The sequence below is a fragment of the Plectrocnemia conspersa genome, unplaced genomic scaffold, assembly GCF_051122295.1.
Source record: "Plectrocnemia conspersa isolate PC_06_02 unplaced genomic scaffold, ASM5112229v1 ptg000005l, whole genome shotgun sequence".
In the NCBI taxonomy this organism is placed as follows: Eukaryota; Metazoa; Arthropoda; class Insecta; order Trichoptera; family Polycentropodidae; genus Plectrocnemia; species Plectrocnemia conspersa.
This window is the reverse complement of record NW_028277169.1, coordinates 28677611-28821789: the sequence shown is the minus strand read 5'-3', so window position 1 is coordinate 28821789 and position 144179 is coordinate 28677611. Positions and strand designations below refer to the sequence as shown.

Genomic DNA, 144179 nt, shown 5'->3' with positions numbered 1-144179 from the left:
AATGTACAGCATGAACAAAAATAATTAACTTTCACCCGTGAAGGAAAGCGAGTTTTTTACATGCGATTTATTCCAATCTCATTAAATGTAGGACCGTTTTATATTTAACAAGAAAGCGATTTATTAAAAAGCTACTATAAATAAAACATTTTTATTTGCATATTCGATCTATAAAATGTATTTATTTTTTACATGAAAATATAAATTGTAAAATGTTAAAAAAAAATTATATTACAGAGTCGAGTGTTGAACATATATACTTCTCTACAAGACAGGTATATAACATTGTGAAAGATTCAATTGAATCATATGAAAAGAACAAATTTACAAGCTTTTATTTTTTTCATCTGAACTTATAAGAAAGTGTGCCAATGCCACAGGAATACTGACAGATTTCTCGTTAACAATCATGATTGAGAGAACGTAATATTTCCAATTGCAGCTCGGAGGGAACATCTGGTAAATCTTACGCTGAATTAGGAATAAGATAAAAGCGAAGAAAGGCGAAGAATATACGGTCCCAGAATTTATCAATGAAACTATTCTATGCACCAAGACGAGTCTTTGAAAATAAAGGAAACAGTTTTCTGATTGTTATTAACTGTGTCTCTTTTTCTACACCCACAAGTGTTAAGTAAACCAAAAATTCAATGAATGTATTTTTAATCAAATAATCCATCTTGAATATGATTTTATTTCTCATAAATTTTATAATTTGGAATTAAATCTAATCCAGACATGTGTATATACGCATGTTTATGCCATATAGGTTTATATACTAATATAAATAATTTACTATGTGATAATAGCATAATTTTGTACGATTGTGTATTATTTTGTGGCGACCACTTGTAATACCATACCACTTTTCGGAACGAAATAAGAGAACTGCTTTTCAGAAAAGAAGTTAATTTATACACATTTTTTTATTTGTTACGTATTTTTTCATAACTATATCTGTTCATTTATTTATTATAATTTTATATTGCATTTATAATAAATTCTAACATGATGAAAATACGTCAATGAACACGCCCTCGACTTTTTTCTTAAACTATTAACAACCCGTTTCCTAAAACTATTTAAAATGACTAGAACCACAGAACAGAGAATTAACTAGAACGGCCGTTCCGTACAAGTACGCAAATAAAAATTTAAGCCGTTTCCAGCGCCAATTTGACTTAGGCGTCGAAAGCCTGAATTATTACCCGACAGGACCGTACTCGTATCATCATACATATACATTTTTTTAAGAGAAAATATTTTAAGTTAGAGTTTTGTCGTTATTATAATTATTCTAAAATAAAAATAAACAAATGTAACTTACAAAATATTTAATTTTGAATTCCGAAAACAAAATATTTATTCACACACGCGTTTCCTATGCACCACCGTATTTCGTTTGAGAACATCAATAGCTTTATTTAATTTAAATAAAAGAATAAAATAAAGTTTGAAATTTATTTATTTCCGCTATATTATTATATATTAAGATTTGCAAGTTATATTAGTTTTAACAGAAAGAACCGCAAAGAAAACTGGCAATATTTCTTAAATACAATATCTTAATAAATATACAATGTACTGACTAATTGCAAAAACTCATTACTGAGATAAATCAATTTAAAAAATGGCTTAATATCCATTTATATAAATGTTTTTTTAAAAGCAAGCTACCGGTATGTAGTAGATAAAGATTATTGTCTGGCAACAACAACAGATGTTTTATTTTGTAAAAACTATTGTTTTTACAAAATAAAACATCTCAGCAAGTTTCACATTGTATTATTTTAATTATTGATTTTTAAGGTCGGTATTTTTTGTATTCAGTCTTTGTGTTTGTTAAAGGCATATGAGCTTTTTAAACCGATTTTCTGAAAGAGAATGTAAATATTTAATTTTTATGCGTAAACGTATTTTTATTGAGGTATCTTGTAAACTTATTTCCCGAGGTTTTGAAACAGTATCCATCGCCGAGGATGCAAAATCTATATTTGTATTATTCAATGGTAAATTAATTGAAGGTATTGTATATTTTTTAATTTTTCAAAAACTAATTTTTGTAGTGTAAAATAAATCTAATGAAAAAGATTTCAAACAAATTGTGTTTCTATCGTAGGAATCCAAAGCGGCCTATCAATGGCAGTCTTCCATTTATCCCGTTAACATTTTTTCTTGGGAAATCTGAAATTAAAACAACGATATTACAAAAAAACGCAGTTCGCACAAAATTTTAAAAACGTGTTTTAAGTATTTCATTGAAGATATATTTAACATAATTATTATTTTAAGATGGTACTAAGTCCAGTATATGGTTGATTTTATACCTTTTTTAATTTGTATTTGCAGATTTCATCAAATAAACGTATATGTATTATACATAAATTCGTATATTTTAAACATCGATTAAGTTCGGCCCTGTCGAACATACGCGCGAGACATATCGAGTGACGCTTAAAAACCCGTTTACTTGGATTATGTAAACGTATTAATTTCTGCTTACACTTGAAAAGTTATGCCATTTTTATTCTTTGGTAATTTTCTACTATGACTTTTTCACCCTGTAACTGAACAGCCCCCCATAATATTTAATACACAACCGAATTTTGAAAAAATGAATATGGAGATCCGTTGCACATGGCGTGACAAGGACAGCTGACTCAGTGGACAGTTTGTTTTTCACCGCGAACGCCGCTTCAATATATTCTTTATTCTGTGACTTGAAAAACATAAAATAAATGTCATTCTTAGTAATACTTAATATATTAATTAGGAATTATGCGAGATATAATGTTGAATATTTTTACATAAACAACTTATTTATAAAATGAATATTCTGATACACACATACATTGACAAGTAATTTGCATGACTATAAAACGCCAACGCCAATCTTCGCCAACGAAAATCCCCCAACCATTGTTATAGTTTTCCTTGGGGGAAAAAAGAGTTCGGAATTTTCCTGACGAAATTAACTCCGGAACAAATCTGGAACGATAATCCACCCCCTTTAGATCCGAGCAGTCCGCAAGTAGATTATGGGAGCGAGAGTCGTGCAAAAAATGTTCTTAAGAGTCGCGAGCGTAATAAATCAAGGTACACAGCGCACCATATCGTTTGCGCGTTGAGTTAGGCCGACTTCCAATTTATTCGATAGCGGTATCTGTAATTGAAATCGGCCCATATTGTTTGATAGCCATAGAACATATTTCGGTGACAAGCGCACAGTAGATATTGTAGAGAAAATGGTGATTATGTTACTTCTGGGTCAAAAAATTACTACATATGCTGAAAAAAAATAAAACACTACTTTTATTACGTTATAAAGATTTGCACTTATTCTTGTTAGTTCAACCTTATCTCCAGTAAAGATACATTTTAATACATTTTTTTTATATTTTAAATAATATGTGCTAACAACTCCAAATCTTAAGTTATGTGTCATATGAATATGTATACATAAACTACTGTGCAAAATTATATTCGTCACTCTTACTATTTAGCGTTTGTTTCGTTATTTCAGAGTATTTTAACTTCTGAGAAGTGATCATTGTTTTTCCGCCCTCCTATTGACCAAAATTCGATTTGAATACACTTTAACCAATAAAGTAAATATGAATACACTTCAACCGACGACTTGATACACCCGATTAAAATTTATATACATAAATTAATTTGTTCAATAAACATATATACAAGACAAATCCACCAAACGTTTTGTTAATTGAGAAAGTCGTGCTAATTCGGTCCTAAAACCATAAAATACTGTGCACAATTTACTTATACATATCAAGTATTAATAACACTATTATTGTATTAATTATGTATATATAAACAACTACAATTATATTTTTTTTATTTTAACTATTTATTTTCAAACATATAAAATTGTATCAAGTCTGTGATTACCAAAATGAAAATATTACTTCTCCGAATAACCGAATTTGCTAATACATAATTATCCCCTCGCGCTTTCTTAAGTTCTAGTCATGTTATTTATTACGAATAGTGTTTAATATGAAGCGAAAAATTCACAAATAAAAATAAATATATATAATATAATCAACATCGTAAAAACATATTCATCAAATACGTGTAATAAATAAAAACCTTTTTTATTGCGTTACAATTTTAAAAATATTTCCTTTTTAACCAAACAGAAATAATAATCGTATTTTTAGTATATATATAAATATTTAAGTATATTCATAAACATATCCAATCGTCTAATCAAAGATGTTGCCCTATTCGGAACGTTCGCAAGCATCCCGACGATGGCGTTCGCGAGCTCGCTCATTCAAACTGTCAACCTGACAGCTGGTAGGTAATATTCGTGTTTTGATCGTTTCTGCGGATGCCGGTCGATGGAAGTCTCGTTTAAAATACGCCATCCATCGGTTAACGCTATCGATACGTTAAACATTTAAAACTATCGCTTTCAAATTGGATTTGTCTTAGTTTTATATAAACATCGAGAATGATCGACCGGCGTTACTGAGCTCAACGAACGTGCTACGAACGCCACCTGTGAATCACTGTTAGAGGTAACTTGTATTATATTATATTGTTTAATTAATATATATTTTATATAACTCCATATAATAATGCCAAATTTTATTTATTTATTTTCCAATGCTGTTTTAATTTATCAGCATTTACAACAATATCATAATTTAGTACAATATGTTACATCGAAATTGCCAGCTCTCTCGCATAGCTATGATTTTCCTATTCGCTATAGAGATCGAATTAGCTACGTTTTTTACACTATTGAAACCTATACAATAAACCGCTCATAAATTTAATATTACAAGCCTGCTGTGTATTAATAAAAAAACTTGAGCATTTACTTCAAAATAACTTTTAGATTTTGTGCTCCAAATATTATTAATTCATAAAAAAATAGGTTACCCCCTAAAGCAGGTAGTAAAACCGAAAAAAGAATACGCCCCCCCCCCCCTTGTCTGAACGTAACAAAATAATTTATACGAATATAAATATTATTTTGATTTTTCTAATTGGGATGTTGTACTAGTAAAATATTACTTTGTTTTGAAAATTGTACTCTCTGCACCTGATTCAAGTACTAGGTAGCCTTATATTTGTGGATTTTTTAATATAAAACGAATGACTAAAATGATTTTTTTTTTATAAAAATATGGCGAATCAGATTGGTTAGTGTGCTTATTATTAGCGTAGCTAGGGGAGCGAACCGTCCCAGGCAGCACTTGCTTGGGGGCGGCATTCTTGCGACGGAAAGACTGTTCGTTTTCTTAAACTGAATGCGATAAAAATATATATATGTATATCCACGAATAGCTAAGCGCTAAATTAAATATGTAAAAACAATAAACAACAATTTAACAAATGCTGATTTTATAACCCTACTGGTCATAAAATGCCGCCCATATAAATAAAAATATTTTGGCCAGCGCAAATTTGGCTAATTTCTTGAAATCGGTAAAAATTGAAGTTACTAAAATAATTAAATGCCTAATAATCATTAACATATTTCATCAATCTTTTTTTATATGCATATTATGTGTGCTGGGGGAAGGTCAAAGGGGACCGCTTGTTCTAGAAAGTTATAACATATTGAAGACTTGTTTAAAGTTACAGATATTGTATATTAGATAATTGTATTAGGAGGGGGGAAACGTTATAAATCACACTGAGCAGCAGAAACCATAGCTACGCCACTGATACTTACGCAAATATCGTGACAGTTTTCTACCCTTTTATTTTTATTATTAGTTGTAACAGAATTTTAAACTTTTATCATATATGAATTAACAAGAACTTTCTTAGGAAATAATATTTAATAACAATTTTTATTGTATGCAAAATACATTTATGACCTTCTCACTCCCCCCTAAATTTTGTGAATTTAGCTAGATTTTAAATTACGCCTATGTATATTTTGAATTAAAAATCAAGCAGTTACTTTAAGCACGATTTAAGCATCGCATGTAACCCGCCTTCAAATTAAAATTTCTACCCTCTATAAAAATGTCTATAAGTTATGTCACATGTCTAGAGAGGGGAGCGTCAGTGAAAGTATGACAGTGATGGAGGTAAAAAAATTACGAAAAACCTATAACGGTCAATTAAGTATTTTTTTCAACGAAATAACTATAACTTATATTTGTAGATTGTCAGTTTGTAGTAAAATAATTTGTCACACTAAGATGTATACAATTTATTTTTGTTTGAACCGTAGCAAATTTATTAAAAATAAATAAATATTATTATTATAAATAAGAATATCTGCGCGTATATGTTAACCGATGTTTTCAAAGTATTTTATTCGATATTAGCTTTGTTGATAATTAGGTTACTTGTTTACGATTTTGGGGGGGGGGGGGGTTTCAATGAAACGTATTTGTCGACTCTCGTTTAAATTTTGAAATATACCGAACAGAGTAAATCGCGCGTTCGCGAACGTTTCGATCGATACGCCAGTCGCCGGCCGGACAAGTTTGCGTACAGTCCGTCGCCGTACAAAATGGCCGTTTGTGGTTTGTTTTTTTAAATTAGTTTGGCCGAAGCGAGGCGCGTCGCTGTCGGTCGCCCCGAGTCGCCGGTCTCCGGCCTCGTCAGCCCCGCAGGTGAGCCCCCGTCGTTACGTAACTCCGTCGCGACGCAACCGCAACGCAGCGCGGCCTCCGTCGTCGCGCCCCCTCTTCGCCCCTCTCGCCCTCGACGCCGCCGACCGGGCGTCGGTCGGCCTTCGAGGGGGCGCAGCCTCGGAACGGATGCTCGCTCGTCTCGCGACATCCGATCCGGCGTCGGGGTCGGCGGCCGCTCTGGCAGGTGGCGTCTCGGTCGATCGTTCGCTCGACGCGCGCGGCATTGTTCTCCGACCGCCGGCGCCATTGTGCCCCCGCTCCCCGCTCACCGTTCGCCGCTCGCGGCTCCTCCTCGTCCTCGCTCGCGCTTTCCTCGCAGATTCGACTCGATTTAGGATCGACCTTCGCTGTGGCGCGTTCCGACCTTGCGTCTTACGACGAATGTGACTCATCCGTTTTTGCTGCTCTTTCGGAACGCGACATAGCAACCGACTACGACTACGACTACTCCTAAAATGGCGAAGGTTCTCCTCTTCGTATCTCCTCGTCTTCTTTGTGTGACGTCTTAGAAAGAGATGGATGACGGATCGTATCCTGGCGCATTGGAAAATCTGATCGCTTGCCTTGAAACCGTAGTCAACTGTAAATCAATACCGATTGCACATCAATTTTTGTGCCCACTTTGGAGACAAGTCCATAACAACAGAGCAAGAATCACAACTCACAACTAGTCGATCCATCTTAAGGCATCATCGTTGTTCTTAGCGGGCACATATGGTGAGATCCTTTCGCTCGCTTGCATGTAAAGTGAAAAGTTGTATTAAAGATACAACTCCCATCTTTTTCTCAATACTGAGTGCTATGTTCAATCATACTTCTACAAAATTAGAACCAATAGTACGAGAAAAATAAAAAAAATGTGGCTGAAATTTGGTTGAATTAACGTCACACTTGCATGGATCGAGATCAACTTTTACTAAACGGAAGTCCTACTCGCGACTAACTAAGGGTAACAAAGTTCTCGTGTCCAATTAGTACTGTAAACATGTTATTGTCCTATCGAACATATTAATGTAAGTACATAAATGGAATTTTAATCTCTCGTTAAAGCTTGTCCACTTAATTACTGAATTTTTAAAGTTTTGTGCCAATATATGGGAATTAACAAACACAAAAGTAGGTTGCTTGTCACCTGAAAAAGTTTTAAGCTTTACGATAAAATATGAAGCTCAAAATAGTATTTTTTAATGGATACGAAATTTGAGCTGAACGAATTATAACGAAGATTGCTTACTTGACTGATATGTTTACTTATCTGAATGAACTGAATTCAGACCTCCCAAGGTCCAGCTACAAATATATTTAAAGTTAATGATAAAATATAAGCAATTATTAGCGTAAAAATCGACTTGTGGTTGAAATGCAATAACAACTGTCTGTATGAGTCTTATTCAACACTTCCAACAGTGAAAGACGGCAGGTTTTTGTCGAACGTCTAATGGTTTATACGTTTTTTTCTTCTATATGTTCATTTCTATAAATGCACAAGACCATCAATATAAATAACCAACAATACATTTTTAACAATATTTATTAAAATGTAGTACCTATGACATTATTGAGCCAGAAATTAAGTCTCAAGAGTAAAATAATTACGGTGGGGTTGCAAAACAAATTGTACAATAACGGGTCCATGGAGTTCATTAATTTAACACTGACTGTCAAAGGACGCGCCGGTTGTCGTACGTATTTCTGAATGAATGCGCCATATGACGACCAGTCGTCGTAATATGACTTAGTTTATACAACTAAAAATTATCATGGCTCTATAATTATTTGTCTTGTATCTTGTGAATGTTTTTGAAGCAAAATGCAACGGCTGGTCCTTGTAATGGCCTTTTATATATTGAAAAACTTGTTCATTGCAAATGTTTATTTTCAGTAGTAAAAAAAATTGAAAACAATAAAATGGTACAGAACGATTCTATTTTTCCTTTTATAATTATACAAAAGTAAATAAATAATATAAAACATTTAAGTAGTTTTATCAGAATATAAATAAAAAAGTAGCTAATGAATATAATGATGACATGTCTATAGATCAGTGGCGTGCTGTCCATACATGCAGTAGATTCAAAACGTCAACCCGCATGCACGGTTGATGGCGAGCGACTCAGCCGCTACACATGCTCGTGCTTATAGTCGATCAATCGTGCATGCGGGTTGACGTTTTGAATCTACCGCATGTATGGACGGCACGCCACTGCTATAGATATATATAATATTTATTGATGGTATTTTTATAACAATTATCACACATTGCTGGTTTTACCGGATGTGAACAATACGTTGATACATATATGATGATCTCTATTCATTATCAGGCCAAACGACGGCCTCGTATAAATATTTTTATTTTAACGACTATATTTATTAAGTTAAATAATATATATCAAATCCTGTATTCAAATTTTTTATAAAATAATAAATGACCATATTTTGGCCTCCAGGTTTTCGAGCAATCAATCTACGCATGAAAGTCAAAATGTTAAAAACTCCTCTACTAAAATATTGTTTTTCAAACTTTTTTTAAATTTGTTGCGGGGCAGTCTCTAAAAAAATTGAAGGCTCGGGAACACAATTAAAATTTAAATCAACATCGTGCTATTGTTATAATCATTTTACCCTCAGTTTGTTTTTTAATGTTTAAAATAAGTCACTCTTTTAATTATTCAGTTCAATCGGTCAATTTACATATAAAGTAAAAAAAGCGTTTTTTTATTATTTATTTATGCAATAATACAGATTTAAAAATTATCAATATTTAGCAATAAACATATAAAAATAATGCCACTTTAGGGGGCGTAGCCCTAGGGGAGGTTGACCTCGCGACCAATGAGACTTTGGTGAATCCTATTAGATTGTTTACTAAGTTATAATTACAATTTTAGTTATGGACGATTACGGCGTGACATACCTTGTGATGTAGGTGTGCAGGTGATGATGTCTCAGGGCTCTGTGGCTGCGTGCAACGAGTGTACAGTGTGATCTGCAGGTCTGTCGGTGAGGGTGCGTGGCTGGTTCCTCCGGACGGCTGCTGGTAGATCTTGGCTCTCTGGTTGTCTGCGTCGCTGGCTCTGCCGGTGATGTCTCTTGTCTCGTGCCTCAGCCGTCTCTTCCGTCTGACTTGGGCCGTCTTGTGTCTCTGATCGTCTGCCTTCTCCTCGTCGGAGTCCGGGCTTATATCCTTTAGGGGGATGCACGCTAGCTGCCCAATCACGATTGTGCATCCATCTCCTAACCAATCGCTGCAGTAGCTTCTTAGAATTCGAGAAATCGGATGTGTATTTCGAAAGCCAGTTTTTTTGCTTGGCTCCAGACTTTCGAATTCTAAAGAAAGGGTTTGCATTGTTGTGATTGATTGTGTCCATACTGATTTGTCACAAAAGGGATTCTCTTAACGACCCGTGTTGTGTGGTCAAGAGAAATCCCTCTTGTGCCATGATGTTTGTCTCATTGTTAATGAATGAACGTTTTTGGTCACGGTCATTAACAATGAGACAATCGCCCTTCTAAATGGGTGGTCGCCACACCACTTTATTTTGAATACTGTTAAAAGAATAATTTTGCTGAATTTATTTTAATTTTTAAGATTGTATGTGTAATGTATAATATTAAGTTTGGGGTCTGGATGCTTCTCGGGATTGTGTGTTTTATTATTTAGAAATTGTCCAATTTTCTCAAATCTTCGTCTCGACATAATTTTCCCAGAGAAAGGGGTATGTAGAATTGAACTGGTTGACCAATGAATCTTTGTTTATTGAGCTGGGATTCATCGTTTCCATGTGTCTATTTAACTTTCTGAGCTTTAAAGAAGTAAAAGGTGATCCAACTTCAGTTTCCGATATTTAAAATAACACAAATTTAAGGATATCTTCGGATTTTTTTTTTTATTAATCGAACATTTGATCTATTCCATTAATTATGAAAAACTTTTTCGTATATTTCGGGCAGTATCTCGGCTATAACTTGGAGGATGTTGGTTTTTAGGTGCTTCAACGTTTCGGGTTTGTCGACGTAGGCATGACTTGACGTAACCTCACGAAATAAATCCAACGCCGTTAAATCGGATGATCCAGTTGACGTCACCAAAACGTGAAATAATGCCAACTTTTCATGCAAAACTTCCAACGTTGCACCCGATATGTGTCAAGTTACGCCATCTTGTTGAAACCGCATGTCTACATCAATATATTCGATTTCGTGCCAAAAATAATCGGTTATCATCCGCCTATAGCGCTCACCACTGACTTACAGTCCGGCCTTCATCGTTTCCAAGAAAGTAAGGGCCAATGACGCCGCCCGACCACAATGTGCACCAAACTTTTTTGCGCATATAATGGTCTCGTAAATCTCAGGAGGACTTTCCTCATACCATATGCGGAAATTTTGCTTATTATCATACCCAGAGTTATTGAAATGTGCATTATCAGAGAAGGTTTGCTTTGAAAAATCAGCATCAACTTCTGCTTAAATTCTTCGCTGTAAATTATCTCTGGGCTTCAGTTCTTATGTTATCTGAATTTTATATGGATTTAGGTTCAAGTCCAGATACAAATATTCTCAGCTGAACGGGCGCCACGATGATGCACAGGCCTTATCCTATCTACAACGCTCCCCTTCTCTTCAAAATGTTTCACTAAGTTGCGAATTGTTTGCTCAGTAGAACGATGAAATTGATAATCTTCCTGTAAATTTTGATACACAGTACCTACAGAATTGTTATTTATTTGTTAGGATCAACCTGCAGATGCCAACACCTTAGAACACATTATAGATCTGAAAAAAAATTTAAATCCTAATTAGTAATTTATAGTAAAAAAGGGATGTGGCAACAATAGCAAATAGCTTAAACTTTTAACGACATATTTAATTAGTCAGCATTTAACCCTTTGAACGCGGAAAGCGACTAAAGTCGCCCAATTGATTTTTTTATCTCTTTACGCAAAAATCAGTAAAAAAAATGCTTTTCAAGAAAAAACTTTTTTGTGAATAAACATAAAATATCATTTTAAATGAATAAAAATTAAAAAATCAGAACATTTAAACACAGTATCAAGGTCAAATTTGCATTTTTCAAAAAAAACAACAAAATATTATTTTTGATAATGCGTTCAAAGGGTTAACCCTTAAATAGATTTGTTGCTGAGTATAAATAGCGTTATTGGTCAGTATAATGTTCATATGTTTATACTATAAACATAGAAAGATCAGTATATTATGTTAGGTTATTCATAGCGGCGAACGATGCAGCGACGACGAAGAGCATACTTGGCTTGTGTTGGCCCTAAAACACGTTAATAATGCCCATGTATTATTATACTGACTGTCAACATAATACTATATAATCCAAATGTTGATTAAAATACTGACCAGAATAATACAAGCCAAATTAATTTGTGATATATTCACTGTTCCTCAATTGCAGATCTTAGTTTAAAAAACGCAATTAGGGAATGTAGTATAGTCTGTCCAAGATGTTAACGACCATCGTCGTTGTATTGTAAATAAGGGTGCGTGTACGCATTCATGCACACATCTACAGTTTCCCACGAATTTTTTTACACCAATATGAGAACGTTACCAATACTAATGCATACCATGCGTTGGAAATTGCATTAAAAACTATAATGTTTCGCGCTCAAACACGTTCGCGATGTTATTGTTCTTTGTTTACATATATTATTAAATATTTACATTCTGTTCCGTACAACCCATAAATTATGTTTTAGATGTCTCTGCGTTTATACCCGCACCCGATGGTTAACCGTATTTTTTGTAAAAATTTGTCCCTTAAGTGATTTTATGACGGGTCATAAAATCGGGCCATTTTCGCTCGCCTTTATTATTTTGCGCCAAAGTTGCCGCCATCGGTATACGTCTTAAATAATATTTTGGTGAGTGCTGTCATGTTTTTGAGTTAAATATGTATACAAATAAGCAAAATAAGTAAGCAAGTGTTATTTTACATTTTCCTCAACAAATAAAATTAAAAAAGTAAAAATTAATTGCACTTGTAATTTCACATGGTCACCCTATTAAATTCTCTCACCAGTACTATGACGATGGTCGTTCATATCTTGGACGGGCTGTACAGCGTTGTGGTTTATTATTTAACTCTTACAAGAATCGTAATGAACAATGGATTTTTTTGGAAAAAATTAGGATAGTTTTTATCAGAATTATTAGGTCATTGAAATTATACCACATGTCATGTAGCAAAAATATGTATTTTTATTGTTACATTACATTTGGTATAGCATCTTAGCGTGGCTAAAGGTGATTGATTGGAATTGAAATTATAAAAATCGCTAATTTTGCTCTCCCAGATACAATATAGTTGGAATAGAAAAACCATGTGGATCATATGATTCATGAAATTAAAGTACATTACCAATAACATCCATCTCAGTGAAGTGTTAAACAAGCTGTATCTCCAAAACTTGTGCTATAGTGGAAGATTTGATCGAAATCAAGTCTTTTTCGACAGCTTCAAATGTGATGCTTTTCCTATGTTTAAATATTTTCTGCTAATGGATTTTGTTCAGAAAACAGATTTTTGTTCTTGAAATCCGTAACAACCATCTATTATACATTTTAAAAGCCTTAAACCTATTTATGCTCGCTGTCGTAAAATAAAGTCGCAACCATAGAGCATTTATAACATTTGAAATCAGTGGTAATATACAACGCCTACAACATTGTTTTTACTCTTAATAAATGATTTTAAATCTGACTTATTTCATTATCTAGTGATATACTATTATTTACAATTTTATTTTTTTATTGCCTTTTAAATAACTGGAACTTTTCTTGCAGGTACCTGAGTAATGTCAGGTGCGTCAGGCTCATCAGGGAGTGGTACAGGCCGAGGAAGAGGTGGTTCGAGCGGATCCAGTTGCCCTGCTATGGGCGATAACAAACCCGACACGAAAGAGTCGAAACCGAATCCGAAAATGTCCAAAGCGCCCGCTAGACGCATCCAAAAAGAATTAGCAGAAATTACCCTGGACCCGCCGCCGAACTGCAGCGCCGGCCCCAAGGGCGACAATTTATACGAATGGGTGTCCACGATCCTCGGACCGCCCGGATCTGTATACGAAGGTGGCGTGTTTTTCCTAGATATTCACTTTTCCCCTGAATATCCGTTCAAACCGCCAAAGGTAATAATCCATGATGTTTTATTATTGCTCAATTGTATCCGATTTTTATATATTGATTGCTTTTCAGGTTACGTTCCGCACTCGCATATATCACTGTAACATCAACAGTCAAGGTGTAATTTGTTTGGATATATTAAAAGATAACTGGTCGCCGGCTCTTACTATATCGAAGGTTTTGCTGTCAATTTGCTCCCTTCTCACTGATTGCAATCCTGGTATGTGATAATTTTTGTTTTTTGTTTATATAGTAAAAACTTTAATCCTCTATTCCCGTTTGTCACAGTTGTAATTATTAAAATTTAATCTTATACTAAACATCATAAATTAACGTTGCATGAAATGGCAATACAAATGTGTATATCTGAAATAAGAATAATGGACTAATGTGTTTATTTTAATCTTCCAGCCGATCCACTCGTCGGTAGCATTGCCACACAATATTTGCAAAACAGAGAAGAACACGATCGCATCGCTCGCCTCTGGACGAAACGATATGCAACATGATCAGCTCGATTGCTTAAATTATCGCTGCTGTCGATACGAGCTCCATATGTATTACCCTTTATCAGTCGTTTAATTATATCTAAAACATCTCTCCCCCATTATTATTATACATCGTGGAAGATTTGTGTTTTGCATTTCACTTAGCGTATACTATGATTTAACTTTATTTTATTCGTATGTAAATTCAATATTATCTGTATCGAAAAGTTCCTCTGATATAGTGATGTGCTTCTGCCGCCGGAGGGGAGGGAAACGAGGGTAAAGAGTGGCAACCGTGACTGATTTTTACATATGCTTTTACAATAATACTATTATAATTATTTTTCATCATCATATCTTCCCTATGGATTATTAGTGAATAATTTTATTTAGAATATAAAATATTTCAAGAAAGTAATGTAATTTTTTTAATAAATAAAAAAAATATGTAGTCTTACAGTGATAGTATGTGAATGTAATGCAGCTGTACTCCTCGAATACCGAAATTCAATAAATACTAAAGTGTGTATGTGTGTGTGCCAAACTCGTTGAATGGACAGACGATTTTATGGTTTCCGCTTGACTCGCATGTGAAAGTTACGAAATGTTGTGGGGAAAATATCAGTTGATGTTTAAATAATATGTCTATAACTGTATACATAACGGTCTTATAATTTTCATGTAATTCCGGTTTAACTCCCTATACATATAGTTATGAATTAGTATTTAATTAAAAGTATGATATTTTTAGTCTAGGTGTTGTATATTGACGCAACAAACTAAAACAATATGTAGGCATTTATTTAATATAAAAATTACTGGTGTTAAAAATGATTAACGCTAAATAATATTGTGACTGATGTTCCTCTAATTCCTTTTACTGATAATCAAAAAAGAATATACGTTAGACTTTTTTTATTATCCAAGGCTTCTAATCATTTTTTCCGTTTACCGCACTGTAATTATTTTATATTTTTATTTCTTGATAATTGAGTTTGTCTCTTTCGCTCCGGAAATTAAACGTGAAATCGAGACCTAGTTTTACATGTATTATTTTTATTTAGTATGATTGTACAGTGTGTGTAATGGTTGAGAATGTGATGTTTTTAGTTGTGATATTATTTCATATCGAACGCACTCGGCCGGCGCCGACAGAAAGGTGTCGAACTCTTGGGGTTTCGGAAATGGCGCCGTTACACTAGTAAGGTGCGCCAACTTCAACATCTAGTTATCGATTTCATCTCTAATGAATAAAATAACTTGCTTCACAAATGCTCTTGTTAATTTTACCTGTCACTACTCCAGATCCTTTATCAACCAAATATATCACAGTCAGTCCCAATTAGTGTGTATTAATTTGTACCTAACCCTTTGTAAAGAGATCCGATGGATAACAAAAAAGCTGTCTTGCAGACGTAAACCCGAAACTGGATCGTATTGCTAACTCGTGTTATGGAATCAGGTTATTTTTTATAGATATAAAGGTAGATACTGCTACATGAAGCAAATCAGTGACCAGTAAACATCTGGCACAGAAACCTATTGCTTGATCTTCGGCTGCTGTGTTTGACAATAATGACAATCGAGACCTTTTTGTGCTATGTTGTCCCTAAACCAAAATATATTCCTTTCATAAGTATCTTAATTAAATTATTTACATATCAAACCTTTCTTAGAAGAAAACACTTACATTCCTCACAAATATAAAGAAAACATTTCTTTCTATGCCACATATAGGATTAAACCTACAAACATAAAAATGATAATAGACTACAATGTGCGCTACCTATTCAATTTCTAAAGAATTAACACCTGAAAAATCTTTCATTGGACTTGGTGCATTTTAGGATGTAAATTATGAATAGCCTGCAAAGCGAATTTCTCTCAAATTTAAAGTATGTGATTTGTACGTGGAGAAGAAAATAAAATGCCGATATTCTAAACCATTTACTTTTTTCAGTTTTTAATTGTATTTTGATTTGGATTTGAATTAATTTAACCTGCAACGTTCACAAAGCAATACCAATCATATACACCCTTGGCCATAATAATGGGGCACCCCTTAAAACAGTGTGTAGCTCTCTACAAGTGCATAATCTGACAAATATTATGGCAGATAGTTCTAACCATAATTCTGAGAACTATACATAGGAATTTGCCGTTTTTAATTGCTCACATGATGTCTGCAACTTAGAATTTTTTTCTTCTTGATGAATGCTTTTAACTATATCAATCCTCACTCATATTAGATCATCAAAACTACATTAATATAACTTAATGCATTCATAATAAAACTTGAACAATGAGTTAGGTAGTCTCTACTCGTCATGTTCGCTAATGGTAATCCACAGGACAGCCTGTGTAGTATCTACCGGCAAAAACTAAAGTTTATTGCACTGCTAGCTATGAAATTAATGTACTATATAAAAATAATTATACTTTATTTTATTTTTTAATAAAAATCCTTCAAAACGTCTTTTTGTTGTATACACATGAAAAATATAAAATGATGTAGTGACCACATACAGATGACCACGTTTGAAAGGGTCTTTGTCACAAAACTTGTGACCAAAATGATCATCCATCGGCAAGGCAAGACCACACGGCCCTCGTTACGACTCCATAAATAACACCGAGTTTTGTTCTTACTGTAAATATTCTCAGTCACTGAAAGACTATTTATTTTTTTGCGAAACAATCACGAATATAATAAATCACCGAATCCACAAGATTCTCGCTGCAATGCAATACAACCTTGGACAACGCCCATCAAGCGAACGTCGCTTTCTAAAGGCGTATACATATTTCGCCATTCTAAGAAGCGACTGCAGCGATTGGCTGGATGATCGCTGCATAATTGCGATTGGTCAGCAAGCTTTGCAACCTTGGACTCTTATGAAGAGAAGGCAGTCACCAGCAGCCCTCGAAGAGACCAGCAGATTCACCCCGCCTGGCAGACGCGAAGATACGACCTGAGCCTCTCGAACACGATTATCGCAGCAAGTGGAACTGCCTGCAGACACTCGCTGCATGCACCTACAAGACCTTCGAGGGCCTCCCATGGACAGCATCCCTGCGCTAGCTTCTCCACCACCGCTCGGAAAAAACATCTCGCCATTTATTGTCTGTCTCAACATATATAAATATAATGTAATAAAACTGTAGATTCCACTCTGAATCTTTGGGTTCGAAGTCAACACCCCCCACTAAAGTTCTCAAACCCTAAAGTAACACTAATATTTTTTCAGCGTGACTAAGCTTTAAATAAATTAAATTTGATCCATATTAGCTGTTTATAACCCACTGAAGTCTTAGATTCTATAAAGTTTTTGTAAATATTTTTGTAAATAAAAATAAAACATTTTAAATGTAAATTAGTAAGGTTTTAATTTTGATTGTACGCAACTTGGTCAAAACTTTTTACCAATTATTTATTTTAATTCAAAGGAAACCTATTTTTTCTTTTATCTTTGCGTAGCGCAATATCCTTGCAAAACTGCCCGTGGCCATGCTTCATGCAGCGAAAAAACGACTGGTAAATAAGGTGTTAATTAAATTAATCATCTAAGATATTGTATTATAATTATTTGAAGAAATCTATAATATATGTATGATTATGAACTATTTCATTTAATACACTCTCGGCAATTATGCATTAAGACGATTTGATAGTTCATAGGTCAAGTACAAAGAAAGTGCGAGAAGAATGTTGAGACAATGTTTTTATTGGTTTTGGATCATGTCAAAATTTCATGAAAAATTACATTTTTGATAATAATTGCAAATGCTATTAATCACATATTCACTCAAATAAAAATGATATAAATAATTCACAACTTAAGGTTATCGTGGTGAGTAAATATCTTATGATTCAAATTCACTGTCAAAAAGTTATCTGAGTGTTATTGTAGTAGTTATGCGAAATGGATTTATTTGAAGGGGGTTAATTGATGTAAACACAACAATAAGGATTTGGCATTTGAGTGTTACACAAAAGGTTAGATTAATTTGTGCAATAGGATGTAAAAATAAAAGATTCATTGACTAGTACAATAATGAAGATATAATTATGTATTACATTAAATTCTAACATAGATAATAGACATTATGAAATATAATATATGTCAATACACCCACACAAATGAATCGATCAGTACAGCCTCTCAAAAAGAGCAAATAATTTTAAATTATAAAATAAACCAATAAAAATGTATTTCCGCTTTACTCAAAATAAATACTAAACAGGAAAAATCAAAGGACAGACAAAATAAAACGATAATGAAGTGGATACATTAATACACGACACAGATGATGATACCAAAATACTAATATGATTTAAACAAAATTTGCTTATCTAATAACGAATCTAAGGTGCTATGTTTTGCGTCTTTGGTGGATCAGTGCAGAAATTGTAACAAGACGAAGAGATCTTATCATATAAAAATAATTTTTCACTACAAACACCGCTTCAAAGTTAGTTGATTTCAAACAATATTTAATCTATAATGAATCTTAATTGTTAATTATTAATAAATGTATACGTATATAAATCAATAATAAATTTATAGCAAAATTTCAAATACGAAAGTGTTTAATCTGAAGGCAAATTAAACAGTTTCGTATTCGCGGCGAATTGATCCAGCCAAATAGCACGTAAAGATGACGATAATGATCTGAAAAATAAAAATCGATGTTAATTTATCACCAATAAACATAGTTTTATGTAGAAAATAAATAATTACCAATACAAATGAGATGGAAGATGCCACTATTCCCAAAATCGTAGCTTTATTGCTGATAGTCTCAACTACCAACTGTAAGCATCCTGTTAGATAAGCATCTACGCATTGGTAGGTATTTGTGTTTGCATCGAACGGAATCTCATTGCAGCACGAAGATGGGATCGATCCGTTTCCGATGTGACTCCAATCGCTAGGTCCATTGATACCACAACATTGCAACTAAAAACCAATAATCATTATCAGTTATTTAATTTATTACAATAAATGAAACAATAAACCACAATGATAATAACTCATCGGTGACACAGTAAATTCCGAAAAAATAACTGCCATCAATTTATAAATGTGCAGATCTAGTTATACATACTTCGTGTTGCATGACATTCCAAGATTTCTGGATTTTCTCATCGTTAGGATACTGCAACATGGTACTGTTTAGATTGTCTGCCACAATACTCTCCAAGCCGGAGTGATTCAAATAGCTTGCGACGCCGGCTGCGAATCCAGCCAGGAACAACACCATAACGAAAGTCCCAAACTGAAAACATTTTATACACACACGCATTAAATATTCATTAAAAATAATATTTACAATCTCCCAAGATTCTAGGTCACCGTCATCAGCATGTAGAAGCTTTTCTTTAAAGCGCCGCAGCATCCCATGAATGCGACGATGAAGATCACGGCGCCAACTACGATCAAGAAAGTCGGAGCAGCCAAAACATTGGACTCGATGAGATTGGTCGCGTTAAAGTAGAGAACTTGAACAATAATCCCGATGGTCATCACTCCGAGACCGAACAGCTGAAAAAAGAAACGTGGTGTTTGAATCGGACCGAGTCATTCAGTGCCATATTTTAACCCATCCGTGCCTGTGGGGTCTATTGACTCCCCCAACTTTTTGGTTTTTCTCAAATAACTTATTTAATATAAATCCTATTTGTCGCAAACTTTTTGTATTTGTCAAAAATAGTTGAAAGAATAAATATTAAAAATAATCATTGTACTTTATTATCTCCAATCGCGAGAAAAAAATAAAATCAACTCTAATCGCTACTGTCGCCGCGTGATTTGTATACCTGAGTCAGTTTTTAGAGAAATTCGCCTTCTAAGAATTTCGCGCGGCGCCCCCTCCACGCGATTCCTTCAACGCTTTATCGCAAACTACACCGTTACCCAAAAAAACATACAGTATGAATTGAACCGCCAAATTCGATCGTTATTGTTATTTTATTTCTCACGTTACTTTTGAAATTGTAAAATGGCTGATCGGCTTGTAACTGACGAAGAGTTGCTAAGAATTTTGCAAGATTCTGACGAAAGTGGTAGCAAATATGATAGCGATATCGATATTGATAATACATTTCAAAAAAGACATTTCTCCCGTAAATCGTATCGAAGTTGAAGCGTTTATAGGCATCCTATTATCTTCTGGAGGATTGAATGGGGGTAAAATACAGTTCAAAGAATTATGGACAACAAGCGAACTGTTCAAACAATATTTTTATTCAGCGGCCATGACTAGAGATAGATTTTCGATGCTCAGATTTGATGATCGTTTGACCAGAGAAGATATTTTTTAATAAATGCATTTTATTGTACTCGCGTGTACATAATCACAATTTATAGTTTATTTTTCCGAGCAGCTGCAGGTTATTTCTTATATGTATTCATATAATATTTATTACAATTTGCCAAAGTAACTGTGGCTACATACTCGTTTACATATACATGCATAACGTCCACCAAATTTAATCGATTTGAATGATTCGCTAGCCAATTCCTTCAATTTTTATAGCCGCAATCAGGGAAATATTTCGCCCTCTAACTGTTGTCAAGGACATGAATGCCAATGTAAAAGGGTTTATTTAGAAATGAAGTCAAATTACAGAAAATAAAAAATACGATGTACATATACAAAAAGTACAAGACACTAAAAATTTATCTTACCATTAACCATTAGATAATATTGGATTACTGAGAATTTAAAGATTGTCAGATTAGTAAGATTATATTGTATTTTTTTCTATCCTGTTATAAGGAAATCATAACATATTTTTTTTGAGTAAATATTATCTCCCGTCAGATATTACTGGCTCACTGGAAGTACCGAATCTCAGTAATGACACATTTTTTTAGAAAATGAGAATTTTTTCGAGTTATTATTTTTAAATTATTAGCACGATACACATAAAAACTTATGGATAAGAATTCAGTTTGCCTGGAAGATTTCCCATTACGGTGGAGAAAATTACAATGATGAGTGAATATTTGATTGCAATTGAATTATATATCAATAAACTCGTATTAGCAAAAATGTCATTTCTCACTTTTATCATTTGCACAAAATATCACAATCCGAAAGAAAGGTGTGCTTGAAAAAAGTTTTTACAAATTTGAAATTAATATAAAATGTTAATATATTATTATGTATAAAATAAACATATTTTTTAGTGTTACACTAGAATTTTTTTGTGTTTATAAAATAAATGTGTTATTTTTTCAAATTTTTATTTTAATTTCAAAATAGTATTTATATATTGACTTTTTTGTATAATAACAACATAAATGTTGCAACAATTTTTTATTTCAAAAATTGAAATAATAAATAAATGAAATACTTGTTTATTTTTTTGGGTTACTCCGTAGTTTTATGTACCGAGCGCGCGGCAGTCATTCGTATACCTGCAAAGCTAGTCTGCAGCGAAATCTCGGCGTTTACGTCGTCGCTTTTTGCATCGTAATGATTAATTAAAAAATCTTAAATATTGACCAGATGATGAAGCTTATCATGAATAACAAATTTTATACTTAGAATTATCCATTTTTAAATATATTTGATGAAGAATTCATCAATATTTTGACTTGAAATGTTTGGGGGAGTTGAGCGACCCCATCGGATATCATTTTTCATTTCGAGGCACCGTGACGTATGGGTTAACCAGTTTATTGATGTATCGAAAATGTTGTCATTTAGAACTCGAAAGTAGTGATCTCCAAAGTGGGGCAGCAACATTATTATAAATACATAAATGAATAGACATTTTTTTTAGATGTTATAAGTTTAGCACATGCATTGATCGAAAACAATTAAATGATATAATATAAAACCAGAAAGTGAAGAATGTGTCAATTGCACTTTTCTATGGGAGGGAACCAAATATATTATTTACGGCATGATTGTGACATACTATGTAGTTAACACATTCGCATCAGGTTATGCATGTGTTTTTAGTCAAACGCAAAAAAGTTTTACAAATTTAAATGGTCAAAAAAAATCAAATTTCAGTCAGAGTTTATTAAGAGCCTGGTCATAATTATATACTTCACACACCTTTAGGATAGCATTTAAATAATACTTTTTTTTTTTCTTTTCTTTATAAAATGGAGGGCTTTCAAACAGTTTTTGCGAAGTTGCATCTTGTACAAATATCACAAAAAAACAATGAACAACTGCAGTTACAAACATTTGCGATATTTACGGTAGTGAGATAAGCGTTCGCCAATGCCACAGGCGGTTTAAGAAATTTCAAAGTGGAAACTTTAATTTAAAAAATCAACATAGAAGTGAAAGTGGACGATGATATTTTATGTAGTGAAGTCGAGGCAAATCCGACCAAATCTATTTAACAGATTGCCGATTCACTCGATACTCATGGTCAAGTGTGCAAGAACATTTTTAAAAAATCGGCAAAATTAATAAGTATGAATACCTCATAAAACTATCTTGAATTAGAAGAAAAGTCGCCATTTATATAACATGATGTAATTGGAGATGAGAAGTGGATAATGTACAAACCAAAGCTGCAAAAAAATTGGCTTTCAAAAGGGCAGGTAGCAAAGCCAACTACTAGAGCAAAACTAACAGTAAAAAAGGTACTTTTGTCGGTATGGTAGGATTGTAAAAGAATCATCCACTACGAGGTGCTTAAATATAATCGCACAATAACAGCTGTGGTCAAGTGTGGTCAGCTTGAGCGTTTAAATGTTGCGATAAAAACAATGAGGCCTGCTGCAGTCAATAGAAGACAAATTGTTTTCCAACATGATAATGTGAGACCCCATCCAGGCTAAAGGAATTTGGATGTAACATAATTCCTTACCTATTCAAATCGATGCAACATTATTTGACTGTAAAATTAAAAATATTGAGCTAGTAAAATCAGTGTATTTTACATCAACAATTCTAAATTTTTTATTCAAGCGGAATCAAAAAGTTAATAAAAAGATGGTAGATGGTTGTTTCGATGTCTTATTTAAAACAGTGTCATTTTCGTCTGGTACATCTAATATATCAGCATGTCCTATAAATATTCAATGAAAAAGTTGAGCCATAAATATCTTAAGAAAATAAGGAGGCAGTCGATTTATTTATTTTGTTTTAGAGATAAATCGCAAGTATTAGACATTTTGAAATAATCGTATGACAAACTTTATCAGAAATGATTTTGAATGAATAGACCGTTGGTAAATTTGAAGAATAGGATTTATATTACACAGTGGACAAATATGAACTGAGAATTATAAAGAAATTTATAGCTGATTAGACATAAGGATGATCTCGCACATACCATATAATTGTGATTATTTTGCATTATTTGTTTGATTATATTGCGGCGAAAACAATCACATACGAACCACTATTTAGTGTTCGCTTAAAATTCATAAAGACTGATTTCTTACATATCGAAAATAGTTTTCTTATCTTTTTTATCCTTCACTTTGAAATTATAATAAAATTTGAAGCAAATACTTTACCAATAAGCGGTAAATTTATTTATTTATTTAAGAAGCTGGATGATGATGATAGTCATAGGCGAGTCGGTTAGTGCAGACATCCTAGCTCTAATGGGCATCGGAATATGACGAGATAGTGACCCCTGATGAACCTTTCAGTTCAGGGGGGTGATGTTGTGATACGGATGATAGGCAATGCAGGCCAGCCAACGAGAACACGTTTATAAATAAAATACTAATGAAACTCCAATAAAATATGTAGTACTACGAGGGGTAGTCCTGCTCATCCGGCCATCACAAGCTGGATTATGCGATAACTCAGTGAATCGTATCCTAGAAGAAAGTAAATCCTGCGAACTAGTGTCTCAAGTGGAAGTTTCCCTACCTACCGAGTTTGTAGGAATATTCTGATGGAATAGTATTTATGTTATTAATGAATAACGAGAAAATACGAGTGAAACAATAGCTTATTGAGAGGCGCCACCATCTTGCAACAGCTGTTTCTCCAACTTGCTCTTGCATCAAATGACTCAATCGCTTTATTGATTTAAATTCTTATGTTAGCTGGCATTGTCATGAAGTCAAAAGTTGACAATTATCAATAATTATATAAAAAGAAAAAAAATTGCGCAATAGGAACAAATGACTCAAATACAAAGTGTAGGAGGAAAATAATTAATTAAAAAATGTGAATGTGACGTAAAAGTAAAAGATGCAATAATTAATCAAATTCAATTGTATTCGGCGTCAACGGTAAATAATGTCACAAGCCGGGCGTGTGACGTCACGCGCAAAGAGGGGTCTGTTGCATTACATATGGATGCGATATGCGGGATAAAGATAATACGATTGAAATGGCAGACGATTCGAAAAGCGACAGCGACTCACCCCGAGGGCCACGCAGAACCATAGCAGCAGCGAAAAAGAGGCCTCCATGGCGAAAGTAGCTCGGCTAACTGCGAAGGAAACCAACCACTCCAGCGAGGCGGAGAACAATGAGATACACAAAGTCAGTGTTGCCACGCGTTAAAACATAATGCGCGTCTGATTGTACACAAAATAAACATGAAAATATTTTACGAGTTTTACACTACTCAGTGATGCTGAATTAGCAACCCTGTTCTGCAACACGACCTCTATCTATATAAAAGCACATGCAAATTTCAGTTTAGCATATTTTTTATTTTTATTTCGGTGGTTTCGCCAGATTAAAATACTAGATCTTATTTTCATTTATTAACACTTTTAGATAAAGATTTTAATTTCATTTAATCTTTACTCTACTTATTAGTGGAATATCGATTGTGAACCAATATTATTTCTAAATTATATTGCATTTCTTTTTTTTCCACTATTTATTATTATCACTTTTTATTTATATCACAGAATTATATTGTATTTTCATCTTTTTCATCATTTCAGCTTTTTTCCAGGGGGTGGAAAGTAGATAAGCTTGAGCTCGTTTATTTGAATATTTCGATTTCATTAGAATTCATGATATTTCATTAAATGACATGCATTTTTCTGTGCAAATTTAAAAGGGGGAATCCTTTCATTCCCTATATGACATTCTAATTTGTTGAAGATTAGCTGTAAAATAATATATTATCAATTGTATCAACGTAGCTTTGTTAGGTTTGTATTACGTTTTTTGTTTTTTTCTATTATTACTTCTAATTGAAATACTTGATCTAATTTAATTATAAACATACACGTTCATCGACTATATTAATAAAAATAATAAATAATATTTTACTTCCGTACAAGTATCTTTATTTCGTGTTAAATCTCTCAAATTTTGGATTTATGAACTATAATTTAATTTACCGACTGCGCTTTCATTTCGTTGTTTTATTGACTTATCTTGATTTTTATTTAACTTCTATTTTACACAATAACTTTTTCATTAACGTACACCTTTCATCAAATATACCGCAATATCGAGTGTAAAGAACGCAAATTTGCGATGGTGACAGGTGGCAATCATACACAGATTTAGCCGCTGCAGTAATGTTTTATTGGTGATATTTGAGGTTGTTTACATTTTAAAAAGGAAAAACGCGAGACAATGCGTCCGAACGTCAGGAAGATTGCCAGTGTATAGAGAAAATTGTCACGCCAGTGCTATTTAAGTGCCGACCAGTTTTGGCCATAACAAATTTAAATTGGCCCCCATAATATTTGTATTATTTCCCTTAAAATCATCATCTAATTTGAATTTTACATGCTGTGCTTCCAGTTCAAAATTAATATTATTTTTCTGTTTAAATAGTTTAATTTAATTATACAAATATGTTATATTTTATGATTATAAAATAGCGTTCATTTTAAAATGAATTAATATATACGTAATTTTAAACTTTAAAATGAATTCTTAAACTCGTTTTCGGAGCTGTTGGTGATGGCGGGTGGCAATGAGACACAGATTGAGCCGCTGCAGTAGTAACTTTATTGACGGTTACAGGTGCTTACATTACAAGGGGCGCGCGCGCGACGGCACGCGTCCGAACCCTTGCGGGCATGTCGGTAGAGAGAAAAACCGCCACGCAATGCCACTCTAGCGCCGACCAGTTTTGGCCATAACAAATCTATATTGGCCCACATATCGTTAATAATGAAACGTCAGCAGAGCAATATCACGAGTTTCTTTTGTAGTAATATTGATCCGAAGAGAAAAAACTATTGATGGTGTAATTCCGATAAACACTATTACAGTAAATTCTGACATACCTACCTAACATATCTTCTAACAATAAAAATATTACGTGCATCGAAAGAAATAAATTTAAATATTGCTACTATAAAATCTACTAATACATAGTCGATAAAAATCAATTTTTATTATGGTTAGAAAAACAACACGATTTATATTAAAAACTTTTCCAAGGTTATTTATCAAATATTTTAGGAGAGTCGATTGTCAAATTTACGCTAATTTAGAATCATTAAATGTAGAATCTGAAAAACAAACTCATATTTTTCCAAAATGAAGTAAAGGAAATGTTATTGCACACCAGAAAGATTAAATTATCTTATCTATAAAATCATTGTTTGTCATACTTACATGTTATAAGAATCGGTAAAAAAGTGTGTTTCTCTACAATTTATATATTTAATATGAATTCTAAAAGAGTCACCTTAGTTGCAAATAAAACGAGATAAAATATTTTAAAAGTCAATATGCATATGTATTTTCTAATCCCCGAGTACACGCTCCTACTTAGCAAGCCCCTAATCTACAGTTTCAACTGTACATACATATTATGTTTAGGTTCGATTTGAAAATATTGTCGTTCGTTGTGCATTTTGTCTTCAATACACAACTCAAGGATCGGGTATAAAGAGTCCCGTTAAGTTTGAAATTTATCAAAACGATGTAACCGATGTTTTGGGATAGAAAAATCTTTGATAAAGGTCGAATGCCATTTAGTATACTCTAAAAAGTATTCAACCCAATTCGTTACATAGCGAGAGTATTTTCCATTTCAGGAAATTTTGTAATGAAACTTAGGACATTCCTCAGTGATCATTTTGTATTTTTTTATTAAGACATATTTTCAAAAAGGGAACACCAAATAAAATTTAAAAAATATTAATTTTAGTAAATTTAGTTTATTTCTTGTTTTATAATAAAGTAAATATGAAGTTAAATCAATTACTTGATTAGGTTTGGTTTTATTCTTTTTTTTATAATAATAAAAGCTTAATTAGACATGAATTGAGTTGCGATTTGAATGCCTCTCTCGTAGTCAATCTTATGCTGCAACGTCACTTGTAAAGTATCATTTATTATTGAATTATATATATATTTTATGCAAAAATATAAATTCATAATACAAGTTTTTTATAATTTTTATGTCAACCTCTAGATATTTTTGGTCGAAAGATCTTAAAAAAAGAAGCAAAATTAGCTATAACTAACATTTAAATAGAGGTGTAATAGTATCCCCGATCTCCAAATATAAACTCATACGATAATAATATAAATAAAGAAGAATAAGTCTATTCTAAAAGCAAACTTAAGTATGTTTACATTGTGTCTATTATTATCATGTGCATTTAGGATCACCGATCGCAATACACAGTAGATGTTCAAATAAAACAAACATAATTATGTTGATATCTGTGTTTATTCATAATTGAAACATATTTCATATGCGCTTTATAAATACATACCTTTACTATATACATGATCACAGATACATCTTTATATTATAAATTGATATAATAACAGTTCAACAGGAAAATTCGACACATGCACTCTTAGTCATAACATCGTATAAAAATAAACTTTAAGCATGCCGCACTATTCATGATTGTTTACAGTTAGCGAAACATTATAAGCACATATCTGGCTAAAGTCCTTCGGAGGCTACACCCGCAACTATCTAACCTTACTCTTTTACTTATTGTAAAAAGATTGTTTTTAATAATGGTCCCTTCCATGCTATATTTTCTAACCTATCGCTCCTTTATTGCTATTTTAAAAAGTAAATTGCTTTCGAAACACACATAAGGCGAGATTAAACATATTTAAAGAATTTTAATAAGAGCCGTAAATATTATTCATATAGTATTACACAAACAGTAAATAAGGGACCATGACGTTAACTGAAACTCTGATAGACCTCCTTGAAAAAAATAATACATGTTTTTATATCACTGTTATTTAATGTATTACGTTAATCTAAAATAATAATGGCAACGATATTTTTTTCTATATAAATTTAAATAAATAAACGGCGACTTTAGATCATCGATAACAATAAATATAACATACATAAATTAAACTCTATGGGAATTTTATATGTATTGTGTATTCACACATAAGATCACAGATTGAATCAGCATCACACTTTGATAATAAATTAAAATTTGGTTACAGACTCGTTAGCAATCTTAGCAATACACGTCAGATAAATACATGTAAATCTTTGAACTTAACACGTTAGATTTCGACGACGAAAATCTGACATAATAACAAATAAATAACACATAAATAAATTGTCTAGAAATTGCATCGTCATGATTATCTAACGTCGCCGGCCACTTTCGTTAATTCGTCGTTTTTAGCTAGTGTTACGTCCGCCGCCGACAACTCTAAAGTGTTTAAAACTCTGCCGATCATTTCGGTCTCTTCTATCTGCTTGATGTTATCCAAAAGAGCGTTCGCGTCTCTAGAAGCCGAACTTCCTTCGTAAATTAGATCGCAATCATTGCCGTCGCAGTCCGTCGATTGAAGGCAATTGCTCGAAGATTCTTCACTATCGTTTTTCGCACACTTCAAGCACCCCTTCGATGATTTAGCACAATCACAAGGTAATTCCAATTGATCGCTGATTTCGTCGATTCCACTTTTGGTGTTGTCGGTGATTTCTGAATCTCCATAATCGATCTCGTCGAGACGCAGCGAATCGGTGAAATGCGAACTGGAAGCCATCACAGCTTCGGCGCTCGGTAAAACTATTACATCGTGCATCACCTCCTCTGAATCGCTTTCTTTCAATACTGAAGAATGTTTAGCTTGCGATATGGCCTCAAATGCCTGTTGACAGTTTTCCGAACACGGTTCCGAGCAATATATAATATCGTCGAGCTTTTCAATATCCACTACTTTATTGCAAGTAAATTTTTCGACTTGATCAATTATATCTGAAGTATAATTGACGCACAACTGTTCCAACTCTTTACTCAGTTGAGTCACGTCCGATTTAAGATTATTAATCTCCACGTTTTCGATTGATATACTCGGATTATCATGTTTGATGTAAGAGTCGCTCGGCGAATTTTCTAAGCTCCTCTGTTTTGGAATTCCTCCATCGTCGCCCAATGAAAAGACAACTTTTCCATGATTAGTGTTAGCTGAAAAATCGTTACTTCCGGGAGATGTAATGTCGCTTACTTTTGTGAGATCAGATTCAGAGAGAGACATGACATTTTCAACATTTTCACTTGGTGAATTTGAAGGATTTTCAAACTGCGCGTCACCGTTCGGAGCGTGGATGAGTAACGATGGCTCACTTCCGATTGTAGATGCACCTAGTTCTAGGTTCTGTAATGACTTTATTACAAGAAAAATAGTATTAATATGGGTTTAATAGAACTAATAATAAATGTCTAATATTGCATACCTGTTCTTCTAAATAACTACCAACGCTCCTAGAATACCTATGTCTTCTGATAACCATTGCTGTTTTTGGACTGTGACCATCTACAGAATCCTAAAATGTAAATCATATATTATAGCTTAAAATTCAGAATACTGGCATACGATAGGGATGCTTCCTCTTCAATGCTATATATTATTTTTATGAAAGTGTTAAGATGAGAATAGATCTTTGAACATTAATATACTATAATAATAACACAACAAACCAAATAAAAAGCCATAATACTACAATCTATACTCATCTTCTGAATGTAAAGGTTTTCAATGATATGTCTGTCTAATTAATATAAATTAATCTCAATTATCTAACAAAGATAAAAATATTGAAATATTACAGCATCAATAAAGATTCATGGTTATATTTATAATTATAGTGTGTCTAATAAGAATGTGTCCAACATAACTTTTATTATAAAAAAACGAAAAAAATTGCACATATAGCAATTATTATATACTACAAAGTTTTTATATTGATACATCGTCAGTTTTTTTAACTTGAAGTATTTAAATAAATACGTTTTCGGTGGTTCTCAATTTGTGTTCTGTATATTATTTTAGATTTTTTTTTGGAAACTTTAAAACAACTCAATTTTGATATAATAAAATATTTTAAATTTTTTTTAGAAAACTACATCTCAATTTTTTTTTAGAAAGTTACATCTTTAGAATTAATGCATTTAAATTAATTTATTTTTGAAGTCTCTTGATCTGTATTTGCTTGTTGTTGAGAAACTTTCAATTAGTATAAATTCTGATGAAATTGAATACTTTTTTTTATGAATTTTGTAAGAAATTGATCTACATAATTGAATGTATTTAAATAAAATATTTTTTAGTGGTTCTCAATTTGTGTTCTGTGGGTTTTAGTTTTTTTTAGAACTTTAAAACTAGTCTAAATTATGTACATATTGAATGTATTTATATAAATTATTTTTTAGTGGTTCTCAATCTGTGTTCCACGAATTTAAGTTTATTTTTAGAAAAACAGTGATAACTTTTAAATTAGGCGGTATATTGAAAAAAATGATGTTATGTTGAATCTTCATAATTTAATGTATTTAAATAGATTACTTTTTGGATTGTTCTCAATTTATGTTCTGCATACTATTTTGGAGTTTTTGGGAAACTTTTGAACTAGTTTAAATTCTGATAAAAGTCGAATATTTATTTTTATAAATTTTGTAAGAAATTGTTCTTCATAATATATTGTATCTAAATAAATTATTTTTTTAAAGCAGAAACCCATAATTTTGACGAGCTTCACAAAGGTAGTGTTAAATAATATTATATTTAAATATCTTATTATTCATTTATAATGTCCATAAACGCCTCAAAAAGTTCCTTTTGTGAATAATCAAAATATGATAATAATTTTAAAAAAACTATATCAATAGTTCAGAATCACTTGTGGGTTAAAAAATAAATATATTTATTTGTTTGAATTAAAATAATTTACTAAGCAGCTATAATCAAATCTGAAGAAAAAACAATAAGTAAAAATCATAAGACACGAAAAAAATATAAATAAATATCCGAAGATATTTAACACCATTTGTGGGAACTAATAAAACTCAAATAATATGTAAGAATTCACCAGAGTAAAGAGTAAATGAAAGTAGAGTATGTTACTATATTTAAAACCACCACTAATAATTATATTCTATGAATTTAATATTTTATTTATCACCTACTATCAAAGGTTGAAACTAAACTTAAAGTTTTATATATTTTTTACGCAGTAAGTTTTCATACAACGAATGACACGGAATACACGTCGTTTCCACGTGACCCGGAGTGAAATTGTTAAGTTCTTCGGTTACATTTTAGAACGACAATTTGATCAATTTAATATTGTCAAAGAACGTTAATAGAGATTAGAACATTATTAAATTTTATTATTCAAGCTTTCCTGTCCTTACGTATATAACATACCTTAAATCTATTGAATGGCCTTCCTCCAGTGTTACTAAAGCCGCCCGACATGATACTCCGTGTCGATCTATCGGTTCCGACAGCCACCAAGCTTCGTAAACTATGTGGCGTCTTTCGCATAGCACCCGTCAGGTTATTGAAACTTGAAGTCGAATGTTGCAGTGCGGTCACATTTTCGGTTGTCAAGCCCGATGCGGAAAACGGATGAAACAATCCATATATGGCATTGCCTTCGGTTTCCACCGAAGATACTGAACCGAAGGCCTTTAACGACTCCAAACTAGATATTCAAAAACACAGGAACTTAATCATAAAAATAATAAAAAAATTTTTTAAACATTGACATACTTTGCGGATATCTGCGGCGGGTGGAGTAACTTTTGAAGGTTGCCGAGCGTGTTCCTAGGATCGGGCGTGATGAAACGATGAGTGTCCCAGAGCAACTGAGCAATGTTTCTATTGAGCAAAAATAAACCATATCGAAACATCATCGGATCTTTATTTCGGGCGAATAAAGAGATCCTAAAATGTAAAACGAACACAAATAAATAATAAATAAAAGCATAAAACATAAAAGAGCCTTGAATGTTTTGCTAAGTTTATCGGTTTAAGGTCATGAGTTTTAGACCACCCGGTATCTCGGTGTGTATTATGATGATGCTATCTTATCAATCAACAATGGAGTTTAAGTACAAGGTCAACGATGTATATCGTCAAAGTAATATCTTTCATTGTAGTGTTTAAGATATTATTGTTGATTTTATGTTTATGTATATACTATATTATAAACTGAAATGTAGCGAAACATATAAGCAAGGCTTTCACCGTAGTTAAAACTCTTACTCGTTCAACTGTGGGCTGAGATGGTCTCTGACTTTCGTCCTAGATCCCATCAGCTTCAACGGATGACGCAGAGGTACGGCTAATAATGCAGCGGCCAAAGCAGCAACGTGTGCCACCCGACCAAGAGCAACTGCAAGATTAGCCTCGGAAACTTGACGGAGTCCATCGCCGTCGCCTTGACATGCCGGCAAGTGTATGCCCAAGATGAACAATTCACCTTTTTCATTCTACAACATAAAATAAAATTTATATACAAATATATATAATTTCGTAACTGACTTATGTTCTTTATATTATATTATATATAAAAAATACACTAAAGAATTGTAAGGTAGTGAAAATGGGACATACAAAAATTATTTAACGCTTATTAAAATGTGGCATAATTTTTCAGTTGTGCACAATCTGACCAAAATATTTAAGTCGTCCTAAAAAGCTGGTTTAAACTCTTGGATTTCAGTGACTTCTTGGACCAGATCTAATGTGAAATAGAAAGCGGCTGCTTCATTTCAGTTTGATTTGTTGTTTCGTGAACTCTCGTTTGTTCCAAGTCAGGAACGAAGTGCTAGTTTCAAGTTTTGACGGAAGTGAATACGGTAAGCCGTGTTCGAGTTTATACTCTTAACCTAATATCGCCGCTATGGTGGCATGGTCGTTTTTCCGTTACGCTTAGAAGCCGCTGCTGTAGCGGCGTTTCATATGTGATACATCAGTGGCATTTTTAATGTTATTTATTGTTTTAAATTATTCAATTTATTTTGTATTTTATAAAAAAATATATTATTCATATTAACCAACAAGAAAAAAATAATAATTACTGTAGTAATGGATGTGTTAATCTTTCAATAAATGGATGATTACTTTATCAATGCTGAGTTTGTCCAGGTAATAAATATGACTTATTACTGCTGTTCACTCATTTTAGGTTTGCTTATTTTTATTTTGAATTGGAACATGTGTGTGTGTGTTTCAGGTGTTTTGCTTACAATAAAAACTATAATCTTTTGAAATTATGCACTGCATTGTTACAGAGCTATCATCCAAGTAATATATATGGAAATTTATGTGACAGGGCGTCTCAATATTCTTGTACTTAAGGATCCTTTTCGTCAATTTAAAACTTCGGGTCAATTTGAACTATTGAACGCTCGAGTTCCATTGTCTTTGTGTTCTATGACGCATGAGCAAATAATTTTTTTTAACCTACAAAAATCCTTATAAATAAAACCATTTATTTATTAATAATAATTGTTAAAGATCATTTATATTTTGAAATTTATAGATGTTAAGTGAATAATGTTAAATAAAAAAATGTTTTTCAATCATGAAATAATGTTTTCTGTTTATATATGATCTTTTTTATGATAAAAAATGTTTTTAGAATATAAATATGTACTACATTTCTTAACATATTACAAAATAAATGACTAAAATAACATAAAAAATACGAAACTTGTGTGTTTTTTTAAGATCTTTAAATTGCGCATAATTATTTTCGACTGGTTTGCAAACTGTATTGTAAAATTTTCTGATCGCAAAGGGTTCAAGTTTGAGAAAGCCCTTCGCCTTTCCATTCTCGATCTGGCCAATGCAATGATTCGGGGGCGCAAATAGACTTTGTTATTGCCCGCTAAATATATAGTTTTATTTTGTATTTTGGCACCGATTGTATGTTCAGAACTTTTGTTCAGATCCTTTTTTAAAAAGGATCAGAGGATTCAATCATCTGCAAAGCGGGTTGAACTCTGGATTCTAAACGTCGGCCGTGAAGAGGGAAGCAGCTGCTTTCTTGATTTCGTCAATTGATGATCGAGTTTGTACGAACCCTAGTGTGTCCAAATAAGGAAGTTTTTGATGTGTTGTCGGAAGCAAGTCTCAAACAGTACTTGATTAAGGCGCTGTGTATCTGATTTTATACACATAGCCACTCTGAGGTAAGTGTATTGCTCATTTACTTTTAGCTGGAATTTGATGATTGCGTTGGAGTTTAAATAGATTTCAAATTTGTTCATCGCATGAACAAGTTTGGAACGGCTGTTATATATTTTGAATTTTGAGATCTGACAACTTCGCGACCAATTGTTTTATATCTCAGTGTTATATTATAATCACACTTCCATTACTATTGTGATGTATTAAGTTTATTCCGTCTATTGTCACGTATGGTCAGCACAAGCCGTCACAAAAATTATATAAAAAAATACAAACCTCTGTGATTGGAAAAATAGTTTGTATATCTTGCACTAACTGCCATCTTCGGGTTTTTAACAAATGAGCAGATCTCAGCCATAACTCACGAAGAGCCGACTCAGATTTGCGCAGCTCTTTCAACTGATCCCACTTTTTACATAAGGAATGATACTTTTGCATCAATTCGCTACCTACAATACAAAAAAATCGATTAACCATCAGCAACGATTTATTACAACAAAAAATCGTACCAAAGTCTTGATTCTCCTCTTGCTGCTTATCGCGATTCTCTTTCAACTGACGAATTTTAATCAAAGAGTTATTTCGTTCGTCTTTTAACAGTCGCACTTTGAATCGACTCAATTCCAACTGTTTAGTGAGGCACGTGTACTTTAACCTTTGCGTCGGCGACGGTTGCATCTTATGAAATTAAAACAATTAGTTACATGTCATTACTGCGTATTCCATTTAAAAATACATTAATAATACCTTAAATTCTAATAGTTTGTTCAATGGCAAGGTAAACCTCCTATCTATGGCCGACGTATTTTCTACTAATTTATTTAAACGTTGTTTATTATTGACTTTGGATTCGTTTTTAATTACTTCAGTATTCGATTCTGTTTCATTTTTCGTTTTTTTTTCATCGTTCTTATTGAACATTTTACCATTATCTAAAAATAAATTTTGCTTTTGATGTTTTTTGCCAGTCAAAAACGAAAATTCCCTACACGATACGCTCAAATTTTCTGAACGAGAGAAATCTTCATAACTGGCTCTCGTCTCGCCCGGTGAGAGATTCTCGCAGTTTTCCATTGCCGACTTTTGATAGATCCTTTCTTTGATTTCCTGCACGGCCTGCAGTTTCTTTCCGATGGAAAACTGCAACAAATGCAGCATCCTCAACTTTTTGGCGTTATAACTCGGTCGAATTTCAGAGTTCAAGAACTTCATACTCGAATACCTGTATTTAGGTATTGCAGCTATGTTAGCGTCGTAATGCTCAGCAGTCTCGCTCTCTTCGACGCTTGTCAAATCTCGATTCGAGGCGGTCAAAGAGCTCGACGATTTACTACCTTCGCTTCCAGAATATTCTCTGATCTCGAAACCAGTTTCGCTCTTCGGCGAATGTTCATAAACCGAATCGCTATAAGAATCATGGGTTCTGTGCACGTTCAGCGCCCGTTTCTCGTTCACAGTATTTTGCCTGAATCCTCCCGCAGGAGGACTGTGACTCTTCGAAACGTATCTACCCTCCAAAGCTTCGCTTCTCCAATGACCTATACCGGGAGACACTGATTTCGATTCTTTAATACCTTTATATCTACTGTCTATTGGTATGACTTTAGACGGAGAATTCGATTTATGGTTCAATCCTCTAGGAACCGGCTGCGCTCTCAACTTATCGTAAGAGCAAAAATAGCCGCCGGTCATTTGGAATATCAGAGTGTTCTCTTTGAAGCTTTTCGAGTTAAAGTCTAGACTCAAATTGGCACCAATGTGAAGAAGGCCACTGAAGTTTACGCCCCATGTTTGAATAACTTTATCAGTCTGTTTATAGAGATCTTGAGAAGCTTTCTCCGTCGTAGTCTTGTCTTCGTGGTGAATGTGCTTCCACACTCGTATGACGACGTTCAACGAAGACATTTTGTGAATGCATTCTGAAAATAATACGTATAAAAATTTAATAAAAAAATCATTAGGTCACTGTTACAAAATGATTAGATAAGAAATGTAACACTTGACCGTATTTTATATGCGTGATATGCAATACACAAAATTTAACAAAATATGTTTTAGCAATGATACGTATTGGTTTAAATTCTAGATTTATTGTAAAGATTTTCGCCAAATATATATATAAAATTACATAATTTATATGTAAACTTCAACTGTGATTTTAGTTATATCATCTCGTAAAATCTGACCCCAAGACAAAACACGGCACTCCTATTGAAAATGAAGTATAATATTCGCTAGAACAATGCTTCCCAAACTTTTTTATTTAGCGAACTAATAGCAATATTTTCTATTGCATTGCAGACCAGTATCAAATTAATTATTTTTTTTATATAATAAAATATGTAATTTATATAATTAAATTAAATACGTCATGAAATTTGTTTAATATTTTATTTTTTTAGTAATGTTCCGCGGACCAGCAACAAATAGTTCACGGACCAGTGGAGTAACACAGTACTAGAAGATAATAATATTTGCCCTTTATAAACATATCGCTATTTTTTAATTTTATTGTAATTGTAGTTTTGAAATCAAAAATTACAAAATAGTTTCTTTTGTGAAATTTTCACTTTATAGTTTATAGTTAAATATAATATTTCCAGACAGTTGAATTTAAGCATTGAAGCAGTGTTTTTTGGACTTTCCTCTGTAGATCTCAATCGCGAACTTACTGCGCTGCTCGTGTCGCCGTCGTCGTCATTGCTATCATTTAATTTTAGAAAATTATTATCATTACCTGAATCTATTTCTCTCCATTTCGGATGATTTGAAAGTAGTTTTTCGCTAGTGTAAAACGGCGCCGACATGGTCGTGGTGTGAAGCGTATAATAAAGACTTCCCGGCTCGCAGCATCCATCGTTTCCGTACAAATTGTATCCAACAATCTAATTCCACAAAAATATGACACATTAAACGTCGCAATACGTTATAAAAAAATTGACACCAATAAGATCAAATGGCAATAAACTACGATAGCAGTCTAGCTTTTTACTTATCAGGCAATGTTTATTTATTTTTGCCTCATCGGTTTGATGACATAACAAACACGGATGAGTCATGTACTTTTGCATAAATGTAAAATATTGATGAATCTGTTTTATGCAAGTGATTTAATTCGATATGTCATGTTGACATAAGTTACGAAGAAATTACATCGATACTTTACCATAGTAAAGACGCGGATGATGTAATTAGAAAGTGTCAGAGACAGTTTTAAGTTGGGGCAATTGAAATATTCGATAGTACACTAGAGATGAGGAAGGTCGAAGTAAGATGATGAAACAAAGGGCAAAGGAGCATAGGAAGGCGACGCGGACGGTGAGAACGATTACCTGGAGCAAAGAGCGCAGCCGCAACTGCTGCGTAGCGAGCGGAGTCCACTCGCGGCAGCGCGGCTGCCCAAACATCCCGAGCGCAGACTCGCAATGCGCCGCCCGTGCCTGTCACTCTCTCGATATTTGGTCTCAACGTCACTTTTCAGCGGCCATGACCGAAGCGATTGCTCAACACTTTCATTTTTTTTCTAGTAGAAAAAAACTTGTACGTCAATCATTCCTACGATAGAAAGTTCATTTTTTATTTGATTCTAATTATTAAAAATCAGAACAAAATTGCTCTAACAAGTAACGGTAAATATAGTACAAAGATGCAACAGTGACATTATTAAAACTTTGTTTTTTAAAAAATATATTTTCGCTTCTTATTTTTTTCTTTCATTATGATACCAAACAGCCAACTTCTCGAGAAGTTGAATCAAAACATTCAACTCAAAAATAGCTGTAAGCTGACATCGAAGGACGGAATAGCCCGGTCCGTAACATCTCAGACTAGTAATCCTGAAGTTATGTTTTAGTTGAAATTTTTATAATTTATTTCAGAAATGTGTCAAAATGGACAATATCTGTTGCTCAGTACAAAAGTTTTTAACGCAGATAATGAATGCAACAAAAACAAACGACCACCGGTGATTCATATTCATAACGGAACAAAAGGCGGAGTTTATCTAAGAAACAAAATGACTTGTGAATATTTTTGCGTATTGGCAAGAAGGCGGCAGCCATTCAGAATATTTATGGAGCTCATTGATATTATGACTTTCAATATCTATATGATATGGATCCATAAATATTATGAGTGGCGAATCAACAATCGATGCCGTTGAAAGTATTTCATACGGCTCCTATCGGTAAATTTAGTAAAAAAAACTGTAATTGAACTACAGGAAAATGTTTATTTGCAAAAACCGCAAAAGTCAGCGATAGAATTATTCGCGAAAAATTTTGCCCCCCGATAATCTTCCTATATTGTCTTCGACCAGTTGTACTCGTAATATTGGACGAAGACGTACGTGTAACTTTTGTTCCGATAATAAAATTATACGTGTATCGTGCTTTATTTTTCACAGAGCTGTGTGTCAAATGCATAAAGTAATAAAATGCCCGGATTGCTTTTACAATTTTTTTAATTTATTATTTTTGTTTGTCATGTTTATATATGTATATTTTATTTTAAGTAATATAGGTTAAATTTTATAGATATGTTTCTTATCATTTATTTTTTAATATTATTATTTGTATGTCATCGTGTCAGAGTAGGAAACGCGTTTGTGTGCGTGCATGAACAATGACAAAATGGCATAGCGTGGTTTCGTTCCACACTTGATTAAAAATATGTCGTTCTTTCGACAGTTAACTTTTCGTGGTATTTTATTATTTGTCACTCTTTGAATAAGATTATTTGCATTAAAAAACAATTACTTTATCATATATTAATAAGTAAAGAATAATTTGTTGACAAATATATAAATCCTTGCATGAAAATTACTTTTGCATTTATTTTGAAATGTTTACATAAACGCTCGTTAATTTCGTAAGTACACAAACGCTAACGAGCAACGAACGTTGACGTAACTAGAACATCCCAACAGCTGTCTGTGGTTCGTCCGTCGTTCCTATCGGGCGTTCTCGTTGGTAATTTTAATTACACTTTTAAACTCTAGCAGTTGCAACTTAACACATAGTCAACGATTCGTTTTCTAATTTCAGATATTTATTTTTATAAAATACTACATTCGACACGGACGAGCGCATATACAACACAAGGTTATGAAAGCTCGTCTAAAGGAAAGTCCATCATCAAACGGATGAAAGGACTGTATCTCAATAAAACGATAAAAAACACACCCATGTGTGTCTCTAGAAGCTATTTTACGTCATTTTACACTTGATATTTGTACAAGTTGAAGATGTCCGAGAAGCGCAGAGGTCACAATGATAACGACTCTTCAAACTTTTCACATTCTTACCAGGACTATCCACCGTTTTCGCGGCTCTTTGTTATATGCAATAAATATCTTACAGAAGACGATTTCAGAGAGCACTTTTCAAAATTTGGCACCATAGAAGACGTATGGTTCGTAAAAGATCGCGCTACAGGCGAAAAGAAAGGCATATCTTATATACAGTTTTCTAAAACGTCCGAAGCAGCCAGAGCCTTAGAAGCTATGGACGGTAAAACGATCGGAAACACTGCTAGACCGATTAAAGTAATGGTAGCTTCGAATAAATGCGAAGGACCTGTGAGAGATAACACTGATATAGAGAAATATGTGCGTTTATTCGTTATGATTCCGAAAACGATGTCCGATTCTGAATTGAACGACGAATTCGGTAAATTCGGTAAGATCGAATCGGCTAATGTGATTAGAGATAGAGAAACTAGAGATAACAAGGGTTACGGTTATGTTAAGTATAAGTATTTCTCCGATGCGGCGCGAGCTTTTGAGAACGCCGATAAGAAATTTAAGGCTATCTTTGCGGAACCCAAACGGAATAAAACGGCATACGATATCAACTATGATTTATCGCGCGTGTCGTCTTTTATATCTTCCGGAGGTTCTAATTCAGAAGAATATACTAAATTGAGCGTCGTTTGTAATCCCGTTTGTCAGCAGAATCAAATTTGGAAGTTGTTCGACATAGTACCCGGTTTAGAGTATTGCCATTATAAAATTGACGACAGGAGACACATGGGAGTAGCTCAAGTCGTATTCGCAAATCATCTATCGGCGAAGTACGCTAAAGAAAAATTGCACGGATTGGAATACCCTCCAGGATCGAAATTAAACGTGCGACCCGAATACGATAACTGCCGATCTTCGTACGGTGGAAATCAGTCTCCGTCTGAAATACCTTCTATCACAGCTAATATGAAAGCAGCTATGCTTCCCGGTGTTTCGGTAGCTCAATTAGCCGAAACAATAGCTCAAGCTACGAGTTTGATACAAGCCGTGACCGCTGGAACGTTCGAAAATAAAAAAGTATCTTCAGACGAATCTTTTTGCAGTGTTAAACTTCCAACCGCCCAACCGTTGGCTAGTATAGACGCGGCGGTAGCTCAACGGTGTTTCTTGGTTTGTCATCCTCATCCGCCTCCGATCAACATGCTGAGGGATGCATTTTCAAGATTCGGAGACTTAATCGATGTCTATACGCTTCCCCATAAAAACGTCGGATTCGTTAAGTACGCTTCGATACAAGCGGCGCAAGAAGCGCGCAAGATTTTACACGGTGCTGAGATATGCGGAATACGAATCAAGGTCTTGGAAGCTGAAGAACCGAGAAGTCACTCTTCCGGAAACGGAGAACACTGTTCTACCAGTAATAACAATTCGGAAGACTACGACGATAGACGTAAACGCTTAAAAACAGAAGAAAATGAAAGTTAGTCTATGTACATATTTCACATTACACATTGAGGTTTTTGTTCATATTTGTTTAGTAAATAATATTACCTCATCTCCATTCACAAGGTACAAATGCAGATTGAAATGAAAATGATATTGAAAGCAGTGGAGTGCTGCATTTCAGCAGCTCTCGTCGCAACCCTCAACTGATTGAAAAGCAAATACTCTTAAAAGTATTATTTTATAAGAATTTATATGTATTATATCACATAAACAGGACAATATCGATTATGAATTTTATTATAAATAGATTGAAATGTTTTATATTACATTAATATAAAATTACTATAGCACATTTTATACACAAGTTTATATAAAGAGTATGAATAGTTTTAGTCAAGATGTACTTAATTAATATATTTTATAAACTTTTATATATGTGATCAGAGTAAATGACGTACAATATTCATAGATAACATTCCTTTTTATATTTTTTTTAAATATTTTAATTAATCAAATAAATATTTTTTATATTATTGTTAAGTTTTTACGAATATCAATTATAGAGCTTGCTTAACGAGCACAATCATTCCATGGTTTAACCATATAATGTATAGTATTTAAATTACTAGAATGCTCCAGTGTATATCGTTAAGAATAAATGTTTAATATTGTTATGAACTTTTTTTTAATATATTTATAACAACAATTGCAATAAAGTATTGTTTTTCAGTTTTCTCTTTCATTTATCGTCAAACTCAATCCCTAAATACAGTAACTTAATGAGGTTCAGCGTATGCCATGGTTAATCGCTTTTTTTTGTGTCAAGATTATTGTGAACAAGTAGCTGCTGCTGGAACAAAATTATCACTAAGCAAAGTAGAATAAGATGAAGTGAAAAAAATGATATCATTATCGAATCTCGTAAAGTAACATTAGATGCAGAAAAAGATATTGAAAACCTAATTAAAGATATAGAACAATTTAAGGAAGCATGGAAGTCCATTCTTAATGAATGTAAAAAAATTATTTCATTCAAATGTTTTAAACAAAATTATCAATTTGATAATAGATGAACTTACGCGTCGATTTCAAGCTGCTTGATGTAATCAAGAGAATATAGTTTCATGGAAATTTAAAGGCGAAATTATTTCTAGAGAAGTATAAAAGTGACAAAATTGTAGAAAAACTAATACTGCTGAAGCGTGTTTACAAATCCAATTTTAAATTAAGCACGAAACCGGCAGAATTACTTAAGGAAATTATCGACATGGGATTCGTAAACATATTTCTAAATATAATGATTGTGCTTCGAACTGTGTTTGTGAGTGTAGCAGAAGATGAGAGATCATTTAGTGTTCCAAAAATAATTAAAAACTATCTGCGATCGACAATGTGTCAGGATCAATTTAATAGACTAGCAACACTCAACATTAACTACCAGATAGCGCGTATTTTAGACTATTCTGAAATAATCAGTGAATTTGCTAATATTAAAGAGTGCAAAGCTTCAGTAAAATAATTAAATGTAATAATCCAAAAAATATTAAATACTGTTGACTTTATTTTCTTGTTCACGATTTTATTTTAAATTTTGAAGGGTCTCTAAAATATTAGATGCCCCGGGCCTCACATTTTCTCTGTAAAGCTTTGGTTTGGTGCGCATTGTGGTCAGGTGACGTCATTGGACCTATTTTTTTGAAAACGATAAAGGTTGGACTGCAACCGTCGATGGTGAACACTATAAGGCCGGTTTCACACGTGCCGGATGGATTCACCCGGCACCGGGCCGGCGCCGTTTACAAAGCTTTCACACGTGGCCGGTTTCTTCCCAGCCCGACCTATACCCCGTCAACTGGTGCCAGTAATTTAGGATTAACGGCTTCACATAAGTCCTTCCACACATTTCGCGTTATTTTTTTATTTTTGTATGTATTCTACTAAAATAATTAAAAGAGATTACATTAATATAATTAAAATTTCGAGGTCTATTTCTTCTGCTATTGTCTAAACACGAGGAATATATTTAATAATTTTATTACAAGATACCACAATCACTGTCAACGGCCTGGTTCATGTTTGAGTTTTACCCCCACCACACTCAACTCGGTACCCGGCGAAGGACAGTTTAGTGAGCGCAGCCGGCGACAACCCGGCAGTCAGCGTCGGGCCGGCGCCGGGTAGATTTGTCCGGCACGTCTGAAATGATAGGTACTAGCCCATACAACACCATCCCCACTACACGGCGCCGGCCCGGTGCCGGGCAAATCCACCCGGCACGTGTGAAACCGGCCTAAGCGCATGATAACCGATTATTTTTGACACGAAATCGAAGATATAGATGTGGAAGCCATGTGGTTCCATCAAGACGGCACAATTTGTCACACATTAGGTGCAACGTTGACATATATTTAATTCATTATAAACTATTATTACAGCTTACAATCGACATATGCCACTAGGCACGACCTAGCTCAATTTTATTTTGTTTATTGATCATATTTTTCCGTGAGATTAGGAAAATCTAAGAAAACATAATCTGTGATGGTCGATCAGAATTATAATTATACAATAATCACTAATTTCGATCTCCCGCACGATAAAAATTTAAAAACACCAGCACCCATAAGGGAATTCGAACACCAAGTGAGGTATTAGTCGCCGATTTATACCACTGATCTAACATCAGATTAGTGATATTAAATTTTTTAATGGCTTAAAAATAAAAAATGTTTTTTTTTTAATATTATATTTTATAAATCAAATTTGTAATACAAATTATATTATTAGCGCCTCGGGCGTTTTGCTCCCCCTTTTGCCGGATGATTAAATTTTCTCTTATTTCCATTATTAAAATCGTTACTCTTTTTTGAAAACTTGCCATCTCTCTTTCCGAATGGTTTCCTTTCGTTTTGCCTACCCTTGTTAGATTGGAATCTATCATTATAACCCTTTACCCATCTATCCCTATTTGTTTCCCAATTGAGCTGTTTCAAATGAGAGTTATCGGTGTTGGAAAGATCTTGACTAGTACCGTGGCCTTTCACGGCACCAGTGTCTTCGAGAAGAGTAGAAAATTCTTCAGCTGATGCGAACATAGATTCAGCATCTATAAAAATTAATTTAATATTAATTAAATAGTATAATATTATTCATTCATTTAGAAAAAAATATTTACTCTTCTTTTTCGGTTTCGTTTTATTGGGTTTACCGGGCATGCTAGGTACATCAAAACCGTCATCTTCACCATCCGAAAAGTTTAGATCGGATTCCACATCAGAATCGATTGCTATAAAAAATAAGAAGTTGAAATAAAACCTTATAATTGATTTAATTAATAATAGTAGCTCACCATCTTTTGATTTTTTATTCTTCTTAGGTTTCATATCATCATCAGAAAAATCAAGATCTGAATCGTCATCTAAAATATTAGTAAAAACAAAAATATTTTACAAATCGTAAAGCAAATTACTTTCTTAGATAATTGTATATTATTTCTTTTCATAAATATATGTTACTAAGAGAGCCTACTAGTAGCTGTTCCATAATTTTGCAAATGATTCATAATTTAGCGCTATGTGCACATAATCTTACGCTTTTCGCTCCAAAATTTCCATTATAATTCTAAGCTTGTCATTTTTTTTACTAAATTCACATCTCTATGATGTATACATACCAACATCACTCATTTCATCTTCAGATCCAAATTCATCGTCGTTGTCATCTTCTTCCTCATCATTGTCATCTTTAGATTTACCTTTCTTCTTTTCCATCTTAGATTTATTAACCATAACTTCATTCAAGAAATCAAATTCTTCTTCTTCCTCTTTCTCGTTACCTGATTCATCTGATTCTAAAATTGAGAAACAAATTATTACTCATGCTATTACTATAATTAATAATATTTTTTTATTATTACCTTCCAAATTCTTCTTTCCGGCTAAACTATCCAAATAACTTTCGAAATCTTCGCTGCCGACTGATCCTGCATCAGATTCTTCACCGGAATCTTCTTCTTTATCAGACTTGCGTGTTTGAAGAAAACTTTAAAATTCAAACAAATAATTATAGACAAGTAATTTTTAGTGTAACATTTAAAAACTTACTCGTAAAGGAACCTTTCATCGACAGGTATGCGAGAAGCGTCTTCGTTCAGATAAGCAGCAGAATTAACAGGTAAGCTTTTCAATCCGCTCGCTAGATAATTCTTACGCTGAGCAAACTTTGGATGAGATCCTTTGACATTCTTGATTTGGAATTGAGGTTCTACAGCCTCATCATTTTTCGGAACATCTTTCTTGGGATTTTTGAAAGCGAATCTGTCCAAGAACCTTGCTATTGAAAAATCTTTTAAAGGATCTCCGCTGTATTGAATGAACGAATCTGAAGAGAGACAAGAATTACAAATTTTTCTTCAACAATTTTGAAGTCATGTAAAACATACCGTTCAAAATTTTCTGGGCGAATAGTTTTACAGTTGGATGATAATGATTCATCAAATATAGTAATTCTGATACGACTGAATGTTCAGCGCCACAATATGCCGGATTTCTGTTGAACGGATTATATGAAGTTATAACCTAAAAAATATTATTAAGACAATTAAAATTGAGTTTAAATCAAATCACTTGATAAATAAAATACCTTCTCCATATTTTTTGTTTTCTTCAAAAGGATTTTTAATTCTTTATCTTTATCAGGGTCGGGTATCGGAGGTTTTTCATCTTCTTTTACTTCATCGACATCCTTCATTTCAGTCTCAACCTCATCATTCAAATTAGAAGTACGATGAAGCCAACTAGTCTTCGTTTTAGTTTGATTGATGTTTTTCTTTAACTTCTTCTTATGTGCTTCTTCATCTTCTTCTAATATTACATCACTGTATACCTCCTCATCATCGTCTGAAATTATTTTTATAATCAAAATAACATAGATATGGCAAATAAAATCAAACAAATACTGACCATTTAACAAATCAAACTTATCGCCTCTCCATAGCGATTTCATTGAAGAATCATTCTTAGCTTTCCCTTCATCGTCCAAAATCTCTTCCGATACATTAACATCATTATTTTTTTGCTTTTTATCTTTTTTCTTCTTTTTTTTAGTATTTGTTTCTTCGTTATCTTCCACAACTTCTTCTATTTTATTTTCTTCTTCTTTTAAAAGTTCTTTAGCGTCGTTTTCGAGCTTTAGTTCTTCTTCTTTTATCTGAAATCAATATATTTTTAATAATAATAAATATAAAAAAAATTATGTAATATAAAAATAATATACTTTTGCTTCCATATCTTCGTCAGGGTATACTATCCATTTTTTTGGTATTTTTTTACGTCGAGACAATCTGCTGATGAGTAACAAGAAAGCACAAGCCCTTGGTGCATCGCACATACAAGAAAGCTGTAGCAATCGTTTCAAAAAAGCCAAAACTCTCTCGTCACAACTATCAGCTTTGATCGATCGATAAACGATGTTCATCATGAGAGCCGGTAATGTAGTCGTGAGTGTTTCGGGATCAGCTAACTTCTTATAAAGTGCACAATAATACCTAAATAATTACATTATAGTTATGATTTTTATACATCGATTAATATTAAAAGTTATATGAACTTATTTATTAACCTATCGCTTAGTTGTGAAGCCACAGGTGCAATTTGCAATAGCAAAGCAAGAGCATGAAGAGAAATGTTGTATCTTGCTAAATGCACAAGACGATGTAAAGCATCGGCTTGCTGTTGGAGCTCTTCAAGCTTCTGATGACCCAAAAATGGCTGGCATCGCTTAACACCCGTCAGTATGGCACTCATCAGACGAGTATCGATTTCGCCCTAATAAAATATATATAAAGAAATTTTCATATTCAGTAACTTTATAAAAATACACTTGTTTTTATCTGAGTCTATATATTTAATATATTCATACTTTTTTGATACACGCTTTGAAGAATGAGAAATACACTCTGACAAGATTCTCAGCAACCAAAGTATCATCCTTCGATAGATAAAACTGATTAAGGAAGCATACGCCGTAATACTGGGCTTTTGATGATATATTTGGCCTGAAATGAAATTATTTGTATAATATTTCATCATAATATATGAAATATTCAATTAAAATAATATTTTACCTGAAAAGCATTCTTTCAATTTCATCCAAAACAATACCTTTCATGTTAGGATGATTGTAAAGAACTTGACACAAATGATATATGACTTTAGATGCCACTTTTTGCGATGGGTCACCCAATTTATTGACAATACTCGCTAAAAGTACCTATAAATTAGATATGAATATTTAAAAACAAGGATGTTTATTGACTAGGTACAAGTTTAAACATTAAATAACCTTTTCAAGTTCAGGATTGTGCATCAGTAATTTCGACATGGCACTCACTGCCTTTTCTTTATGGGTGTCTATTGTATCATGAGCAAAATTATTTAAAGCTTTGATAAATTCTACAAAATAAAAAAAGTTGTTACACCTTTGAGATATTACAATCGAAGAATAGAGGGGTTTTCTTACCTCCATATACTTCTTTCAGTTGATCTTCAAATATCCAGTTAGTCAGAATTTTTCTTCTATGATTTCTATTACCAGAACTCATCTCTTCGAGCTTTGATAACGGTCTACTTTCAAAAACTCTCAATTTTGCTTCAGGTAATAAAAGATCGCAGAGAAAGAGTTCTGACAGAGTTTCTATAACGGTTAAGCTGTCTTTTTTCTTCGCCGGTTTCACCATTGCAACTAAATTCCTCAATATGCTCAATCTAAATATTGGATTATCCTAAAAATATTGTATTATTATAATACAATAATAAATGAATAAGTGCACAATTTATATACCTGTATTAAAACAGTTGCAGCAGCAACACGATCGCCCATAGCTCCTTTCGATAATAGAGAATGCGCCCATTTTTGATCCGATGTACCGCTCTTACTCATTTCTAATAAATTCGGCACATATAAGTCAAATAATAATTATATATGTAGAGTATGTACATAATAAAAATATATTACTTGTCTCAAATGCTAAGGATTCTCCATGCATTATACTGACGGCTTCTTTCTTCAACGTTGCAATTTGTTCAGAGTCTAAGGGTTTCAAATCTATAGGTTCTTCTGGAAGCTGTCAATATTCATTATATGTTATAGACATAGTATTAAATATAACATTACTGACGAATATTGAAGAATACATACGTCTTTATACCACTTTTTGGTTTCTGTCACTTCAAATTCGCTTTCGAGTGTATTATCGGCGACTTTCTGCACGAGAGACCCTTTTGACACTTTATCAGCATTGTAAGAGTCATCTTCGCGTATATTTTCCTCGAACTTTATGTGCTTCATTGTAGAATCACGAGTATTGACAAACGTCAACACAGGATAAGGTTATGTTGCATACACATGCCGTTTTTTGTCTTAACACGAGATAGGTCGACCATAAAATATATAAAATAAAAAACTTATTGGGTTTATTGTTCATTTTAGTAAACTGCAATAGATTAAACAATAATTAATAAATACTTTTATTATATGAGTCTAGTTTATATAAAAGATAGACTTTTTGCTATATTTCCAGAAGGAATAATATTCAGTGAAGACCACAAAATATTATTCCTTCATTTTAACTAAAGATCTTATTTTGTGTACTTGCATAATTATTAACAGGAAGATCATTTAAATGACAATTTCAAACTTATTAAAAGGAAATATCAACGCGTTTTGCTTACAATAAGATAATAACCAATACCATAATTATCGAAGATTTCACCTCTCTGTCAACATCAGCCCGTTGAGTATTATAAAAACAACCCAGTTATGCGTAAATATGCTATAGACAATGCGTCTACAGAAGTAAAACCACTATTGTAGTCTACCCCTTGTATTAACGACCTTCGAGATTTTTCTTACAGTTTCCTTTCAAGGCTTGTTCAAGACTAATTCAAGCTTTTTTGTTATGATAGAGTGCAAAACCCCAATAAAATCTGCATATCAATTAAAAATTAAGTACATATTCAAATTGCATCTGCATATATTAAAACCAACAATGAAATTGTAAAATATAAGGTAATTTCAAATTTTCTAAACGTTAACACAACTACAATCCTAACGACCAGGATTTCTTAACATCTTTATAAATAATACATTCTGGGTTTCCTCATGGCTTGTAATAGCCCGTAATGGCTCATTGCGCCTTCTTAAGGCTCGTTATGGCTCGTATTAAGTAGCTCATTTTGGCTATTTATGGCTCGTCTTAGCTCATTATGACTCGGTAAGGCTCGTTGAAGCTCGTTATGGTTCGTTATAGCTCGATGTGCTTTGTTATGTCTCGTTATGTCTCCTTATGATTCGTTGTGGCTGGTTATAGCTTGTTAGGATTGAAAAAATAATTATGACTTGTAATCGCTCGTTATGGTTCATTATGATTATAAAAGCTTTCTTCGAAAATATGTTTTTTAGATTTAAACAGTTAAGATTGCACACGCTAAACTACCATAAGGATCTATACTTGGCCCAGTCCTGTACTTCATATACACAACAAACTCTTAAAAAATAGAGGACTGTGGTGCATGGTGTACAGTAAAAAATAATTGCTACTATAAAATATTAACTTTCTCGCGCGATCTCTTATTATCTGGGCTGAGATGTAGACTTCACTCATAATATTTTTAAAACATCTATTACTATCGTTAATAAGCGCACAGTTCTGCGCCCGTACTACATAGAAATGTTTTTTGTATCATTACATTAACTCAGTATCGGATAAAAGCATTAAAATTTTACTTTGAAAAATTCGAGCGTGCTTACATTTTTTGAACATCAAATTGCTGTCTCCGGGTGGTCGCATGTACAGCCCGCCCCTCTGGCCGATACTGATAATCAGTGAAGCTAGCCAGCATCCAGGGCCTCTCACAACTTCGGTGAATTTAGTGCTTCACTCGAAAAGGGCTGAATTAATCAATTGATGATTTTCCAGGACTACAGATGTAGTGTATTATCTAATTATGATTCTTGAATCTATGTAGATAGATTAAAACAATACAAATATTATTAAATATTTGCACTTTGGGGTAATACCGAATATTTATTTTCCAAATACAAATATATTTATAATAAATAAATTTATGTTAATGTTAATTATTAAATAAGTTTATTTTCAATCCCGTATCTAATATAAATTATATTAAAAAAATATTTTATATACTTTGCATGCAATTTGTGTTCGTGAACACAGCAAAGCGAACGGGCAGCAAAAACTGACGTTTTTGATGGCGGGCTTTTCAAATAAAACCGATCGATGCGCAAAAAATTGAGTTTTAATAATCTATTAATAGTCTGCGCACCTTAAGCCGGTGAACTAAAAACTTAAAAATAAAAAGTAGATTATAAAAAGAACCCCTTTTTTTCAGGTTGTCTTTTATTATTCTTTCCCGAGAGGAGAGAATAATAAAAGACAAGAGCGGAGCGCGACTGCCCGCAAACCACTCCTCCTCTCCATTTCCCCTATCCAATTTTCGTCTCCAATCGGTTAGTGATGCCGGAGACCATCAACAGCATTTCGCGACGACCAAGGAAGGAGGTCTGGCCTAGCGCCGGAATGCGCAGTACTCCAGTGCGAACGCCAGGCTGGGTTGGATCTCAGTTGCTCATGGGCTGATACTCCCGAGCCTAATGCAACTGCGGCACGAGGGCGTGGTGCCCGAGAAGTACCAAAAGTCCGCGCACCTCAATACACCATAATTATGTCAAATCAATATGAAGTGTAATTAAAAACACTATTATTAAAAATATTCATATTAAATAAATAACACAAAATTGTACACGTTAAACAATACTTATTAATCATAAACAGAAAAATTTTCAAAGCATTTCTCCCAAAGCGCCACGGTTTCAGCTGAAGGGTTTTCTAAATTCTCCAATGCCGGCATGAAACTCTCAGATAGACCATCGAGCGCTTCCTCTGTAATGAAAATTAATAATTCATAATCAACAATGTGAAACTTCTACTTTTACAATATGTAGTTGGGAAATTACTATGCATATCATGAAGTTCAAGTTGATCGACAAATTTATTACAAATTGACACAAACATCTGGTAATGTTCTTCGTACTCGCCGAGCTGCAGGATATACTCAATATCGTTCAAAATATGAAAATTCAACAGTACGATTCCAGCTCGTATTGTTGAATTAAATTTCTTAAGCAAATTTTTATCTACAAAAAACATTGTTAGATACAAAGCACTATAATATAATACTCTAAGTAACGTTTACCTTTTAAACAGTTCACAAATTCACAATACAGATAGGCACATCTATGTAGACAAACACAGATGCATCGATTGATCTTGATCGGACAAAGGCATCTAAATATCATATATAATAATAGTAATAAGTTCATTTTATTTATAAAAAAATCATAATAACAATTCTTATACAAACATGTGTTGGGGGGTATATTTGGTCCATTTAATATTGCGCTGACTAGCACAATGGCATGTCTCGATGAGATTTTTAGTAATTGAAAACATTGTTTCCATGTGTTCCATATCTACAAAATGCGTCGTCCAAACTTCGATATTGTTACACAATAACTGTATCGAACATGTATCTGTAAAATAATATTACAGTAGTCTGCTAACTTGTAATATATATTATAAAAATTGTACCTTTACTATACATAGCCACTCCTTCGGAATAATCCAACTTGATGTTTCCTTTTTCAGAATTATCGCACATCATTCTGAGGAATTCATCATTATGCATCAATAGAGCAAGCATATCCATCACATCTGCAACAACTCTAGCATGCGGTCTAAGTAATAAGATTTCTCTCATAGCTCTGTACACCTTTAGGCAAATAGTATTTAAATCGCTAACATTCTTTATGCAAGAACTTAGAAAGCGACATAGCGAACACAAGATTCCTACGTACAGATGAGAACAGCCCTATATGAAGACACATCTTATTAAAAAAAATTGTAATCAATTAACAATATAAAACGACAATGGACACAAACATACAATTTTACCAATGATTTTACAAATATCTCCCAATATTGACAAAATGTCAACGTCCTGTGGTTTGTCTTCTACTGTATATTTACAGCACGATCTGATTGTTTGTAAGAAATTTACCATTTCCGGTAAAGTATTCATGATCCATTTTGAAGGCTGCGAGATAATATCGACTAAAGGTTTAAAATTATCGCACAATACGGTCACAACTGCTAAAGCCCTTCTGGCATCAATTGCCTGTTCGTTTTCATGCCAGCATCTATAATAACAATAATATGGTAATTAATATACAATATTACTACTTAAGAAAAATTTCATAATTACCTTCCATCAAACAGAGAGCAATCGATCATCAAATTATTTTTCTTACTGGCGAATTCCAAATACCTCTCATCCATCTCTCGAAGAGTCAGCAGTGAAACTTTCATTGACATCTCTTTAAGTTGATTGTGTAATTTCAAGAGTAATTGATTCGATATAAAAACAATCTATGAAAATAAATAATTACAATTGTCGTAATAAATACTTAATTGATGGGTTTTATTTTCCGACTGCTGTATAACAACAGGTAGTTTTGCAAGAATTTCGTGCAACTCGAAGTTAAAAAAAAATATGACAACTTTTGAATTAAAAAGAATAACAAATAAATAAAAATTGGTCAAGGGACTTGTATCTGCTAGAATTATTTTATCAATAGTTCTCAATCAAAATTGAAATCTAATTAATTTACATTTAAATTGTGTTTTAATTTTATTTTAAATAAATATTTAAATCAAAATTTAACAGTCGTCAGCAGGTTATAACAGCTAATGTGGGTTTAATTAAACTAAATTTAAAATTTAAATCTTTGTCACGCCAAAAAATCACAGTATTATTTCACAATCTCCGCGTATGAATAGACGCTTAGATTTCTAAACAAGGTAGAAATAAAGTCGTAATATTTTTTTTTATATAGTATAAACATTCATTCCATAAATGGCAGCACAATGATATAGTTTTTGCGAGTAAATACTATAGAACCTGTTGTTAAACATCAGATGTCAAAAATGATTTTACACATCTCGTGGATTACTATCACCGATCATGACGGGTGGGTACTACTTAACCCGTCGGTTAAGTGTTAATAAAATAAATATTTACCCTTATCACATTATGAGCGTATCTTTCATATATCAATTCGGTTTTTGAGAGTCTCATCAAAACATTCAAATCTTCATAGATGCAATCCAATTTGATAACTTCTTTTTTATTCTTGATTTCTCTACCATTAAACTCCTTGAGCATCCTCTTTCTGATGTGCGAAAAGTCTGAATGCTCAACCAATTTTAGGTGTTTATTAGAATTGAAAATAACGGGGTTTTCAGGCATCGAATGGTGGAAAAAAGATTTCTCAATAACGTCTTTCATTGGATAAGCTGTATATTAATTAATAAAGTTATTTATTAAATTAAAAAAAAAATGAATAACAATAATTTTTAACATACAAATACTGGATCGAGAGGATAGAGTGAACGGTTTATTTATTTGTTCCATTTGAGAAGACATTTCTTTTGTGGTGACATATTGCCTAGTGACTGGTTCTGCTTTTACTGAGCTCGAGTTGAACTTTTGACTGAAACTAATGTTTAAGCGAATATTGATTAGTATTTAGTTACTATAGATAACATTCACATTCAAAAGTATTAGTAATAATAAAACTTAATATTTACCTAGTCCATTTCATGGCTTCTGAAACTGTCGAAGGAGCAGGTTCGACAAATTTAATCTTACTTGTTTCTAAACGCTTGCATTTTTCTTTGATATTGACAATTTCTAGATTCTAAACTCAAAAATAATGATTAAGGTCAAATGTGTACATGGTTTGTATTGTATAAACATGAGTACTATCTATTTTATAATACCTTGAAATCTAACTGCGACTTAATACTGTTAATTTCAGTATTCGCTCGCTGCAACTTCTCCGCCCACTCCATCTGAGTTTTCTCCTGATGCTTTAACTTTTCTACTTTCAGGATCGACATTTGCGATTGCATATTTTTCAACTGCATCCTCAATATAGACACTTCGCCCTCTTTGGTCGAACACTTTTCCATAAACGATTCCTGTTCAGTCTTCAATTTTTCATTCTGTATCTTCAAACCGTGCAGTTCTTTCAACAAATTTTGCATATGCCCATTAGAGGCCATGTGAGAGATGCTCGGAGTCACTACTTCGACATTATCGTTTGTATTAACTACAAAGTTAGCATTTCTATTCTTGTTTTGATAATGTTTAATATTTTTTTCAGTCGATTTATTTTCTAAAACGGCATCGGAACTTTTCGATTCATTGTAATATAACTTTAAACTGCTGCTAGAGGATTGTTTGGAAGACGAACTGGCAAGAGATGCGGTCGATTTTTCCACACGAGATGAATAACTAACGCTACCCGTTGGCCGAACTTGTGTGCTGGCTCGACATGGGTCTATATTAAACGAAGGTTGTGAAGTCACGTCTGTTTCCGCTTTTTCGCATGCTTGACTAGCCAATAATAAAATTTCATCGTCAGAATCGTCTCCCCAATCGCCCCCATCTGTAAAGATCGACAAAATAAGCAATAACTAAATACCTTTATTAAAAACTTTTTTACCGTTCGATCTTTGGCGGTTTGGCAAAGGCGGGTCTGGGTCGTTTTGTGTTGTTATTAAAATATCTAATTTGGGCCTTTTAAACTTTGGGTTCCACACGTTGGTTGACAACGAACGTCTGGACATTAGGTCTGATTTGTTTCGGTATAAACAATAGTAATCGATGATCAGTTTTTGAAATTCGATTAGGTTATAAACTAATAAACAAGTTGCCGTTGTCAAAGTGACGTCTAAGACCACGCGATTGGTGAAAGACGTGCGTTCGAGAACGTTTGTATTCGTGAACGCAATTTTTCATATTTACACAAATTAATAATTTTGAATTTATATCAGCAGTGATGTGCTGTTATGCCTGCTAAAATTATTTTAGTAAATAAAACTGCTTTTTAAGTATTAAAACTGTTTTATTTCAAATAAATATCAATCATCACTATTTTTCCGATATCAATTTAAATATTTAATCGTCATTTTATTAAGTCACGTCTCGGTACAACTCTATAAAACTTTTATATAAAATTCACTTCGGGTCACACAAAATATATTAATAATTTTATTAAACATGGTATTTTATACACATGAACTCACATGCTGCAAATTATTACATAGTAGACTGTGTGTGGCTTACGAGCTTCAGGTTAAACAACCCAGTACAAAAATCAATAAAAATCTGATAATTTGTTAACTGGCATTTATTATTATTGAGTTGGACATTGGCATACTATCTAATGCAAGGAATGTATGAAAAAAATAAGGTCTCTTTAATAAATTTATTAAGTTTCAATAACATAAGGATTATTTAGTCGCTATATAATATATAGTTCTAAAGTGTATTAATTTGACATAGGAAATTACGGTTTGTGTAATCTAGTTACTTTATATGATGTATAATCAAAGAAAAATATTCCACTGAGACTGCTTTACAGGTAGTGAAAAATGATAAGTAGTTGGCCACGAGTACGAGATCAATGGAGCAGTTTTTTTGGATTTCAAGAGAGCTTTCTAAATAATAGACAGAAGTACAGTGTTAATGAAATTATATATTATAGATTTAAGTGAAAAAGTAAATAGAAAGAGATATAATTTAAGGATTTAAGTACGTATAAGAAAACGAGTACGGCCAGAGGAATATTGTACGGAGGTGTGAGTTTGTATAATAATATTCTTAGGACAATCCGCAAAATGAAAATGTAGCGGGCTTTCTCATCAGAATAAAGAAACACATTCGTTTATTAATAAATAAAAATAAAATGAGAGTCATTGTTTTTATATTCTGTTTATGTTTATATTATATTTTATGGTATGTTTTGATCATAGTTGTTTATTGCATAAGCAATTAGCTATATTAGCCAAATAAAGTAATAAAATAAATAAATTAAGTAATTTACTTGTGATCAAAAAAATAATATGTCGAACTGCTTATTTAAAATTTTATTTGGAATTACAGTACTATATTAGTGTATTTTATATATTATTGAAAAAATTTTCTCACTAGAGCTGGCCCTGGTGATATGCATATCAATTATTAGTTATATTGAAGACATTGTTTGTGTAAAACAGCACGTAAATAAATTGCTGTGCAATTATTGAATGAAGTCGCTGACAATTTAGAATTGGCCGAAATAGCGTAGTTCGTAAGGTGCTGGATTTATATTAATTCAGAGTTCGCCAGTTTGAATTTTTATTTATAAAAAATGCGCATCATTAAAAACCGACCTTGCTGAAAAGTAATATCTAATGATTGTAAACTATAATAATAGTGTATAGTTCATAATAATTTTGATTTCAGTCTGGTATACTAATACTTGTGGTTATTGATTGTATACTTATTGTTTTACTCAGTAGTAATTTATAAGAATTACGATAAGATAAACAATAAAAAGATTAAAATAAAATAATAAAAATAGAATATGTACAAGCGAATAATAAACAAAAAATATACGTTTTTAAGAGAGCCGCGTAGACGTCGAACAACTTCAATTTATCGTCGACCAATGAAAATGTAAAAAATGAAGATACAGTGATGTATTGACTTAGAGTTTAATTTATTTCGTGATGAAGTTCGTAACTCAAATTAATCTTATGTAAAATAAATTTGCTTTATTAAAATAAATTTAAATGCAATTAATCCATTTTAATAGGGAAAATAGAAATAACTAAATGACAATTGAAATAGTAAATACAAACATACATACCTAAATTAATGATTAATTTTATTTTGAAGTTACGCAATATGTTTTTTTGTCAAGTCAATTTCAAAAAAATGCTCGTATATATTAGTAATCGGCGAACTATTAATAATGGACGTATGATTTGGGCATATTTGTAATCATGGGTTATGGCATCGAAATAAAGGTCCAAATATCAGACTAAGACTAAAAAAGCACGTCAAGTTTGATCGAATGTCAAGGGTTTCTAAATTATTTTTTCTGGTTATAACGATATATGACACTACAAATGCTTATAAAGCGTTTTTATGCCGCTTGTGTAAATTTAAAGAAAATAAGAAAAATGTGGATTCTTGGATTTTGCCCTGTGGTTTATCCCTATTCCCGAAAATAAAATGAGCATTAGGTATTTATAAAAATGTCTGGCATAAGTGATAATTTAATAAATAGTAGCTAAGAGAATAATAGGATTTTAACAGTCAATGGCCGGCGTCTACGAGACGTTCGCGCTGGGACCAAAAAGAGAATAGTTTTCAAAAAGTTGTCGGTGGGCAGCAGTGAAAGTGCGTCGGCGGGCCGCAAACGACAACCGCGGGCCGCGTCAGCGCTCAGTGGCCCTCGAACTACGCCGCGCGACCGCCGCCTGTCAAATGCGGCTCGGTTCCGGCTCCGTGAGCGATGTCGGCGCCGATCTGTCAAAATCGGCATACGCGTCTCCCCTGAGACATGTGTTCGTGGCTGACGACCAAGTTAGTTCGCTTCTTCGCCGCGCAGCGTTCGCGCCCCCTTCGATCCGTCGACCAGTCGATCAGTCGATCTTTCTCCGACGCTTATTGTTGCAAAACTTTTTTTACAACTTTTACATCTACAATGTTTTGATAATATTGCGACGTCGGGGCGTGGTCTCTAGTCTCTGGTGTTGCACAAAATGAAAATAATAACAATAATATTTATATAAACAAACATTATCAGACAGTTGGTTAAAAAGTGCTCTCCTAAGTTATCCTTATCCCTATCTCGACATACCTTACTGGAATTTCAACAAGGTTATTTTTGTATTAACATTACTAATTAAACACAGCTACTTTTCTGTCAAATTTGTTCTAAAACAATATTTATTTATATACAATTATAAATTACATTTTTTCAAGTAGATTCGTTGCAGTTATTCACTGTTTTGACTAACGTCAGAACAATGAACACCCCACCAATACATCAAAACAGGTACGAGGCAGTTAGAGCACGTTCATTTTCAGTAAAAATAATTGTATATAAAAAAATATTTTTTACAATAAATTTGACCTCAGATAACAGAAAAGTACCTAAATCCCTAAATGTTCATAAAATATGGATTTCGAAATTTCGCTAAAATTTTAAGAATATTATTGACAAGCTCAGTTTTAAATTACCTAATTGGTTGAAGATACATAAGTTCATCCCCAAATAAATCGATTCTTTTAAAACATGCTTTTGTTGAGTTTGCCGTTAATATTCTCAACAACTCATTTCAACGGATGGTGTATGAGAATTTTATTTTAAACTTTCTCCATTATAAAACAGGTCGAAAAGTCAGACAGCTGTGCAGTCTTATCTAATACTCGGCTTTTTTCAAACAGTACCTCCAAAAATAAATATATATGGCCACCAAAAAAAATCAAGTTATATGAAATTCCTAACAGCAGTTCGTTAAAGTGTTTTACTTAATGTGACTCAAGTGATATATGAATTTCTAATATATATACACGTATCTGGATATTCTTTCAAACTTGCATATAAAAATTCTGCTAATTAGGTGGAACTCAAAAATATAGTTCTAAATCTAGAATCTCGCATGTTGTGTAAAATCCCTACCGATAGTATAATGAGTGCTTTTCTAATCATTTCTACCGTAACATTTCTTTTATAGTATAGTATATGCATTTTTTATGTACAGCTATATAAGAAACATAAAGATTGTTTAAAAATCAAATAGCTGTGTTCATCGGAGAACTATATAACACTCATGTTTCTTCAGATTTCTTAACCCTCGCATACTAAGATCTCAAAAATGTAATTGAAAATGGTATGGAGTACAAAGTAACTCCAAATTCAAAATGAGTATTAATGATTTAAAAGTTGATATAAAAGGACAATTTAAATGAGCAATATATAAAATAATTATTCTATAAAACGAATTGTTTGTGCATTACTGACGGTCAGAACAGTGAACACCTTATGAACAACTATGCAACGAACCCTTTATTAATGCACAACCTTACAGTAATGCACAATCAATTCGTTTTATGAAACAACGTATTTATTTAAATGTACGTATCTTGCAAAATAATTCCATATTAAGTAGCATCAAATACAATATTCAAAGTTGTTTATAATCTCAAAATTTCGATATCATTATTATTTCTTAACATATTTTACATTTTTTGCGTTCTATTCATTGGGATATCTTTATAGATTACAATAAATATCAGATAGGCATTATTAACATTTAACAAATGGTTGAAATAACAAGAATTTTGGGGTACGAATGTACTGCGCTTAGTCTCGTGAAGGTTTAACAATACAAATTATGTTAATTATGTTGCACTAAAAAGCAGAGCTCTTAACTTCTTTAAGTTAAAAGCTCTGCTTTTTATTTAGTTGTGTATTTCTGAGAATTAACTTTTAAACCTTCTCCATTATTAAATCAAATAGTTAAAAATATTTAAAACGGTACTTTGAACAATACTAGGATACACATTAATTATGTGGTATCCAAAAATAGTTCTGCTAATGAAATGTTGGTGTAATGCGGATGATTCTTATCTGAACATATCTTGCTGGTATGGTAATATCAATACATAGTACATTTTTCATATAAAGTTGGATAAAAGTCAGATAGCCCCGTTTATCAGAGATTTATATGATCTGTCCTTTACGTAAATATTCTTTCATAATTTCCAGATTGTGTAAAATCAGAAATCCACTTGAAGTGTTTTTTTGTACGCACGTTGAGGCGACTCAAGTAACGACTATCTCAACCTTGCTAAACTTTTATGAATAGTATATGAATTTCTTATATCCGTGTATCTAAGAATTCTATTTTTAATTTTATCCTGAAGGAGTTAGTTTCTTTTTCGAGGTTATTGCATAAGTGATTGACTTGATTAAGTTAAAAAAAAATAATATTTATTGCTATAAAAGCTATATTGCTCATGATATAAAATATATAAATTTGCTGTCAAAAACATAAGCATGTATTTTGTAATTTAAAATAACAAGGGTGCTATTTAACAGTGAATTATTTTGAGAGATATGTGCATTTAAATATATACTTTGCTCCATAAAACGAATTATTTGTGCATTTATGTAAAGTAGATCTATAGATTTTTTTCCGAAGAGGATTTATTGCAGACAGTTATTTATAATAGTAATGCACAAACTATTCATTTTAAGGAACAATTATTTTATATATATTACTCATTTTAATTGTCTTCTTTAGATTTTTTTAACAAATATATGTTCCTTAAGTACATATTTTAAAAATAAATTTACAATTATTAATTATTTTAAAGAACTAGAACATATATCTAATTTTACCACAAATTACGTAATCTCTGTTTATTGAAAATTGTATGTAATACTGATGGATAAAAATAAAAATCTGTGGCACATACATATATTATTCTCGCAGTCGATATATGTATATTATACTCTATTTTAAACTAGATAATATTTCATTTTACTTATACTGATATAGTACGATACAGTTACCTAATTTTTTATACATAATCTAAAAACTAAAGCGATAACCGTTACTTGTTGAGCCATTATTGTGTTTTTCTTAATCTGATCTTTACATTGTTATTGTTTTTTTTCAGTTCCCATCGGTGAGAAACTGTGAGAAATGGACAATCTAATTGTGGAACGAAACGCACTAATTTCCTCAGGTGAGAATTTAAAACAATTAAACATTTATTCCTTATTTTTTTCCACCTTTCAAAGCTTATCGCCTCAATATATTAGCGATAAACTAAATATATTATAATGCATATTAAATTTATGTTGAATATTATTGCACTTTTATGCATTTTTTTGAACATAAAATGTTAAATGTCATATGACTCAGCTTATTGAAGTTAAGCAATTATGACCTATATCAATGTTTATAATCCTTCATAGATGACACGATCTAAAAAAATGTCAAAATTTGTTATCTGAATCAAATTGAACATTTTAAAAGATTAGTTTATCATTTTTTCGAGTGATTTATGATAAGATTTTGCCGTAATGATTTGATGCATACTCGTATCTTATTTGTAAGAATAATTATAATATAGTATAATGATTACAACTTCGTTGTGTTACTGCTATTATTATTAATTAATATTGGCATTTTCCTTCACTCAAGGTCATTGTAACCACAAAGCCATATTAGTTACATGTTAAATAATGAACTTGAAGTCATGTCATGGAGATTACATTTATAAAATGTTGATTATTATTATCAGTAAAGAAAGATTTTTTTTATTTCAATATAAATAATGGAATTTTATTCGACTATTGTGCAATAAGCAGCTGATGTCATTATGTAAAAATTGAAAGCTAACCTTTCGAATGCCATTTAACTGTATTGTGCCGATAAAATTAATATTATATCATTAATAGTATATAATGTTTATACCGTATTTTAATAAATACTGGTTTAGCACTAAGAAAATATGTAAGGTTGTATTTATTAATTTAATTACACATATGTGTAATATATAACATTATTGTTATATTTTATTAAACAATTTTGTGAATTTCTGGTTGGATTTTTATGATATTTAAAGCATAAATTTATATCCACATATATATAGCTACTTATTTTTCTCTTTTTATTTTATAAGTAATTGTATTAAGTGCGAATTTTACAATTTTAAAATAGTTATAAATTACATCAAAATGTTTTCATTTTTGAAAACTAAATAAATAGTCAGGTGTTATATGTGCAAATTTTGAAAACATATATAGACATTTATATTGGGTGTCCCAAAATTAACGAACGAAATTAAATTCAACGAACTCTCTTCGCTGTGCATGGTCATTAGGCTTCGATTGTTGAAAGAGCTTCTTTGTCCACGACGCCGAATTGATGTTCCGGGATTTTCACCAACACTCTCATGCACTGCTTCGATATTGACATTTGAACGGCTTGTTTTTGGACGATCAGTGTGTTTAACGTCTCCAACTGATCCAGTCTCTCTGAATTTTTCAATAAATCGACGAACTTAAAACACTATTCTGACCATATTTTATATTAAATTTTCGAATTGCCGCCGCCAAACTTTTATTGTTTTTGTGATATTGTTCAATAATGAAAACACGTTGTTGTATCGTGTAACGCTTCATTTTTACTAACCCTAAACTCTCAGCTGTCAATTTTTTTTTCAAAGTTGCAAACATTTACTGCACAAATGACGGCAAATTCAAATTTATAATATGTCATTTATACAACTTGAAAAGTCTTATATAAGTTTTAATTCATTAGATGTGTATCGAAATGCACATTTGTAATGAAGCGAAGTCTTTCATAGACATACGCGCGCATGTTCGTGATAATAGCCGAGAAATGCTAACAACGATCGTTGTTGACGTCATGTTAAAAAATGGAACTTGCTACTATATATAAATTTAATTGTATTGTTACTTTTTGTTATGAATATGTGACTGTGCAGAATTTTGAAAAACATCATAGCATTTATAAATTTAGGTACTTGATCAAATTTGGTTAGAATTATTTCTGTATGGCGTCATACATGCAAATTGATGACGCAATATTTTAATGTAGCCACATGAAATCGGACAATTAATTCTCGAAATAATCGTCGACATACAGTCAGAAAATAAACCCATTTTTTTTATTGTGAATAAATAAAGTGTTGCGTGTTTTATCAGAGCAATTTTGAAGGATGCTATCAAGTTTATTTTTCAAAAATGACAAAAGTTGAGAAGTACTTTTATAATTCTCGACATAAGCATTGTGCAACACTTTTATAAATCTTTTAGCTCTTAAGTCGGGACTACCCAATTAACTTTTTAGCTCTCTATAATATTATTTGTGCATTCAAATGTTAATGGAGGCTCAATTCTTGTGAGCTGATTAATAGTCGAACATCTTCATAATTAATTTACTCCAGAAAGCAATAAGCAGTTCGATTTTCCCATAGTTTCACCAAAAAATCGAGGCCTCGACCCGCCGAAAGTGCATGATCCGATTCTTATCCAATTTGGATTCAATCAGCTGGAGTCGAAAGTAACTCGCGATGAGCTGGTAGTTTTTCCAGTAGACTGCTTCAGCAACAAAGGCGCGTGTCTTTGTCCAGCGAGCGTGACCTGATGCGGACTCGCCTCCTTTGTTCGTCGCCATCCTTTCTCGCCTTTGGTTCAGAGACGAGTTTAAACGGTGCGAAATGTAGCGAGGTGCCAAAAAATCAACGATCTGGCGCTACGTGGAAGCAAACGGCCCGATTCATCGACTGATTCAGGGTAAACGAGCCGAGAGCGGATCTGTTTTTCCGCCTGTCGACGTTTCGGGAATCGTGAAATTGAGTATTGGTATGCTCGCGCGTGCCTATAAAAAACCATTACATTTATATTCTCCATGAATTATTTTTTATTTTGGGTTCAAAGAATGGAGTAGCTTACAAAACTTATTTATTTAAAAAAAAAAACTCCTTCAAAAAAATACATTTTAAGTAATGATTAGTTAGAAATAATAATATAAAGTAGTTTTTAAAAAATTACTTTGAGAGATTTGCTTTAAAAACCCTTCAAATACAATATTAGATAAAGAACTTAGTCTTATGATTATGTTGTCGATTTTGCTCTTATAAGATGCTTATCATAAAATACACAAAATAGCACTTTATATGTCATTTATTTATTCGTTTTGACTAATAGATTAGATATCAATATATCGATTCTTAAATATAAATCAATAATGGTATCTTACCGGAAATTATGTTTCACTCAATGTGCATTGTTATATTTCGTAAAAATCGATTGTTTTCCAAAAATAAGTATTTTGCAACAGGTAAAATCTATACTAATTGTGGTTTAATTATAAACGTAATACGCAACTGTATCAATGACGTCACAGTGAGGAAATAAAATATACATACTATTAAATATAAAGACATACATACAGGCTTGTGCTTTTATGTATTTTATAAGGAAAATTGAAGGTGTGTCGGCTGCCGAAAATATCCATTACTAGTGTCCGTTCCATATAGTGAGTACTCCCTCCCCAGCAATTTTAATATTTTGAAATTATACAATATTATCATATATTCCAGTACAATGTCAGCATTTAAATTAAAATTAATGTAAAGATAATATATGTTTTTGTATTTTTTTATTTTTAAATTTATCTACAGATCGTTTTGATTTATTACAATTTTATAGACGTTTTGTATAATAATTTGTAATACTGAGAAAAGATAGATAGATAAACACTGCCACATTGCTTCTTCGACATCATTTCGCCAAATCATGGAACCTATGTATAAACTGTATACTTTCAGATATGTGTTTATACATACTTAACTTTTCCCAGAAGAGAACGATCAGTGCTGATTTGTAATTTTGCTTTATTTTCCTCCAACTATTTCTAAGAACCAATGTTAGATTCGCAATGTGAACGCATGGCTAATTATCTATTTTGTGTGTGTGTGGGGGGGGGAATCAATCTACCAGCTGGCCGTGACCAGTAAACCGACAATCGCTATCTCTTCACCTCGCCTGGTTTATGACCGCCCATATCGAATACGTGGTCTTCATTGTCTGCAAATACGCATGGTGTATTGTAGTTCGATATTTTAAGTAGTGTTTATATACAATATATGTGTGTATTTTTTGCTCACCGCCGTAAACATGTGCATGGAGAAAACTCCTAAGAATCCGGCCTTGATATTGAACGGCTTGTTGCACTGCTGTAGAATTTGAAGAACGCTCTTCTGGTCCCTGATGGTGAAGTCGTACCAGTGGGTCGCGAATATGCGATCGCTCAGTGCGACACTCTTGAAATTTGGTCAGATTTTTTAATGCTTAAAAAGTTTCGTTGAAGCGAATGAGATTTACCATTTCGGCGATCAGATCGCTGGCGTAGCAGTATATGTAGAGCTCAAATATGTGACCCACCGCTATGAAGACGAATATGATCTGTCAAAAGATTATCGTAATATTTAAATCAGTGTAAAATGTAGTACAACTGCTAATGATCACTTAATATGGAGAGGCGGATCAAAGGGGGTGGCCATGATTAATATTTACCACAAGAGATTATTTATATAATGGCCACCCCCTTGATCATTATCTGGATTCGCATATGATTCAAATATAATAGCAACAATAATGGCTATACGTAAAATAAAATATGGTATATTGACCTATTTTTCAGCAGTAGTTTATTGTACTATTTTATTGTCCTTGTCCTCTCTAAATCTGTAAGATTTAAAATTACTATCGTATTTATCGAGCTTATCAGGTTGTCCTATTAGTCTTTGCGGTTTTTCTTACATTTGCATAAATGTATAACTTTTCATAAATTAACGATAATTTCACTATTCTTTCGGTGTTTGTAATTAATTTGTTAACAATAGACGTATCAATGATGCTATTTAGCAACGGGATATTTTTTGTTTCAATATTTTCAACACTAAATCAACAATAGCAGTGGAGATAAAATAATTTCAGTTAAGCTATATTATGCTTGATAGTTTCAACTCGGTCATAATGTGACAATAACTGTTAAAAACATATGTATTACAATGGGCAGGGATACATTTATAAAGTCTCAAATATTTCAGGAATTTTGACAATTCAAATCTACGTAGGGGCGGGTTGTTAGTGAGTATATTAGGGATACTATCAAAGCAGGTCTAGCACAAAAGCTCATCGTTTCGTCTACATCAGTTCACACTCAGTGTGCTCAGCTAATTCGATTAAAAGCGACTCAAGCCATAATTAAGACCTTTATTTTGCATCAAAATGGCGGTCTTCATGTATCCATGACAGTGGCGTAGCGCGTATGATAATTAAATATAAATTACAAAAATTATCTTGCCTTTTTTCTTGACAAAATCCTGGCTACGACACTGATTCAAGAAGACGAAATAAAAAATCAATATATTTTATCGGGAACTCTTTTCTCCCACACCATATACTTCAGACATTTTTCCAAACGACCATAATCTATTTAGATCCTTGCAACAGTTTTAAGGTGAAAAATAATATTTTACAAAAACGGATTTAAAAACGATTTTTTCGAATTTATTACTTTCAAAAATACATAATTTTTCAACTCAGATATAAACTGTGAAAAACAAAAAAAATTAGTAAAAGTATTATACGTTTTAATTTTTAACTCATTTAAGCCGCACCTTAAAAACGCAGACTTGTAGAACAACCTGAATTGTTATAGTTACAATTTAAATTGATCACCTCAGATTTAATTTTAACGATTATTACTGTGTTTTTGGATAAATTTTGAGTCTGATCAGATTATATAAACTAATGCGATATACTTTTTAATACTCTATTAATAATACATGTGTTATACTACCCAAAAATATCAGTCAAAAACGTTGGTATTCAGTGCCGACAGATCCCAAAAAATCATCACTGAGACATTTCATATAAATATTATTTCACAGCGAAAAAGAACATGACATGTTTATAATATAATATAATTTATATGTGCTGTACCTATTCGTATTATTTGTTCAAACTTAAAGGCAAATACTATTCAAAATCTGATAAATTATATAAATAACCCATTTTTATGTATTTCAATTGAGACGTGAAAAATATCACGGAAGAACTCGTCACACCCTAAGCGGGGTACATTTAAACCCCAAAATTCTTATTATTTAAACTAGATGATATTTATTGTTGTATATATGAATATATCCCAATGTATTGCACGCGAAAAAATAAAAAATAGTATAATATTTCCTATTACTTCATTAATACTCAAATTTGAATATGGTTACATAGTACCCCACTCTTCGGTTTCGGATATACGTATATTATATACATATATTAAGGATGGAATAGCGTAGTCCGTAACGTCTCAGATTAGTAACTCAAGTTGCGGGTTCGAGCCCCGGCAGCGGCACTCGAATTTTTATTCATAAAAAAGCGCTATTATTGAAAAAACTGGCCCCAGCTGCAGTGACATCTATTGATTATAAATTATATAGTACATAATAATTTATAAATAATAATATAGATGTCACCGATTCCTAGACTTTCAGTCTGGTGGTTAATACTTACTCGTATGTATTCATTATGTCTGATTGACTTATTCAGTTAGTACAGATTTGCCCGTTGTAACGCATTGGGCTTACGCCTGTCAGGTTACAACGGAAGATTTGATAAAAATAAATGTAACTGCAATGTTTCTTAACCATGATATTATAATTTGATAGTCAGATGAAAGCAACGGACCCATTCTTTAAAAGAGTAGTAACTATTTTTAAACACATGTCAATGTGTATCTAAATAAGAACAGTAAACTGTGTTGTAGTATATGACTAGGCATCACACCTGGACATTCGAGATTTACTTTTCATTCTTCCAAATATTGAAAGCATATTGTAAACGGAATTAACAGTTCCATAGCTCGCTTTACAAGACGAAATATCAGAATTTGTATTAAGATCAATGAGTTCATCGTTGGTTAGGTCAGTATCTTCGATACAGCTTTTACAGGCTGCTCCAATTCGAGTTTTCTATGTTGACAGCTGTCAATAATCACGCTTGTTACACATTTACGAAATGGATCGCTTAGCGCGTTCAAATTGTTCAATTGTACTACGGAAATAAGAAGTTCAAAGACGCAAAAATTTACACAGATTGGGTGTTAGAAGAGTAGGAAGTTGGTGTTGATTTTTCAAAGCAAATCTTTCCTGAAGCGGCACATTTTCACCTCTCTGGGTGCGTTAATAAGCAAAATTGTCGCATTTGGTGCGAGGAAAATGCTCATGTGATTCACGAGAAAATGTCCCAAAAAGTGACTGGTGCGCATTGTGGTCAGGCGGCGTCATTGGGCCTTACTTTTTAAAAACGATCGGACTGTAACAGTCAATAATGAGCGCTATATGCACTTGATAGTCGATTATTTTTGGCACGAAATCGAAGATATGGATGTAGAAGACGTATGGTTTTATCAAAACTTGCCACACTTGCGTGAAAAGTTGCAATATTTCGAAATACGATAAAATTACATTGTTGGGTCTGCCTTTAATATTCTGAATGCTCTAATCTCAGCGGTGATTGTTCCTAGTAGTTTCGCGATATAACAACGCAAATTACAAATTATCAAAAATGAAGTTGATGAATGACTTCTTTTCTAGTTTATAAGTGATTGACAGCTTTGAATTTACACCGCTCTATATGATAATGAGTTAATCATGAAAATTAATATCTTTGCGCCCTTACTTGTGAATACGCAACAAGTCAATACCGGCCTTAAGTAGAACGAGATATTATCTATTTGCGTTTATTGTAAATTATTAATGTATCAGTATTTCTAATGAAGATTGATATACTTTGTCAGTCCCGTCGATCTCCAGCAGCGAGGTGATGATAGAGAATCCGGCGTACAGTGGCAGTACTGCAGTCAAAGTGGAGAACAATTTGTTGAACAGATCCACGCACCTGAAACCGTTTCGTAGAAATAATTTATACTTTCACACGCTTCACTTTCGAACCGCACCATATCGGAAGCGCATAGCTCACTCTCTTATCCTGTTGTAACGGTCTACAACATTCTTTATAACCACGTGAGCCTCGTTGGTTCCGATAGCGCCGTCGAACTCAATCGCCACCATGTCCACCGTCAAGTACTCAAGATGACCAGCGGTCCTGACCAGCAGAGTCAGGAACAGCATGTTCGTGCTGAACGCTATGCAGATGGCGCTGAGCAAGTAGCATATCTGTATGAGAGAAATTCAGTTACATGTACCACAATCTATGTATTAACTACTCGGGAAGCGGATCGATAGTTTGGTGTTATTAATTAAATTTACACATACGTATTTAGGTGCTAAAAACGAATGCCTCTCGTTCCTTATTAATTCAGCTGGAAAACTACCTTCGATTCGTGTCAAATGTTTCTTTGTGTCTATTTATAATATATGAAAATGGTGCGTGAACGCGAACCCTAATATGAGTTTATAAAATAAACAATAATATTCTCACGCGTAATAATCGATTAGGTGTTTTTTTAAGATTCAACAATGTTTTCAAGTAGTTATCAATTAATGTACATTACTTTTTATTGAGATGAAAAAAATAAATGGTTATTATGACCCACTTCACAATTTAATTGCGCATTGTCTATATTTCGGGGAAAATCTATATATTAATTTCTATGATGTATGTTACCATTTTTTGTTAATTAGTCGACAAGAAACGCTTACATTGGGATATTAACGTCATAAAACTAATAGTATATTAGTTGTATATTTTTAATTAGCTCACCTGTATAAAATATGCGATTTGAAAAAACGGCGTTTGATACATCGGCAAGAAAGACAGTCTTTCAATCGACTTTTCAAACAATAAGTGGCTAGTAAACAGTGGCTTGGTAATTATGATGACGGATAACGCGGACATCTGTATAATCTGCGAATTAAAAATCCATCTGCCCCTCTTAAAGCTCCGCGCCAGCAAGCTGGTTATGTCGCAGCTCTTGAACTTCCACGAGGTAAACTCTTTGGTGACAGCCAGCACCAGCGCTCTGAAGCTATCCCTGTACTTGATCAGCAGGAATATCCTATAGGTGGTTATGCCCTGCGTCTGTATAAAGGTCAGAATCTCGAAGTCTTGCAATATTTTCACATCTCCTTTGATGCACTTCGCCAGCACCAGAGTGAAGTCGTTCAGATACATCAGATTAATGAACAGTATTAATAAGACAGAAATGGGTTTGAAATGCCATCCTTTTTTGAACGTGCATAGACCGAGGATGTTCAGAACGTAACTGACCAGCATCAAAGGGTTGTAATCGTAATCTTTGCGAAGTTTCGCGAAGCGATCTTTCAGCCACTGCACTCCCATGTTGATTGGCCTCGATTAAACGGCGATCCCTTATAAATGCTCTCTGTAATTGCTATTCTGCTATACTTGCAAAGCTATCACTGAAAGTCTATACTTACCACAAATTACTTTGCTCTAATTCGATATAATTTCGGAAATATTTTTCTAATTTGCAGCAATTAATTTAATTGCCAATTGACATGCATCGTGGTGCTGCAGTTTTATTCTACATACACATATGTACTATATATAAAATACACATATATGTTAAAAAATTGAACTCAGCTAAAATAATTTCTTGTACATTTCACTACTAGGAAAAATTTCAGTCAAAAGTCTAAATTCATACAAAATAAAAAAAATTAGGTAATAGAAAAATAATAGACATACTTATACATAAAATGTATCCACAAATATTTAAATATAGTAAATAAATGTTTTAATACGTTATACTATATTTATACTAGCTGTCGCTCTCTCACTGTGGTGAGGTACCATAGCCGGCGGGCGTACGAATACTGAACGCTCAACATATTGTATAAAGGTGTTTTTTTTAGTTTTGTTTATCGAATTTGCTTCAGCTGACAGCTGTTTTGTGCTCAGTTTGGTTTGATATTTCACCATGAACAGACTTACCGAGCGTTCGCACTGATTGCTTTTGACGTGAATTTTTGACTTCTGAGAAGTGATAATTGTTTTTGCGCCCTCCTATTGATCAAAATTCGGTTTGAGTATACTTCGACCAACACTCCCATATTAGAAATCCATAGTAATATCGGTACGGATAGCTATCATATTTTTGAAACGTAATATAATATGTGAGATGCGACGTCTGTCTTTGAATCTTTTCCCGCTTATTTTCCCCTGAGAGTTGTGTTGGCTTAGTGCACTTGACCTAATGAAAGTTTTAAAACTATAATTAGTCTTAGAATGTTTAAGTTTGAACAGCAGATGGATGTTTCGCAATTGTCAAATTGAGTTTCATAGACATTTTAGAGCAGCATATCAGTTAAACTATATTTTCGCTGGTAGAAATATGTATCGACTGGTGAAAATGTATTTGGATTTCACTAGCGAAAATACAATTTCATTTAAACGTAAATAAATAATGATAAAAATCTAAATGTATATATTCATACATATGGAAGGTTGGAATTTTATAAATATACTAGCACGTGTCAGATAAATTATATTTTCACTGGTAAAAATATACCGTTGAAAATGTATTCCGATATGATTTCACTGAAATTACTTATTTAAAAAATAATTTATCATTTCTAGATGTCACTAATAATATTTTATTTTTTTCGCACGGAGTTTTTCGGGATAATATTAACCCTTTTAATGCCTTATATATGCTAAAATTGTTTTAAAAAAAATGCTTATATACGTACATTTTTAAATTTAAAAAAATCCGCGTGCTTTATGATGTGTATATTAATGCCTGCACTACTCTCTGGAAGTTGTCCGAACCGAAGTTACAACTGAAGTCGGCCGAGACCTTCGACTTCGAGTAAGCGACCACACTGCCACAAATTTCATATGCCGTCCGGACGGCGGCTTCTGTCACGTACAGATGGCATATTTGCGCGCGATCGAAAAATGTAATTTTTAAATTGTCATTTTATTATGTTTGTGTGGGCACTCGCCAATACAATATCAGTGAAAACTTTTCGGTCGTATATATTCAATTTATGCAAAATCTTTGTCGGCTTTTGCAAAATGCCATAGGGCATAAAAATGCTACTTCAGAATACGAACACAACATCTGTGACTATCCTAGAATTTGTCGCCATCGATTCTAAATAAGAATTCGTTATGGTGTGACATTTATATAAACCGATCTAGAAAAATACATAAGGATATTCGAAACGATTTTTTTAACAAAATCAAGTACCACTAATTATTATTTAATTTTATATGAAAAACATATAATAATGATATCTGTTAGAAGAATATACTATCAAAAATATAATTAATTCCTTTTGGTGTCCTAAAATATTCAAAGATGTCAGTAAGAGTCTTGAAGTCCCCCGATAAGCATGTGGTATTATAACTTGACCACGTGACTGCGATGCAGCGCTCGACATGCGTGTTGACCATAGGACGCCTACGCGCATACTGAAATTGAGCCGAGTTACTCGTTCTATCTTAGTTTGCGAAAAACCATATTATTATTTCTCTCACTGTTGTCACTGTTGGGAAATATCTTACCGCTCGCGCTCGAAAGAGCAGCTCTGACTTTGGTCCGTTTGCCAACAATGTTCAGAAGCGCTCGAAGCTGGCCAAGTTGACTGAATTACCCCCACTTTACCTCCCGTTCTCGGTAACCTCGGACAACTTCCGAAAGATTTTAGAGCGGGCAGAACTGAACTCGACCGAAGTAACCCACTATATTCTCCGTCCTTGGCCAACCTTGGCCAACTTCCAGAGAGTGTAGTACAGGCATAATAATATCAATATTTTACAAAAATAAAACAATAAAAAAATACAATCTATTATCAAATACAACATCTCTTAACACGTTTTATTTATTTAGATAAAATTTAGTCCTATTATATAGTACAATATATTGTTAGTTGCTGAAAGAAAACATAGCTATTTCATCAATTTACAAAGGAATAGATTTTTTAAATTTGCTTAAATTTTACAAAACATTTTATATCTGAAATTGTTTATTTCAATAATATAAATAATTGTTCAAACATATAATGACATATGTACATGTTACTGGTGTATATTTACTTTCATGTTTTTAGCTAAAATTTGATAAAAAAATAACAATATAATTTAAGGAAATAATACTCATATAATACTACTGGCACGGTAATGAATATGAAACATTTGTTTTGGGTGAAATATCTAAATGGGGACTAGAGTATGTAAATTGTCGAAAGATATCTGCGATACTCGCTATTGTTATCTGGCATCCCATTGCAAAAGAACATGCCCAGTTGCTAGTTGCTTTGTCACACACAAAAAAAAGAGCAGGAAACGTCATAAAATGCATTATACTTACCTTATATATAGAGCAAATGTATTCCTTATACTTTAAATAAGCTTAGAGTACGCTCGGGATAAGGATGCCGGTTTGTTATTGTGTGCGTGTACATGTACCATATGAGAGGGAGAAGCGATGTAGCGTGTACTTCGTTGTCTCGCTTTCTCTTTTAAGGACAGTCGCTGATTCGTCAACGCTGGTATTCGTCATTAAAGTGCAGTATGGCACATAAGTTCGATCTTCTCTAGTGATTTATTTTAAATAATTTCGTGTTGAAATTGGTTTAACCCAGATATGCCCACTGTCCCATGGGTAGGTCACTAAACTCGTGCCACTGTTTTTTATTTATAAATGAAATTTTAAGAGAACAAAATTTCTTGGGCATATCTGCATTAATTGATATCAAGGCTTCAAATATACACTGTAAGTTATTCGTTCTCTTACCCGTGGATTAAAATATTTTAATCATTTTTCCATTAATCCGTACGTTGTTGTTTTTTTTACACTATTCTCTGTAAGGCTTAAAAAAAGTTAATATTCTTATCGTTGCGCCAATGATAATTTTTTAATTTATTCAATGGATTCTAATGATTTAATAGAGTCGTCGAGCCATTAAACAATCTGCGAATAATTTCTTTCCCCATTTTATATCTTTTTGCTTTTGAAGAATAGCTAAAGACTTCATTATTTTTTTGACTAGTGAAAGATTTTGAATTTTGCAAATATTTAATTAATGACATCAATGTCTGGTTTCTTCGATTATATAATATATTTTTAATTGTCCGTTGAAATTTCCAACTCAGATGTATGTATGTTAAATAAACATATATTTTCTTTTAAAATAAAAAAATAAATATTCTGAGCGAAATTGTTTTGAGCCACACAGTTCACGCACACAATAGCAAACCGGAATCCTTATCCCGAGCGTACTCTACATATAACAAAAAATCGTACATAAATAAATATGTTTTTTTTAAATTCAGGGCCGTAAAATCGGATGTCACAGATTTTGCATAAATAATGTGGGACGATTTTACGGCCCCTTTGTATTTAAATTGTTAAAATAGTGATTAATAAAAAAAATATAATTTTAATTATAAATTAAAGTTTTAAAATATTTAATTTTTTTGTGGATATTTTTCAGATTGTTCCGAAAAATTGCCATGGTAATATATCAGAAAAGTTTGTTAGCCAGTCTGATCCCTCACATTTTCTTGAAATGGCAGCCATATAAAAAATCAATAGTTTTCTATATTGCATATATTTTATTAAGTGAAATTGAAATTTTTCACACAGAAATCTTTTTGATTCTTGCGGCTATTTTTATTTAGTGAATGGCACTCGAGTATCATCCGGCTCTTGTCAGATTTTATACGTAGCTACTTTAGGGTGGGCTTATAAACATCTACGTATATGTACATATATGTATTTGTACGTGCGTATTATTTAATATCTTTCTTGTGATAGGGATACGTTATTTTCTAGCAGCTCTGCCTTTGAACACGGTCCACATAGAATACGTCATTTGCATGCTCTGAAGCAAAAAAAGTATATAATGTACAATTTAAAAAAGTATGATTAACGACGTGTATATTCTTTTTTAAGCAGTACCGTAGAATACATTTCCATAGTTAACGGTCCGAATATTCCGGCGTTGAGTGTAAAAGGTTTTTGACACCTGTGCATCATTTGCAATAGGGTCTTCTTGTGGGTCTCCTTCATTCCGGTCCATTGCGACGAATACAGGCGTTCGGATAAGGCAAAACTCTAAAAAATCGATATATTCATACATTGTAAAGTAGTAATGGCGCAATATCAAATTTATGCAAGCGCGATTCTTATTCACCTTCACGGACACCAAATCGCCGATGTAGCAATATATGAATAGTTCTATTATGTGATCGAAGGATATTTGAAGGAATACGTTCTGTAAAAAGTCGGATATATTTCACATTTAAATCATCTAAATATTAGAAGCGTTAAAAATAATTAAAGATAACGTATTAAAATATATTTAGCCGTGCAGCGAAAAAATGTGATAATTTTATTTAAATCTATTATATTATTAAACTTGCCGATTTTTGATTTCCATCATACAACAAAGTACTGGTGATGATGACTGCTCCCGTGTAAAGTGGCTGCAATCCCAACACAGTACCGTACAGCTCGTTCATGTCATTTACAACTCTGAATAAAAAAATACGTTTCACGCGATGATATAATATCTTGTACGTTTTTATGTCTAGCGCTTTATTTTCACGCTACGCCGCATTATTCTCATTTGCAATTGAGATTCGTGCGTTACACGTGTATTCGCATAAATTATTCAACAAATATACTAACTCGAAGATTTTATTGTACTTCTTGATTATGGTGTCGAATATTCCGTCTATGACTTCGCGGGAATCGCCACCCTTGACGCAGTCCAGCTCGTCCACGTCGGCCGCAAGGCAGTCCAGGTGGCCACACAGCATCACGGCCAGCGTGCAGAACAAATTATTCATGGCCAGAGCCATGGAAATCTGAGCCGATAAAATCCATATCTGATGGAGAGCGGGGAAGTAATTAATTAGTGTGTAGCGGGTCCCGGTGCGGCGGTGTTGACCCTAGTCGAATTTCTTAATTGACGACGTGGGCAGAATGGGAAATTAACAACGATATTTCCCGATACTCCCACGGGGGCGTCGACACGCTACATCTGAGATTTTCATCTCTCACACCATAGTATTTGGGAAGAAACGTATCAGATATCGCGTCTATAAGACCGTATAATTTAATATTCCCGGATTGAATTTCAAATTTCTTAATAGTTACATATCTTACATACCCTACAAAGGGGGCGAGAGTCATAAGTCTGACGGGTGAAAATTAAAATGCTATATTGTGAGCGTGTCAACTTTTCATCAACCTGAGATTTCTTAATCGTAGTACTCAAAATGTCTCACACGTACCACATATTTGCGATTATTTTACGGTTGTGCTGTCGACGGAACCAACCACAAGCGAACCACTTTTGTGTGGTCGCTTGAAGTTCATATTAACGACAAAGAAGCGTGCATAACTACTAAAAACTGTTTTTTTATCTTACAAGCTATCATAAAATTTTAAGCAAATGCTTTATCATGTCTTATATTTTTCGAATCGGTTGCTATAACCATATTAAATATTGTCCCAAATATAGGGTATTTTTTTTAAAATCTTACGTTGTAACCTTACAAGCGTAAGCCCAATGCGTTACAACAGGGTAAATCTGTACCAACTTGATTAGTCAAATCAGACATAATAAATACATACAATTAAGTCTTAATCACCAGACTGAAAAATCTGTGAATCGATGACATCTATATTATTAATTATAAATTATTATGTGTAATTTAATTTTTATTCAATAAGCGTCACTGCAGCTGTAGCGCAATTTAAAAAAATAAAAATTCGAGTGTCGCTGCCGGAGCTCGAACCCATAACCTCAGGATTACTTGTCTGAGAAATTACGGACTGCGCTATTCCGTCCTTTCTATGTATTTATAATGCGCCATGATCGTCAAAAATAATGCATAGTTTATAAGAAAAAATATATAAAGATATAACAAAGCCGAGCATCTTATAATCAAGATTTTTCGCAGACGTCGTTTACATGTAAAGAGAACATTCACTTGTTCTTAAAATTTAGTGGAAGTGAAAGAGATCCAAGATGCTCGGTTACGTTGTGCGGAGCGCGTGTCATTTTAATTTTTTGTCGCCGATTCGCGTTCTATGTGTTATTTCGTAACGTTCTTGAATATTGCTCTATTACCTGGAATCCCAGTAAAGCGAAGTACTTGTTATTAAGCAGGATTCAAAATACGTTTCTCAGATATTTCCACAAGAGATTTAATTCTACTTGTTCAAATCATAAATAATCATATAGATTTTACAGATCTATTAAGACGTTTAATATAGGTACCCCTTATTTTACTAAATACTAATTTGTTTCATTTAAAAAAAAACAATTATAAATATAATTATTTAATGCATTAGTTAAAAAAATATTTGTGTCTACTTTTTATGATTTTGTATTATTTAATTGTAGTTGTTAAATATACAAAATTCTCTACTTAATTGCTGCTATGTGTTGTAACCAGGGCTGTGGAGTCGGAGTCGGAGTCGGAGTTGGAGTCGGAGTCGTGGAGTCGTGGTGTTTTGGCCGGAGTTGGAGTCGGAGTCGGAGTCGTGAAAAATGAGCGACTCCGAGCATTTTTTTAAATTATTAAATTTATGAATTTTTAATTGCGTAATAATGAATGTGTATAGCGTATGAATATTAAACGTGTAGAAAAACATCAAAAATACCTGATAAAATTAAAATTTTTTGAGTCGGAGTCGGAGTCGGAGTGGAGTCGTGTTGTTGGTAAATATCGGAATCGGAGTCGGAGTCGTGTTTTTTTTAACGACTCCACAGCCCTGGTTGTAACGACATTTACATTTACGTCTTTTAAAAGTCTTGTTTAAAGAGTCCATGCCACTTATAGATTATCCTATTGAACCAAGAGAGATAGTTTAAGGGTGTTTTTCCCTTACTACACGAATAACTTTTAAATTTCTATAAATACATTTACTCACGATGTATTCTCGATTTCGGTTTGATGTGTTTATTTGCTGATTAGTTGATAAGGAATTGTTACAAAATTTACACTTTAATGAATCACTTTTTTTGAATAAAGTGTGAGTCATTTCATTCATCTCAGTTTTTAACTTTTTACTCTCGTATACAGGCGGCCCTCGACTTTTGCACATAATTGGTTCTTGAAAATGTGTGCGAATGTTGAATGTTCGAAAGTAGAGGGAAGTAAAAAAAATTGAAATTGTGTGTATTTTAAAATATTTATTTATCAAGTAAATATAAGATGTTTAAGAGGCGTTTAAGAGACATGTTTAAGTGTGGTTTGCGGGTGTTTCCTTTGAAAAGTTATCAAGAGTTAACTGTTTTCCACTATTCTTTTTCTTTTCTTCATATAGTATTTTATAACATGCTATGTCTTTATTGATTGCCCTACGCACTTGAGATATGCGTTCTATATGTCTCATCTACATTAAATATTTGGCTAGAGGAATATTCTCCATCTTCAATAATTTTGGATAATTAGGAAATAAATTCTTTTGCAGCATCTTTATCCGCATCAGCCGATTCTCCAGTAAATTTAATATTATAAAAAGAATACCTCATTTTAAAATTGTAAAACCAACCGTTACTTGCTTGAAAAACCGTGTAAAATTTTTTTTTTAATCTATCCTTCCAATCTTTATGCAAACTAAGAGCTTTTGCTTGAATAATTGAAATACTCAGAGGGACATCTTTTTGATGTTGGTCATCGATCCATGATGACAAAGATTTTTCCATTTCATCCATTTTTTTGGAAACAAATCTTTAAAGATTGTGGAAATATATCTTTAATTTCCACAATTTTAAACGTATTCCTTAATTATATTTTTATTTTGCAAAATTGAACATATCGTAGACCTGTTTGTACATACGAACGTCCGATTGAAGCAACATATTCACTGCTATCAGAACGTCTAATAATTTCCATCTTTGTCTCGAGTCGTATGAAGTTTATCAGTCCTTGATTTATTTTTGTTCGTATCAACACTGAAGTTTTTCCGTTTCTCACTCATGTTTAGAATTTTTTTTAAATGTGCGAAATAGCGAATTGTGCATAAGTTGAGGGCCGCCTAAATTGTAGGTGTAGGTGCTTGGCTGTCATATGTACATATATATGAAGCGGTTTGGTGGTTTATTTTGGTTATAGTGATAATAAGTTCGCGATTGCAATCTATAGACGAAATACTTAGTCATGATTCCATTTTAAGTCTATATTTTGTAGGTTTATATCGTTCATTCTTTATGTTCGAGTATCGAGAGATTCATTGATTAAAACACTCAATATTGGAATATCATAAAGTACTTAATTATAATAAAAACTGACTCGCGCTTTTGTCGTTTCTAAATCGAAGCGTTTTCTATACGTATTATACTTGCAGATATGGGTACCGACGCCCATAAATCCCGGCACGCATTAAATAAATGAAATCTGTATCGATCTCCCTCTCTGTTGTTACATAACATACGTACACAACACAAACCTGCAATCCGCACAAGATCTCGTAGTAGGGAGACTGTTGATTGTCCACGTACGGTATGGTTAATCCAGACGCCGGCGTAGGAAAAGTGTGACCGATCAGAGCCCTGGTAAAGAAGAACATGGTTGTCATGGACAGGATCAGGGTGTCTATCATGAAGATGAACCATCCGTTTCTGGAAGTGTTTTTCATGATTTCGCGCCGCTTGTCGTCAACGATCCACTCGCAAAAGTCTTCAGTCAGCTTCTTGATTATGGCTCTAGGATGTAACAAAGTGTGATTAATCGGTTTAAAATTAACTTCTAAATCATTCGCATACCTGTTCTTCATCCTATATCTTATCGTAAGATAAATTCTATAGGAGCAGACCGATTGCGTAACAATAAACACCAACGTCTCAACAATATCTTGTATATCTTTATCCTCCCTGTTGTCGAACATGTTAATGGAATGATCGACGTCCAACATCAGCGAAGTGAAGACTATAGTCGGCGTCAGGATGGTTAAAATGGATGGTCTCCACGACTCTCTCTGTGTATCCCAGCCGAAAATTGCCATGGTCTTTTCGATGGCGTATAATCTCTTCTCTATAGTGCTTATAGGGGATTCGTTCTTAAACCATACAGATTTGAACCGCTTATACTCGTCCCTCAGCCCTTTCAGCATTTTGAATACTTGAACATTTCCTCGGTGGGTTGGGTTTTATATATTATAAAAGGGCGTTATCCATTTTTTGTGTGTCTAATTTTGGACTAACCGACCGAAGCGTGTCGCGTGACCAAACGATATTATTGTAATAATATTTTATTACGATATAAATTTTGGTCGAATATTATTATTATCATCTAACGGCGCACTGTATATTTTGTCATGCGAATTTTTGTGCAATGTATTAAAGCTCGCTTTCGTTGACTTTTGCTGTTAAAGTTCACTCAGTCGAATGTCAAACGTTTACATTTGGAACGTTGTGCGGAGAAAAGTAATTAATTATAAGAGTCGTTTACATTTATGTGGAGAAAGTTATTTCGAGCAGTACCGATTTTGTAGGAAATGAAATTTGTTATTAACAAGTGATTTATTTTTGCTATTTGTGTAGTCAAGTTTCTGAATAGATACTAATTCCAGCTACTTTCGCTGCGCAGCTAATATATTTTTGTAAGATAAGCTGCTCATTATTAATTTTTCAATGACATTTTGGAACCACATACAAACTAACCTTTAAGGTTGGTAGCCATATTCGTGGATGAAGAATTTGAAATCACCAAATGAAACACGGTTGGTTGTAAAAGTATTAAACACATTGCATGTATGTATTTATTCCCAGAATCTCGCTGATTAACGATTTTCTAACTAACTGCCATAGTTTTATTAATATGATCATGAAACTTATTTTAAAAATAGATACTGTAAATATCTCGGCTAAGTTCGTTATTCAGTCTGATCTTTTTTTTAAATAGAAATTAAAATTAAATATATTTTTGTCATGTTTGAAGACATGGAATAGTTTTTGTAAATATTTTAGCTAAGTTTATTAGTCAAACTAATTCGCTTTCTTGTTTCAAAATGGCGGTTTAAGGTTTTCTATCCCTAAGATATGTAACTTCACAAACAGAAAGACGCCGGTGGAAACTGGTAATAATTTATTAGTTAAATTTACACATTGCGAGTTACTATTATGGGCGTTTTCTCCGAGTGGTGATGGAGAAACTGGCGAAGGGATGACGTCAGATGTCTTCTGGTTGTGGCAGCGACAGATTAGTGAAAGTCAGTGCTAGTATTGTGGAGTTCCTTTCGTGTCTGAGCGTCTGTCCTCACCTTAAGTATTAAGAGCTGCAAAGCTTGCTAACGAATCATAATCATGCAATTACCATCCAGACAATTGTTACGCTTGTTAATATGTATACGCCTCTAGAAAGTGACATTAGTTTGATGGAAATCTTTTCGAGGTCGAATTTTACAACGGGATTATTGTGTCCTTACGGTGCTTTTTATCTTCCGGTGACCGTTTCACAAGAAAGAAATATTCTTTCAATGCATCGGAGAATAATTGCTTGTTATTTATGTGAACCTTTTTTTCTGTACGTAACGAGGACTTTTGTGTGATCCCATATTTTACGTCCTATTGTCTAATTCATCCATATTATTACGAATGATCGCACTTGGTCGCGAGTTTCAAGAATAAGACTCCACAGCGGCTATTCAAAAATTATAAAAATAGTTGCTTCGTTATAAAACGTAGAGAAAATTAAAAAAACATAAAACGTTTAAAAATTTAAATTTAAAAAATATCAACCGTGTTTAAAAATCCTAGAGAAAAAATAAGTAATGTCAAAAATAGTATATACTAGAGATTTTATATATGTTATAGTTAAAGTGTTAAATTACGATAAAGTATTCAATGACTAGACAAAGTATGCACTAATTATGAGTTTTAGTTAAAGTTTACAATGCTACATCTATTTTGGTCTAAGGATTTGAGGTGGGTTTTATAATCGATGACATCTTAAAGTGCTTAAGATATTATACAGTTATTTAGACACTGGTGGTGATTTTACAGAACAGCTTTTTCCGTTTTTGATTTTATGACTTTTTTAAAATAAAGTTTAATTGCTGTTATTTTTTATTGCTAAGAAATATGATAATGTGTATGTTTCAATCATTTATGTGAGGGATTTTTAATATCCATCTAGGATTTTTTGGATTGAAAAAATAAATAAATTTGCAAGAAATTATATACGTAGATGTTTATTTGGTAAACCTTTGCTTTAAATGTAAAAATGAAAATATAAAAATGACACACCAGATGTCACTGAGCATAATTCTACAAGTTAATCACCTGTCATTACAAAAAAAGGTCGTAGAGCCAATAAAAAAAACTAGCGTTAGTCAGAACAGTATATATATTTAATATATATTTTAAACCATTTATGTAAAGTAAATCTTATGACTAATTTATATAATCCTCCGTTTAAATATATTCGTTGCTGAGAGTTATTCATGGGGTGTTCACTGTTCTGACAAACGCTCGCTCGCACCTAACCTGTCCAACAGTTAAATGTTATAATTAACTAATAACGACTCCTGGTGTCACCAAGCGGTCACCCATCCAATGCTGCTTTTCTTAGGTCGTTAGCTAAATCAACGCTAATGCACAGCTTATTTATTTTAATGCACATATTATTCGTTTAAGGTCACACTACAAATAAAATATTTTTTATTGAACATAGATATGTTTATTTAATGCTCACTTTTTTATTAAAGCAAATACACATGTTGAAAAACGATAACATTCTTTATTTTATTTGTATGTATATTTTTATTAAAAAATTATATATTTTTTCTACTTTAAATTTTTCCAAAAAACAATGATTAAAATGTTGTTTATTTTATTTATATACATGTAATTAAACAGATAATTATGATTTTTTCATGTATTATATCTCTTCTAGAATCTAGATTTGCATGTTCTATTAAAAAAAATATTTTTTAATATGACTACTAGTGTACGTTAGGTAAACATTTTGATTACTTTGACAAACATCGAACAGTGAAAGCTTAGAAAAACTAGTTACATTGTTCATAAATTATTTGATGTGTACTGTAACTAGTGATTTTACAGTGTATACATTATCTAGTTAATGTATGAATTATCAAAATTCACATATACATAACTTTGCCGGACATATTTTAATTCCTAATTCTCAAAGTTAGTTACAATAATAGTCGTTCAATGAATGCTTTTTTAATTCATCTCAAACACCTTTATGTGCTGGCAGATGGAAATATCATAATTCAAGCGCTCAGGTGTTAAAGGATACGATATAAATGGGGGAAGTCGGGAATGAAAGCTAGTTTTGCAATAAACCATTCTATGTTACACAAGTTGCTCCTATCAAAGTGATAGGAAGTTATTTACATATTGTAATTAAATTTACCTGTCCAGTTTGTCACGTTTTGATTGACTAAAACGAAACGCCTATAAGAAAATCGCTTTTAACTGATAAACGTACACATAGTACCTTTCTAATTAATTTATAGCGCCGCTTCTAACCCTTCTCGCTCGTGTGACTTGGTTTATTGGTCTATTTACGCGCGTGTAAATTTTGCACATGTCTAGAAAACGAACCGTTTGCGGGACACGAGTTTGTTATCGTTAACGTTACGTAACGTTAAACTTACAATGCAGAGCGAACAGTGCAACATTTGTGCAAACTATGATTATGTTTACTAATGCAATAGTACGCTTATTTGAAAAGCGAAAATATCATCTATGGTCACCTTACATTGTCATTGTTAAAACATTCTTATTACTGCTTATTATATCACTCAATTGGGCGTAATATTGTTTATCACAATTGGATAATTATATACGTACAATCAAAACTTTGTAACTGAATTATTTAATACGTTCTTCATAAATTGAACCAAAAATGTAACAGGAAATTAAATATACATATCTAGCATTTTATTGTATAGTAAGTATAATTATTTTCTCACGCCCTCTATCGTCATCGAGTGCATCGATTTCTGCTCAAGTTTCATTTTCGGGCTTCACCGTATCGAATTTCTTATGGGAGTACGTTGTGTATGACATCCGCGAACCTTTGTCGTTTGACCGGTTTTGGGCTGATTTATGATGTGACACGAATATGTCAGTTTGACCGATTATGCGAATTGTGATAGTACATGCGAAAGCGTACGCGATTTCAGCAGGATCAGGATGTGATTTTTTACGCACACGTCGCAGATTTATTTTAACAGTTTAATCATTTCTTGCTGAAGTCAGCTACGGCGTAATACTCGGTATCGACAATGTTTACGTTTTCTGCGTATGCAGCAATAATCGAAACTATGGTAATATGAAATTGTTGCGAAGTTTTAAAATAATCAGTTCAGTCGTATATTTTTTGTAATTATCGCTCGCTAATAGAACAGAATAAACAAACTTACTCTCTGAAAAAGCGCTACCGAAACACCTGTTTCACAAGTTATCTAGGGAAGACGAAAGACTGAAACTATTTCGCATGTTTGAATTGCTCCGTTGAAAGTCGAAATTGCACATTAAACGATACTTGTGGAATTTCTTTTACACGCTCACATGTCATTACAGTTGTATATTTATGTACATACATACATCATCTTATGTCTAAATGCATATTTTTTTTAAATTCTAAAATCGACATTAATCGTGTGACATGTGTGTGTAGATTCGCATTCGAACACTCCATTTTTTTTTGCTTTAATTTCCCCGAGAGTTACCACATGCCGACACGCAACATTATCAACCGTGCGTGCGCTCAAAGTCGCGAGAAAAACTATTCGTTCAAAATTCCCCATTCGAGTTTCCCCGGGTGATTTGCGAGAATTCGTTTAAAAGTGAGAGCATATGTAGAATGTGTGGGTGTTTTATTTTCTTTCTCCGTATATAAGAACGTAACTTCTGCATTGCGTTCTTTAATTTCGTCCTTCGAACGTATTGTTTTACAGATCGATCCGAAGGAGTGTGGGCACGAAATGGGTCACGGACAAAGACTTACCTGATTATTCCCGACTGCGAATCGATGCTCTAAGTGTTACTTGTTGCGGTGAAAAATAATACAGAACGAAAAATTAAAAATGTATTTAAAAAAATCAATATTAAAAAGGCGGCATAAACGTATTGTACATATATTGTAATTTTAAAGATACACTTGAATATGCAACATTTCAACTAAGCTTAAGTAAACTTAAAAATAATAGTTTCAGATAATAATTAAAAATATAACTTGTTTGAAATAATTATTCATATATGTCTTTAATCACTTTTGTTGGAACAACAGCATGGTTTCGTTCCGCCCGTTACAATGTATTTCAATGTAATTCAAGTAGACGTCGTATATACAGATTTTGAGAAGGCCTTAGACAAGATTTGTTATGGGTTATTATTAAAAAAATGTCAAACCTCGGTTGCTCGGATGATTTAACTCGGTTAGACAGTTTGTAACACACGGCGGCCGATTGTCGAAAGAATATTTCACCCCTTCGGGGGTTCCTCAAGAGTCCAATCTGGGCCTCTGCTCTTTATGTTATTTATTAACGACATAAATACGGCAGTTACAAATTCAAGTTTTCTTCTGTATGCAGATGATTTAAAATTGCATAACTGCATTCGATCTGCTGCGGAATCCTTCTATATACAGAGTGATTTAGACTATGGAGATGGGCTTCCGTTAACCCTTTCCGCTCGTATGGTGCGTGAGACGCACCAGTACTTGGGTCTATATTACTCGTCAGGCGCATCAGACGCACCATTTCAATTAATGAAATATAACGTCGATTTTTGGGTATTTCCTGTGCATGTTTTGAATGGCGTTTTTGCAGTGTTGTAGACAAGAGTTTCAAGAGTCATACCTTATCAAAAAAATATCATTTTTACCTGAATCAAGCCGGGGAGAGCTTATTTATCGGGATAAGTCGGGGTTTTTTTGATGACTAAATTTAACGGCAGATTTGCCGTAGCTTCTCCCAAAGGCAACAGTTGGCGATCGCCTTTCGGTTGACACGCGTCGGTGACGTTTTTATTACCTATTCTGTTTTCGACAGTGGCTCGGTTATCCGTAATTTGTGTCTAAGTGAAACTATATATAGTGACTGATAATTTTGTTTAATTACTTATTTTGTAATTTTATTGTGAAGTTATTGTAAAGTTATTTTTTAAATATTATTGTGAAAAAATAGTGCTATGGCTAAATATAGAGATTGTGAAGATATGTTTTGTAATGATAGTTTATAATCGTATATTGGGCGACAGTCAAATGGGCGATTCAAAATGGGCGACAGACAAACGGGCGATGGTCTTTTGGGCGATACAATAATAATGCATTACAAATAAATGTGATGCAAATCATGATCTTATAATTAATTAAATAATTAACGTAATTAAATACATACGAAAATATAAGTAATATTTTTTAGAAAAGAATTAAAAGATGAAAACATTATTCGGTCTAAACAAAATATAATATACCTACATAAGATATATGTATATGTATATTTACTTATCATTTGTGCATATTTAATCATAAAATTAATCACTTAAACAGTTTGATTTTTTTATTCAAGAATTTAAGAGAGTTACTCGATATCATAAAACACTTTATATTTTGAGACTTATAAATTACTGTGAGAACAATCTTTTGGAATTTCCAAAAATCGCATACTTTACCGTTATCTATTTTAAACTGGATAGGGTAGTTATATATAAATATAATAACCCAGAACTAGCGCTGATAAGTGCTTATCGCAGATTTTACCCTTTACGCGATTTTTTTATATTTTGAGAATTATAAATTACTGTGAGAACAAACTTTTGGAATTTCCAATATAATTTTTCGTTTTAACCCTTTATAGGACACATATTTTTGTTTTATTTACATTTTTTAAAAATGAATTAATATCTTATTTGTCGTTTTATGCTGCAATATTCTAAATTAAGTCAACTTTATATTGAATGGTAAACTGACCTACCAATGTACGTTATCACGGGTGCTCTTGTAACATTAGGTTCATTATTAAAAAAAAAAACAGGAAAAATAAACCTTAATTTTGGTGGTATATACATGTACCACTTTGTTCAAGGTGTCCTATAAATAGTTAATGTATATTTTATTAATATTTACAATAAAGCAAGGCGTGCAAGTTTTTTTTAATTTCTGTCGCCCAATAAACCGCCCAATTGACCGTCGTCGTCGTATAAAATTACAAACAAATACATATTTACCATACAGCTATTCATTAATAAAAGTTTTGTCTATTTTTAATTAAGAAATATATAAAATAATATGACACTAACTGCAACGTTCCATTTGCCCTTCGATGGGGAGATGAGACTAATATTAGTTTATATAAATATAGATATCTTGTGGGTTTCTTTAATTATGGAAAAAACGTACAATTTGTAATTCTGTGAGCGATGTAAGCTGGCTTCGTTCGCAGGTAGATATATCTAAACCTAAAACCGAGCGGCATATTGTTATTTGTGTATATTTATGGTTTAAACATTTTTCGGTCCCATAAATATTTTAAAAAGGGTCGTCACCCTATTGTGTTAATTTATTGTTATGGATTGCCAACCAATGGTACTTTAGAGAACCAAAAAAAATGAAAATGTAATTTAGAGAAATGCAAGTATTTGTTCTGATTTCTTCGTTTTTGATATTAGTTTATTCATAGTTATGCTCTACATATATAATTTTAATTTTTAAAAAGAATTTAACATTTTTCATTTTTCCCGAGCTGGCGACATACCTAGTACGAAAACGATTACGAGTGCAAAGGGTTAACCATCTGCCATTTAGTGTCGGAAAGTGCCTGTTTATTCCTACGATCTCGGTGGGAACATTTTGGCTAGATAAACTTCCACTAAAGATCTCGAAATCGCTTCTGAGAGCAAGTGGAGGTTCTCTCTACACATACACGACGTCACGTGATAAATATTCCAAGATGCTCGGCTTTGTTATGAGGAACGCTTTAATCATGCTTTAACGATCCGTCAGTTATTCGTAGCATAGCTTTGACACCTTAGTTTGTAGCATTGTTGAATCGAAATCTATAATTTGAAATCCCCCAATAACCAAATATTCCTTTTTAGTGGAATAAAATCAAAAAAGTTTTTTATGATACTTTTACAAAAGGACATTTGGTTATTATCCGTTCTTATATCCCAGCGCTTTTCTTTTAGGAGCGTTGGAAAACGATTCGCTGAGTTCTCGCAGAAAGTCTGAGTTCTCGCAGAAAGTCGTATGTCGCTAAGCATTTCTTCAAATTACTGAAGGGTGCTGTCGACAATCCAGTTATTCTCGAGTAATTCCAGTTTTGGATTCCAGAACGTCTTAGAGAATCACGATCGCGTCCTCTTTTATAGCCGATGGGGTTAGGACGTCTGCACTTTCCGACTCGCCTATGGCTGTGGCCATCCGGCTCCGTACTACGCGGGCGTTACACATTGACCTGTTTAATGTTAGTTCGTCATTTCATTTTGATATTTTATGATTTTTTATTTTATTTTATTATTTTAATTATGTATATATATATTTTTGTGTATTAAAATACTACAAGTATTGTTTTCGACCATCGTGAGGCATTGGGGTTACGTAGATCCGAATTGAATCTAAATCAATAAATAATACAATTATTGTTTTCGACCATCGTGACGCATTGGGTTAATCTTTTAGGTTACGACGATCTTAATTTAATCTAAATAAATAAATAAATAGCAGGCAAGTCTAACGGTACGCCTCATAAGATTCCCATGTCGTCTGGACGAAGTACCGTTACACGAAATAGCATGCTTTTCTCTTTCTTCGTTGCGTGCGACACCCCTCCTACTTTTATTTCTAGGAGATCGGCGTCAGTTCTGGATTGTTAAATGAATAAATTTGAATAACCTACAATACCACTAACTTCATTCCATAATTTTGCTACTTATGTATCTGATTTTTTTAATTTTGCGCAGAATTTCAAAGATCTTTTAAATAAATATAATTATTATAGTCATTATTAAACGTGTTCCTACTATTGTTGTTTCCAAAAGCAATAAAATATTTGTATTTATTATAAGAAAAGAGCATTATTATATAATAAAAATAAAATGGCGAATCTTTAGAAGCGCAGGGTGTATGGCTGAGAGGCAAATAGTATTGGATTCTAATTAGAATGTAACGCTAAACCGTCGAGCTCGATAGGGAATCTTATGATGCATTCTGTTATGTAACAGAGAAATGACCGCGCCGCCGCGGCCTACCGGCTCTTTATTTATGATAGGATAAACAAAGCAGGTTTTGAATACCCGATTTTTTTCTACTATTTGTACATTTTTGTCTCCAATCTGACATATAACCCAAATAGTCTTACGGAATACGCTTCACTAAACATAGGTGTTAAATATTAGGAATGAGTAAATGTCAATAATTATATTTAAATAAAAAAAAGGCGTGAAATGTGTTATTTGAAAAAAACATTTTTCATTGGAAAATAATACAATATTTTTTCTGTTACCAACTAAAAATATATTGTACTATACTTCGTTTCGTTTAACAGAGTCACTTTGAGGCTTATCTAGTATTTCACAGTGATATTTCATTGGTCCGCTTGCGCCGAGCAAAGTTGTCACGTACGTTCCAACTACTTCATTGTTATTCCGACACTCGCATTGCACGGACGTCTTCAAATTGTTATCGCTGTACATACGTAAATGATAACGATTGATAAATTATTGATTTTTATAGCTTATAACTTTCGCTATTTCAACATAAAAAATATAGGCGGCCCTCGACTTTCGCACATAATTGGTTCCTGAAAATGTGTGCGAATGTTGAATGTACGAAAGTCGAGGGAAGTAAAAAAATTGAAATTGTGTGTATTTTAAAATATTTATTTATCAAGTAAATATAATATGTTTAAGAGACACGTTTAAGTGAGGTTTGCGGGTGTTTCCTTTGAAAAGTTATCAAGAGCTAACTGTTTTCTACTATTCTTTTTCGTTTCTTCATATAGTATTTTATAACATGCTATGTCTTTATTGATCGCCCTACGCACTTGAGATATGCGTTCTCCACTGGGATCACAATCTTCCATAATATTTAAAAATTTGTCAAGGTGCTTGAAGGCTTCATTTATATTTTTCATTGTTAAAGAGTTTTCCAAAATAAACCTGTCTCATCTACATTAAATATTTGGCTAGAGGAATATTCTCCATCTTCAATAATTTTGGATAATTAGGAAATAAATTCTTTTGCAGCATCTTTATCCGCATCAGCCGATTCTCCAGTAAATTTAATATTATGAAAAGAATACCTCATTTTAAAATTGTAAAATCAACCGTTACCTGCTTGAAAAACCGTGTTAAAATCTTTTTTTAATCTATCCTTCCAATCTTTGTGCAAACTAAGAGCTTTTGCTTGAATAATTGAAATACTCAGAGGGACATATTTTTGATGTTGGTCATCGATCCACGATTACAAAGATTTTCCATTTCATCCATGTTTTTTTTGCGGTGTTTTTTTGGAAACATTTAAAGATTGCGGAAATATATCTTTATTTTCCACAATTTTGAACGTATTTCTTAATTATATTTTTATTTTGCAAAATTGAACACATCGTAGACCTGTTTGTATCATACGAACGTCCGATTGATGCAAAAGATTCACCGCTATCAGAACGTCTAATAATTTCCATCTTTGTCTTGAATCGTGTGAAGTTTATGAGTCCTTGATTTATTTTCGTTCGTAGCAATACAAGTTTTTCCGTTTCTCACTCGTGTTTATATTTTATTTAATTTTTTTTTTGAAAAAAAATTTAATTTAAAAAAATTGTTTTTTTTTTTAAATGTGCGAAATAGCGAATTGTACGAAAGTCGAACGTCCGAAAGTCTTTTTCACTGATGAATAATGACGAAATGAATAGACCTTAAAGTGACTCTGTTAAAAGAAACGAAGTGTAGATTTATAGACCGCAGGTAGTAAAACACTAATATGAATCTTGCATTCAAATCTCGACTCGAGTGTGAGTAAGCGCATTGAGTTTATAAAGTACATATGAAATATGATGTAGTTGAATTTCATCCATGCCATCCTACACTAACATAAATATTTCTGAATGCACCAGAGGAATTAATTTGCATCGCTATTCACAGAGGAATAAATTTATCGGGCGCGCAAATAGCACATCGAATTATAACGTTTCAGTCAGTCCGCGAGCTTTTAACCAGTTAATTCAAAAACATGATCCTGAGAAATTAAAACGAACGAACGATACGCACCGTATCAATTTTCGGAGGCAATCCATTACCCTTGTCTGTGTACAAAATTTTAATTAGTTTTCGTGTATATGCATTTTGTAGGTTATTGGTATACGTATATACATATATAAACAAACGGTGGTTTTATTGATTTATTTTTTCATTTCGTTCAAAAGCTCGGAATAACGCAAGCTTGCACAGATACGTTGCATTGAAAACGCTTTCCGTCAGTTTATAATTAAAAACAATGCATACGTACAGCGCGGCCGAAAGCGATAAACGACGTTTCCTGCTATTTTTCTTCGTTTCACAAAGGAAATTCAAAGAAACGTGGAGAATCTTGTTTATTTATTTTATGATGAATGAATCTTTGTTTCGAGTCTCACTCGACACGAATGTTCTGCAAAAAATAAAAGTGTTTGCCTCCATTCTTGTGATAATTCCAATAGCAATATCCTTTGAAGAGGGTCTTTACTTCGATACATACGTATATTTTATTATAATGTAATACAGGATGACCAAACACAGGCGAGCGAAATTATTCATTACGTAAATTTCTTAGTAAAATATTAATGAATATAGCTCGTGAACCGTTAAGGTTACAAAAAAATAAAGAGAATATATTAAAGAACATCTTAAGGTCATAGCATTATTGAAATGGGCATGGTATCCGCTTAAAAAGTTGTGTAACGCTGATATCTCGTGAACTTTTAAAGCGAAATAAGAAATATATTTTAAATTATACACTTTGTAGCATAATCTCCCGAACTTCGTCCAGTAATGTTCTACTACACTTGCCCTACCCTGTAAGTACGATTTCTCTATTTTATTTTTGGATTTCGGATCCGAGCGAGTGACTTTTAAAGTTAATGATACTTGTCAGGCATCAATGAGTAAACTGCTTTGCAGGCTTTCCCCAATGTATCATGATGGCCATTATACAAGCAAAAATAAAAATCAGTTATAGTGCACAACCTAAAATAGACGAGCATCATCCCGCGTGAATTTTTTCAGCTCTTCATAGCTATCGCGGAAAACATTGAAAAGCTGGATGGCTCGCTTGCTGATGTTCTGGTCGCAACGGTCAAGAATAAAGGACGCGTTCGCGACTCTCTAGGCACTCTAAAATTCGCAGCCGAAAGCATTAATAAAAATAATTATATGAACGAGCATTATTTTTATGATAAACGTTTTTCGTATAATCTATATATTATATATACATCTAATCGTTTTCACATTTTTTCTGTTGGTTCAAAAGGTTACCATAATTCTTGTCATGTGTGGTGTTTTTTTTTGTTTTAACTGATGTGTGAATATCTGGGTTTTATCATTGGCGTTCAAACAGTCTTCATAAAAGTGAATCCGATTGCGTTTGTGATTAACTGTTCGATTAACACCCATCGTATCACCCCCAGTTCTATGGTTAGGATACGAAATCCTCTAATATGCCTTCATCCTTATCATTTCCAGACACATTTAATCTTTTAAATATGTGGTTAATGATGATCCCATGGCGTACTCTGGAAGTTGGCCAAGGTTGGCCAAGGACGGATAATATAGTGGGCTACTTCGGTCGAGTTCGGTTCTGCCTGCTCTAAAATCTTTCGGAAGTTGTCCGAGGTTACTGAAAACGGAAGGTGAAGTGGGAGTAATTTAGTCGACTCTGCCAGTTTCAAGCGCTTCCAAATATTGTCGGCATATTTTCCGAGTCAAAGGGACCGAAGTCGGAGCTGCTCTTTCGAGTGCGAGCAGTGAGATACTTCCCCTTTCGCTCTCTCGCGTTGCTAAGTGACGAGAGAGAGAGAGATAATGATATGGTTTTTCGCAAACTGAGATAAAACGAGTAGCTCGGTTCAATTTCAGTATACGCGTAGGCGTCCTATGGTTAACACGCACGTCGAGCGCTGCACCGTGGTCACGTGGTCAAGTTATAATACCACATGCTTATCGGGGACTTCAACAGACTCTTACTGACATCTTTGAATATTTTAGGGCACTGAATGGGATTAACTATATTTTTGATAGTATATTCTTCTAACAGATATCGTTATTATATTTTTTTATATAAAATTAAATAATTAATGGTACTTGATTTTGTTAAAAAAAATCGTTTCGAATATCCTTATGTATTTTCCTATATCGGTTTATATAAATGTCACACCATAACGAATTCTTATTTAGAATCGATGGCGCCAATTTTTGGATAGTCACACATGCGGTGGTCTTATTCTGAAGTATAATTTTTATGCCTTATGGCATTTTGCAAAAGCCGACAAAGATTTTGCGTAAATTGAATATTTACGACCGAAATGTTTTCACTGATATTGTATTGCTGAGTGCTCACACAAACTTTTATAATTATCAGTAGCGTAATTTTAATAATATGACAATTTAAAATTGCGATTATTTGGCACATTTTTCGATCGCGCGCAAATATGCCAACTGTACGTGACAGCAGCCGCCGTGCGGACGTCATCCACACCGCGAAGCGTACGGGCATATGAGATCCGCGACAATGTGGGCGCTTACTCAAAGTCGTAGATCTCGGCCGACTTCAGTGTAGCTTCGGTTCGGACAACTTACAGAGAGTGTAGTGGAGGCATAACAGAAGTCGAATTTAAACTCTTCCGTTTAAATTATTCCACTTGTTTTTCACAGTTACAAATAAATGTTCTTTATCACCTAACATATTTTTTACCTTATCATTATACATCAAATTATATTAAGATGACTTAATATAATTTTTTACCAAAAGTTTTAGGTCGCGAAGTTTTATAATCTTATGATCTTACACCTTATTTATAACTAAAATAACTAATCCGATCAAACTTTAATTAATAAAACAATGTGAAATTTTCCTAGTTAAACACAGGCAATAAAGCTTTAGTCACTTTCAGTCTGCCGTGTGTATCGAAGCACGCTATGTATGGTAGCTACTGTGTAACCTTTTGTTTTGCAACCGCTTGCTTTATCTCGTACCGCTTTTGAACTGAACCGAACCGAGTTTTGCTTAGCCGAGAACATGACGTGGTTTCAGCGAAACGTTCCGGTGTTTAATAACACTGCCGCTGTTATCTATCGTTCTCCCAGTATTTGTTTTGCCTCGTTCATGACAAGAGTTAAAAAAGACGCGCGAAACGGGAAATGCAAAAAATACTTGCAACGAAATATCTGTGTTTTACAATATGTGCAATTGACAGACAAGATCCAACCATCGCGATTAGAAGTCTGATTCACTAAACGTTGTATATGTTACATCGAGTATCTTCAAAAGCTCCGTCTGTCAAATGCGACAGATAAATACGCATCTAGCATATGAACTAGTATTTATTTTCTGATGTTCTATATTTTTCGCCTGTGTTTTTCATTTATATATTATTTATACTTGTTCAAGACCGTCTTGAAAGAAATTTGTTTTTGTTAGTTAATTGCTTCAAAGAGACTGAAATTCCTTTTCTTGCAAATATGCATTATGTGTGGCCATTGAAATAGGTAGTATTCCTATATAGTTAATTACTCTATTATGTATAAAAAATATTATGTTTAGAGAAACAAAGGAGATTTTTTGAAACGTGAACGAAAATCATTTCTTCATATGGAAGATTGCTTAAAAAAGTATCATACGATGAACAAATATAACCAAACTTCAAGTACACCCAGGCCTCGTTTAACACGGTCATATGGTTACACAAAAACGCCGTGTTATACGAGGTTGAAGTTCATACAAAAATAGGGTTTGCGTTCCAAGAAAAAATCTAAATTAGTTAATACCCTTCATTTCTTAAATAAAAAATCAAAAAAATATACATTTTCATATTTATCAAAAAAATCTTTAATATGTAACATATAATAGATCATTCATTCATCATCGCTATCACTTAAAGCTCTATATGTTCGACTCTTTTTCGAGATCGGTTGTAAGTTTTCAATCAGAGAACTCTGAAGTATTTTTGGATTTGACCTTTAAAAAATCTTTTTAGAATATAAATCTTTATGCCTGCACTACACTCTGGAAGTAGGCCATGGCTGGCCAAGGACGGAGAATATAGTGGGTGAGATACTTCCCTTTTCGCTCTCTCGCGTGTTAAGTGACGAGAGTGAGAGAGATAATGATATGGTTTTTCGCAAACTCAGATATAACGAGTAGCTCGGTTCAATTTCAGTATGCGCGTAGGCGTCCTATGGTTAATACGCACGTCGAGCGCTGCACCGTGGTCACGTGGTCAAGTTATAATATCACATGCTTATCGGGGACTTCAACAGACTCTTATTGACATCTTTGAATCTTTTAGGGCACCATAAGGGATTAGTTATATTTTTGATAGTATATTCTTCTAACAGATATCGTTATTATATTTTTTTTCATATAAAATTAAATAAAAAAAAAATCAAATAGTGGTACTTGATTTTGTTAAAAAAAATCGTTTCGAATATCCTTATGTATTTTCCTAGATCGGTTTATATAAATGTCACACCATAACGAATTCTTATTTAGAATCGATGGCGACAAATTCTAGGATAGTCACAGATGTGGTGTTCGTATTCTGAAGTATCATTTTTATGCCTTATGTTATTTTGCAAAAGCCGACAAAAATTTTGCGTAAATTGAATATTTACGACCGAAAAGTTTTCACTGATATTGTATTGGTGAGTGCCCACACAAACTTTTATAATTATCAGTAGCGTAATAATAATAATATGACAATTTAAAAATTGCGATTATTTGGCACATTTTTCGATCGCGCGCAAATATGCCAGTTGTACATGCCAGCAGCCGCAGCGCGGACGTCATTCATGCTCGCCGTCCGGACGGCATATGAAATTTATGTCTGTGTGGCCACTATTCGGAAGTCGGCGACCTCGACCGACTTCAGTTGAACTTCGGTTCGGACAACTTCCAAAGAGTGTAGAGCAACCATTACGTATTTCGTTATAAGGGCCAAGATCTGCTGTAATCCCTTCTTGAACTCAAACTTCTTTCCATTAAAGGATAATTTTCTATAAAAAAATGTTCTAATTTATTAGCAAATTTCAAAGTAATAATCGAGTGATTAAAAATAAATTGAGAATCATTGGTGTTGTATGAATTACAATAATGAACAATTAATTAAATACTATTAACATTTTGTCATTGCATTATTGAGTGTTTTTTTTTAGGTAGTGATTCCAACATCTGGAACGGGTACAGGGTATACCCTAAATAAGTGATATATAAATACTAGGTAAAAAGCTTAAATGCTATGATTAAATAAATTGAACCGTGGTGGATTTAATAAGAAAAAAATATTGAACTAGAAAGGGTTAACAAACATTCCTTGTATCAGTTTTCTTATTGAATCAACCGAGTTTTTCGACCGAACCTTAAACCACCAGACAGTTATGTAATATTATATCGATTCGATTTGGTTTTTAGATTCTAGACTATTTTGGTATAAATACGGTAATGCCACTATTTAAATGATCATAATATACCTCATAAATTATGATGTTATGCACGTCCCGCAAACACCGCCAATGACGCAAATCAGGGCTTGTGGAGGTAGAGGGGGTTATAAAGCTGGACCGGAACGAATTCGGATGGCTTTATTTTATAAGACGCAATCGATTTATGGTGTATAATTTCGGGTAATGTTGCCGTTTTGACAAAACTGCGGTCTGTGGTGGTGGTGGCTTGTGCGGAAATCGGCAAAACGACTGGCGTGTACCAGCAATAAAACGAAAATAATGCGGGAAATGGAGGTTGTATTGTCCGATGCGGAATGCGGAGGTATTTTTTTTCAAGATTAAGACTCCACAGTGGGGTGAAATTATTTTATTACGAGTACGGTTCACTGACGATAATAATCTGTTCCGTAATCCTAGCACAGCTCTAATCGCAGAATATTGAAATTGATTATTTATTTAAAACAATTATCATAAATTACCACAATAATATAAGCATTCTTAAAACCCTTATTTTATAAGTTCGAGTCGAAAAAACATTGTTGTACGTATACTTTTTTTCATTTTTGGATGGTCGCCTAATGTGAGGCAACCTTAGAAGTTCAACTTTAACTCAAGAATGAATCGAAAGTGGAGCTAAACAACAACGCAATTGGCTCTAAATAAGCTTTCTCTCCCTTTCGTCCAAGCTTCCTCGAAGGACCTGTAAAAATAACGTGATATCACGAAACACTAACTGCAACACGTTTCATTTTTTTATATGTAATCTGAAATCATGCATATTCGATTAAAAAAATGAAAAATTATTTGACTGCGAAGAGAGATATTCTTGTTTTTTATTACAAGATTAACGTTCACTTTTCTCCACTTTTTGTATAGTTCTTACAACTACATACTAGAAAACAAAGACAATATGTAAAACAAAGCATTGCCTGTACACGAAATCCGGGACATTTTGTTAATTCGGGATTTTCCCTGGGCACTTATTAATGCGCGACAGCGCTGTTAAATCAGGGTCTGTCTCACGTAATCCGAAATGTCTGGTCACCTTAATTATGGTATATAATATAATAAACCCCCTAGTAATCAGCGGTGTCTATTTTACAAGATAGAATAATGATTATTCCAGTGTGTTTTTTTTTGCTACTGCGATACCGAATTCAATTTAAATTCGTATTGTCTTAATATATAGAGTTTTCTATTTATAAGAAAGCTAAATAGCTGAACGGAGTTTTGCCATTAGATACTATAAGAAACGTTAATAAAACATAATAGAAGATCACGTAGGCTTATACGGCAATAAAACGACATAGATAAGAGACCATTGTTAAGAGAGAAAAGCCGGGCTCCATTGAAGATCTCAAATAGATCAGGAGTAGCCAACATTTTGCATTCCATGCGCTAGTTTTCTCACGGTCTAGTTTAAGTGCGCCATAGAAACAAGCATTTTTACCCATTCATCATGTTCCTTTTCTGATTCATGATGAGAGAAAAAAACGCTGGCTTAAGACTGGAGTGCAATGCGCGATTTAGCTCATATGCCATGATTTGGCCATTCCTATAATATTATATATGCTACAGCTATCTTTCATATTTGCTACATAATATATATGTTACAGTGAATTTATATGTTCATATAATTTCACTAACTCAGCCAGTTAAAATGTGTCGAACAATTGATTTACAATTTCACTGCTCAGTATCAATAAAACTAAATTTGTTCACAAACGGATGATCCGGTACCTGTATTTTTCAACATAATCAGAGATTCACAGAATTGTGACGTCACATAGTTCGACAAAATACTATAATATTTGAAATAAATTAAACTATAAGGTTTCTAACCCTAAGGGATGCGAATTCGCATCCAGAAATAGACGCTAGTAATAATTTATTTTCGTATTACGTGTATGTATATTGCAACAAACTTTTGTGGGCTAGTATTGTTTTTCTGCAAGCGCTGGTGGAGAAGCCGGCGGAAGGATGATGTCCAGTGGATGGTCCTCTGAGGTCTCATAGTCCAACGATGTTCCTCTCCCTGTGGCACGTTTCCGTTCCTCTCTGGCCGCCTAATTTTCATCCATTGGAGAGCATAGGATTACAAAGCTCTCTGACGAATCATAACATTGCAGCGAGCACTCCGCCAATTGTTGCACTTGTTTTTGCCCAACGAAATGTATCCACGCCTCTAAAAACTGACATTTGCTTGATGGACATATTTGAATGTCGAATAGTGCAACGGGCTAAATTTTAACAGTGCTTTTTTTTATTCCGATGGTGTTTTTTCCGCAACCGTTTCACAACAAAGAAATATATTTTCTCTACATCGCAGGGTAATTACGACGTGTTATTTATTTGTTACATTTTTTCATACGAGGGATATTGTGGTGGTCGGTTCAGTTAGTCTTACGTTACGTTCATCCTTATTATTACCGTGTTTACGGTGATTTAGTGCGCAAGTTTCAAGAAGAACCCCACAAAAACGAACCCAAACCTTACCTAAGCGAATTAATCTAATTTATTTATTTATTAAAATTATGACTATTGTGACTTGACATGTAAACCTAATGCGTCACGATAGCCAAAGCTATAAAATATTACAATTTTAAATTATAATATATACTTCCTGAATTTTTTCTATGATCGTCTCCAGCGCTGTATTGACTCTTAAGGGGTGTATTTTAAATAAATGTATGTAATATTACAGAATTACAAACGTATTCTATTTGTTACAGTATATATGCCATAATAAAATAGTTTCATTAAACTGATGCTTTTCAATTACTATCCATTATTATGTTACGCTGGGTAGTTATTTTTTAAATATAAGTCTTAAACTGGTGTTAACTGGCGCAATCCAAACAAACTTCTCGAAATTTATTTAAAAATCAGGTTAGCTCGTGTGGGGAAAATGGTTCTGAAGTATATAAAGGCATTGATATGTAGCCTGACGAGAGAACGCTTTCAGGCGACGGAGAGTTTTCACGTACCCCATGTCGATATACTCGATGTAGTGTGTTTCCTTTGATGCAGAAGTGGAACACGTCTACTTTTAAAACTATACCGTACTAAATCATGGAGACATACCACTCTATTTCGAGGCTCTATTTTTACACTGCAATATTATCACGTGATGTGCTTCACCAACAGTGTTCAATTAACATTAACAACAACAAAAACTGCTGTACAGCACGCACCGACATGATTACTTTAATAATTTTACGACTGTAGGCGATTGCTAGTTGAAATATTAATTCTGTTAATTATAACATATTTTAGAGAATTCGATAGTGGTATTTTGCGACTTGGATTATATACTCACCTAGAGTACGCTCGGGATAAGGATGCCGGTTTGTTATTGTGTGCGTGTACATGTATATGAGAAGGAGAAGCGATGTAGCGTGTACTTCGTTGTCTCGCTTTCTCTTTTAAGGACAGTCGCTGATTCGTCAACGCTGGTATTCGTCATTAAAGGGCAGTGTGGCACAGAAGTTCGATCTTCTCTAGTGATTTATTTTAAATAATTTTGTGTTGATATTGGTTTAACCTAGATATGCCCACTGTCCCATGGGTAGGTCACTAAACTCGTGCCACTGTTTTTTATTTATAAATGAAATTTTAAGAGAAAAATATTTTTTGGGCATATCTGGGTTACTTGATATCAAGGCTTCAAATATACACTGTAAGTTATTCGTTCTATTACCCGTGGATTAAAATATTTTAATTATTTTTCCATTAACCCGTACGTTGTTGGTTTTTTTTACACTATTAAGTTATTATTCTTATCGTTGCGCCAATGATAATTTTTTAATTTATTCAATGGATTCTAATGATTTAATAGAGTCGTCGAGCCATTAAACAATCTGCGAATAATTTCTTTCCCCATTTTATATCTTTTTGCTTTTGAAGAATAGGTAAAGACTTCATTATTTTTTTGACTAGTAAAAGATTTTGAATTTTGCAAATATTTAATTAATGACATCAATGTCTGGTTTCTTCGATTATATAATATATTTTTATTGTCCATTGAAATTTCCAACTTAAAAATTAAATATTCTGAGCGAAATTGTTTTGAGCTACACAGTTCTCGCACACAATAACAAACCGGAATCCTTATCCCGAGCGTACTCTACCAAGAATATTTTCGAATATTTATCAATTATGTCGTTGGTATGCTATGTGTGCGCTTATATATCCTTTCCAAGCTCCTACTTTGAACTGTCGATCCAATGAGACGATTTGGAGGGTAGAAACAAAAATTTAATTGTCTATTACTTATATTTTAAGAATTGTGTAACTATTATGATATATGGCAACATTATCTCTGGGAATTTACAAGTGTTGTTTTGTCCCATTTTGTATTTATATAAACACATTTGTTTAGATCCATTTTAAAGTGGCCATAATCCGCCCAAATTAGTTTTATTACACTTTTCACAAGTATTGCCGATAAGTTCAGTCTCGACATATTATAAAAATTACAAGCTGACTATATTATTGTATGAAACATAATTTAAACATAAACATGCTTCGATACGCGAGCTAGCATCCTTTTCAGCTTCAGGCTGTGTTCGTTTTTTTTAGTTTTAATTGGCGGGTCACAAGAAAAAATAAGATTATTTTAACATTAATTGCACAATAATATTTTTTTACAAATTCGTATTACAAATTACATTGCCATCTTATTGAGGGCCGTAAAATATATTATTAAAATTCCCCCTACCCCTATTTTAAAACATATATAACAACAATGAGCAGCGAGAATTTCTATATATTCTTAAAATCTAGTAAATATGATTTTTAAATAAATCATATTTTGGACGAGAGCGTATAACAGCAATTTTATCGCTTTTTTTTAATAAAATTATGTATGCTACATTAAGCCATGGTGGTCAGTGCGTCAATCATGATCGACCAGTCGACTGCAAAGCTATTTGCGGTCACCTGCGTTTTAGTGTGATATACATCGTATCTCGTGCTAAAACGTTTTTAGTTTTTTATTACAAATCTGACATGTATGTGGACCTTTTCTAGTAGCCGATACTTACATTTCAGGTGGTATCTCAGCTATAACTTTGATGTTGGTTTTTAGATGCTCCAAGTTTCGGGTTTGTCGGTGTAGAAATGACTTTTAGCGCAACGACTCAACGAGTCACTTGGGGACAACTTGCGAACTTTTCACGCAAAACATCCAACGTTGCACCCGATGTGTGGCAAATTGCGTCGTCTTGTTTGAACCACATGTCTTCCACGTCAATATCTTCGATTTCGTGTCAAAAATAATCGGTTATCATGACCGTTGACTGTTATTGTCCGACCTTCATAGTTTTAAAAAAGTAAGGCCCAATGACGCCGCCTGACAAAACAATCACTTTTTGGACATGTAATGATTTCCGTGAATCACATGAGCATTTTTGGATTCTAATCAGGGACGCCCTTGAATTTGACTAGAAACAAAGCATGTCATTTAATAAAATGGAAATTGTCTGGCTAACTTTTACCCCTCCCCTCACACACACATCTGAACATAAAACATGCTACAATTTATCAATTCTTGCAGAATTTTTTTTATATAGTTTAAATGTATTACCATATTACTACAGCATCAAAATAACCTCTTACAATATTGATAGTTCGTTGTTTGTCCATTTTTAAGGATACTGTAATGAACACGGTAAAATTTGTTAAAAAAATGTTTTATAAAAAAAATCGGCGAAACACTTCGAATGTCGCTTGTGAACACAAGGATGTACTGAATTCGGAGAAATATTGTGTCAAGTTGTAACGTCATTCTTAAATTCGTTATACTGAGATCAGTCTTCGTTACAATGAAAACATTCTGTATGGATTTTTTCGGGAACAAACTAAAGATTCGTTATACTGAGAATTTTGGTATTTGTTACAAAGAGATTTCACTGTATATACTTAATAATTATAATACATATTATTTTTCTGAAATTCAATATTTTTTCAATAAATAATTAATTAAAAATTTTAAATTAATTTTATTTTTTAATTTTGCCTTAAACTTCGTTTATTTGAAACAAAATGTTTGGGGTCCAATGTGTCCCAATTAAGCGGAATCGAATGTTTATATATAAATACATACAAATCAATCAACGATAAATAATCAATCAAAACAAAGCATCGCACGTAGCAGATAGCGCGGGCGGGCTTAAAATTAAAAGTACACGTGCCGATTTTTATTTTGTTTGTGTGTACAGTAGACGCAGTTAAGAATTATATATTCTATTCGGCAGACTGTATCGGTTTTAATAAATGTCGAGACGGGGGCGTAGCAACTTATATTTTAGCGGATGGGAATACAAAAGCGGGACAATATCGCGATTAAGCTATATCAGGGTATAGTTTAAAAATCGCGGTGCAGCTCGCTGAATACTATTGCGAAAATTTCAAATGTATATATGTGTGTCTGTTGCCGATGACGTTTCCGTTGGGCGCTTGTTGCTCGTCGGGGGGTTTTGGGGGCCCGGGCGGCGGCCCGCGTCTGGCTGCCCGACACGCATCGATCCAAGACGCCCACGCTGTACAGGGCCGCCCGTTATCCCGGCGAGCCGCCCCTGGATCCAGGCGACTTTCAGGATTTTCCACTTTCGTGTTCGCTCCCTTTCCGACAATCCGGAACGCCTCAAATATGCAATTGTTCGATGAAAAACCACCTCAATCAATCTTGTGTTGGACAAGGTCTTGTCTTTTGATCTAAGACAACACGATTCTGATCGTTTTCAGCATTTTAAATGTTTTTTTATGAATATATTTATATTCATCCCTATTCCTCATATTCATATTCACTCAGAATTGTATTGATTTTGTAACACTTAATGCAATAGTGTCCAGAGCACAAACATATCTTCCGCTGCAACCACTGAATGCTTATTAATTGAGAAGCGTTTTTAATCTACTTTAGAACACAATTTCACGTAAATAGTAAATGCCAATTGAATAGTCGAATGATTTTATATTTTTTACAGTTGGCTCGTTTCCAAAGCTCATTTCATCATAATTGCCTAAATCTCAACAATAACTACCAAGTTATATTGTTAAAAATATTTCTGTACATTTGAATGCCGCATAACTGTTTTTATTGTTCATTGTGGTTTTGTAGCTTATTGTACAAGTTTTCGATAATTTAATAAACATTATCTTTTCACTGTAATATTATAACTTGTCACCAAAGCTACTGACACACTAGAAGATATACTCTTATTTGTATGTTTCCAATATCTTCTCATTTATTTTATTTTTAAAACAATGAAGACGTTTTACTTTTGTCTTACTATCTCTGCGGATGATGTATTAAGCTATACCGGATTCATGTGCTCCATCATCTTTTAATTTGTCATTTGTATTATATTCAATCAATTGTTTTTCCTACAAAGACCGGAATATCGTAGTCTGTAAAGTGCTGGACTTTATAAATCAGAGCCATGGGCTCGATTCTAAAAAAAACTGATTCATATGTATTGATTGTAATACCATTGTAACGCATAGGGTATGCGTCTATTTTTTACATCAAAATATCTACAATGAAAAATATATTATCAAATACAAATATGTTTTATTTATTGCTGTGTATGATATCAAGCATGGTCCAAAAAATTTATAGCACTATATTTCATCCGCCGAACAATACCGACTATACATAACAGTGCAACGTTCGGAGTCGTAGCGAAAACGAAAGACGCTATAAATAGCTATGCAAATTACTCAAGAATATCTTATAAAAACGATTCATTAAGAGCAATTATATTAAAATTATCTGTCGATTAGGAATACGAAGAAAAACCCATGTGATGTTGATTTACAACGGTTTCGAATTTTAAGCGATATCAAATCTCGATTCAAATTAGTTTTGAGGGGGTGGTTTTTCACGCTAATTTTGGCGGTTTTTCGCCTCGAAATTGCCCTTCACCTGATGGGGTGGTCCTGTGCGCGCCAGGGGTTGCGCCCTGGCCGGGGCCAACCCGGTTCCCCAGGACAGTCAGGCCGCGAGGCACGCGCGCGCAACACACACCCTGCGCCCCCCGGTCGGCCAAAGAGTACTGTGCCAATCCTGAAAACCTATGCCACTAATCATAAACACCCTCTGAACAAAAAGTGCACCTCAGACACGCTACTATAAAGAGAATCGGAAATACAGCCGAACATATCAAAAGGTATCATTATATTATATATGTTTATAAATTTAAAAAAATCACGGAGCCAATATTTTTTTTATTAATAATATGAATACAATTGGACATTTTTAATCCTGATATTTTTCATCAAATACTCGACTCATATTACGTTTATTTCATATCTGTTCGATTTGACCTTGAAATATGTAACTAATATTAAATATAAAACTACTGCATATCTCATAATATAATAGCATGACAGAATATATAAATCGATCGATTAGGTACACATTTTTTTTATATAAACATGGATTTGATTATGTAATCAATTATTATTTACTATTCATGAATCCACATATTTATTTTTAAATCTAAAGCTTAGATAACATATCAATATATAGGACTTGTCGTTAGTTTGTTGCATGTACAGCTTGTTGCCTTCGACCAACAGGTCCTTGAACCATTTTTTAACTCTCGCCCTTATGGACGATGCTCACTCGCATAAAAGCAATATAGTATACATATTTTAACGTGTCGTTCTACCAATTCCTCGATTAAGTGAAACCTATGACGTCTGCGTGCTGAAAATACTATTAATATATCTTTGTAGATAATATGCTATTAAAATAACAATGTATCCATCGACTTTTATTCATAACTAGCGTGAACAGTCATTTTTTTAAATAAAACATTTAAAAACCCATTTTGAATATCACTGTAATATATGATATGGTGATAATGTGATAAAACTTTACTCTGCTTAGATTTATGTGATTATTTATTGTTTAAAAGTTGAACAGTGTGTACCGAGAATAGTTGTACTAAATTCAGGTTACGTATATTTCACTTAAAAAATAATATTTTCATACAAAGAATAGTTTTACAATCCACTGGTGAAACTCCGTTATATAAACTCAAAATTTAATAAAAAAATAACACATACTTTTGGCTGTAAGCAGATTTATTTTTTTGGGCGGCAAATTTATTTAGCTATAAATTTTATTGTGCAACAGTTTTTGAGCCACCTATAATTGATAGATAACTAGAATTGAACTGGATTTCAGATGTCGTAGTTGGACTAGAATTGACGTGAAGAGGGAAGCGGCTGCTTTTTCAATTGATGCTTGTCGTAGGTTCGAATGAACTTTTGTATGTCATAACTAATGGGGCTACTTTTTGTATCCATACCAAAACCACTGCCTTCGCGCAGCGTAAGCCCGGGAACAAGTTCCAACACAAGCACTTAGACGTCTAGACGAGCCCTAGTTATACAATACCATGCGAGTGTTGGTACAGGCTTTAATATTGGGGCCCTACAAGTCCATCCTCATTGCGTCCATCCAAAGAGCGGTTCACACCAGCCGTTTTTAGCACGTTATCCAAGCGATAATAAGCGGCCTCTCGTTAGCAAGCATTATCCTCATCGTTATAGCTCTTCCCTCGAGAATCTGCCCATATATGCCATCTAAGGGCACGGACATTATCAATATGATTGTCATCACTATCTTCTGTTGCCTACCCCTGAAAGTCCTATGTTCCTCGAAAGGAGCCCATGATACTCTCCCACACTGGAATGACCGAATCCTGAAAATATTTTTTAAAATACGTCATTTCAGTAAAATCATCTCAGAATACATTTAACTAGTAGATATATATTTTTACCAATAAAAATATGAATTATCTGGCAGGTGCTAATAAAATTATATGCTTTAAATTTTTCTATATGTGATAAAATTACATACGTATCATTATTTATTTAAATCCGATGTATAAATGTTGGTAATGTTATATTTTCACTAGTAAAGTCCAAATACATTTTCACCAGTAGATATATATTTCTACTAACGAAAATATGATTTAAACGATATGCTGCTCTAAAATGTCTATGAAGCTTAATTTGACAGTTGCGAAACGTACATTTGCTGTTCAAAAAAAAACCTAATGAAAGTTCTAAAACTAATTATAGTTTTGGAACTTTCGTTAGATCACGTCCAAAATACAAACTAGCCAACTCATCTCTCAAGGGAAATTAAGCGGAAGAATAAGTACAGACAGACATCGCATCTCACATATTGCCCCATAGTTTGTCTTCATTTCGATATTACATTATGTTTTAAAAATATGATAGCTATCCTTACGATATTACTATTGACTTCTAATATAAGAGGGCTGTTCAAAGTATACTCAAACCGAATTTTGGTCAAAAACAATCACTTCTCAGAAGGCAAATATTCACGTCAAAAGCTATAAAATCGTGTCGGCGCCGTCGCAGTGGGAACGCTCGGTAACGAGCGTTCCCACTGCTGGGTCGAATCTGAATTAATTAAATTTTAAAGAAATATAAATGCTGCAGAAATTGATTTATATTGTTACATAATCATTTCTTATGGTTTACAAATCTAAATTACCTAAATTAAAGTGTTTAGTTAAAATCTGATAATTCCATACATCATAATATTTACTATTATATCACATTTTGAAACAACACAGTCGACATTTTCAGTTTAATATAACCTTCCTCAACAACCCAGACGGCGCACTCTTACCCTGACCTCGACCCTCTATCGTTCAACTTTCGTTTAAACCAGAGCTCGACAACCGGCAGCACACTGTGTGTCACGGACGATGCTAGGTGTGCCGCTTATCAATTCGCTCAAAAGTAGAAAAAAATAATTCATTATTTGAAGAGATTGCCGTAGATAAGAAAAGGTTGCGAAGCACTGGTTTACACCAATTAGAGGTGTTGTCTACTAGGGATGTGGATTTTTTTTATAAGACTGCATCGCGTGACTTTTGATTTCGTCCAACATTCTCCACTTGTATGCGTAATTCGAAAAACATATACACGTATAACGAAGCGTAACAAGTATCCTACACCCGTCGGGGTTTACCGAAAACGTCGTTTAATCCCTGGATTGATCGCCAGATTATCCGTATCGGTTTTCCGCAACCTAATCTCGTTTCGAAGTAAGTCTCGTGTCGTACTTGTGTATCGATATCGTATCGTGTTTCGTTTGAGTTTTTCTTAAATATACGATTTTTGGGGATTTATTGTGTTTGGATGTTGTCCAAATTGAAACGTGTGGTCGTTAGATTTCCGGAATATAAATAATAACATCCTACGGTTTGTATGATCTAGGATGCTTCGCTGAATGTATCTAAAATTGTCGATTAGGTTAATGGAATGATATATGCGTCGGAGGATGAATCAGACTATAAAATATGTAAGATAATATTATTTGTCGAAGATAAACATTTGCATTTAGTACAGAACATTATTTTTGTTTGCCTTATACGTACTTTAAATATAATTTCCTTAGACGTTCTATTAATGTAGTAGTACTAGCAAAATAGGTTTTTGCAGGAAAACCTAATTTTAACCAAATGAGAAAATATGATATTTATAAAATATTTTCTTGTCAATAAAACAAAATCAAGAGTATTGTAGAATAAATTAAACGAATGTTTTCTATATTTACCCATAGAAAAATATACCATATATCCATGGCACATAAATTATTTTTAAATATGTATGAACTACACGAAAACTTTGTTGTATTTTATAAAATCGGATAGTATGTATATTGTAAATCATAGTCATAAAAAATGAACTGACTCCGACGCCTTTTTTTCTTTAATGAATGGATATGGTTCATTATGCGTAAAAGTTTTTTGCCTGCACTACACTCTGGAAGTTGGCCAAGGTTGGCCAAGGACGGAGAATATAGTGGGTTACTTCGCTCGAGTTCGGTTCTGCCCGCTCTAAAATCTCTCGGAAGTTGTCCGAGGTTACCGAGAACGGGAGGTAAAGTGGGGGTAATTCAGTCGACTTGGCCAGCTTCGAGCGCTTCCGAACATTTTCGGCAAAAGGACCGAAGTCGGAGCTGCTCTTTCGAGCGCGAGTGGTGAGATACTTCCCCTTTCGCTCTCTCGCGTTTTAAGTGACGAGAGTGAGAGAGATAATGATATGTTGTTTCGCAAACTGAGATAGAACGAGTATCTCACTTCAATTTCAGTATGCGCGTAGGCGTCCTATGGTCAACACGCATGTCGAGCGCTGCATCGTAGTCACGTGGTCAAGTTATAATACCACATGCTTATCGGGGACTTCAACAGACTCTTACTGACATCTTTGAATATTTTAGGGCACCAAAAGGGATTAATTATATTTTTGATAGTATATTCTTCTAACAGATATCGTTATTATATTTTTTTTATATAAAATTAAATAATTAATGGTACTTGATTTTGTTAAAAAAAATCGTTTCGAATATCCTTATGTATTTTCCTAGATCGGTTTATATAAATGTCACACCATAACGAATTCTTATTTAGAATCGATGGCGACAAATTCTAGGATAGTCACAGATGTGATGTTCGTATTCTGAAGTATCATTTTTATGCCTTATGGCATTTTGCAAAAGCCGACAAAGATTTTGCGTAAATTTAATATCTACGACCGAAAAGTTTTCACTGATATTTCCCATACAAACGTAATAAAATGACAATTTAAAAATTGCGATTATTTGGTACATTTTTCGATCGCGCGCAAATATGCCAGCTGTACGTGACAAAAGCCGCCGTCCGGACGGCATATGAAATTTGTGGCAGTGTGGTCGCTTACTCGAAGTCGTAGGTCTCGGCTGACTTCAGTTGTTACTTCGGTTCGAACAACTTCCAGAGAGTGTAGTGCAGGGATTTTGGTAGCAGTGTTATTTATATTTCGCTCGCTTTGTTCTTAAAGTTATTTTATTTTTATTACTTGACTTGACAGGTTTTCCCAATGCGTCGTGTTGGCCATAACGCATTGTTATTTATTCATTCAAATAAAAAAATGCACTGCACATTCTATTACTTTGCGACTAGCTTGTTTTTATTATGTTGCGCATGAAAATGGGGGTAAAAATGTTTTAAAATAATATAATATATGTTGAGAGTACAAAAGTAACAAAAAGTACGCTATACGGAGGAACGTTATAGGAGGACTGCCGCATACGCTATAGGGGGTTTACGGTTTATTTTTACGTATACGTAGATATTATAAACAAAATATTAATAACTTAATCATTTTCATTCCATACGAATGTGAGTGTTCATTTATTGTACGAATTGAAACTTGTATTTATTATACTTCGGCCTCTATCGTACAGTACTATAGCTATCGCTACAGTAATTCGATAGTAAAAAATCAATGCACGTATTATTGCGAACTGACAAAATATGCGATTAATATTTTTCAGGCTTCATCGTGTCTGTAAATAAAAGCCTATAACACAATTTTAGTTTATTTCCCATTGGGAATATATTATCTTTAAACTGTACATATACATTATAAACGTTTTAAAACACCGCTTCTTATCTAATATCTAGTATTGTAGTTGTTATGCATATTAATTATGCGATATTGTCAAAGTTTAAATTGTTCCTTTATAGGTAATAGGTCATCTCGATTTCGGATAGTATTATTCCCCATAGGATTATATTATTATTCATAACCTCTCCGATAATCTGAGCATACACAATAGAGTATCGCGTCGTATTAATTGAACTAGCAAGTTTTGCACGCATAAACTCAGGCACCTGCCGTGAACATATTTATATTTATAAATATATGTATATTTGCGAAGGGTTGTGGGTTTATTTTCCGGATTCAGCGCTATAATACTTGCGAACGTTGCGGATTTCAGGGTCGTTATTTTATACACACGTGTAGTATATAATGTTCGTTACATAATATACACATACGCGTGTATAAATGTGCGATATGCTCGTTCGGTTTACACAGATGGTGCTCGTTTACGACCTCCTTCCCCTACGTACGCAATAATACGTATGCGCAACTCGGAGCGAGAAGAAGAAAAATCTCGCCGAAGTAGCGCGTTTTCTTTTCACCGTAAATCCTAGAGTTCGATTATGCCGAGCGTCGAGTATTGTGTGTTGGAATTTTACGCCACCCTTCTTCTCGACCCCCCGACTTTTGCCGAGAGGGATGACTTTTCACGCGTTTTGAGCATTTTTTTCTCGATCCTTTATGTCTTTCCTGCTCTCTTATCCTTCGCTTTAAATAACTCCCCCGCAGTCGCTTTGGCTGAAAATCTCCAGTTCAGCACGCTTTGACTCTTCAGCACAAGGCTTAATGGTTTCGTTAGCGCCTTTGCTCGTCTCGGCGGTTATCACGCCTCAACTGGTGTTTGAAACTTGACACAGATCCTTAGATATTTTTCTTTTTCTTTTGCCTCAGTCGTTATTCAGCTTAATGGGACTCTAGAGCTGGCCAATATGTGTCGTACTAAAGTACAAGACTTAGTTTTAACTGAAATGTTATTTGTATGTACAATAGCTTCCAAAAAAATACGCAATTTCGTATATAACTAATAATAAATTTATTTACAATATAAAAAAATGAATGAAAATCATTATTAAATTCTAAAATATCTCATACTGACTATTTACCTGATGACAAGGTGCAGAAACAACCATGGAGTTGCAGACAGAATTTGAGCTCAGGTGCTTTTCAATGAAAGGGATGAATAAAAAATCCAGAACAGCTTTAAGATCCAATGCTTTCGCTGTTCCGTCGGTGAAGTAAATACCTTCCATTCCGGAATATAAGAAGCATCCCTCAGACATATTTCGCTGTATCTTTCGCCACCTTGACGACGAATGTAGCTCACCCCATCTGACCCGTATAAATTTATTTTACTCTCATCAGAGAGCGTCTCTCTTCCTAAATCCAAAATACATAGTCTAATTTTCCGATTGGCAAATTAGCCGCATTTCTTAAATTTGAAACGGTTTTTAGCAGGTATGTGACTGCATAACATTCATAAGTTACACTCCAGATATGCCCACATTAATTTGTTTATAAAATGTTTCGCAAATAAATGGTATTGTAGCGCCGCGTCTCCGATGGACGAATTTTATGGAACAGGGAGTAAGGATTAGAGTTCTCAATCGAATATTTGAATATTCAATTATATTTGTAAAATATTAATTTATACTATCGTAGAATAAAACAATTAGTATACTTGAGTAACATAGTAGTGTTTTTTTCTCACGATATACCCGAGTCCTTGACGCGCTTTTATTTTGTTTCAAAATGCGAAACAATGCAACGCGCTTTCCGAACAAATGCTTTTACGTATTTGAAAATCATTTATAAAGCGAATGTTTGTCGGAGTGTCTATTATGACCGAAATTCGCAGTTGGACGAAACACAAAAAATATTTAAAAACCTCACACTTTATTACGGTTTGACGCTTATCTCATAAACAGGTGTGCGTCGCAAATTTCGTGTTACGTTAATTTATTTCTAATTATTTCATTTATATGCAAATCCGCATAATGTCAAATTTGTTCATATACAATAAATTCGATAAAATTATGCATTTAAAATGTTCCATCAATTTTTCTGAATTAATCTTAATTCTAGTGATTTGAAAAAGCTGAATTGACGTCCCTGATCAAAAATTATGTAATTATAAATTAAGCATTTTCCTTTGCTACAGTATTGTGCTTCGAACATTTTTTTTTAATTTTAAAAATTAAACGAATATTAAAGTCAAATAATTATTACTAACCAATATTTTTTAAATTAAATAATATTTTAATGGCAAGTTATTGATTGTTTGCACTGATTGATTAAATAAATTAATATCGGTAAAAACCGAGAAAAATATTACCATTATATTTCAATATTCGAACAGTTGAAAACTACGAATAATTGAGATGGTCCGTGAATAATACGACTGTATGATTCTGTTCTGGCGACCGATTGATTATTCCATATTATAGTTAAAACGTAATTACATATAATTCGATTAATGCATCACACGTGTATGTAATATGTTATTGTGAAAATATCTAGAGTGATACAATACTGAGATAAATCTTTAATAATTTTCGTGTCAACTATATACTTAATATTGATTTCAGAATCAGTATTATTTACGGCAGTCTTACGCATATCGCATGAGCACATTCGTAGTATAGAGGGTAGTTATTTTTATCCTTAACCTATTTTTTCATTAAACATTTTTTTAACTAATGGTTGTAACCCACAGACATTAAAATGTATCTTACTTATTGACGAGCACACAATTATATCGAATTATTTTTCACAGATCAAATTTGAACATTTTACATTATATATTTTAACCGCGAAAGATGCTGGTCAATTGGCTAGATAACCACTTAAAAACAATACAGACGTGCCTCTAAATGGGTAGTAAAATTTCCGATAAATCAAAATAAATATATTAAATTTTTATAATTACGAAAAGTGATGCATTTTTTGCAATCTAATATACTAAAATATTCCACGGAAAATCATAAATCATAATACTCGTAAATGTAAAAAATATAAATAAGTTCTAATCCAATATGGACCCTAGTGATTTTTAACGTTTTCAAAAAAAAAGTTCATCAATATTTTACATAGTTAATCGCAATCATTTTTTTGGCTACCTCTGCCTTCAATACATTTCCTAAGTATGTCATTTTTATTTTGAATAGTACAAGTACATTTATGTAACTTAAGTTCTGTCTCTTTCGTATGTACCAATGTGCATTTTGTTCAACTACTTTTAATACTAAAATTGATATTTAATTCAGCCATAAATTTCTCGTGGGTCCAACCATTAGCAACGAACACGCGTGCTAATGATTGAATATATATAAATAAATAGCAGTCGTCACATATCGTCGATTGTTCTAAGTAAGTAAAATCACCCTTGGACGCGTCTAACATAATTTATTGCTCGTATACATAATACTACGTACTACACTACCGGTCACGAGATATGATCCCAAGTGTTTGACCACGGAGCGTGACGATTTAACGCGTGCTTGAGCCGTATCCTTTTAACCGAACGGTTAACTTTTATAAAGACAGTCAACGGTTATATAGACGAGCATGCCGAAACTCAGTCTTTAATATCTTAATAATATACGAATATTTGGCATGATCTTGGCATGCTTGATCCATTCAATTTGACATCTTGTTAAACTAAAATCGATTATCAACTGAAATTATTATAATAAATAACAAAATATGTCAAGATCTTTCAGCGCCGGCACATTTCTGAGAGCATGAGTTCTTAGCGTTCTCCACATTCTTTAAATCCCTAAATTATTCCGCAAAAATGTCTTTGGCAACAGTGGAGAAATTTTCCGCGTTCCTTGCTCTTACCGCCGGCAAACAACCCTCGGGCGAACTTTTGACATTTGAACACAGTTTCAATCCACCGTTTTAGGTCAACCTTTGTGGCCGCTTGATTAGAATCTTTTCATTGGGCCTCGGATTGTTTTGCTTCTGCGACACTAGGCCAGGGCTGCTCTCTGTGGATGAGAGTCGGATCCTGTTGCTGCCAAACGTTTCCTCATAAAGTTGCACGCCACAATCCTGGAATCGAGTCTGAAACAAGTCAGAGTCTACCTTCCGTTGCAAACAATGCGGTGAACGCTTTTGAAGTACTTGCGCGCACATACTACATACACAATTAATGTACTTGCGAAACAAGCTGCGAGGAAATTGGAGACGCTGAAAGGTTTTCTATTCGTTGTCTAGAGTAAAGCGCAGATATCATTTGGGGGAGGGCAGGGCAGGTGGGCATTTTTCTCGAGGAATCTCACCACACGCACCTGATGTGCGAGTATTTACTAGTCCCCCAACTACAAGCACCCAAATTGCACGTTATCAATTAACCGTGTTATTGGGGAGTCAATTGTATTACGAATCTTAATGAATTTTAAATATAAAAAAAGTTTTAAAAAATCTCGAATATATGTATATCGAAAATATTTTTTAAATACATATGTCATTTCAGTGAAATCATATCGAACTACATTTTCACCGGTAGACATATATTTTTACCAGTGAAAATATAATTTATTTGACAGGTGCTAGTAATAGTGATATATACATTTGCATACTTATCATTATTTATTTATATGTGATATATAATTTTTTCAATAAAGTTATATATTTTACTATTTCTACAAGCAAAAATATACTACAATTGATAGCTGCTACTCCAATTATATGCTGCTCTAAAATGTCTATGAAACTCAATTTGACAGTTGCGAAACGTCCATTTGCTGTTCAAACCCAAACCTGACCTACATAAATTAACCAAATCCAACTTGACCTAATGACATTTATAAAACTAATTATAGTTTTATAACTTTCACTAGGTCAAGTCCGAAATACACACTAAACCAACTCATCTCTCAAGGGAAAATAAGCGGATGAACTACAAAGATATGCATTTCGCATATTGCTCCATAGTATATCTGCATTTCAATATTACACTGTTTTAAAAATATGATAGATGTATATTTTTACTGATATCATTACGGACTTTTGATATGAGAGTATTGGTCAAAGTGTATTCAAACCGAATTTTGGTCAATAGGGGGGCGTAAAAACAATTATCCCTTTTCAGAAGTCAAAAATCCTCGCCGCAGCAGTGGGAACGCTCGGTTACCGAGCGTTCCCACTGCTGCGGCGTCGACACGATTTTATTGCTTTTGACGTGGATTTTTGACTTCTGAGAAGGGATAATTGTTTTTTGCGCTCTCCTATTCGTCAAAATTCGGCTTAGATATATGTACTTCATTCGATTCTCACTGACTGATTACTTATGAACTGGTCTCACGACCACTGACTGGCCAACTTTTGCCCCCCCCCTCACGCCGAAAACATCAGAAATGACGTCCCTGATTTTTAATATATTTTTTTAATCCTTTCTTAATCGAATTTAAAATATATTTAGATAATCTGATATTTGCTAACCCCGTAACTTGACAAGCCACTGTTAGTGTCACTTTTTGAGTTAAAAAGCATTTAGCCGCTCCTAAATTGGCGACCCCGAAATCTTTCCGGTGTCACACTAATCAAACTAAAGGTCTCAATATCGACCCCGCAGTATAAAAACAAAAAATATATTCTACTAATAGCAGTAAATATAACCAATAAAAAAGCATCATAAAACTATTACATTTAATCCGTTTTTAGCGGGGACTTAAAAGTAGTTTTACAATTATTTATTTACTTTATTTATATGTAGACAGATAATAAACCACGTATAGGTCACTAATGTAACTTATATCCACATATATTTTAAAGAAAATTGTGCGATTTATTTTGATCTGATTTTATAATATACATAAACGCCATTTATCTACACCTCATTTGAAAAAATAGTTGGCTCGCGCAGTTTTCGCACAGTGACGTAATATTTATGTATTAGAATTACCCAGATATGCATGAAACCAATACCTATCTATATAAAGGCCTATAATAGTCAAGCTGAAGTTTCGTTGTGACGTCACACACGAAAGCGCAAGTAAAAGGCGTTACTGTAGGCGACTTGGAGGCCAACATTTGCCGCGTTATTGCCGATATACGACCTCAGCTGCTCGAAAATTGTACTTCCAGATTGGTGGAATCCACTAATGGCATAAAATTATCTGTCCAATAAGGTCAATACCATGATTTTTATGTGTTTTATTTAATTTTAAAATTCTGTACCTCTAAAAAAACACCTTTATAATTATAATTCCGATCGATTATCACAGATTAGATTTTCCTAGTCATGAGGAATATTTAATAAAAATCGAGCTAGGTCATGCATATTTGTTATAAAAAGCTATAAATTTCGCATATATCACATATTTATTTATTTATTTATTAAAATTATAACCATCGTGACCTGACAGGCAAACCTAATGCGTCACGATAGTCAAAAGTACTAATACATCATAATACATACAAATATAAACAAGACAAAATAACAGACACAAATCACCTCAACAGGTGTGCATTGTCCCATACGAACTGAACCAAAACTCCATATGTGCAAGAAAAAATGTCAATATTACTATGGACAGAATTGAGCAGATAAATAGCCTTGGCCAGAGAAGAGTTGGCAAGTGCTCCAGCTCTACACTTAACAGGCAAGAATAGTGGACGCGACCGAGAACTATAACCACCTTCAGGAGCCCACATTTGAAGCTGCTCGAGCACTGAAGGATTGTCTACGATGCCCTTGAGCAATTTCCAGAAGTGTTTAATTACATAAACACTTCTGCGAGTCGACAAAGAAACGTATCCCAGGGCTCCCAAAATAAAAGCACTGGGAAACAAGAACGGATAATACCCGTATTCCTTCAAGTATAAATATCGAAGAAATTTACGTTGTACTTTTTCCAGCTTCAATTCATTACATTGATTCATTACGCCTGGGATCCAAATGATGGAGCTAGTTTCTAGTATGCTGCGGACTAGAGTATCATAAAGAGTGCGCAATACTAAAGTATTCCTGAAGTAACGCGCATTTCTCAAGATAAAACCGAGCATTTTTAAGGATTTGCTATGAGTCTCTGCAATGTGCTGGCTAAATTTCCAACGTTCTTCGAAAGTCACTCCTAAATCCTTAGTTGAAGAAAACCTTTCCAGAAAATATCCGCCTAGATGGTATGAATATTTTGCCGGCGTCAATGACCTTGAAAATGAAATTGTGTGACATTTCTTTACACTGAAAGGCAATTGGTTATATCAAGACCATTTCCATATAGAGTTGAGATCCTTCTGTAGGTCGAGGGAATCAGAAATCGAATGCATTTTCTTGTAAATTTTCAAGTCATCTGCATATAATAAAAAATCTGAATGCTCTATTGCTGTTTCTATGTCATTAATGAACAATAAAAACAACAATGGACCCAAATTGGATCCTTGAGGTACTCCAGGAGTGGTCTTATATCGTTCTGAAAAGGAGTTATTATACTTGACGAATTGATATCTATTGATCAAGTAATTTGAGAATAGATTTATGAGATCCTTAGAAAACCCGAAATTAGATAACTTTTTTACAAGTAAAGCATGGTTAACTTTATCAAATGCTTTTTCAAAATCTGTGTATACGACGTCCACTTGTACACCAGAAGAAGCAATAAAAAAGAATGGCAGATTGATTTGTTGGTATACTAGATGCGCTTGGTATCCCTTTTATGATGACCTCACTTGCGAGTTGTCTGGCCTTTTATACTAGTAGATGTCGATGAAACTCTCTGAATTAAGTTGCAAGCATATAATAAATATTTTTTCGGGATCTCCAGGTGTAGAATAAATCCAAGCCATTTTAATATTTGACACTTTTTTTTACACATTTACCCCACCGAGGACACGTTTTACGGTGTTGTAGTAAGTGACACGCTATGGTGTCGCCTCAGAAGATCAAAGTAGCGCAGTCTTTTGTCTAAGGCTGCATTTTCTAGGGGCGCCAATAGGATTCCCTCTCCGAAGAATGGCTTAAATGTGGACCTTACTAGCCAAATTATATCCCTGACGCTTTGCGAAGAGAAGGGGTTTCTCTTAATCAAACTCCTTTCCATAAGCCACGTTTTCTAAAATTAATCTAGTAGATTCCAATGAACGGCGTTATCTCATCTTGGATCACAACGGTCGCCACATATTAATGGTTTTAATGTTAGCTAAATTCATTTATTTATTATATTATCTGATATAATAAAATATAACAGTACAATATTTAGCATTAAATTTTTTTATTATTATATGTTCTTTATACAAACCCGTAGATTTTCAATAAATACAGTTCTAGTTTTATGTATTAAAAGAAGAGGACTTTTGCACAATAAATATGCTATGTAGGTAATGCACAAGTTATGTACAAACATGAAGATGGCATAAAAAATAAAATAAAACAAACGCGATTGTATGATAATTCAATTTCGCAAAGAGGAAACTTTGTGCCCGGCTTTCGTAATGTGTTTACGCAACTTTTCTTACTCGAGCACCGAGATACTTCGAGATTTTCCCCAAAGAAACGATCGTCGTCGTTGTGTCCGATACCCATAATTATAAGTTTTCCCCGACGAAAGTTTTTCCGCTCGTTTTTATATTTCCACCTCTGCCTCTCACCTCGTCCTCCCAACACAACACAATCTCACCAAATTAACCTCTAGTAACGTCATGGGATGGGCAATGGGGGGAGCGGGGTTGATGTTTAATTCAGTTTTTTTTCGAACAAAGTGAACTCCGATCACTGGGTACGGCAAAGAAATTCGTATACTTATACTGTATAGATTTGCGACACATTAGCGAGAGCGATTGTCGTGTCCTCGCTCTTTTATATGTAAATATTTCTATTTTATTTATTTGTTCGTTCGTCTTTTCTTTTGAATAGGATTTTGAATGTTTTTTTTTGGAATTGCGGTACCGCATTGAATCGAGCGCTAAACGTTATCGGTATTATGTACCGTTTACGGACTGGCGAAATTCGCTGGTTAAACGCGATCACGCTAACCGGCTCACCGTTTGATGTTTATAATGTATTTGCAATTAAAGCGCGTAATGATTTATAACGTGATTGGAGTGGTAATTATTTTTAAAAAAATATATAAATAAATACACCGTTATGTTAATTATGAAGTTATTTTTGTCACAAAGAAATCAGACCTTAGAATATCTCCTTATGCAATTTAAATTATTTATTATTTCCACTAATTTTAAGATGATTTGTTTGTAACTAACTACTTGCTGTTACTTATTTTTTTTTATTATTTACTGTTTAAAGATGCCATCGATTTTTTTTATATTTTAATCTTAAAATATCTATTGAAATGGTATTACTTGGTAATGGTATGACTTTCGCACAATTCGCTATTTCGCACATTAAAAAAACATTTTTTTTTTAAAAACGTTCTGATAGCAGTGAATCTTTTGCTTCAATCGGACGTTCGTATGAGACAAACAGGTCTACGATATGTTCAATTTTGCAAAATAAAAATATAATTAAGGAATGCGTTTAAAATTGTGGAAATTAAAGATATATTTCCACAATCTTTAAAGATTTGTTTCCAAAAAAACATGGATGAAATGGAAAAATCTTTGTCATCATGGATCGATGACCAACATCAAAAAGATGTCCCTCTGAGTATTTCAATTATTCAAGCAAAAGCTCTTAGTTTGCACAAAGATTGGAAGGATAGATTAAAAAAAGATTTTAGCACGGTTTTTCAAGCAAGTAACGGTTGGTTTTACAATTTTAAAATGAGGTATTCTTTTCATAATATTAAATTTACTGGAGAATCGGCTGATGCGGATAAAGATGCTGCAAAAGAATTTACTTCCTAATTATCCAAAATTATTGAAGATGGAGAATATTCCTCTAGCCAAATATTTAATGTAGATGAGACAGGATTATTTTGGAAAACTCTTTAACCATGAAAAATATGAATGAAGCCTTCACGCATCTTGACAATTTTTTTATATTATGGAAGATTGTGATCCCAATGGAGAACGCATATCTCAAGTGCGCGGGGCGATCAATAAAAACATAGCATGTTATAAAATACTATATGAAGAAAAGAAAAAAATAGTGGAAAACAATTAACTCTTGATAACTTTTCAAAGGAAACACCCACATACCCCACTTAAACGTGTCTCCTAAACGCCTCTTAAACATCTTATATTTACTTGATAAATAAATATTTTAAAATACACACAATTTCAATTTTTTTACTTCCCTCGACTTTCGTACATTCAACATTCGCACACATTTTCAGGAACCAATTATGTGCGAAAGTCGAGGGCCGCCTGTATACATAAATGTCTTTCAAATAATTGCTTGAGCCATTGTGAATCAAGTTAAATACAGAAAAATAATCTAATTTTTAGACGACATACGTGTATTTTTTAATGCTGTGATTGCAAATCAACTGCCCCTTAGTAATTAAGTCTATATTTAATAAAACACCCCTATTATGCCACTAAACAACAGATCTCACAGTAGAATCTTGAGAGAAAATAAATGTTTAATTACTTTTCTGCTAACGATTTTCGTTTGTCGAAATATTACATGTTGCGCATTTGCGAATCCTCGAAAAATTCGCATACTTTATCTCTGTTAGCTCTTTTTAAGCCCTCTTTATATAAATTTCAATACAACCTTTGACAACGTTTTCGTTGAATAGCTCGCAAATCCTTCGTTTTCTGAAATATTTTAATTCTATCTTCACAAAGCCCAAATCCTTCTGATTTTAATGCAAAATAAAAAAAATAAATCTGTTCATCATTGCCTAATACTACAATCAGTATTTTTATTCTAAAAAAATAAGTACCGGATCGCTACTCCCTATTTGGGTGAACAATCAGATTTATAATTGAGTTGTGATATCGGTGACCATTTAATTGAGCTCAATTTTTTTTACCTGATCTTATAACAAATCGTTCCGGTCGTGGAAAAAAAATACTGGAACGACGTTCCGGCGCATTCCGGCCCCACTGCACTACAGTGGGTTTGTTAATTCTTGCGGGCCATCCTCAGCAATCGAAAGACTCGCGCCTGTTTAACAATAGTTAAAAAAAATTCGCAACGCGCCAAAAAGGCGGACCTTTTCTCTCTCATTTTATATGAATGCGGCACCCGCCCGCATCGGCGGCGACTCGCTATGAATAATTAAATGCGCATCCGCAGAAAGTTTTGCGTCCTGTGCGTGTGTATGTTCCAAACGTAAAAACGCACCGGTGTCGGACCTTGTGTGAAATATTGATGACAGACATAGAGACTTTTTCCTGCGAGATTCAGTTTTCAGTGAGTCAAAAAATGAATTGTTGAATAAAATCTCGCTACGCGGCTTCAATTATGCACGGCCTTATTTTGTATCAAAATCAATTAGAAGGAGATTTAAAAAAACAATAAAGCATTTTTAATGTAAACTATAAGTGAGACCGAGCCTTTTTAATGTCAGACCCATTTGACAAATATTTATGATTTTATAAAAATATTTTTAAACTAACTACTGTAGATTGTTAGAACGAAATAACATTTTATACAATTGTGAATACTAAAAATCTGCTGCAGAGGCTCGAACCCGCGGCTTCTGGGTCACTAATCTGAGATTACGCTATTCCGACTATAAAATTATATATAACTGGAATTTTTTTATCCACAATATTTAAAAGTACTTTTATATAAAATATTGTGTAAGAATTAACATTATTCCGCATTGAATATATTGCATACCAAATATTATATTATAATATGTTATAATTTAAAATTAAAATTTAAGCACCTGTATGAATGTTGATTGATTCAGACGGGTAACGGAATTAATGCTTTTAGAAAACAGATCCGAGATCGATGACCAATAGAGTTATTTTTGAATACAATACATATTTAAAAATATGAACCTGAATATTATTAATAATTTTGTAGCGGAGTCGAGTTTCATATATTATACTATTTATAAATTATACACATGCTCTTAATTTGCTCCAAAATTTATTTTTATTTCAAACCCAATATAAATTAGTGCTAAAAATACTATGTATTTTAATTTATTATTATCTACACCAGGGCAGTCAAACCTTAAACAAGTCTGGGGCAGCATTGAGATTTAAAATTTGTCTTCGGGCCACACTGAAAAATTTTAATGTAATAAGTATCTATGTATTTGAAAATATTGCCTTTAGTAGGGCCTGCTAATTATTTCAAAATTTATTGAAAATACATTATTTATTGAAATTAAAGAAAATACATTAATATTATTACACTTTTTATTAAAATTAAAAAAAAACATTTGGTTTAATGAGACCTCTGTGGTAATTCTGCTTCGTTTACTAGAGTAGATATATCTATTCTATTTCGAAATTTGTGGATGCCCAATCCTAACAAATTTAATAGATTTTTATGTCATATAAAGGGAAAAGTTCAAATCATATAATTTTACTAGCACCTGCCTGATAATTTATATTTTCACTGGTAAATATATATATTTACTAGTGAAAATGTATTCCGATATAATTTTACTGAAATGACATATTTTAAAAAATATTTGGGATAGATTAAACTTTTTTCTAAATTTTCTTTTTAGGAATAACCACACGAAACTGAATGAATATTTCTTTATTTTGCTGCATTAAATCCAATTGTCAAATTACCGATAATACAATCTACAAAAACATTAAATTTATATAATTCAGCCAGTGCTGTTGTTGATTTTTCGTTATTTGTTTACTTCTTCCTCAGGTATTCGATCTGAAAATTCAGATCAGATCGAAGATCTAAATTTACTGCTACTAATATACATTCGTTGAAAATTTCCTCTCATATGTAATATTTTTTAAACGTTCAAAAATCAATAATTTGCAAACAAATTTTAACACAAATGGAGCTGCGTCTAAAAACTACAAAGCGCTGAAGGAATTTATAACTAAAATTACTTAGTGAGCGTACTAAGAATTAGAGAACACCTAAAATTATTTCGTAGAACTAGCGGATGATATTTAAAAATAACCTTTATTTCTTTAAGCTTATAAATGCTATAATACGCCTACTTTTTTATGTTGATTTTACTTATAAATTATTTTCGACAACATGTCGATTGCACCGGAGTTCTAAAAACACTATTTCTATTAATGTTTATAAGTGCAAAATATATTTTAATAACTTTTTTAAATATATGTAGATAATAATTGTACATTAAATAAAAAGGGACTGCACTAAAATTGAATGGTTTATTTTTAATGTTAGAATTGCAAAGGGTTTAAAAATATTTCTTTAGCTTCCCTCATAGTAGAACGACTCGATGATAGTCTATAAATTTTACTCTCTGCACCTCGTTGCTCTTCTATGCACACTTTTGTTAGCTACTATTAAATTCTTTGTTCTGTGGTTACCATACAGTTGTTTTCGCCGCTGTTTTTAAGCATTGATTTTTTAGGTTTTAAATGCATTAATTTATCAAATAATTATAATACAATAAATAACCACTATGTATTATAGTTATTTTGATTAACTATAAATTTTAAAATTATATCTGTGTACTATTTGAATGTACACCAGCTCATGTTTTAAATGTAATATATGGGGGGGGGGGAACTTAGTTTTTGCCTGGGGCGCTAAATAAGCTAGACCGGCCCCGCCTAAATATATGTATTGTTAAGGGAACAAAATGAAGGTATAGCCAAGTGCGAAATTTTCCCTATGTACATATATTAAAGAAATGCTGGCTAATTAAGAAAATTTTAAATATTGTATGAAGCAATACAGATATGCTATGATAAGTTACGCTTTGATTCAAAGACGGGCAAACGAGTCTTTGATTCATCGTTTTATATGCAAATAGTGCAAAATTATAATTTATTTATTTTAACGAATATTCTAAACTAAGCGAAGCTGTTATTACATAAAAATCAAATATTATTATCAATGCAGTGTACATACAATCGGTTTCGAATATCGAACTGTGCAAACACATTAAGTCTGCGGATTACTGTGCACGAATCGGACTTTTCAATATGATTTTATGCACACAGCTGATACCAATGGGCGGTCACTATTAAAACCAAAATGCTAACAATAAAACTGATGAATTTTTATTTTTATTTACTTTCTTCTTCGCTGCCATTTCAATCAACCAGCTGATTGCGTGTGACGTAACAACAGTCGGGTTGTTTTTAACGCCTAGGTCACGTCGTCGTAAGCCGTCGTTCTCACAGCTAAAAAGGTCGATCGAATACACAAAGTACATAAACACGTAGTAGAAGCAGTAGAAAATCGCTCATGCAATGTATATGCAATTGCACACGAGTAAAAATAGAACGATCGTGGGGGTTTTCCTGGTTTATGATGTTCACTGAACAATTTTTCCCTATAGACACGAAGTGTGATACGCTACAGCGCTACGTCTTTTACTATCATTGCTATCCGAATATTTTATATTCCAGAACGAATATCATTGTTGGAATACCATAGTTAAATCATATATTGTTTCTTTTCAGATGAAGCTGCAGTGAGTTCTGGTTCGGAGAGCTCAGTGACAGGCATCGTGGCGGCCATTACGGGCGCGGGGGTAGCGGCCGGCGGAAACGCCGGTCCGCGTGCCCCCCGCGCCGTGCCTACCATAAGCGTAACCCCACATTCTCCCGGCATCTTGGAGGAGACTATCCAGCAAGTGCAGCAAATCAACCAGGTCGTGAATCAGATGCGATATCAAGAATTCAATAGACAGGTACGTGTTATTGTATATGTATAAATTTTTTTTAAACTTGACGCTTTTTATATCAACAAGTATCGATTCTTAGATGCAGCAGAAATTTTCACGACTAAGCACGTCATGTCCGTCACTCACCAAAGACGATTTGGTGGATATCGACGGGGATGGGTGTGTCTCTCCAGCCACTCCGATTCATTCCCACATGTTGGGACATGATTATCCCGGAAGTAGGAAAGGGAGCAGTAAGTTTTTTTATTAAATATAGAATATATGATATCTTATTAGAATTTATAATAATATATGATACAAACTCAGTGACAGATGGAAGATGCTGGTTACCATGGCGCATCGAAGCCGAAGTCAACGAAATGTCCCGACGGAGATCATGGACCGCACTTGAAGATCTCACATCTAGACAGAAATTAACTCAAGAAAGAACTAGGCAACGGAGGTATGTATGATTTTATAGTTATCCAATATATATAATAATAAATTCGATTTTCCATTGTTGTATTAATTTGTATAAATTAAGTTGTTTCATAAAACTTGTCAGTTTTTTTAGTAAGACACAAATAGCGATTCAAATCTAAATTTAATAAATATACTCCAATGATCTTGTCTTAATGAGATAACAACGAAAAGCTATAAATGAAGTCGTCAACGTAATAACACTCTGATTATCAATAATACTTTTTACATTAAATAAGTCCAAATGTATAAAAAGTGATACTTCGTAGAGGAAAGATCGGTGGTAATGTTCCCAATCTCTATGTTAGAAGGTTGCGAATTGCGACCTGCAAACGGTGCAGTCTGCCTTACGGTATCCACTTATGCACTTGTAAAATGTCGTGAAAATTAATCGACCCGTCTCTATTGTGTATGGTTTTTAATTCTTTTAGGCAAATGCTTGTAAATTATCTTCAATTATACTTCATTAATTAATAATAAAATAGAGATCCTATTCAAGGCTGTTTTGCTACTTTAAAAATCGCTCACTTCATATGAAACAAACTAATACAATTATGTTTAGAATAATAATAGAGTGTTTAATTTAAAATATATGTAATTTGCAGTAGTGTATCGTTATCATCAATGGAATCAGAATGCGACGACGTTGATAATAGTGCGTCAAGTGGCACACGAGGAAGGCGGCTCTTAGGATCTGAACCAAGAGCGACCAGTGGAGGAAGAAGACGGGCTGGTAGACATACTGCCGCTCAAAGTACACATTCACTAAACGAAGCTGATTTACAAGTAAATTTTTTTCCGTATAATATACAGTAGAGTGAAAAAATGCATCACCTTTAAAATCATATTTCGTATTTAACTAAAAATATATGCCATAAATAAGTCTTTTTTTTCTGACATTTGCAAAAATATATAACTTTTTAAAAATTAACGATTATTTCACTATTCTTTCGGTGTTCGTTTCAATATTTTTAACCCTAAATCAACAATGGTAGTGGAGATAAAGTAATCTCTAAAGTTGAAAACATCTGTAATGCAATGCGCAGGGATGCCATTAAATTTAAAAAGTGTCAAATGTGGTTTTAAAAATTTCGTTCTGGACATTTTGACTTTAAATGGTTGTTAGTGAGGATTTTAGGGCTGCCATCAAAGCAGGTCAATTACAGAAGCTAGCAAAAAAGCTCAATGTGACATTTAAAAAATTAGGAAAGGTGTTAATTTGCAGAATATGGGTATTTTGTAAATTGTCTGAGGAAAACCTCACAAAGAAAATCTCAATATGCCAATAATTAATGATTGTAGAACAAAAAGATTTATTTTTGAGTCGAAATGTTACTGAAGATGAGAAATGGATCGTTTATTTTAACACACAACATAAAAGACAGTGGTTGGGTGCCAAACAACCCTCAATTCCAACCTCGATAGCAAGATTATAAACCAATAAAATAATGCTATGCATTTGGTAGAATATGAAGGGCATAATTCATTATTATGAATTATTGAATTATAGCCAGAAAATGTTGATAGACACTTAGTGTGCTCAGCTAATTCGTTTAAAAGCGACTCAGACTATAATCAAGACCTTCTCTTATAAATTAAAGAAGGGTATCAAGACTGCGCTTGCCCTCATGTATCCAAGAAGATGATAGAAAAAATCAATGGAATTTTTTGGGAACTCCTTTCTCATCCACCATATTGTTCAGACATTGCTCCAAACGACTATCATCCATTTAAATCCCTGAAATAGTTTTTAGGTGGAAAAAAATATTTTACAAAAACGGATATAAAGAATTTATTGCTTGTATTTCGACTTTTTTTTATAAAAAGTCTTTGAACTGATGATCTTGTCGATAGCACAATAACATCGCATTTACACTTAAACTAAGTTGTGGATTATACTTTTATAAATATTTTTACTACGAAAACTAATGGTTAATTGGCAATGTAATCAAAAATAATATAGACATAGATTAAAAAAATCTTATAATTTCGAGAAGTGATGCGTTTTTTGCTCGCTACTGTATACCAATTGTACATCTACGTTAATGTTAATAATGAAATTTATTTGTTTTTTAAACGCAGAAAGATTTCCAAAAGATTGTTGCACGCGAAACTGAAACACGACTTTCACCACGACTACCCTTACAGAAGTCCATCTCGACGCCCAGTATTGTTGCTTTACCACACGAGGCTCCTTCTGCACAACCACTGTAAGAAAAAGAATATTATCTAAGTTAATCAATGTTTTTATTTTAGATTTTTATCATCTTTGTATACTTATACTGAGTTTATTGTAAATATTTTTTATAATATTATCAGGTAGGTAAATGTGAAATGATATTTATACAACGATGGTATATATAATATTTTAATTCATAAATGTTGTTATTTATTTATTAGTAAACCATATCTAGCTGCTTTTTATTTAACATTTGAAGCATTAATATAACCTGACCTTTATGGTTAAATAGCTAATGAATAAATAATAATTTTATGAAATACTTATTTTTAATTATTATTATTTAACAATCAGGATTTATTAACAAAACATTATTTCTTTCTTCATAGCATTGAAATGTGTTATTTTAAATGTCTAAAATTTTAGGCATGCTTACTGAACGTTCGATTAAAATTTAAAGATCAGGTTAAATCGTAACGAGCATGTTAAAAAATGCATAGATCATTGATCGTTGTTGACAATATTTTCATCACTTCTTCTCTGTCTTTAAAACTTTTATGGACGTGTGCTACCTTCTCTCTTGATTTATGCAGTTTTTGATGATTTTTGCATTCGTCGGCCGGCCGAAGCTTCGTAGTGATTAACTTGCAAAGTTTCGGCCAGCATAAGACATAAACGTTGAGCACTGATATGTTGCCGTTCAATGTTATCGGTGCGTGCTACTACGCTTTCTCTAGCACTTTATTTCTTTTTGTTCGTATTTGCTCGCTTTGTTCATTGTCACGTGTTGTTGTACGGTGTACGAAGGCTGACGCCATCGGGGGCACTTACTGAGAGTGAAACGGAGGAAGAAATAGCAATCATCAGGAGTCAGGTCACTGTTCCTGATCATGGTGGACGTTTTTTACTGCATGAACTATTAACACAGTAAGTAACTTGCTGGAAAGTGTACTAGATACATAATATAATAATAAATTAATTTTTATCCTATTTCATGTGAGTTTTGCTAATTCCACTTAGATTAATTTTAATTCATAGTTAAGTTTTTTTTTAACAAATATATGTGTTGATAGTCAAACGTGTGGTATATTTAAAATTGTTTTTATTTACAGTACTGTCTACGATCACCATGCGGAGAAGAGACGAAAACGAGGCAGTTTGTTTTTCAGAAAAAAGAAGGTAGTACTAAAATTCACATGCAATGTGCATACCTATATATTATATAATATATAATCTAGTTTAAGAAAGACAAAAAAGGACGTAAAATATAAAGTATATTGATGCATATAACACACTACGATAAGAAACCAATTTATTGGCTGAACATACAAATTTTGTTAATAAAACAAGTGAATTTTCTATATTTATGACATGTGAAAAGTATCATTTATTAATAATACTTAATTAAAATTAAAAATAATTAATCTAATCATGCTTAAAATTATTTTATTTTAAATATGTATCAATATAAAGTTCATTATGTTTATATAATATAAATAAAATAATGAGTGAATAAATTTAGCTAAGTTTAAAACCAATAATATCAACTTCATACGTTACCCATGGATCTGAGTGTTTGATAATAATAAATATTATTTTTTTGATTACGCACTCTTTCTTGACTCATAAAAATTAATGAATACCAAAAATTGGTTAACCTAATAAAAATAATACAATATTATATAATACCAGTTTCACATATTTTTATTTATTATAGGATAAAACAAAGAAGGCTTCACATCAATGGGTATCTGCATGTTACGGTTCAGCTCATGCATGCGATTGGTGTAGCAAACCTCTCACAAACAAACCTGCACTATATTGCGAAAGTACGTTTTAAAATTTACATCAATGCCTATTCTTAATATTTCTGACTAAATACATTTTTTTAGACTGTATGACGACAGTGCATCAAAACTCATGTAAAGATAATATCGTTGACTGTACTAAACCAAAAACTGTTAAGGTAAAATTTGATTTTTTCTATACTATCAGTATATTTTTGAGTGTTAATTTATTTAAAGTGTTGATTTATTACAGAATGCTATTAATAAGTCGAATAGTTCTATAACAAGTAAAAGCGTACCGAAACGAAGCTCCTTACCGGGTCACGCCCAAAACAATAGTGGTTCAAGGTATGTGTATCATTTTTTTAGTTCTATATTCTAAAACTAGATAAAATAAATAAAAAATACTTAAATTAAATAGAATCAATAAAATAATCACACAATCAGACTCAAGTACTTAAAATATGGATTTATTATAATATTAATATATAAATGTGAAAGATTAATTAAATATATATATATACATATGTTATGATTAATTATAAGTTTTTTATTATAATTATTATTATTTATCTATCGAAATACATATTACAACGTATGTAGATTTGCTAAACACTGAGAGTACATTAGCGATATTGAGTATATCGACAATTTAGGTATTTTACTTTTGAGACCCTTTCAAACTCTTGTTCTATTATATACAATTCTATAATTGACAAACACCCCCCACCCCCAAATTTCTGTCTTTGTGTGTCTGTGTTTTCTTTATTGAGTGTTAACTGAACTTTATTTGGTTCTGTTAGTTGTTGTTTTTTCGTTCTTGTGGTTTTTAAACTCTTGAATTAGATCTTAGCACATCGGAGAAACGTTTGCGAGGCGAGCTTGAGAGAGTACATCTTAAAACTGCTCAAATGTGTTAATATTTTTTAATGTAACATTATGTATTATTTTAATTTTAAATGATGATATATTATACTTTCTTAAATGATTGATATTGTCATTTTCTATTTTAATTTAAACGAGTTAATTTTATTTGAAGCATGCTTATTTTTTATATATATATATAATATGTGTAATTGCATTATAGGAAATGTGATGAAATAATACTTATCCTCTTAGGCAAACTAATTTAGCGTATCTTCAACTGTGCAATTAATAATTTATTTTAATTTAGTGATAATGAGCGATTTGAATGAGACGATTCAGCACAGTTGAAGTATACAATCTTTATAGTCCTATGAATACGTTGTATAACCTCATTTTTGTTACCATGTATTCGGAATCGTGCAAATTTAGATTACCCCTGTGCAATGTGTGATTTCTTACTGCTAATGTTTAAAATGTAATATCCTTATCTTCTATCGTCCACATCCTGCTTGCTTAGATGGATATTTCCGATACTTGAGAAATATTTTATTTTTACTTTTATCTTACTTGTTACGTTATATATATTTAATCTATGATCATAGAGTGATGTACTTAAAATATAATGAAAATAGGTTTAATTTTATTTTTTTAATATGTAAATATGTTTATTGTTTTATTTTATTTTTCAATGTGTAATATGAACGATAGGTCGTTTTTAAAAAAATGCAAAGCAAGATTTTATCGGGTCAAATAAAAATGCTTTCCATTTTTTAAACATATTACTTCTTTTTTTTAAATGTTTGTTTACATTAATGGAAAAAATATATATGTTATGCTTTCGCCTTTTCCACCGAAATGCCTCCGCCTTCCACCCCCACCATAAAACCATTGATATAATCCAAAATCGACCGTAATTGACCAAACACTCTGCCTCAACCTGTCCGGTCATAACGCAGCAGCAAGAAGTTGACTGGATGCTACTCTCCATGGCGGCGTGTGGCCACAAAACTTGGAGTGCAGTAAGTCCAATGAAAACAATCCAATGTGTCAAAAACACCGCATTTATATACATTCATAATTCCATTGAAGTAGTTTGATTGGTTATTATATATTATATCTCTATATTACATTCTTTATATCGACTTTTTACTTATATTCATTGGCAAATGTTAATTTTGTTGTTTGCGTATGAAAGTGTAATTAATGTCTTTCGAAAATTAATTTTCCTTATTTAAAGAATATTTCAATATACACAATATGTATATTATTTTCTTGCATACAAAAAAAAATACATAATAAGGAAAATACGATCACGCTATATTCGTTTTAAAGATAGGTAATTTTACTCGACATGGGTTGTTTCATTTCGATTTCTCCTTACATCGTATCTATTCACACATACTCTCTCTGTCCACATCTCATTCAGTTTATACAACGATCCTTGCGTCTCTTGTAATTGATGGTTCAGTGAAATAGAATTATTTTATTATCATTAAATTTGCTTACGAGAGATACAAGGATATTTTCAGTCTTTTCCTCTTGCTTTTTTATGCTTAAACGCCTTTCTGATCAGCCTTTTGTGTCACTTGCCATTCAAAACTATGCACTATTTTGTCTTTTTCTATTATCTTGTGATATATGTACATGTCTATACTATTGTTTTTGTGAAGGGCCTATAGAACTATCATTAATAATTGTCTGTTAATTCCAAGTTTTTAAAAAAAAAATGTACTATTTTTGATGATAATCTGTATTAATTTCTTGGAACTTAAAGCAAAGCCATAATATGTCTTAGGCCCTTTAGAATAAGATCTCGTTATAATGCTTTAAATGATGTTATGATGTAGGTAATATTTTTAATAAATGTATATTAGTTTGTTCGGAAAAATAATACGTAATAGTGTGGACAATTATATAACTTATTTGAATGCAGCTCTACCACCAAATATTTTTTAAATGACCCCCTAATACCGCCTTTAGATTAACGTCTGTGTGAGCCATCCATGTAAAAATACTGTAACCATAGACAAGATTTGCTCTAAAATATTTTTTCTATCCATTTTGCCTAAATGCGGCCAAGCCCACAGACGCTCCACAAAATTTGTCGTTTTTCAGCGAACGTGAAGTACTTGAATGTCTCGCATCGACGCTTACGACAGAACTGAGAGTATGTCAAAACCTGTACAGGTTGACGCAAGACATTCAAGTATGTCACATTCGCTGAAAAAATGACAAATTTTGCGAAGCGTCTGTGGGCTTGTCCGGTCTCCGGTCAACCTGCGCATGGCCGCCTTTACACTGAAATTTTACTATTTTTCTGGATTTATTTTGTGTGCCAAAGGAGACGCATCCTTATGTTTCAAAATATATTTTTTATTTAGTTCCGTGTTCTTAAACATACATACAAAAAAGAGAAAACAATATTAAATACAGCCACTGTGGAGGTATGGCATTACATCCTCCAGAAAATGTAGTGGCGCTGATTCTATAAAAGCCTAATCTCCGTGTATGTAACCGATGGGAGCTCCTCTCTAGAGGTGTATGGGCCTCACTAACCAAAGGCAAAGCCTTAACGTTGGATCATCTACGAGGTTGGAAAATTCTGCGGGAAATGGCGCAATCCCTCTGAAGTTTGCTGTTACGTCCTACCTTGGTACCGACTAAAACTATGTTTACTCGACCATAGCTTAGATTCGTAATACCTGGCGTCTGTCGGAAGGGAATGGGTTTCTCAGAACCAAAACTTATCAATATCAAAGAGTCACTCCTTTCTCTTTTTATTCAAGGAAGATATACACGATCGCCGCGTATTACAGTAGACCCCCCAATAACACGGTAATTAGTTGTTTGACTGGAAAATACTCATACAAATTTTTTGCAATATGAGTGATATCCTCCCTTTGGCTCGCTCACATATAAAGTAACGGGCAATTTACCGTGTTATTGGGGGGTCTACTATATATAGAATGTTTTGTTATGCTAATAAACAATCATGATTTTTACACCCTTTCTTAAAATTATTTATGTGTTTTTGCGGACCGGTACCAGCTGCTGATAATAGTTCGGAAAACGCTAGTACATTATTATAAATAACAGGATTTTAAAAATAGTTTCTTAATGTTGAACAAAATTTTCCGAATAACTAAATATATATGTATGTAGATCATCACAGATGTTTTCTTTTTTCAAACTATTTTTTATCATCATAATGGTGAGATAATCTCTTTTTTATGTGTATGTTTTAATTATTTGTGATTCATATATTTTTATGTACATAATACATACAAAATGTTGCATTTTTCGATCTTATCTCATAAATTGTATAGATTTACATTTTTAAGGCACATAACACAGACCCACGAAGAAAGTTAACATTTCGATTGCCCTTTTGTATTTGATGAATTGTGTTATACATCAAACAATGGTGTGCCAAATCAAATCATTTCATTGCTAAATTTTGATAAACAAAGCTTATGCTTCGATTCGAAGAGCTTCTAATTTTTTAATCAAATATTTTAAAGGAAATACTTTTACATTATTATATACACGTGTCTTTCTTACTTGATTTTATTATTATTATTTTTGTAATGTTTGTATTTTTGTTGTGTTTAATCTATCTTACAGGAATTTAGCGTCCGCGGGTTTTGTGTGCAGATCGTTTAACTTTTGAAGCAACGTGTTCATTTCAGCGCACCCTTCTACTGACATCATGACTTCTTTTCACTCGACGCCGTGAACGTCTTTATTATAATACACTTTCCAAGACGTGGAACATTGTATATGAGCAACTACTTTGCTCTCGTGTTAATTAAAAATAACAGCCATTAAAAAAGTTATAATGTTATTTACGATGTGTTCTAATTTTACGATTAGAGCTTTTTTCGTTGGGTAAAAAGTACATATCTATCTTTACGTTTTTGTCGATAACTAAAGCATGTGTTTTTATTTTTTCCAATTTGCTACAAAAGTATGTATATTCTGAAAAAATACTTTTGAAGCAAAACCGGACTCATCGAATTGATGATCATGAACTTCTTTTTGAAATTATTGTTAATTTTTTGTATAACTTCTAACCGTTTCTTTATTGTTTGATTATATTACATCATTATGTGGCATTTTTCATCATAGTTAAAAACTATCAATGTTAATCATGGAATATTTGTATGAATTGTATTTGTCTATGATTAATAATTTTATTTATTGTGACCACGATTACCTACAACTCCCTATTTTTGTTAACCGACACCCGACCTAATTTATAACGACAAATACAAACTTGTACAATTATCATATAAATGATTTGGATGATCATACGTATTTAAAAGATCATAAAGACTATAAAAATCTATGTACTCTATTAGCGTTGATTTGTTGTAGAATCATAAAATCAAAAAATAAATTAAATCGTTTATTATTGGAAATGAAACTCATATCATTCTTACTTATTGCTTTTTTATAGTGGCCAGATCCTTAACGACGATAAAGACGGAGTCGAGCATCATAGACCGGAAGGCAATAAGTTAGTCGATTGTATAGATAAATATTTTAAAAGCAATGTTTTCTTAATATAATTTACTATTAATATTTCAGTGTATCTGATGATACTTACTCTGCTGGCGCCGAGTGGTCGGAAGCTTCACTGTCAGCATCCGAGTTAGGAGCAGATCCTTCGCTGGGACTTGCGCTTGAAGAACCTGACTCGTGGAGTCCGAGCGTTTCCAAAGAGTTAACCAAAAGCTTGCGCGAGAAAGAGATCAAGCGACAGGAGCATATATACGAGTTCATCATGACGGAGAAGCACCACTGCTTGACGTTACGGATCATGCAGAAAATGTTCTCGGACGGTCTGAATAGGCACTTTCGACTAGGCACAGCTGTGGAACGTATGTTTCCGCGACTTAACGAACTGTGGCAGTTGCATGCGGCCTTTTTGGGTAGACTGAGAGCGCGGCAGAGGGAAAGACCTGTTGTGACTACTATCTCCGACATATTACTAGATCAGTTCTCGGGAGTTAACGCCGAAAGACTGATGGGAGCTTATGGTAAGACTGCTCTAATTAATTATAAATGTGGAATGTTCATTTGCCTGATTGTTTCAGGATTTCTTCTGAATTATCGAAACATGAAAAATCCACGTTTATTTTATTGAAATAATATTTATTTAATTCAGTATTGATTTTTTTATTAGGCGAGTTTTGTAGTCGTCATCATGATGCTGTAGAGATGTATAAAGATTGTGCTGAACGAGAGCCCCGAATAACTCAATTCGTAAGGCGATGCCAAGGAAATCCTCTGCTTCGGAAGAAAGGCGTCCCTGAGTGCGTTCTATTCGTGGCGCAGCGACTCACAAAGTATCCGTTGCTGATTGAACCCTTAATCAAAGCCGCCAGGGACGACAAACCCGAAGCTGAACGATTGAGCAAAGCTATGATTTTAGTTAAAGAAATTCTCGTATCTGTGAATAGTCAAGTTGCCGAAAAAGAAAAGGAAGATAGGAAATTAGAAATATACAATAGAATAGATGCTAAGTCATATACTGTACATAAAGGCTTAAAATTCAAAAAATCTGACATTCTCCAGGGTAATAGAAGTCTAAGGTACGCTTTGTTTTATCTTAAATTTATTTATTTTTCAAATATATGCTTAAGATTTTTTTTATCAGATTTGAAGGAACAGCTACTCTAATGCAAGGAAGGAGCAAAATGCAGATGGTTCTTGTGATTGTTTTATCAGACTGCCTATTTTTTCTACAAGATAATAATAATAAATATTCTTTCTTTACGCCCGACAATAAGGTTAATATTATTATTATTTTACTAATTAAAAATAATATATTATTTATAATTAATATTTTTTTATATATTACAGACAGGAATTGTTTCCCTCCAGAAGTTGTTAGTTAGAGAGAAAGCCGGTGCGGAGAGTAGAGGTATATATTTGATACTTAGCAATCCGTTAGAGCCGGAGATGTTCGAATTGAAAGTCCACAAACCGAAAGATAAAGCTCAATGGATACAAGCGATACGGTACTACACGTTTTTTTTTATTGATTATCAGTTGTTCTTAGTAATGATGATTATTTTTTTAATAGATCTGCCGTTCAAAACTGTCCTGAAGAAGACGACGAAAATAATATGACTCTCAGCGGCGAAGATAAGCAGATAACGCTCGAGGAGAAACAGAAACACATTCAACAAATCACAAGTAAGTATCATCAAAATTTTGTTAATTCTGAAGACGATGATTTGATATAGATATTTAATATTCTTGTAGAATAGAAGACTCTCCTCTAAATCTTTTCAAAAATTATTAATTTAAAGACATATATTTTTAAATTTTCGCTACATTCTATTAAAGTAAATTTAAATTTGATACTAAATTGTCACTCTGTTCCCCCCACACATACTTAAGAAACCTAAATCGCTTTCTTGCAAATAAATAGAAGAGGAGACACTTATGAGTACGAAAATAATATCCTTGCTCCGGTACGTTTATAGCATCAAAGTTATAATATTAGAATAAAATGTGATTTATTATAAATAGCTATTGTCCCCTTGTGTAGATTTTATTTTAATAAATAAAGCGATGATTTATTATGTAGTAGTTAAAATGAACACATGTCTTAGTATGTTATGTTTATTTCCATTACAAAGACCAAAGAACAAATATGGAATTTGAAGGTATGATTTGTCTCCTTTTCTGTAGTTTAGTTGATTGCTGTTAGATTATAAAATGTAAGATCACACATTATCGTTCTCAAATTTATCCATTTTATTTTTTTTAATACGATACAACAAAAAAAATTGATAGACTAGAAATAAAAAACAAACATTTTCATTTTCTAATTACATTTTTAAATGTATATGCATGTTAAAATTTTAATTAAAAATAGAACGATAACAATCCCAAATGTAATGATAATAAAAGTGTGATTTTACCATCCTCTTTCGACACTAAGTTTTGTATTAAAATTTACCTATTTATTTATTCATGTTAGCTTTTTATTTTTTGATTTCATGTTTATTTAAAAATAAATTCTAATTGGCTTATAATCATAAGTTATAGTTGCATCAAATCATAAAAAATGCTATTAGAGACAAGTAAGTTGATCTTTATATGACTGTTTACTGTAGCATAAAAAATAAAATATTCTATTCCTCCATTATAGTCAGGGCTTTTTTTTGTCACGTAACGCGGTGGAACAGCGTTCTGGCAGCTTTTTTACGGTATTTTTGATGTTTCAAAAGCAATTGTTACAAAAATATGACATCATTATTTTTATTCTCTTTATTTTTTATTGTAAAAGTTTAACCCCAAGTTCAAAAATAAATGAATATTTCAATTACTTCTCAACCACCAGTCCCACTAAAAATTACAATAACAGAAACGATGACAGAAAATATGACTCAAAATGATTGGACGGAATTTTTTGATCATTAGATCAGAAAACGATTTTTGTTCAAGAAAAGAATGAATGAACATACATTTACAAAATGAAACTTGGCTGCATACCTTGCAGAAGTGATGGAACTTTTGGAACTGAAACGATGATGGGAATGAAAATTTCCAAAGAATGGGAACAATGAATACTGGATAAGATAGAAAGCTTTAATTAAGCTCACTTTGAAAAAATAATTCATTTCGCAAAAAACAATTATTCCTTCTCAGAAGTCAAAAATCCACATCAAAAGCAATAAAATCGTGCCATCGCCATAAAAACGCTCGATTTTCAAGCGTTTATATTAAGAATTTTTATAACAATATTACGAGTGAGAATCGAATCAAGTATATCTAAACCGAATTTTACCCAATAGGAAAGCGCAAAAAACAATTATTCCTTCTCAGAAATCAAAAATCCACGTCAAAAGCAATAAAACCGTGCTGTTGTCGTCACGATTTTATTGCTTTTGACGTGAATTTTTGACTTCTGAGAAGGGATAATTGTTTTTGCGCTCTTCTATTGACCAAAATTCGGTTTCAATATACTTTGATGAGCCCACTTATATTAGAAATCCATAGTAATATCGGAAAGAATAGCTTTCATATTTTTAAAATAGTGCAGACAAACTATGAAGCAATATTCGAGGTGTGACATCTGTCTGTACTTCTTCTGCTTATTTCCTCCTGAGAGTTGAGTTGGCTAAGTTTCTATTTTAGACTTGACCTAATGAAAGTTCTAAAATTTTAATTAGTTTTATAACTTTCATTAGGTCAAATTGGGTTTGGTTAATTCGGTTTGGGTTTGAACAATAAATGGTTGTTTCGCAACTATTAAATTGAATTTCATAGTTGTTTTAGAGCAGCATATAATTTCACTAGCATCAGTTTTATTATATTTTTGCTACTAAAAATATGTATCTACTGGTGAAAATGTATTTAGACATCACCGGTGAAAATATAACTTCACTGAAAATTTATATACCGCATATGAAAAGTTTGAAATCATATCATTTTACTAGCATCTGCTAGATAAATTATATTTTTACCGGTAAAAATATATATCAATCGGTGAAAATGTATTCCGATATGATTTCACTAAAATGACATATTTTCGGGATAGATTCAAGACTTTTTTAGATTTTTAAGAGGAATAACCCGAGAATTTTTGGTTTGGAATCAGTGATTATATTTGTAATTGTTCGTTTAACTTTAGGTCTGACATTTTTAAAGTAAAGAAAAAATTTTGTTTAATTTTTTTATGCGCTAAGTTAAACGATATTTGAATATAATTTTTGTTAGTAAAAAGCTTGACAGAAAGTGAGTTCCGTCACCTAATTTGTTTTAAAAAGCCTTGGTTATAGTGATACGTGTTTAGTTATCGCTATTGGAATTAGACTGTTACACAGTTACAAAACGATCAACTTGCATGAAAAAATATTTACGTTTTGTGTTATAGTCCGCATCATCACTATAACTCAAGCTTTCAATTATGCATGTTTTTACTGTTACTATTAGGACTTCTCCGAGATAAAGATAAAGAATACGCAATGCTGCTAGAAGAAAAAATAAATTTACAATTGAAGTTGTTAGCCGCCACCGGTATGAAGCCTCCGTTTCCGACGCCCGACTATAGCAGATCGATAGGCGAGCACGATACTCACTCAGTTTGGACTGAAGTTTGTCAAGCCATCAAAGTAAGACATTCAATATAAATTTATTGCAATACAATCAACTCCGTGCACTTAAAACATATATATATACAACATCACGTTTTAGGAAGTGTCAATATTAGCGAGTTCATTATACGCATCCGGTACTAATTTGAGCAGAAGCATCAGCTCAGCTGGCGAACGGCAAAGTAGCGCTTACGTCTCACCCACGCTACCGAGAAGGGCCGAAACCTTCGGCGGCTTTGACAATCAACACGGGAAAGGTACATTTTCATTATGCATTGATCTCAAGTATGATTCGGATTTATTTTAATTATTTGGTGAACGCTTCAGGTCCCAAGAAATTGGATCAATCCGACGGAGCGCCCTCGACTAATTTATTAGCTGACGATAAAGCAGACGACTTTCCAAACTTCCCTCCTTCTCTCGACGAAGAGTTGAAACAGCATTTCCAAAGAGCAGATCTTACGTGGCCACCGCCGATGTTTCCTCTCGAACCGCCGCAACCAACCGCCGGCACGATTCCTCCTGAAGGTCTTGGAGAATTGCCGCCATTGCTGACGCTAGGCAGAGAACAACAAGTCGCAGCCGTCAGACTATCGCATTATGTATATACTCTCATGTGTATTATATGGCAGCAGCTCACCACCATACATAGGTATGCAACGTTAATGTTAAACGTTATATGATTGTTTTTAATATTAATTTTGTAAACGATTACAGCTTGGAAGCTCAGTTATCTGCATGTAAAATAAGCGGTGAACCAAATAAACCTATTTATAAACACAATCAACAGTTGGAAGAATTGAGGAACCTTCAGGTAAGATTTTTTAGCATTAGATCCTATTTATTGATCAGATTTAATATGTATTTATGACGAATAGGATAAGTTATCGGCTGAGAAATCTGCATGGATTGCTTGGCGCGAACAAGAAGCTAGAGCTCTCGGCGAAAAGAGCGAACAGTTGGCGAGACTGCAGCGAGATCTTCAAGAAGAGCAACGTGACGTGGCACAGCAACGCGAGAGTCTTTATCGGAGGATAGAATCTTTACAATCGCGCGGACTATTACAAGATCAAACGGATAAAGGTGAGTTATTATATTTTGTTGATAAGAGTGTGAAACAAAAGTTTAGTCAATTAACCAATTGGCTTACTTAAAAATGCATGATGATTATTATGATTACTCACACGATTCTCAAAGTGCGAGGCACACCTCTTTTCTGACAAAAGGCACTATAATTAAAATACACAGGTCTGATTAATCAGGAACAGACGTCCAAAATTAATATTTCCCATAAAAGTCATAACATTTTTATGAGATAATACAAGAAATTCTCATATACTTATTATTATTAACAACATTATTATTATTATTAAAAAAAAAAAACATAAAAATAGGACTTCAAGATGAACAATTAAATACTGGAAGTGCAGTGTCATCTCCATTGAGTGAATCATCTCCAACTGATATTCAAAAACGAAAGGATTCTAAATGGAAAAGTAAGCGTTTTTCAGTGTATCTATATTTAAATTATAAAACATGTTTGTATATATATTAATCTTTAATAATATTGTATAGATCAACCAGCCACTTCGACAACCAGCAAACAACAACTACCCTTAAATCTGATCAGTGCGCAAAATCAGCAAAAAATTGTAACGGCTCAAAACTTGCCGATCAAACAGCAGCTTCCGTTGAAATTGGCCTCTAGAGGCTTATCTTCGAGCTCTGGCGCCATGAATACCGCAACGTTAGGCAGTCATTCGAATATCAGTCATTCGGTTGTGCACGGCAATCAGCTCTTACCGCTGAGGCTAAGCCAAGGTATGGTCGGTCCTGGTCAGTCTTTAAACAGCGACCGGCGGTATAGCGGAGGCAGCGGTATGGCGAGTCAAGGATATCAAAGATTAATCGATAATGATGTGAGTACTTATATCATTAAAAAAAACTACATATCTTGAAATATAATTTATTTGTATTATTATTACAGCAATCCCCAGTGAGCTCACACAGTAGAACGGGCAGCTCGCCGGCCATGATGGGTGTCGGTAATACGCTTCCTCCTGCACCTTTTCATAATAGTAGCAACAAAGCAACTCGGTATGTATAATACATATAATAACATAACATTTTATATTCAAAATATTTAATGACATTTTGAAAAGCCAATATATTGGCTTATTTATTTTTGATGATTCTAAAATAGCCGATATATTGGCTCTATGATAATATATTATAAATGTTAAGATAACAAATGAATATTTTTTAATTTAGCACGAACACGTTTCCAAAATTGTCGGAACGTTTCCGAGTGAGAAGTCCGGATTCGCCGACTTCCAGTCAGCAATTCTCGCCGGCCGTTAATCAGGGTCAAAGCGATCCGTCGCCGACTTGCGCTCAAGCGCCGCTCAACCAAAAACACGATAACAACAATCAGTCCAAGAATCAAAAGGAAGAAGAGATAATATTTTTCTGACGGTCGTCGTTTAAAGCTTTCTTTAGTGGTTTTATTAAGACGAAAGTTTGATTCTTCAATATTTCTTTTACGTCAATCAAATTTCAAATCTACTATTACATGTTATTATTAATCAATAATCAAAACGTATATCTGAATGTTTTTTTGAATATATAAAAATTTAATACATATATATAAAATGAAATTTTTGATTTTAGAGTTATAATATATTAGTAATTTTTACATGAATATTTTTGTAAATAAATGGTTGTGTATCATATCTTAAAGTATTAATTACGTACTTTAGTGCAATGTTATTAAATTTTACGATCACTAATTATATACAAATTAAACATGTATTATAAATTTTAGATTCAATTAATTTTTCATGATTTTTTTACATAAATATGCATCATAATCATAATTCATCAATTATAAGTCAAGTAATATGAATAAATAAAACTAAAAATGTTTCCTTATATCGTTATTGTTTATATCGAAATATATGTAAGATTTTAACTTATGATATTAAATTTATTTATGTTAATCATTTTACTTTTTTTGACATTATATGTTTAATCATCTAGATACTTTATTTTTTGTGATATGTTTTGTGCTTAATTTTTGTTCCAGACTTCAGACTTATGCTAATTAAAAATTCTTTACTTTAATTTATTTTATTATATGTGATCATCGTCATCTTCATTCCTATCATTAATTTATTTTAATACTTCTAACATCATAAAAAAATTATAGTCATATTCTCTAATTTGTGTTCCGAAAAGAGGCATTTAATATTATTTTATAGTATGTTTATTAATTGCATTTTCATGTTGATTCCTGTATTATTTATTTTTTAATTGCCTTGTATTCTTATTAAAATACGGATTACGAGTGCTAACTTATACCAAATAAAATAATAGATCTATTTTCATTGCATCACAAATATAAGGCGACCTTTATATGTGAGAGATAATATTTCTATTGGTATATCCCTATTATGTACAAATAAAAATATATACACTTAAGATCCGTATTCTAATTACTAAGTTTTGACTATATGAATAACAATTGTACATTTATTGAAAATTGCACCATCTCACTATTTTCAAAATTAGATCTTGAGTGCCATGTTTATAACATTAGCACATTTTTATAAAATTTGATTAATTTAATCTTCTATTGATCTCTCATTTCTAAAAAAAAGTATTCTTATAATTTTATTTTTTTGTATTAAATACTCGATTGTATTTTTGTATGCATATAATTATAATCAACACTCATCTAGCTTTAAGATTGTAATTAATCAATGTATTTTATCGTATGTATAGTTATACGTAGATCAGATGCGAACTGTGCATCCCTTCAAGATTTTATCGGAGAACGATTCACATATAGCAATCTGATAATGGAGGCATTGGACGGTATTAACTGCAACTGCGACTGATAACATATTTCAATCTAACTGCTAAATTTTAAGGTTAGATTATCGTTTTATTTGTTATCTTCCACGCTTGATATGTGCAATGTTTTGTTTTTACAGTCTAACGGCATTGCCTAATACTGTGCCGCTAGATAATTTTGTAAATATATTATAAAAATAGAGCGGCTTTCGAATTCACAAGATGTTATAGTCGATTGTGTATATTTTTGAGGCCTCCCGGTAGTGTTTTAAAATGTATATGAAATCAAGGATTGCAAATGTACCGAGCAATCAGTCTTTTTAAATTAAATTTAGGGTATTTATATATATACTTATATAATATAAATATAGTTTTTCTTGTGCTCTATATGATTTTTCAAAATTTATGCCTGAAAAGTTACATTTTTCATAGTCTTGAACAATGTTGGTAGTAATTGAGATGTTTATGTATTTATATTTGTGAAAACAATGACAGCAGAGACTAATGTTATGTATTTTGACAATATAAAAAATAGTATTATTGACAATATCTACTCGCCTCCTGCTTTATATACGTGTGTATATTTATAAAACATTCCTAAAGTTGTTTGAATATTATATAATATAATAAATAACCACTGTATAAATATAAGCAAAAATTATATACAAACATAAAAATAAAGAAAAAAGATAATTTTATGAAATTTTAGAAATATACGTATAACATATTTGATATATCTGTATATTTAAATGAAAGTATACGGACAGTACTCGATCTGTTTAAAACAAATGGTACAATAGAGACTGAAAGATGTACGCGACATTTATTTTTGTTGTAGAGATTTTCATCAACATATTTTTTGTTAAATCGGTAAATGATAATGTATTTCTAATCGGATGAATGAGAATGTATATTTCACTAAAATATTCACACAGAAGCCTTAAAGATTTTTGAGATGATTTAATCCTGTTAGAATTGCCATCTATAGTTAAAAATTATATATTTATAGCTAATAATCTGAAAATGAAGTAATTTAGTAGTTGTGTTCCAAAACTTGATCTCTATAGCTAGCTTTAAACAAATTAAATAAAATTTCTACATCGTTCAGTCTTTATTAGCCCACACTGTATATCTTTCACATTATTTTTAATAAATAAATAAATATATATATATCAAATTCTTATCGCAATGTTATAAATACGGTCTGTTCGTATACTT

General features: G+C 32.9%; 9 protein-coding genes across 20 annotated transcripts; 3 read left to right on the top strand and 6 right to left on the bottom strand.

Annotated features, from left to right (window-relative positions):
• Positions 1-4294: 4294 nt before the first annotated feature.
• Positions 4295-15547, top strand: LOC148235383 (ubiquitin-conjugating enzyme E2-24 kDa-like). 6 transcript variants are annotated; one of them, XM_088187054.1, is made up of 5 exons: positions 4295-4320; positions 4459-4544; positions 13449-13792; positions 13860-14007; positions 14199-15547. In XM_088187054.1, exons 3-5 carry the CDS (start codon positions 13460-13462, stop codon positions 14294-14296), a joined length of 579 nt encoding a protein of 192 aa, XP_088043180.1. In that variant the 5' UTR covers positions 4295-4320; positions 4459-4544; positions 13449-13459; the 3' UTR covers positions 14297-15547. The 6 variants fall into 6 exon arrangements, with proteins under 6 accessions (XP_088043180.1, XP_088043181.1, XP_088043182.1 ...); XM_088187055.1 differs by having other exon boundaries at positions 4297-4324; XM_088187056.1 differs by lacking the exons at positions 4295-4320; positions 4459-4544 and adding an exon at positions 6461-6518.
• A 2768-nt stretch (positions 15548-18315) lies between these two features.
• On the bottom strand, positions 18316-24751 carry LOC148235382 (CD63 antigen-like). The gene is made up of 5 exons (XM_088187051.1): positions 24643-24751; positions 19633-19821; positions 19385-19555; positions 19018-19236; positions 18316-18948 (listed from the first exon to the last, which is right to left on the bottom strand). Exons 1-5 carry the CDS (start codon positions 24688-24690, stop codon positions 18883-18885), a joined length of 693 nt encoding a protein of 230 aa, XP_088043177.1. The 5' UTR covers positions 24691-24751; the 3' UTR covers positions 18316-18882.
• A 3114-nt stretch (positions 24752-27865) lies between these two features.
• Positions 27866-38086, bottom strand: Uvrag (UV-resistance associated gene). Of its 2 annotated transcripts, none has more exons than XR_015809501.1 (10): positions 37963-38086; positions 37368-37515; positions 35378-36549; positions 35140-35308; positions 34907-35079; positions 32699-32925; positions 32204-32377; positions 31856-32158; positions 29886-29975; positions 27866-29815 (listed from the first exon to the last, which is right to left on the bottom strand). XR_015809501.1 is itself a non-coding variant. In XM_088185477.1 (10 exons), the coding sequence occupies exons 1-10, from the start codon at positions 38035-38037 to the stop codon at positions 28784-28786; spliced, it is 3540 nt and encodes a 1179-aa protein (XP_088041603.1). In that variant the 5' UTR covers positions 38038-38086; the 3' UTR covers positions 27866-28783. The 2 variants fall into 2 exon arrangements, 1 of the variants encoding a protein (XP_088041603.1); XM_088185477.1 differs by having other exon boundaries at positions 31856-32135.
• Positions 38087-39526: 1440 nt separating this feature from the next.
• Positions 39527-41594, top strand: LOC148235380 (RNA-binding protein 45). Its single transcript, XM_088186357.1, has 3 exons — positions 39527-39600; positions 39676-41352; positions 41442-41594. The coding sequence occupies exons 2-3, from the start codon at positions 39876-39878 to the stop codon at positions 41456-41458; spliced, it is 1494 nt and encodes a 497-aa protein (XP_088042483.1). The 5' UTR covers positions 39527-39600; positions 39676-39875; the 3' UTR covers positions 41459-41594.
• A 2486-nt stretch (positions 41595-44080) lies between these two features.
• On the bottom strand, positions 44081-48724 carry Noc1 (Nucleolar complex protein 1). The gene is made up of 18 exons (XM_088185459.1): positions 48516-48724; positions 48333-48441; positions 48159-48259; positions 47838-48099; positions 47661-47770; positions 47443-47588; positions 47238-47373; positions 46938-47143; positions 46593-46863; positions 46280-46526; positions 45960-46216; positions 45760-45895; positions 45422-45698; positions 45235-45359; positions 44992-45168; positions 44668-44736; positions 44494-44604; positions 44081-44424 (listed from the first exon to the last, which is right to left on the bottom strand). Exons 1-18 carry the CDS (start codon positions 48663-48665, stop codon positions 44102-44104), a joined length of 3213 nt encoding a protein of 1070 aa, XP_088041585.1. The 5' UTR covers positions 48666-48724; the 3' UTR covers positions 44081-44101.
• Positions 48725-51100: 2376 nt separating this feature from the next.
• Positions 51101-55245, bottom strand: LOC148235378 (uncharacterized). Its single transcript, XM_088185522.1, has 12 exons — positions 54966-55245; positions 54238-54908; positions 54046-54155; positions 53821-53954; positions 53477-53751; positions 52661-52824; positions 52343-52595; positions 51988-52267; positions 51761-51929; positions 51593-51684; positions 51354-51533; positions 51101-51279 (listed from the first exon to the last, which is right to left on the bottom strand). The coding sequence occupies exons 1-12, from the start codon at positions 55087-55089 to the stop codon at positions 51158-51160; spliced, it is 2574 nt and encodes an 857-aa protein (XP_088041648.1). The 5' UTR covers positions 55090-55245; the 3' UTR covers positions 51101-51157.
• A 2411-nt stretch (positions 55246-57656) lies between these two features.
• Positions 57657-141749, top strand: cyst (rho guanine nucleotide exchange factor 18 cysts). 6 transcript variants are annotated; one of them, XM_088186918.1, is made up of 27 exons: positions 57657-57877; positions 60986-61054; positions 124475-124704; positions 124778-124931; positions 125005-125140; positions 125763-125943; positions 127240-127367; positions 128144-128263; positions 128449-128515; positions 129054-129165; positions 129229-129302; positions 129377-129471; positions 134450-134509; positions 134581-135032; positions 135179-135587; positions 135653-135785; positions 135859-136016; positions 136082-136194; positions 138946-139124; positions 139207-139363; positions 139434-139758; positions 139824-139920; positions 139985-140189; positions 140501-140602; positions 140682-141025; positions 141094-141203; positions 141378-141749. In XM_088186918.1, exons 2-27 carry the CDS (start codon positions 61012-61014, stop codon positions 141577-141579), a joined length of 4386 nt encoding a protein of 1461 aa, XP_088043044.1. In that variant the 5' UTR covers positions 57657-57877; positions 60986-61011; the 3' UTR covers positions 141580-141749. The 6 variants fall into 6 exon arrangements, with proteins under 6 accessions (XP_088043044.1, XP_088043045.1, XP_088043046.1 ...); XM_088186919.1 differs by having other exon boundaries at positions 57657-58174; XM_088186920.1 differs by lacking the exon at positions 128144-128263.
• LOC148235377 (odorant receptor 24a-like) lies at positions 64489-70214 on the bottom strand. Its single transcript, XM_088185916.1, has 6 exons — positions 70143-70214; positions 68892-69088; positions 68702-68810; positions 65229-65309; positions 65012-65167; positions 64489-64931 (listed from the first exon to the last, which is right to left on the bottom strand). The coding sequence occupies exons 1-6, from the start codon at positions 70212-70214 to the stop codon at positions 64881-64883; spliced, it is 666 nt and encodes a 221-aa protein (XP_088042042.1). The 3' UTR covers positions 64489-64880.
• Positions 74150-75745, bottom strand: LOC148235376 (odorant receptor 22a-like). Its single transcript, XM_088185711.1, has 4 exons — positions 75270-75745; positions 75041-75121; positions 74806-74961; positions 74150-74728 (listed from the first exon to the last, which is right to left on the bottom strand). Exons 1-4 carry the CDS (start codon positions 75366-75368, stop codon positions 74669-74671), a joined length of 396 nt encoding a protein of 131 aa, XP_088041837.1. The 5' UTR covers positions 75369-75745; the 3' UTR covers positions 74150-74668.
• Positions 141750-144179: the final 2430 nt, after the last annotated feature.

Excerpts from the sequence above, each read along its gene's own strand:
- LOC148235383 (XM_088187054.1), top strand. The coding sequence starts at position 13,460 with ATGTCAGGTGCGTCAGGCTCATCAGGGAGTGGTACAGGCCGAGGAAGA. Across the intron at positions 13,793-13,859 it reads ATCCGTTCAAACCGCCAAAG|GTTACGTTCCGCACTCGCAT; the intron begins GTAATAATCCAT and ends ATTGCTTTTCAG. Across the intron at positions 14,008-14,198 it reads TCTCACTGATTGCAATCCTG|CCGATCCACTCGTCGGTAGC; the intron begins GTATGTGATAAT and ends TTAATCTTCCAG.
- LOC148235382 (XM_088187051.1), bottom strand. The coding sequence starts at position 24,690 with ATGGAGGCCTCTTTTTCGCTGCTGCTATGGTTCTGCGTGGCCCTCGGG. Across the intron at positions 19,556-19,632 it reads GCTTCTACATGCTGATGACG|TTTGGGACTTTCGTTATGGT; the intron begins GTGACCTAGAAT and ends AAATGTTTTCAG. Across the intron at positions 18,949-19,017 it reads CTTCCATCTCATTTGTATTG|ATCATTATCGTCATCTTTAC; the intron begins GTAATTATTTAT and ends TTTATTTTTCAG.
- Uvrag (XM_088185477.1), bottom strand. The coding sequence starts at position 38,037 with ATGTTTGGGCAGCCGCGCTGCCGCGAGTGGACTCCGCTCGCTACGCAG. Across the intron at positions 37,516-37,962 it reads GGCTGCGCTCTTTGCTCCAG|ATTGTTGGATACAATTTGTA; the intron begins GTAATCGTTCTC and ends TTGTGGAATTAG. Across the intron at positions 35,309-35,377 it reads ACAAACTATTAGAATTTAAG|ATGCAACCGTCGCCGACGCA; the intron begins GTATTATTAATG and ends TAATTTCATAAG.
- LOC148235380 (XM_088186357.1), top strand. The coding sequence starts at position 39,876 with ATGTCCGAGAAGCGCAGAGGTCACAATGATAACGACTCTTCAAACTTT.
- Noc1 (XM_088185459.1), bottom strand. The coding sequence starts at position 48,665 with ATGAAGCACATAAAGTTCGAGGAAAATATACGCGAAGATGACTCTTAC. Across the intron at positions 47,144-47,237 it reads TCAAAGCGTGTATCAAAAAA|GGCGAAATCGATACTCGTCT; the intron begins GTATGAATATAT and ends ATATTTTATTAG. Across the intron at positions 44,737-44,991 it reads AGATGAAATGAGTGATGTTG|ATGACGATTCAGATCTTGAT; the intron begins GTATGTATACAT and ends CTAATATTTTAG.
- LOC148235378 (XM_088185522.1), bottom strand. The coding sequence starts at position 55,089 with ATGTCCAGACGTTCGTTGTCAACCAACGTGTGGAACCCAAAGTTTAAA. Across the intron at positions 54,156-54,237 it reads AGTCGCAGTTAGATTTCAAG|AATCTAGAAATTGTCAATAT; the intron begins GTATTATAAAAT and ends TTTTGAGTTTAG. Across the intron at positions 52,825-53,476 it reads ACGCTCATAATGTGATAAGG|ATTGTTTTTATATCGAATCA; the intron begins GTAAATATTTAT and ends TTATTTTCATAG.
- cyst (XM_088186918.1), top strand. The coding sequence starts at position 61,012 with ATGGACAATCTAATTGTGGAACGAAACGCACTAATTTCCTCAG. Across the intron at positions 127,368-128,143 it reads GCTCCTTCTGCACAACCACT|GCTGACGCCATCGGGGGCAC; the intron begins GTAAGAAAAAGA and ends CGGTGTACGAAG. Across the intron at positions 140,190-140,500 it reads ACAAGATCAAACGGATAAAG|GACTTCAAGATGAACAATTA; the intron begins GTGAGTTATTAT and ends ACATAAAAATAG.
- LOC148235377 (XM_088185916.1), bottom strand. The coding sequence starts at position 70,214 with ATGGGAGTGCAGTGGCTGAAAGATCGCTTCGCGAAACTTCGCAAAGAT. Across the intron at positions 69,089-70,142 it reads ATTACAACCCTTTGATGCTG|ATATGCTACTTGCTCAGCGC; the intron begins GTCAGTTACGTT and ends TCTCTCATACAG. Across the intron at positions 64,932-65,011 it reads CCATGCACATGTTTACGGCG|ACAATGAAGACCACGTATTC; the intron begins GTGAGCAAAAAA and ends GCGTATTTGCAG.
- LOC148235376 (XM_088185711.1), bottom strand. The coding sequence starts at position 75,368 with ATGAACGAGCTGTACGGTACTGTGTTGGGATTGCAGCCACTTTACACG. Across the intron at positions 74,962-75,040 it reads GCGATTTGGTGTCCGTGAAG|AGTTTTGCCTTATCCGAACG; the intron begins GTGAATAAGAAT and ends TCGATTTTTTAG. Across the intron at positions 74,729-74,805 it reads CTATGGAAATGTATTCTACG|AGCATGCAAATGACGTATTC; the intron begins GTACTGCTTAAA and ends TTTTTGCTTCAG.